This window comes from Martes martes (genome assembly GCF_963455335.1).
Source record: "Martes martes genome assembly, chromosome: 3".
NCBI classification, from domain to species: domain Eukaryota; kingdom Metazoa; phylum Chordata; class Mammalia; order Carnivora; family Mustelidae; genus Martes; species Martes martes.
In genome coordinates this window covers 183567792-183711970 of record NC_137890.1, presented here as the reverse complement: position 1 = coordinate 183711970, position 144179 = coordinate 183567792, and the positions used below count along the sequence as shown (strand labels likewise).

General features: G+C 43.7%; 2 protein-coding genes across 2 annotated transcripts in view; both read left to right on the top strand.

The window, feature by feature from the left end:
* Positions 1-44840, top strand: part of LOC308340044 (aldehyde oxidase 4-like) — a gene marked incomplete at its 5' end in the record, with an annotated part of 57174 nt that extends 12334 nt beyond the window's left edge. The window contains 30 exons of the mRNA XM_080799197.1: positions 405-466; positions 2897-2980; positions 3564-3644; positions 4704-4848; positions 5098-5190; positions 7078-7229; positions 8433-8526; positions 10334-10443; positions 12592-12776; positions 13797-13959; positions 15949-16041; positions 16768-16937; positions 17499-17613; positions 18146-18268; positions 19902-19998; positions 23347-23471; positions 25455-25588; positions 27197-27284; positions 27589-27675; positions 27855-28046; positions 29014-29241; positions 31612-31707; positions 32916-33044; positions 36460-36534; positions 37410-37462; positions 37861-37975; positions 38161-38226; positions 40589-40774; positions 42770-42937; positions 43777-44840. Of these exons, the coding sequence (XP_080655323.1) occupies positions 405-466; positions 2897-2980; positions 3564-3644; positions 4704-4848; positions 5098-5190; positions 7078-7229; positions 8433-8526; positions 10334-10443; positions 12592-12776; positions 13797-13959; positions 15949-16041; positions 16768-16937; positions 17499-17613; positions 18146-18268; positions 19902-19998; positions 23347-23471; positions 25455-25588; positions 27197-27284; positions 27589-27675; positions 27855-28046; positions 29014-29241; positions 31612-31707; positions 32916-33044; positions 36460-36534; positions 37410-37462; positions 37861-37975; positions 38161-38226; positions 40589-40774; positions 42770-42937; positions 43777-43830 (3563 nt within the window). The 3' untranslated portion in view covers positions 43831-44840. The remainder of the gene's footprint in view (positions 1-404; positions 467-2896; positions 2981-3563; positions 3645-4703; positions 4849-5097; positions 5191-7077; positions 7230-8432; positions 8527-10333; positions 10444-12591; positions 12777-13796; positions 13960-15948; positions 16042-16767; positions 16938-17498; positions 17614-18145; positions 18269-19901; positions 19999-23346; positions 23472-25454; positions 25589-27196; positions 27285-27588; positions 27676-27854; positions 28047-29013; positions 29242-31611; positions 31708-32915; positions 33045-36459; positions 36535-37409; positions 37463-37860; positions 37976-38160; positions 38227-40588; positions 40775-42769; positions 42938-43776) is intronic.
* Positions 44841-54209: 9369 nt separating this feature from the next.
* LOC308340042 (aldehyde oxidase 2) lies at positions 54210-134128 on the top strand (the record flags this gene model as incomplete). The annotated part of the gene is made up of 36 exons (XM_080799195.1): positions 54210-54263; positions 56392-56449; positions 58395-58491; positions 59920-60028; positions 61388-61514; positions 62786-62847; positions 65486-65575; positions 68437-68517; positions 70296-70440; positions 74954-75046; positions 78878-79029; positions 80751-80844; positions 82732-82841; positions 84254-84438; positions 85101-85278; positions 86543-86635; positions 87729-87898; positions 88502-88616; positions 90144-90266; positions 93169-93265; positions 94089-94213; positions 95099-95232; positions 97727-97814; positions 100972-101058; positions 101245-101436; positions 103655-103882; positions 108180-108275; positions 110121-110249; positions 112175-112249; positions 113007-113059; positions 114203-114317; positions 119057-119122; positions 119234-119422; positions 121940-122107; positions 130476-130551; positions 132615-134128. The coding sequence occupies 35 exons, from the start codon at positions 54210-54212 to the stop codon at positions 130527-130529; spliced, it is 4032 nt and encodes a 1343-aa protein (XP_080655321.1). The 3' UTR covers positions 130530-130551; positions 132615-134128.
* Between the last annotated feature and the right edge of the window lie 10051 nt (positions 134129-144179).

Below are 144179 nucleotides of genomic sequence, written 5' to 3'. Positions count from 1 at the left end.
GGTTGCATGAGTTAGGACAGGGGTGGGAAATAAGGCAGCAAGAGTTGATTGGAAAAATTATGGAGACCTTTGTGATATTTCAGGGAAAAAAGGTAATCTCGAGTTTTTTTTGAAGAACATCTCTGTTCCCAAGAGAAAAAATCTAATTTTAAATTAAGCACAAATAAAGAATATATTTCATTACTATTCCTTAAAAATTGATCTCTTCTTTTTTTTTTTTTTTTTTAAAGATTTTGTTTACTTGGGAAGAGAGAGAAAACATGAGCGGGAGACAGCATAAGCCAGGGGGTGGGAGGGCAGAGGGAAAGAGAGAAGCAGGCCCTGGGATCATGACCTGAGCCAAAGGCAGACACTTAACCAATTGAGCCACCCGGGCACTCCAAAACTGATCTCTTCTTAATCAGGTAATTTGTGCCGCTGTACTGGATACCGACCAATTGTAGAAAGTGGAAAAACTTTCTGTGAGGTAAGTTACAATAAAAAAATTTTTTTCAGTTGATTTAATACATTAATGGACATTTGCATAAAATCATCTATTACATTCAGTTATTTCTAAAATACCCTCATGTTGACTTTTCTAACCATTGAAAGTTGTTGAATGCCACTGTTGGTATTTTTTAAATAAACCTTTAGCATGTATCTTATTTATAGCCCTAAAATAGGTACTTTCCTAAGAAGTAAAGTATATGTTACATGACTTCAAGAAATGCAAACTCAATTAAAGAAAATAATATAGACTAGGGAATAGTCTATATTATTTTAGACCAATAGACTAAAACTATAGACTTTTTAAAGAAAAAAAATATAGACTAAGAATTGAAAAGCAAGATATTAAAAGTTCAATATATCCCCTATACCATGTATATCAGTTTTGAAGGAACATGGATTAAAGAGAATTAAGGAGTGAGAAGGGAAGGCACAAAGGAAACACTGGAGAAGGGAAGTTCTGAGCTTGGTCTTAAAGGAAGTGATAGAAATGAATGGGTGAAGAGAGGTCAGTAGAAAATTCCAGGTAAGAAAACACACTGAAGTAGGAAAAAGAAAAGATGTGCAAGGTTCAACTAGAAAACTGATATATAGCTAAAGCATTAGGGAGTATAAAGATATTATTCTGGGCTAAGGAATTTAGACTTAAATTTGGTAACCAATATACAGTCATTGTCTATTCTCAAGCTAGGTGTAACATGGGAATAGTATTTCAAAGGGAAAATTCTTGGCACCTGCCAGTAAGAAGGATAAAACTGAAAAGGGATAAAGGCATGGACTAGTGCAGTCCTCCATGAATGAAGGAATGAGGACCTAGACCCATGTGGTAGATATGGACCCAAAAAAGATAACTTTCAGGAAGGGGATTGTCAGAATCATAACCTCCAGACAATAAAGGATACAGTTAAGAAGAAATCCAAATCATCCTCAAAGTTAAGAGATTAAGGAACCAGACAGGATGAAGGAAATTGGAAAAGAATGATTTAGCATATGGCACGGGGTGTGGGAGGCTGTAGTTTTGAGATATATTAAGTTTTCAGAATGTTAAATATCCACAAGGTTTCAGTTAGGATGGAATTCTAACACCCATTTTTTTATGGTGAAAATTAATTTTATGTAATTTTTGTTGACCAAAAACAATTCAAGTTACACAAGTTAATTCCAAATACCAAAAATTCTTTGGTAAAAAAATCTACTTTTAGGCCTGTAATGAAGAATCTGAAAAGCTTTACACACTACAGCTATTTTGAAATCCTGGGTAAGATACTGCTCACGTCGAACCATATGAGCGGTCAGTCTTCCACCATTATGACTCACAAAAACAGCAACTTCATATGATTCATGATTCAACCTAATATTATGTGATTTTACCTGGAGGCCCAATCTACCTATACAAAAATAGATTTTTTTAATCTCACTCACTTGGGTCCCCACATTCAGCCATTTGTCATTTTTTCTTTTATTGTGCACAGCATTGTCACAAAATCCAAATCCCTTCTAAAGTCCATAGAAAATTCCTTACAGGTGAAAACATCAGTTACCACCTCTGCAGCACTTTCTATGTGTCAGATACTGTAGGTGTCATTTGCATATTTAAATGAAACAGACCTGTTTGGGAGGGGTTTTATTTCCCTAATTTAACAAACTCAACCCAGTTACTATGTGTTAAAGTAGGAGCTAGAACCCAGGTCTCCTTGACTCCATGTACAAAGTCAAACCATATGTCTCCAAAGCACCCCAAAGCCTTGGGTTGTATCTACACATGCAAAGGACAAACAGGAATGAAAATAATTAGGTAGAGTTGCAGTAACTGACCAGGGCATTCAGTCCAAAACCACTACTTGGGGTCTGCATGAAGTGTCCTAAAAATTAAGGTAAAATGGTTTGGGACTTGAATCATCCAAATAATTCAGAAGAGCTCCAATAACACCCAAATAAAACTCAGGTGTTCAGTTTATTTTTCTTTGTGTATAGAAAGTCTTAAAGGCAGTTTGCCTTCCCAGGACTTTGTGACAGATACATGCTGTATCACTCTTAGGATAAAGAAAAGCCATCTCTTTTGGTTTTTTGATTACTACCTTGTTAACTACTCCATTTACGGCACTCTACAGGAAGCCTTAGCTGGCTGACCCCACCTCCTTTGACCTCCTTCATGATCCCCTGGGATTTGAGCGACACATTAACAAGACCTTATCATAGCATGGTTACATGCTCCCTGTAATTTTCCCTAATTGTTCAGTGATGGAATAGCTTGTTCTCCACTCCACTCCATCACAGAGCCCTTGAAGGCAAGGACAGGCTCTGTTACTTCTTCCATCACTCTGTGCGGCCTGGGGACTGCAAGTACTCAGGTTGATGTTTTAAGAACTGACCAATGAATTTGTTTTAAATTCTTGCATTACTTCCTAAGGAAACAACTGTCTGTGGACTGAAAGGATCAGGAAAGTGCTGCATGGATCAAGAAGAGAGGTCTTTTGTAAATAGACAAGAAAAAGTAAGTATCTGGAGTTCTACTTCAGTTGGGCTTGACTGAAAAATACACACATGAATCCAAATGTATTCATTTCCTGTTCTTTTCAGTGAGTAACGTAAAAGGAAGAGAATTCAGGAAGTAAAATGTCTTTAAAATGCTTCAAAAATTAGCAGGCCCATGACTTTCATGAGGCCGAGCACCAGAGAGGCATTTTCCTTCAGAAGCATTACAACTTCCTGTGCCTTGATCAGGTTTACCACCACCCTTCCCCACCACAAGTACTGTGAGAGATGGAAGCAGAGCATCTTCATGCTCGTGGCAAACAGATACTGTGAATAATACCTGAGACCCAGCACAGAAGCTTAAAACCTAATTCCCAACGCTAAAAGAGGAAGCCAAGAGTCCAGTAAATCTGCCAGGAAACCATTACAGTCTTCTAAGGGTGGGAAGAATTCTACTCAGGGATACTTTGTGGCTCTGGCACCTCCATTTTGTGTCTGGGGTGTCAGAGGTATGGCCCTAACTCTGAAGTCTCATGCTTAGAAATTTTCACATCTTTCAGTAACTCTGAAGTTCTATTTGTATTTTGTTTTGTTTTGTTGAGATGTGTACCAAACTGTATAATGAAGATGAATTCCAGCCCTTGGATCCATCCCAGGAACCTATATTCCCTCCTGAACTAATAGTAAGATGCTTTACTTTTGTTGTTTCATAACATGACATGGTACAAAGCCTTTTTCAGTAGGCTCTGGAATTACTGAGTTTTAGACATTAGAATTCGGAAATGTGTCCACTGTGATAACCCATTGGTATGAATTTGTTCGGTTCAACTATAAAAATTTCAAGCAGATAGCTTAGAAGAGTAGTACTGCTAGGACCTCAGAGATGCTTTGATTCTTTGTTTACTCAAAGACCCTGAGCTTAGAGTATAGGTAAATTACTCAAGGTCACACAGCTACACTGGGAGATATATTAAAGATAGTTTGAAAAAGGATACTTATTATAATGGAATTACATTATTCTTACTGCTAGCCTCTGTGATTTCAACTCAGTGGGGAGAAATAGAACAATATAAATAATGTCTATGTTCATCATTCCATTCCATAACTTTGGTCAGAAGAGACAATGAGATGGGGGATATGATTCTACTGACTTCCCATAGGGTCACAGACCCTACACACCCCTCAGAGTGTGAGAGCTTGGACTCACTATTTAAAGAGTATACAGACACATGTTACATATATATGTATGTATATAGAGAGAGTTGTAAAAATCAAACAATTTCCACCATACCTGGTGAATGGTTTAAGAGATTTTTTAAGGATAATTTTGCCTGTAAGCAATTTTTGTCATACCAAAACACCTAATCCCCAAAGATGAGCCCCTTTGAGTCACTGCTAAGCCTGGCCCTTTAATCTCAGACTAGGACACTTTCACTACACCATAATGCCTCCTCTTCAGATACTCACTTCACAAGTATAGGTAGAGTTAGCTCTACTCTATATGCAGTTGTTGATGAACAGATACCTATTATGGTATTTATTCAGTGGTGTCCACATGGATCGTATCATATCAATCCAAGTAGTTATAAATAGGCCATCCTTTCCTGATCAATACAAGGTAGGTTACCTCAGAAAACTAAAATGACCCATCAGGCCATTTGGACAACCAGAGCAGTGGATATCCTCGTGGCATGTAGCTCAGCAGCCTCACTGAAAAGGCTGTTGGGTTCGTTTCTCTGCAGAGAATGGCAGAAGATCCAAACAAAAGAAGACTGACATTCCAAGGGGAGAGAACTACCTGGATTGCCCCCGTGAGCCTTAATGACCTTCTGGAGCTGAAAGCCAGTTTCCCTGAAGCCCCCCTCATCATGGGGAATACTTCAGTAGGTGGGTGGTTTTTAAGCGTGTTCCTTAGTCTAGCTTAGGTAACCTAGACATCTGTCTCTCTTTTTAAATTCCTATAAATGCAGTTCATTTTAATTAATGGATACCAATGATCCTTTAGAATACTTCATTGTTTTCTTTTGCAAATGTGTGGGTTTTGTCACAATTTTCACTCTGAATTATAAGTAAGCAACATCTATTACCACCCATTGACTTCCTTTTCTAATTGCTTTAAATACTTTTCTCCTTAAGGACCCAACATTAAATTTAAAGGTGAATTCCATCCAGTTTTCATATCTCCCCTTGGGCTTCCAGAACTGTATTTTGTGGACTACACAGATGATGGTATGAACCTTCATTTTCATTGGCTGTTGGTAGGCTATAAGTAATTATATGCACTGGGCTTATTTGAGCACTTCACAGAATATATGAACTCATTTATTCATTCAGAAATATTTATTGAGCATCTACTATGTGTCCTATATGAGCTTTATCAAACTGAATTATTCAGCTATGCCACTGAGTACGACATGGTCCTCAGAGCCATAATGGTGGGAAGATGCCATATTGGTTGTCCAGAAATGGAGAGACTGACTGAATAAAGGAGACTTAAGACATTGGCTGGCCTGTAGGAAATGTTCTTGCCAGATATTACTCCCTGATTTATAAATTTGCTCAAGGCTCAGCCTATACCCACACACATTAAAAAAAAAAATCTGGGACATAAAATTTGAAAATTTAATTGTAACTATCTTATTTATATTTATAGTCTTTTCACAATTTACCAAATGCTTTCACATCTCTTGTTTCTTTTGATCCTCGTGAGAGTCCTGGAAGGCAGAGATAGCAGGTGGGAAGCTTGGTAAAGATAAAGAATCAAAAGATTTAAGTAACTCCCCCAACTTCACACAGCTAACACATGATCAAGTCGGGACTGGATTGCAGGGTTTCTTACTTTTAGTCAAGTTCCCCTTCCACATAGTGGACTGAAAAAGGCTATCTGAGAAACATCCAAACTCAGCATTTGCATAGGTAATGGTATAGGAGGTAAAAATTCTACTTTAAAATAAGATTCTCCCCAATGAATAAACAGAAATCAAATGAGAAATTGTCTGCTTTCCCCTCTGATCATTCTTTTTTTTTTTTTAACCAGTTAGAATGTTCGTATCAGTGGACTGATAGGAAGAAATGGAGCAAGGGGAAGCTGGTCTGGTCCAGGAGAGGGTTGGAAGTAAGGTGTGGAGGTACTTGGTTAGAGCAGGGTGGGAGTGAAGTGACTGGGAAGGAGGAAGAGCCTATAACACTATGTCAGTGTTTTTCAACCTTTTCATTATTGCCTCACTAGGGAGCAATAGACATTTTCCTCCTAATCATCCCTCCATGAAATTTTAACACCATAGATAGACCATATATCTGTTTGTGTACAGTGTGTATTCAGGGCTTTATACATCAAAAGAGTAAGGCTTTCTTCACCCTCTTTGGGCTGGCATTATCCTTGAGAATGCATGAACTAGATGACGTCACCACTCAAAGCATTCCCTGAAAGCCCACTTGCCAGCAAAACTGACCCAAAGTAGAGGCAGGAACAAGATGAAGAGCTGGCTGTAGAAGACAGGCGAATGGGCAATGCAAATGTGTCGGTCACTTCCCACATAGACTCAATGATCTTTTAAAAGACTTACAGAATCAGGGCACTTTGGGTGGCTCATTTGGTTGAGCATTGACTCTTGGCTTCAGCTCAGCTCATGATCTCACTGTCACGGGATTGAGCCCCGCATGGGGCTTGGTGCTCAGCTCACCGTCTATGGGAGGTTATTTCTCTCTGCTCCTCCCCCCACTCACACTCTTTCCTTCTCTCTAAAATGGATAAATAAAATCTTAAAAAAAAAAAAAAACCAACCATAAAAGTCTTACAGAATCTTGACTGAAATTTTTGTATTTGATCAATTTATTCAGGGAAACACTAAATTGGGAGTTATCAAAGTAATGAGTTTCAGATATCTGTGCTTGATGTGTCCCAAAATGTATGGCACATATGACTGTACATATGACCGAGAAAAAGAATTTGGTACTTAATATTTGGGAATAAAGCAAATTGCCAGAAATGTCTTTACCTTTCATTTTTCTAAGTTAATATAAAAAAAGAAGATACACTTGAAAGATTCTTTCTGGGCAGCCCATGCATCTTGTCATAATTCGCCTTCAGTTTCTATCCCACTGTCTTTATGGCAGGGGTGACCATAGGTGCAGGATGCAGCCTGGCCCAGCTGAGTGATGCCTTACATCTTACTGTTCTGGAGCAACCAAAGGAGAAGACGAAGACTTACCGTGCCCTCCTGAAGCATCTGAGGACACTTGCTGGAGCCCAGATAAGGAATATGGCGGTATGCACCCTAGTGTGATATGAAAGAAGCCACAGTTACAGATAGTCTGACAGCCTATTCAGCTTAGCAATATTACTCTGAAGAGGAATCCCCCGTCAATGTCAAACAAGTGTCTACAATATAAGTGTGAGTGTGTGTATGTGCCCAGAGTGAGAGTTATCACACTGCATGTATGTGTGTGTCCAAAGTGAGAAATGGCATATTATATCACAAGATTATGGTACTGAAGTCTGAAGATGCCCAAATTCTAAACCTGGCCTGTCACCCATGAATGGTATGATCCCAGAGAAGCCCCTTGACCTCTTTAAGCCACTCTTTTTTCATTTTAAGAGTTAAAGTTCAATCAAAGGGACTGGCCAGCTCTAACAGGCTATGAAATATGTCTTATCCAAGGTAGAGTAACAAGAGCCTACATTTCGAAAATACTCTTTTATGGCTGTTTCTTGTCTTAAACCTTTGCACTGAGCTCAGTTTCTTAACACGTGCATCCCACATGTCTATTCTTGGACGTCCCCCAGTTGTCTAGCTTACTGAGGTTTCCTTATTATTCAAGATTTAAGAGTAATTGGTTTGGATCTCTGCCCATTCCACACAGGATGGGTAGTTCAGTGAGACTTTGGCGTGGGGCATTTCTCCTGATCATCTCTGCCCCTATTTCTCTTGGCCCTCAGAGTTCACTGCATGTTTTCATCCTCTGCATCTTTTGTTCCTTTTTCTGGACCAGGTTATTCTTCTCCATGTCACCCCTTGCCCACCATCCCCTCAAAGTTTCTCATTCAAGCCTATGTCTGAGGCAACTTTATTGATGATTTGGAATAACAGAGACAAATTCTACTGCATGACATTACAACAAGCATTTTGAATGGGAATGCTACATATCCCAGTTCTTTAGAGTTTACTCACTCTAGTTCCCCACTTTACCCCCATGTTATTGGACACTCATGCTAGGTTCAGCTCTCAAAGACATTTTCTTCCTTATTGCACACAGAAAAGGAACATTTTCTCAAGCAATAAGTTTGAACAGGGGTTGGGGGTGGGAATCTTGCACAGTATGTGGCCTGACTCTGTTTAGCTCCCCTAAAACCATACCAAATCATTCTATGAAACAAAAAAAGAGAAAAAATTAAAACTTAAGATTCCTGTACACATAATTCCTTATTTTTCAAATAACTAGCTTAAAAAATGTTATCTTTTTTTATTTAGACTTTAGGCGGACATGTGGTGAGCAGACCTAATTTTTCTGACCTAAATCCCATTTTAGCAGCAGGAAATGCTACCATCAATCTGATATCTAAAGGTAAGAGGTAAGCTTTGGGCATTCTGTTTTATAATTATCACTGTCTGTTATGTAGCTCCTTTCATAAACCGTGAATTAGGAACTCAAGTATATCTAACTCAGACTCACCAAATATATAGGCTACTTCTATATTACCTCAAATGTTAGGATGAAACTGAGATCAATTATCCTGTTCTCAGATATTCTATATCTTATAGATCAGATAAGTTACTGCACCTGAGAGTTTTTCTTAACTGTTTGGCCACATTTATGTACAGGCCAAATTGTAGTATCAAAGCATTTTTTAAATGAGTTGTGTATCTGCAGTTTTAAAGCTTTATAACACATTTCTTTTCAGAGTTTTATAAAGATGGAAATTTTTCTTACAGGATTTTTCCTTCTCTTTTTTTAAGATTTTATTTTTTTTTAAGATTTTATTTATTTATTTGACAGAGATCACAAGTAGGCAGAGAGGCAGGCAGAGAGAGAGGGGGAAGCAGGCTCCCCGCTGAGCTCTATCCCAAGACCCTGAGATCATGACCTAAGCAGAAGGCAGAGGCTTAACCCACTAAGCCTTCCAGGTGCCCCTAAGATTTTATTTTTAAGTAATTTTATACCCAGCATGTGCCTCAAACTCACAACTCCAAGATTAAGAGTCACGTGTCTACTGAATGAGCCAGCCAGACACCCCTAGGACTTTTCATCCTAAACAAAATCAAGTCTGTGGAGCATATTTCTCATTACTTCTCTTTTTTGAAAGACAGCTTGAGCTTTGCCAAGAGAAAATTATTTAAATTTAGTGAAATAACAATAAATCTATATTATTCATAGAGCTATTGATGTAAGATACCCTCTCTTTGATTAAAATCACATTTTTAGGGGCACCTGGTGACTCAGTCAGTTGAGAGTCCAGCTCTTGATTTCGGCTCAGGTCATGATCTCAGAGTTATGGGATTGAGCCCTGTTTCAGGGTCTGTGCTGAGCAGGAAGCCTGCTTGGGATTCTCTCTCTCCCTCCCTACCCATCCCCCCTCCCAGCTTGTGTATGTGCTCACTCTCTCCCAAAGAAAGAAAGAAATCAATCAATCAATCAATCAATCACATTTAAAAAACAAATACAATGGCTCAAATAAAACAGTACTGTAAACTGCTTATGAAAGGAAAGCTATATATCAGGCATTTCACCTCTGCTACCTGTCCCATCTCTAGCACTTTGAACAGATCATTTAACCTCTCTGGACCTCCGGACCTCAGTTTTTCCATTTGTGAAACACATTGTACTAGGTTGTCTCCCAATAGCTTTAAAGTTCTTCAAGGCCAAAATTTGTGAGTGGTGTGTAATGGGTGCTAAGAACCAGAAAAGAATTTTCTTCTCTCTCTCTCTTTTTTAAGATTTAATTTATTTATTTAAGAGAGAAGAAGAAAGAGCATGCATGAGTGGGGTTAGAGACTGGGGCGGGGGTGGGGTGGGTGTGAGAAGCAGACTCCCTGCTGAACGGGGAGCCCAGCACGGGGCTCGATCCCAGGATCCTGAGATCATGACCTGAACCAAAGGCAGGTGCTTAACCGACTGAGCCACTCATGTGCCCTCAAAAAAGTCTTTTGAGATTATCTGGTCCAACCCTCTCGTTCTACAGATGAGGAATCAGAAGCCCCAAAGTTTCTGTGACTTGCCTAAGGTTTTCCAGTATGGAAGCTATAAGTAGAAATCACATCTTCTGGCTTGCAGCTTACACTCTCTCTTTCCACCAGATGCATCACACCTACCCCTTGCTACATACTCTTTTGTTTGATAAATGCATTCTAATCAAGATCATTTTCTCTAATAGAAGGAGAACGGCAGATTCCTTTAAACAGCCTTTTCCTTGAGAGATCACCTGAAGCCAGCCTTAAATCCGAAGAGATTGTGTTATCTGTTTATATTCCCCACTCTACTCAGGTAAGGCTTCCTGACTCACTGCCCACCTGGAGGGAGCCCTGCTTACCCTGCAGGGAGACTTTGGGGCTGCTCTCAGAAAGGGGCAAATTCTCAGAGGACCATTTGATTTGCTTTCCTACCAGGGCAACATTGTGACTTTCATGGACCCTCAGCACTTTTGCCTTTGTGGCTCCCTTCCTCCATAAAAAGTAAAATAAAAATATGACTCTTTTGGCATAAAGATGAAAATAACCCAAATTGCATAAAGTGTTATATATTCATTATTATTATATTCATTTTTTTCTTTTGTTTTTAAAAGAACTTTAAAGGAAAACATTTCTTGGTATTTTAATAATGTTGGAGAGTGATTGATGGGAGCTCCACTTGTGAGCACAGTATAAGGTAGAGAGATGCTGAATCACTATGTTGTAGACCTGAAACTAATGTAACATTGTATGTCAACTATACGGACATAAAAAAAAATTTTTTTTAAAGAATAACATTTCTGTGGGCCCTAACTCTCTGCAAACAGAGAGCCCTTTGTGTGAAGAGTTGAATTTTTAGTTTCAGATAAATATTTATCTTAGCCAAGATTGAGAAAAATTGTAATCGGTTTCATCTACAGGTTTCTAGTAAATGAAAGTTTATGATCATAAAGATAATTCCAAATCAACTAACATTTATTAACTACTTTAAACAAAATTATTTATTAACTACCTAGCATTCGACATGTCAAGCACAGTGCTAAATCCAGAAGACACTACATGTATTCATAAGACATGGGTTTCTGTCCTCAAAGGTCTCAGATCTGAGAGGAAGGGCTTGAAATCGGAAACAGCTAATTACCTCAGACAGGAAATGTGTGTGCAAAGAGCCAACGTAGCTCCAGCGACAGGGAGAGTCCTCCTTCGGTGTTGCTCAGAAGGGAGGGAAAGCAGCTGGGATAGAGCAAAGATCAGTGGAGAGAAGTGGGTGCTCATTCCAGGCAGGAGATCAGCTGGGGGTTAGGGACTAGGTGGAATGGCAGGTTGGAGGCTGGGCAACAGGGCAGGGGCGCTGGGGCAGCCCTGTGCGATGTGGCTGGGAGGGAGGCTGGGGCTCCGTCACCGAGCAGATCTACTGTTCCATCAGGGGGATTGTTTGTATATGTCCTAGCAGACAGCCATCTTTGAAATCTTTAAAGCAAGGCAAAATCTGAATGAAAATGGTATTTTAGGAATGCCAATCTAACGAGAAAAATAGAGGATAAGCTGGTTGGAGGAGAAACTGAAGGCTGTATGGCCAGTTAAGAGGTTACTGCAGTCGTGCCATAATTCAGGTCGATGGGCGTGAGGGTGTGGCAGCAGGACCAGGGAGGAAAGTCCCCACCAGTCAGTACAGTGGACTAAATAGGATCAAGCTGGTCTCAAGCATCTCTTTGTCACTTTTGCTTTCTAAATTAAAAATGTTCTATCTTTGACAGGGTCGGTGGTGGCAACCCTACCCCCACCAAGATGCTAGCCACACAGAGGTTCTCCTACTCTGTGGCTCTAATATCTCACACTAGTAATGAGATTAAACCTAGAATGAGAGATTGAAACCTGGAAGGCACTTTGAAGACCATGTGATCCAGTGGTTTCCAAGCTTCTTTTTTTTTTTTTAAGAGTAAAACTCGTCATTCACATGAAATTTATGTAGAATGCCAAACCAAAACCGTTCAAAGTGGAGGTGTAGTTCCTCCCGAGAGCCACCACCCCTCCCGATTCTCCCTTACTCCTCTCAGTGGCCCTGGAGGCGCTGTCTGATCAAACCCTACCTTCTCATTTTTAAAGAAATTAAGATCCAAGCAGTTTAAATCCCTCGCCTGAGGCCACATGTGGTGACTCAGAGTAGAAAGTAGGTGACCGTCAACTCTGGAACCAGACTGCTTAGATTTCAACCCCAATTCTGCATGACCTTGTACAAGTTGTATAGCCTCTCAGTTTCCTCATCAGTAGATTAGAAGTGAGTACGGTTGTTCTCAGGATCAAATTTTAATACCTATAAATCATGGGGGCTGGTACTCCCAGCCAGCACTGGTCCAAAGCATCATGTACAGGATCCTCTTCATTACAACTAATCATCAGAGCTGTTGCTATGCAGCAGACAGTGGAGAAGAACACTAAATATTCTGAATGTTTTTGTTTCCAGTGGCACTTTGTGTCCGGACTCCGGCTGGCCCAGCGTCAGGAGAATGCTTTTGCCATTGTCAATGCTGGCATGAGTGTGAAGTTTGAAGATGGTACAGACACGATTAAGGAACTTCAAATGTTCTACGGAAGTGTTGGCCCCACCGTTGTCTCTGCAAGCCAAACATGCAAGCAGCTCCTTGGGAGGTATGTCCCAGCACATGTGCACCTAAAACTCAGACTTTGTATTTTAATATTTTAATGAAAATAGCACTTGGAGAATTTTTTTCTGATTACACACGTATTACATAATCATATAGGAAATTTAAGCACTGTGGAAAAATAGAAAGAAAATGAAAGTCACCCAAAAGCCAACCTTCTTAAAGATACAATTCTTTTATTGCAGTTTCTATAGTAAGAGGAATCTAACCTAAGTAGATAATATTTTCAAATTTTCATTTTTAATTAACCTGCAAAATAAGTCTGTTTCTAATACTGTACCCTAAGACATCTGAAAATGTCCTTACACCAGAGAAAGAAGATGAAATATTCAAGAAGGTTAAATAAACCTTCCTCTTATCACTCTCATTGTTTCTAGTGTTTGGAAAGTAAGTTTAAAAAATTCTTCCAACCAGTGCTTTTACAATGATTTTTATCCACCCATAATATTCACTGTCAGCAGTACAATGCAACTAAATGCAGCTTTTTTTCTCAGACACTAAAATGAGTCAATGTTCTCAAAGCATTTCTGTAGAAAACCTTTATTCGTGAAAATGTTACAACTGTCATCAATAATTGGATCATTTGCTGGTCATTACCGTGTATGTGTGGGCCAGGCATGGCCTGTTTGCTGGGGATGCAGCAATGAACAAAACGAAGTTCCAGGTCTTGGGAAACTCTGATTTTACCACTTTGTAACCCCAGCTCTTTGAGCTAAAGTCAGCTTTCCCAGGCCATGGAGTTATAGGTAATAATAAAGGAGGGTGGTGAGGAAATTGGAAACCACCTCAGCAGATTCTAAAGAAAGCTAGTGATATATGGGCGGGTGTTTTTTGTCCAGACTTCAAAGACGAATACGGGTTTTCTCCATCTTTCCTTGCTCTGTCAGTTTAGGCTGTCTTCCCCCTCCTGTGGCGGGTTTGCATTCTTTTCTTTTTTTTTTCTTTTTTTTTTTTTTTAATTTTTATAACTACTTTCTTTTTTTTTAATTTTCCATTTTTCTCCGAGGCCATGGGATGACCACATGCTGAGTGATGCCTGCCGATGGGTCCTGGACGAGATTTACATTCCGCCAGCAGCCGAGGGTGGCATGATAGAGTACAGGCGAACGCTCATCGTCAGCTTACTCTTCAAATTCTACCTCAGAGTGAGGCGAGGATTGAATAAAATGGTAAATGACTTCTCTGGGTCTCTAAGTGCCTTGATATTCTGACATGAGTCTGCCTATGAAGGACTTACCCTGCCCTTCCCCAATGCAGCAAGGGGATCAGGAGGGGATGGAGCCCGCAGTGTGGGGCTTCCTAGCCTCCTTCCTCCGTCACCTTCCCTCTCCCTTCTCCTTCTGTCCTGGGCTGAGAAGGAGACAATCTTGCCATGACATTTGCTCTGTAGGTTATGTGACGATACTAATATGCAATAGCACGTTGGTCTACAGTATTGAAGAGCTTTCAGTAATTACAACATCTTTTCCTATTTTAAAGAAAATGTTCTTGTTAAAACAATACCTTCTTTAATATTTAGGAAATGTGGCTAAGCCAAAAAGAAAACGAAAATCCTTTAAAATCCCATCCCCTGTAGCTGTTAATATTTTAGGGTGTATCCTTCTAAGCTCTCCTTTATGGGTGTGTGTGTATATATGTGCTACTCGGATACGTCTACAGAACTGTTTAGCATAGTTTGTTTATTTCACTTAGTAACAAACAGTTTTCAGTGTCATTAAATATTCTTCACGACAAAATGACGTAATGGTTGCATGATGTGTCCATGCATAGATGAGCCATTATTTGATCTATTCCTTATTTTTGGATATTTAGATTGGTTCTGGTTTTTTAACTGTTTTTTTCTTACCTGGCCTAGTTTAAAATGATCTTCACAGGCACTGTTTCTCAGAATGTGGTTCATGACTGTCAGTGTCCCCATGATAAGTCATGAGCTAATTCAAAAGTGGCAGATAAATGACTATACACACATTTCTTTTATGGATGAAAGCTTTACTCTGTTAATTCAGCCATTCCTTTTCTACATTTTTACTAACATTATTTATCATTAGCATTATCATAATATTCTATTATAAATTATTGTATACTCTTATTACATATGTTCAACATATAGGTATATAATCTATATATCTAATGTTATTACATATAATTTATTAAATATGTCTCTTGTTTTATATTCTTAAATATTATCATATGTTCTCTTACAGATCATGATTATATACTTTATCTTAAGAGAAAAGGCAAAAACAGAGAAGCAAACATTTTAAAAATCAACTCTAAGCCAATAATCCTACCATAAAGACTGTTAACATTTGGAATACATACATATATAGTTCTCTTTTCTTTTCTTTTTTTTTTTTTACAAGAAAAAGGGATCGGGGCACCTGGGTGGCTCAGTGGGTTAAAGCCTCTGCCTTCGGCTCAGGTCATGGTCTCAGGGTCCTGGGATCAAGCCCCACATCGGGCTCTCTGCTCAGCGGGGAGCCTGCTTCCTCCTCTCTCTCTCTGCCTGCCTCTCTGACTACTTGTGATCTGTCTGTCAAATAAATAAAAATCTTTTAAAAAAAAGAAAAAAAAAGGGATCATACCATACATAAACTTTTGTAATTGATTTTTTTACTTAATTATAATTCATGAGCATTTAATGTCCATAAATACACTTCTACAAAATCATTTTTAATAACTGCAAGATATTTTATCTTATGGATGTTCTATAATTTGTTTAGTAAGTTCCCTCTTACCGTATATTTATGTTAATTCTAGTTTCCTTACTATGACAGATGATCTGTAGCTGAATGGCCTTGTAGATTAATCTTCATCTCCTCCCTCAGTTGCTTCTTTGAGATATATGCCCAGAAGACTGGCCCTGACTTGAAAACACAGCTTCCATTTGGAAGTGTACATGTTTCCACCGATTCGAAAGGAGAGCTGGTCATAAAGGAAGTCTCTACTTCCTAGAAATAGCTTTCACTTTCCTGTGTCCGTGAGCAGATAACAGTCGTGCTGCTGCCAGCCTAGGGAGCTCGAAGCTCAGGGCTCTCTCCCAGCAGATCTGGAGACTAGTATCTGGGAGAATAAATTGGATAGCCTATTTCTATGCATGTTTCTCCAAGCCAGTGACTCAGAATGTAAAGTTAAATGTGAAATAATCTTCTTTTCAGGATCCCCAGAAGTTTCCTGATATCCCAGAAAAATCCATGAGTGCTCTAGAAGATTTCCCCATAAAAACACCCCAAGGAATTCAGATGTTCCAGGTCAGTGGGTAGAGTTTTTCATTTTTTTAATCTTTCTATGCATTCAGATGCATGCATGCATTATGCATATATCTTCCTCTTTTCGATAGCTGTATTTTTTATTATTTGTAAGGGTCATGTTTACCAAAGCCAGCTGACATTACCCATTGTCACTCACACACAATTTCATAATTTGCTTGGTTTAGCTTCTTTGCTTTTACTCAGGCTTCACAAGGAATTAGATTCTAAATGTGCCTCAACTATTTCAGTTTTGTGCTTAAAATGTTCTCCTCTTCTTAGTGAAGGCCTGTCCTTTCTTCAAAACTTAGCTCTACATGCACTGCTTCTAGGAAACCTTCCCTGTTTTAATAAAGCCATCCTAAATCCCCCAGGAACTTGTGTATTTTCTTTGTACCGTATTAGCTGTACAAACTGTTCTTTAATGCTATATGAAGTTGATCATGTTATTTTAATATGTGTTTGTGTGTATTCTGATACCTTTACAAGCTTGTAGAATCTTTAAGGATGAGAACAGTGTCTTCCTTTTGGAGAGGTGAGGGGGTAGATTATAACCAGAATATATCTCTTACCATAGTACTTAATGGACATTTATTAACTTTGACTCTCAGATATGGATATCAATTGCCTATAGTTTTTCCTGACATGTGAAGAAGCCAGATATATCAGACCCAGTTTTCGGTGCATGAGAATGTCTGCAAGTAAAACAACTACTTTATTCATTGACAGTGCGTGGATCCCTACCAATCCCCACAAGACCCTGTCGGCCACCCAGTCATGCACCAGTCAGCCATCAAGCATGCTACAGGGGAGGCTGTATTTAGTGATGACATGCCGCCTTTTGCCCAAGAACTCTTCCTGGCTGTAAAGACCAGCACCAGAGCGCACGCAAAGATCATGTAAGGAAATAAAAGACGCTTCTTTGTATTACTGGAATGTATTCACAATTTCACATTAAAATTGAGAACTTATAGGGCGCCTGGGTGGCTCAGTCAGTTAAGTGTCTGCTTGTGGCTCAGATCATGACCCCGAGTTCTGGGATTGGGCCCTGCATTAGGCTCCTTGCTCAGTGGGGAGTCTGTTCTCCCTTTCTCTCTGCCTGCCACTCTCCCTACTTGTGTTCTCCCTCTCTCTGTGTGGCAAATAAATAAATAAAATCTTTAAAAATAAATAAGATAAATAATAAAATAAATAAAAATAAATAAATAGATAAAATTGAGACCTTATTATATATTTAAATCAACTAAGAGTATTCATTTCCTCTTCTGTTTGGAAATCATTCCTTTTTTAAACAAATTTTTGAAAGAAACTAATGCCAAGAGTCCAAACACCTGCTAAACATTGGCATTTTTCAGCATCAAAGTTTGTCCTATAATTTAGGTATGAGGTACATTGTAGTTTTTCCCTGGGTTTGAGGAATCATTTACATTTGATGTACACTTTCAAATTGTCCCTCCTAGATCAATCGATGCTTCAGAAGCCCTGGCCCTTCCAGGTGTTGTTGATGTAATAACAGCAGAGGACGTTCCAGGAGCTAATAACCATCAGGGAGAGATCTTCTATGCGCAGGATGAGGTGTGTGGCTTGTATGGGGCCTCTTATTCAAATGCCTGTTTAGAAAACCAAAATGACTATTGGTTACAACTCGAACATCTGTGGACTCATGTTCACATCACAAAAACAGGGAACCAAGGACTCCACATCAGTGATTCTCAAATTCTCTCTTGAATTGTGGACCCTTTTAAGATTCTGATCATAAGCCATAAGCCCTGTCAAAGATGACTTCTTAAAAAAAATTATGAAACCATAGAAGCCATATAGGACATTAAAAGAACCAACAGAGTTCCAGGATGCCTGGATTAAAGTGTATGATACGGGAATGGTGAGGAACGCAGTGGAGACAGTCAGAAGCCAAGTAGTTAAGTTCTGTACTTGGTTTTTGTACCCTCTAAACCCCACTCAGTCCAGTGTTTTAAATTTATTCATAGGTAGAAAATAATCTTTCTTTTGGTCACAAGAACCCAGTGGATAGTAAGAGTGTGGGAACAGTCATCTCTTTTTAATAATTCTGTGTCTTAGCTAATGGCGACACGTGGCTTTTCTGCAGGTGATTTGCGTGGGTCAGATTGTCTGCACGGTGGCCGCTGACACCTATGCTCATGCAAGAGAGGCGGCTGAGAAAGTGAAGATCACTTACGAAGACATAGAACCAAGGATTATCACCATAGAGGTAGTCAGGCCACTTCATGTCTTCTAGAATGACTAGGGCCGTATACTCCTGGCAGAAGTCATCAAACAGTAGCATCTGGGCTCCATCTATACCCTGCTCGGTGTTATCTGTAGTTTCAGAGTGAAGGCTCTAGCAATCTGCACCTTGAGACATAGTACTGAGAATTTTCCTGCCTGGATTTCCCCTTCCTTCCTGTGACCACTTCTTCTCCCATTGCCCCTTGCCAGGGCATGTCCTCAGAATACAAGTAAGTAACCCCTGAGCAATGTCCTTATGGCCTCCCTGTAAAACTAGTCAGCGGGAAAACCCAGAGCACTGGGAAACTGGCAACAGTTGTTAACATTTACTGAATCGCAGTCTAGGTCCTCTGTCTCTTGCACACTTCCTCCAAGCTCTGGAGACAGGAGACCCAGGTTTGAATTCTGACTCCACCTTTTGGAGGCCTCTTAATAGCAATGAAAGTTTTGGCAAGTGCTTACATTCCTGTTACTTTCTCAACTGTAAAATGGGAACTATGAAAGCACCTACATAAAATATCATTGTGAGGGGTAGATGAGAAAACCCAAGTAAAATGCTTAGAACAGCACCAGGGAGACATGGAATGCACGCAGTGAATCTTTGTTATTATTTTTGTTTTAGTTGTTGTTGTTAGTGGGGGCATAGTGCTTTGTAGCCTGTGTTTAGCAAAGCGCTGAACCCACGGTCCACCTTATTCAATGTGTGTGACGGAGAGAGATGAATATGTGGGTACATGAGCAGTATGAAAACCAGCCACGTAGGCTGCGGTCTTCAATATCCTCTGATTCTCCTCTGTTCTTCCCAAGAGTTGCCAAGTTCAGGTCTTTCCCAGTTATCTTTTAAATGCCTCTAAGTCTGCCCCTTTCCAATCTCAGTTTCTTGGACTCCATTTCAACTTACCTACCCACCACATTAACTCTTCTAAGCCTCCATGTTCACCAGGTCACTTTTCTTATATAATCATGTCTCCCTCGATAAGGTTCTTAGCATAGAACTCAAGGTCTTTCATAGTCCAACCTCATTCCCCCTTTGAAGCTCATCCAGCTCCTTCCTGGTAGAAAACCTTCTCCCCAGCCCGCCTGACCTTGTTCTCTTTTTGGCCCCTCAGCTTGTTTTCAACCTCAAACTACTGCTTTCTGAGGTGCCCTTGACTTCAAATGATTTCCCCTCCTGTCTCTAACTGTCCTAATTCCATGCAATTCAGCACCTAATTTAGGTCACCTAGACAAGACCATTTCTGAACATTTCCACCTCCACCAGCCTCCTCCTGGGACTCTCTCTACCCTCTTATCCCATCTCCCACGCACACCACAAAGTTGGCACCTGAATACCCAACTGCCTCAGGTCACCCCTCAACAGTCTGGAGGGGGAAACAATCTATGCTTGTTTCCCCCTCAGCTCTTCCTCAGAGCCTTGAACAAAACTGAGTCGCCAATGCCTGTAGCCCATCCCAGTTCCTGCTGGCTCTCCACACTGCTCAGATTGTCTGTTGTGTTGTGGAATATCTGAAAAAGCAAGAGCGTAGCCGTTTGATGGGGGATGACTGACTTATTGGGATGTGAAAAAAAAAAAACAAAACTTTTATTATTTTGGCTTATTGGTTTTTCCCTTGCAGCAAGCGCTAGAGCACAATTCGTTTCTTTCCATTGAAAAGAAAGTGGAGCAAGGAAATGTAGAGCAAGCCTTTAAATACGTTGATCAAATCCTCGAAGGTAAGTGGTCTTGGGCCACAGAAGTAACTCCTCTGAAGTTGAAGGCTCTAGGTTCAGTCATCTGATTTGAGAAATACTGAAACTCCAAGGCAGAGCTCTCAACCCTAGTGTGATTTTTTAAATCAAAATTTAAAATGCACAAATAATAAGTTTACAGTTTGATGAAACTTTATGTATTGGTACAAGTCTATGTAAACACTGCCCACATCAAGAAACAGAACACTTCCAGGGTGCCTGGCCAGCTCCGCTAGAAGAGCATGCAACTCTTGATCTTGGGGCTGTGAGGTCGAGTCCCACGTTGGGTATAGAGATTACTTAAAAATAAAATCTTTAGAAATATATATATAGAACACTTCCAGCAGCCCAGAGAGCTTCCTCTTGCCCTCTCTCAATCAATGGTTCTCCCAAAGGTCTTTATCACTACAGAAAATTTTACCTCTTTTGAACTTCATACAAATTGTTGCATAGATCAGTAGTTCTTTTTTATCGTGTAGGAGTATTTCGTTGTATAAATAATTTCACAATTTATTTATCCATTCTACCACTGATGGACTATTTAGCTATTTATAACTTGGTGTTACGAATAAAGTTTCTATAATATTGCACATATCTTTTGGTGAACATAAGCAGTCATTTCCATTGAAATATACCCAGGAATAGAATTGCTCAATAATAGTGTTTTTATAATTTACCTTTAGTAATTAATGTCAAACATTAAAAAAAATTTGTTCCAGTTTGTACTCCTGTTAACAATTATGAGCGTTCCATTGTTATGTTGTTATCATTAGTCTTTTTAGTTTTATCTAATCTGGTGGAGTAATATCTCATTGTGGTTTCCATTGAATTTCTATGATGACTAATGATATCGAATCCTTTTCATATTTGTATTGGCCCTTTTTAGATCCTCTTTTGTGTGATATTTGTTCAAATCTTTTGCCTGTTTTTAATTAATTAAAAGAAATAATTATAATAATATATTGCTGTAATTATTATATAACTACTTATCTAATAATTACTTGATTTAGTTATAAATTCATAGAAATTTTCTATGTCTCTGGTATAAGTTCTTTGTTGGTTATAAGTATTGCACGTATCTTCTCCCAGCCTGTGGGTTGTGTGTTCACTGTCCTCATTATTCTTTATCATGAACAAAAGTGCTTGATTTTAATGAAGAACAACTTGTCAGTCTTTTCTTTATGATGCCCAGTGTTGTTGAGCTGTCTGACTTGCTGAAACTCTATTGTAAGTCTTGAAATCTGAGAGTATAGTGTCCTTTTGCTAATTCTTTCTCAATATGACCTTAGCTATAATAGGTTCTTTGCATTTCCATGTACATTTATTGTCAGCTCATCAATTTTCACTAAAAATAACTTGCTGGGATTTTGGCTGGAATTGCAGAGAAACAATATCAATTTAGAGACTGAAAATATTAACAGTATTAAGTTCCAATCCATGAGCAAGGTAGACCCTGCCTTTTACTTAGGTTTTCTTTAATTTCTCTCAGTATAGAGATTTTGCACATCCTTCTTAATATTTATACCTAGTATTTGGTGTTTTGTGATGCTGTTATAAATGATACTTATTTTTATTTCATTTTCTATTTGTGTCTAGTATATAAAAACACAATTAGCTTTTATTTAACTTTTTAATTTTTTATTTAAATTCAATTAGCCAACATATATTACTTCATTAGTTTCAGATGTAGTTTCAGATGTAGTAATTCATCAGTTGGATCTAACACCCGGTACTCACCACATCACGTGCTCTCTGCCACAATTAGCTTTTATATCTTAATCCTATATCTAAGAACTTTACTAAATTCAATTACTATTTTAAGAGTCTTGTAGATTCTCTTGAATTTTCTGTATATACAAACATATCACAACAAATTTATTTATCTTTTCCAATCTTGATACTATAATTTGTTGGTTTATTTGTTTGTCTGCTTTGACTTACTGAACTGGCAAAGACCTAGTTAATATGACTTTTTTTAGTTTTTATTATTTATTTTTTTGAGAGAGAGAAAGAGAGAGAGCACAAGCAGGGGGAGCAGCAGAGGGAAGCAGCCCCACCCCCACCCCCCTGCTCGCTGATTTGAGAGCCTGTTGCTGGACTCAATCCCAGGACCCTGGGATCATGAACTGAACTGAAGGCAAACACTCAACTGACTGAGCCACCCAGGCACCTTGACTTTTTTTTCATACCAATGCTCATATCCCACCCCATACCAATGAAATCAGAACTTTGAGTACAGGGTGAGAGCATCAGTATTTATCTAAAAGCTCCCTGGATGATCCTAAAGTGTATCCAGGATTGAGAAAGACAGCTCTTTAAAGAGAATTACTTCCAGTCTTGGGTAAGAGAAGATAGTAATTTTCACAGAATCTATTACCCTCTTCTAGGGAGTCGGAACAGAGAGTTCTGTAAGCTTTTAATCTTTTATGAAAACCTGGAAGAGAGTTTTGTTTTGTTTTGTTTTGTTTTGTTTTGTTTTGTTTTGTTTGACCTTTATGCATGACTCACATTTTGTTGTCCAAAGAAATAATTTCAAGAGATCCTTTGACTCCTGGCAAAAATAACTCCTCACTTATTTTAACAGCATAGGAATCTTTTGACCAATTTTTACTGTTGTTGTTACTCTTAATTAAATTATAGTTGACATACATTTAAAGTAAAAATGCTGAAGGATGTAGTATTTTCTTTCACTTTAAAGTAAAAATGTCCTCCAAATATTGAAACTAGGGCCAAATGCCTCTTCTGGTATAATCTAGAAAATGATAAGGGTATACTGAGGAAGCCAAAAATATCAGCTAAACCAGCAGGAGCAGGCTGCTGGTTTTTAGGCTTTTAGGGAAAGAAACAACCTCAGCTCTGCCATTTTAAACTTTGTGTCCTTTCATGAACTACTGATCTTCTGTAACTCAATAACCCTGACATCACCGGACTGAAGTCCATATTGTTGCTTTCCCTCCGCCCCTCCCCGTTTTACAGAGGAGGAAACCAGGGGTTCATAACTCAGCCAAATTCACCAAAGAGAGGGTGGTGGTGCCTGAAGGTGTGGCCAGGTTCGTCTCTGGGCTCAAGTCCAGCACATCACAGATCTCACCACCCCACTCGACAGATCAGGAAACTGAGGTCAGGAGAGAGGAAGTGAATGACCCAGGGTCATAGAGCTGGTTGTGCACAACAAGTCTTAATTAGAAAAAAGTGGTTTAACCAAATGATATCAAGCCTCAAGCCCAGCTCTCCGTGAGCTAAAGCCACTCCCTCCTCATAAACCAGATACCCCTGAGAGCACCCAAGCTTGGGCCTTTCAACTAAGCATTGTCCTGTGTTTATGCCTTACAGGTGAGGCCCATGTAGAAGGGCAGGAACATTTCTACATGGAGACACAAACTATCCTGGCTATCCCAAAACAGGAAGATAAAGAAATGGTGCTATACCTTGGAACACAGTTTCCGAGCCATGTGCAGGTAACAGGATTTTTTGGAAAATGAGACTCCAGATGTGCTGTGCTGTAAGGCCCTACAACCAGGCACTCTGCTCCAGTGGACTTTGGATTCCTTCCACTCCTGTGACTCAAACTCTCTATATATTTGACATAAGCTACAGTCCAGAATAAAGAAAACAGGGCAAATATTTCCCTAAAAGGGCTGACTTTTCAAAGAGATATGAAAATTTGGTTACCTTCCAAAACATGGGCAAGATTTATCTTACCCTTATAACAATTGATAGTGTAAAAGCTAATGTCAGGGTGGTCAGAGCCTTAGTATTATATTTAAATTTCCTTTTGTGGTTCATTCGTGTCACTTCTCTGTCTTAATGTTTGCATGTATTGGTGATGCAAGTTTAAAGCAATTGCATTTCCAGTGCAGTAGCAGATGATTTCCAGTCCTGTTCCAGTGGTTGAAATATAAGGCACTGCTGCACCCAGGCAAGTAGAGGAAATCCTCTGACATTCCCCTCTTCTGAGGTGTAGAGATGTTTGTTCTAGGATAGTGTCTGGCACAGGGGGTACTTAAACAGCTATACTGGGAGGAGGATTAATGACAAGCGTTACTGAGGGGAAAAGCTGAGAGCTTCCTGGTAGAGCAGAGTGAGTTGGTACCTTGGGGTCTTGCAGGGGTGGATAGGCTCAGTGGGAAGAGGAAGCTGTTGTTCAAGGCAAAATGAAAGTCTGAGGGGACTGATGTTGAGCTGGGACGTGTCTGTGGCCTCCACAGTTGCAAGTTTTGAAGTGGACAGCAGAGGAATGAGAAGGCATGGTTTTGCCTCTAAAAAAGCTATGTGTCTCCCACAGGTTGCCGGGCACTAATATCTATTTCTATAAATTGAGGGAGGTGATAAATATCACTTCTGAGCTCTCTTTTGGCAGAGTATGCAGCTCTGGGCTCCAAATGGATAAAATGTATGTCCCAGGTCACCATTGCTTTCTAGTATCAATACCTTCTAATATACAATTAGTAACTTCATGAGGCATTTCCCAGGAGTAACAGGGTACAGGGTACTCACAGCCCACAGCCCAGAACCTGGGGCAGTATCTAAAACAGGTCCAATAATGAATTTGAATAGATAAAGAAAGTCTATGAGTGACTAATAAGCACATGAAAAGATGCTCACAGCATTGTCACTAGGGAAGTGCACACCAAAACCACAGTGAGAAATCCACTCCACATTGACCAGAGTGGGTGTAATCAGAAGACAGTACCAAGTGTTGATGGAGATGTGGAGAAATTGAAACCTTCATACATTGCTGATGGTCATGAAAAATGGCACAGCCTGGAAAATAGCATGGCAGTTTCTAAGGATATTAAATACAGTGACTGCATAACCCAACAATTCACGACTAGGTATCTACCCGAGAGAATTGAAATTACCTGCCCCATACAAAAATGTATACATGAGTGTTCATAGCAGCGTTGTTTACAATAGCCAAAAGTTTAAACAACCCAAATGCCCATCAATTGATGAATGGGGAAACAAAATATGACATATCCATACAGTGGAATAATGTTCAGCCATAAAAAGGAATAAAGTACCGTTACATGCTACAACATGGACAACATGCTTTCAACAACCTTGAAAACATTATGCCCAGTGAAAGAAGCCAGTCACAAAAGACCACATATTGTAGGTTTACGTTTATATGAAATGTTTCAAACAGGTAAATCTAGGGAGACAGAAAGTAGATGAGGAGTTGCCTAGTGCTGAGGGTCTGGAGGAAGGTAAGGAGGGACTGCTCAGTAGATCCAGGGTTTCCTTGGGGATGCTTAAATATTCTAAAATTAGATTATGGTGATGGCCACATGACTCTAAAGATTCTAAGTTAACAGAACTAAGTATGTTCTAAGTAAATGTTTACAGCGTTTCTTCACCTAGGCACAGGGGAAGTACGCAGACGAGGGAATAAAATACCAAATGGCACTTAAGTGGCTTCCGGGACTTACCTCTTGCAGGAATTTGTGGCTGCAGCATTAAACGTTCCAAGGAGTAGAATTGCCTGCCACATGAAAAGAACCGGAGGAGGGTTTGGAGGAAAAGTGACCAAGCCTGCTCTGCTAGGAGCCATCAGTGCCGTGGCCGCCAACAAGTAAGAGTCGCGGTAGCTGCCATTAATGCCATCAGTCCCGATAGTGCAGAGACCATCGTGTCCTTCCAGCCCAGCACCCCAGCTTCCATCCCACGGGTCACAGCCCTCCATCTCCAAAGGTGGGGTTAGCGTGTGGGTGAAGGAACACTGGACCTGAGCCAGAGATCTCTGTTCTAGCCCTACTCTTGAACTGCCCGTCACTCACAAGGTCACCTTGACAAGCCACCTCAGTTTCATCACCCATAAACTGGGGAAAATAGTATCTACCTATCTTGTAAGATTATTGTGTAAAATAGATGTAATCACTGTGTGTCTTGACTCAGGCGTAACCATGTATTACTTTCTTATTGACTTTAACTCTTTAAAATGTTTTTGTTTTAAGTTATTAAAATAAATCAAGCTGAGGTTGCCTGAGTGGAAGGAGGGTCAAAACCCTAACCATATGAGGGATTTGTTTTGTATGAAATAACCCAGGCTCTGCTGCTCCTGGGAATGTTCACTTCGCCTCTGCATCTTCCAGATGGAATCCCCAGACACAGGAATAGCTGTGACTTTTGTGAACGTTACAACTACAAAACCTTTAAATTTTCACGACAAGCTTAGCTTATCCTAGGCTACTAATGCAAAAAGAAAAACTGTGAACACCTTAGCTCATTGGCACTTTCTAAGCGTAGAAAAGGCTATCTTATTTGTATGGGTGTGCAGGTACTGGGAACATTCCTTCAGAAGCCAGAGGAGTCCTCGATGGACATTTTATGAACAAGGAGCCTGGATGAAAAGGAGCCTGACAGAGCTAAACAGAGCGTTGATTCTCAACCTTTCCAGCCTCAATATCCCCCATGGTTGTCAGTTTAATGCCCTTTTAATATCCCAAAATAAATTAATAATAATATAACCTATTTATACACATAATTGCAAAATAATTATACCATGCCTTAATTTTTTTTTAATTTAAACTTTATTTTTTCAGTGTTCCAGGATTCATTGTTTATGCACCACACCCAGTGCTCCATGCAATACATGCTCTTCCTAATATCCACCACCAGGCTCACCCGGAGCCCCACTCCCCTCCTGTCCAAAACCCTCAGTTTGTTTCTCAGAGTCCACAGTCTCTCATGGTTTGTTCTTCCCTCCGATTTCCCCCAACTCACTTCTCCTCTTCTTCTCCCAGTGTCCTCCATGTTATTCCTTATGCTCCACAAGGAAGTGAAACCATATGATAATTGACCCTCTCTGCTTGACTTATTTCACTCAGCATAATCTCCAGTCCCGTCCATGTTGATACAAAAGTTGGGTATTCATCCTTTCTGATGGACTTACAATGCCTTAATGTTATAAAAAAAAAAAAATAAAGGAAAGTAACTTATAACAAAATCATGTAGCATTTTGATAGATAAATTCTCAGACACGACTAAATCAGGATAATAATAGTAATCGTGGGTTTTTTTTTTTATTTTAATGTCCCCAGAACTTCTGAAATGTTGTTTAAAGCACGTGACTTCCTCCATTGAAAACCACTAAGCCCGATTATCTCAAACCCCCTTCTCCATCTCTTTGTTTCTACAATTTATCAATCATCCATCATATTGACAGAGTCATTTCCTATAGGACTGGCCGCCCAATCCGGTTCATTCTAGAGCGTGGTGATGACATGCTGATAACTGCTGGCCGCCACCCACTCCTCGGAAAATACAAAGTGAGTGAGATCAAAAATTTTAGGAAACTGCCTAAAACATTGTTCAGTGATGACCAACCAACCGATAGGAAAGCCAATTACTAAATTCCAAACCACTGGAGAGGAATATGTGGAGGCTGCCTACAACTAACCAGAACTTTCTGTTGGGATCCTAGTCAACTTAGGCATCAGCCTCAATGTCCCTCTGGTGACTGTCACATCGAACCATGTCCATAAGTTAGGTAGACTGACGACTGTGATCACATGTGTTTGTGTACTAACATGGTTGGATTGAGAAAGTGGTTTTACTTATATCACTTTGCAGATTGGATTCATGAACAACGGTGTGATCAAAGCTGCAGACGTTGAATATTATATCAATGGTGGATGCACTCCTGACGAGTCTGAGTCGGTAAGAAATATGCCTTTCCCAGAGGCTACCGGTTGAGCTGTATGTGTCATACTTTATTTGCATGAGTATTTGTCATACAAAGTAGGTGAATTCTATGAAGGGTTCTAGTTAGATATAAAATTTGGTTAAGTGGTTTTGAATATTTGATAGATGTGAAGTTTTATTTTGTTTTAATTCAGGTAATGGAGTACATTGTGCTGAAATCCGACAACGCATATCATATTCCTAATTTCCGGTGCCGGGGTAGGCCCTGCAAAACAAACTTGCCATCCAACACGGCCTTCCGAGGATACGGCTTCCCCGAGGCTGCAGTGGTAGTGGAAGCTTACATGACCGCTGTGGCGTCTCGGTGTAACTTATCCCCTGAAGAGGTAACAAGTCAGAACCTCCTCACAAAACAGCGTTGGTTCAAATATTTATGGAGAACCTGCATATGGCATTACATCAGCTTCTAAGTAGATTCTGAGAAATAAAGTACACCATCTGTGTATCAGTTCACTTTGGATATGTAACAAGTCAACCACACAACGTAATGGGCTGAAATAACAGAAAGTATTTCTTCTGGTTCTCAGGTTAGCTGGGTAGCTCTTCGGGTCTGAGCCAGCTCAATGGGAGTTTTATGGTCTAAGACAGCTTCATTTATATGTCTGGTGGTCACAGGACTGATGAGGGGACATCTCAGCAGAGAAGGGTCATATCTGCTTCACAGAGTCTCATCCTCCAGCAGGCTAGCCCAAATTAGTTCTCATGATGGCGGTCACAGAGTTCTCAGGAGTGGCAGGAATGTGGCAAGCCTGCAAGTGTCTGCCTGTATGAATACGTATCAGCCCATGGGCCAGAGCACATCATTTGGCCAATCCCGGAGTCAGGGTGACACCACCTAGAGCATGAATACAGAGAAGGAAATGACTGCCATTTGGGTAGGCATTCTACCACAGCTCCAGATTCTGAGTAGCTGATCTGAACAGTTAAGAAAAGGAAATGTTGTGTAGGGAAAGAATAATTCTGAGTGGGGAGTATTTTTTCTCACCGTTAACACACTGGTGGCAAGGCTCACAGTAGTTGGGACCTGCTCTTTCTCAGGGTTGTGGTGATGTTAACTGAGATAAGACACTTCGCCTACAGCCTAGAGCAGGTGGAGTGCTTACCAGTATTTTCTGTTGTTACTGTGGTTGCTGTTGTTGTGATGTTATACATGTACACTTGTACTTGCATATCTGCAGCTGCTTAACTGGTTTCTTTTTGTAGAAAGACTTTCTTATCAGGTATATCACAAAAACCCATGCTCAACTAATGGAATAAGCATATACCCTTAAAATCCATTCTATTGTCTTTCAGGTTAAAGAAAGAAACATGTATAAGAGAATTAGCAAAACAACCTACAAGCAGACATTTGATCCAGAGCCCTTGCGAAGATGCTGGAAAGAATGTCTGGAGAAATCTTCATTCTCTGCTAGGAAACTGGCTGCGGAGGAATTTAACAAAAAGAACTACTGGAAGAAGAGGGGGCTTGCCGTGATCCCCATGAAGTTTACTGTTGGGTTCCCTGTGGGCTACTACAGTCAGGTGAGTTTGAGAGAGATGTCTGTCTTCTCACCAGAAGCCCTTTCCACGTGACTGGCTGGCTGAAGGCGGCAATCTTGTGCAACTAGGGATTGGCCCCCGTGGGCAGAAAGAAGAAATCAGTGCAGATTCCTACAGCAGGGAACAAAGTGGGTTTAGGCAAACACGGGACCACAGGTATCAGGGCAGATCGGGTGCGACGCGGTACCAGGGCTTAAAAAGCGATCAACGCAGAGTCTAGCTCGAGGGGTCTGACCTCAGGCAGGGCCCCACATATGAGCATTGGGGGATGGAGTCTAATTTTAAATCCATGAGAGAACTGGGAGAAATAAGAGGATCTCTTTTTCTCTTTCCTAAATTCTCAGTGAGAACAGAGGGGTCATTTGAAGACAGAGCTTTCAAAAACACACTGAGAACAGTCAGAGCCACCCCATTCATTCGCGGACTTGGAGTTACTCTGTGAAAGCTCGGTGACTGCTGTGCTTTGTTTTCGTTTAACCTTGAACAGTGTTTCATGGGGCTCTGCTTCTGATTTGATCTTATTTTTTTGCTTCCATCCCCATCAACCTCTGAAATGTCCCCTTAACAAAGCCATGCCGAGGGTAGAATAGAGGTCCTGTTCATGGGATGGATGTCGCTCACCAGCCTGCCTTCCGGACACACCCTTCCTTGGCGTCCACTAACCAGGCAGAAAGCAAAAGGAGAGGGTGACAGGGAAAGGCCAGGAACGCGGCACCTCTTGGAGCAGCTGCTGTCTTTCCCCCAGGGATGCTGCTCAAGCTAGAATAACACGCAAAAACCCCTTTAAAGGAAAAAAATTCCTGTGAACTCTCAGTGATCACTTATATTATTTATTTTGTTGTTATTTAGCTGTGAGTAATCTCAAAACAAGGAATAAGCTTCTTATAGCTCTTACGCCTTTATCAAATACAAACAAAATTGGAAATTAAATAAAAATAGCATTACGAATGCCAGTAAGATAATAGTACATGAACTTACTGTGGTAGAATATGTGGCTTCTTTAAAACTAACTCCTCGCTCACAAAATGATGGTAGTTCCGGCTGCTGCTGTACAAGGCAATTTGAAATCTTTATCCTAAATGTCTACGTAGGGTGTGCTGACACACTGTCCCACCTCTCGTCTCTAACATGCCCCATGAGTTAAAGTAGTCCTACTTGGTGGTTGCACAGTCATCAACATAAAATCTAATACGCACTCTGAAAGCCTGTGGCCATACTCACTGTTACAAGGCTATCCGTTACTCTCGTTAGATTGTCATAAAGTGAAAACATGAAGTTTAAAAGTTCTTGTAGAGAACTTGACAGTCCTAAGAATGCAGTCTCAGACTCAGGAGACCGGCAGAGCTCAATTAGTTGATATTTTCAGTGCTTGGTGGTGGAGACACAGGCATGAGCACAGGGGTCAGGGTCCCAAGAGGGCACCTGCAGGATGCTGAGCACATGCACCAGCCTGAGAGAGGAATTGCTATAAAGAAAAATTCCAGCAACTTGCAAACCACCTAACATAGGCCAGCTTCCTCCCTCCTACAGCCTGGTCCCTGGAGCCACTTGCACAGGCTGTGGATTCTTCCACTGAAACCGTCAGCCCCAGAGAAAGACAACAGCAGCGAGTTTGAAGGAGACCACCTGGCATAGGTGTGGAGGACATGGGAGTTGTGGGTGTCAGTCCTGACTCTGTCACAAACTAAGCACCTGGGTTTGGCCATTGTCCTCCTCCCCAGGCTTCTGTTCATTCCCCCATGTGCAAAGTGAAGAATTTGGATTAAATCAGTGGATCCCAAACCTGGCCAATCATCAAAATCACCTGGGATCTTAAAAACATGGATGCTTAGGCTCCACCTCCCAGCTTCTTACTGAGTTGGAATTTCCAGAATGAGACCCATACCTTTTCCCTGCCATGATCCTGAAGGTCAGCAGCATTTGGAAACCATTAAAACATCTCAAGGGTCTTCCAGCTCCTCTAGTATCCAAGGCCATTTGTGCCTGGAAATGTACCCATACAGGTTTTATTTGCTTTAAAATTAATTTCCATGTCCTAGAGAGAAGAAGAATGAACTATCGTGCAAGTTGGGGCTGTGGAGTGGCCTCAAAACAATCCCACAAGGTCCCCAGAAGACCAAAGACCAGTGGGAGGGGAGATGAGCCACCGTTCCTACATGGACATGGATGGTTTTCCAGTCTGGGGTTTATTGACAGGGGTGGTCTGTCGCCTCCTGTAAAGGCTTTCTTCTCCAGGATAACCAGTGGGAGATTGGCTCAATAAAGCAAAACCGTTCATCTGGCAACCTCGGCTAAATTCTCAGCAACATTTGGCCTCATCATGTTCCAAAATGATGTAACTATCTCCCCCAGGCTGCTGCTCTAGTCCACATCTATCTTGATGGCTCCGTCCTGGTGACTCATGGTGGCTGTGAAATGGGACAAGGCCTTCACACCAAAATTATTCAGGTGAGATAAGTGTCCGTCATCTCCACTGTGGCAAAGTATAGCACCTTGCAGTCGGCTTAGCGGTTTTGTTCCTGTTGAGCAGGAGAAATACCATCCCGCTACATGTATGGATCCACTGTAAGACTCATCTTGGTTTCAGGAATGCAGACTGCAGGGGGGTGAAGGAAGCAAATGTCAGAACTGAGGAAATACGTGATATTATTCTTCCTGAATAATTAGGGAGAAGTAGGGAGAAGATACTTTCCTTAAGGAAATAATATTTTTTAGTAGAGTACTTGGAATTAGGAATTTACAAATTCCTATTTACAAATTTACAAATATTCCTATTTACAAATTTACAAATATTCCAAATATTCCTAATTTGGAATTAGGAAATTACAAAAATCCACAGGGTCTTCTTTTCTATCTGGATGTGTTTAAAAGGATAAGGAATTATCTGGATAATTGTCTGGAATTATCTGGATAAGGAATTATCTGGATGTGTTTAAAAGGATAAGGAATTACGTTGGTAGAATTCGCAATCTACTTAGGAACTCCACGTGAATGGCTATTTCAGAAAGAAGTGTTCCTAATACTTTTTAAAGAGCAAGAGATTATTTGTAATGGGAAATTTTTCCTTCTTTTCTTAATATTAAATAAGATACCTGAATCAAATTGTGGGAGCAGGTATTGTGGGAAAGAGTGGGGGAAACAAAGCTTCTCTCCTAATGAGAAGTAGGGAGAAGATACTTTCCTTAAGGAAATAATACTTTTTAGTAGAGTACTTGGAATTAGGAAATTACAAAAATCCACAGGGTCTTCTTTTCTATCTTTCTTCTTCATAACAAAATCCTTATACCCGCAAAATGTCCCACAAAAGAACCATAATCTACTAAATTATCTGTAAATCACAAGAAGATGAAGGTAAAACAGTAAGACTGGGCCCCAGCCTTGCCTGCTGCATGTGTCCTACTAAAGCAGATGTCCCAGAGTCACCGGGCTGCCACATGGCTCTTATGAAAGTGGGATAAAAAGCAAAACATAGAAAGATGCTTTGGTTGCTTCAAGCTCATAATCTCCATATGAAACCCAAGATGCTGTCTTAAATGTTTGTCCCAATAGGACCGTGAGGTTTTATACTCAGTTCAAAAAAAGAACTAGAAAGTTTTTAATTTGGGGGGGGGTGCTTAAAGTCAATGGAACAAAGAATATTCTTCTGCTTCGGACAGGTGGCCAGTCGAGAACTGAACATCCCGCAGTCGTACATACACCTGTCCGAAACAAGCACTGTCACAGTGCCCAATGCTAGCTTCACGGCGGCGTCGATGGGAACAGACATCAACGGGAAGGCTGTGCAGGTGACTTTTCCTTCAGTTCTCAGTCACCCAGTGACAGTGCTGGAGGAGACCTTGTCCTACCCCTCCTTTAATGGAAGATGAAACTGAGTCCAAGAGAAGTCAAGCGGGTGGTTGCGGATCATTCAGCTCATCACATGCAGAGCCAAGACTCCAAGTCCAGTTTTCTGAGGCTCCCATCTGGTGCTCTTTCTGCTGTCTGGGGCTGTTTTCCATAATTAATGTTCGGTTGCATGTGAAACCTGCAAACTTCAGCAACCTCCCTTTGTGTTAGATGAGAGAATGCCAGCCCGCCAGCTCTCACCCCAGCACACCGGAGAAGTGCAGAGTAATCGCATTACAAACGGGGCATCCTCATTCCAGGAAGGGCTTGACTTGTTTTTTAACCTCTCTAAAGATCAGTTTCCTCTTCTGCAAAACTTCACCCAAATACCACCCATCTCATAGAATCACTGGGTGGCTTGCAGAGATCATGCAACAAAGCCACCACACCACCTCCCTTCTCCCCACACTCCAACCTCCAGAAAATCACGGATTGACCATTTGTCACCCACAAAAGACAAACACCTAGATTTAAAGAGAAAATTTCAGCCTGTTGAATATGCCCATGTATCATGTGAACCATGGATTCACAAAGTATGTTCCTTGGAACAGAGGTCCCATGATGTTCTCAGTGGAGAAAACGGATTCTGTAGTCAACAAGTTTGGGAAATGATATGTACTACTTCCCACTCATAGAGGCTTATGCTGCATATTAGCATGATAAGTGCTCTGACAAGTCCTGCAATGTAGAAACCTCTTTAACTTTGTCTCACCAAGTTTTTCCCAAGCTTGCTTAACCGTGAAAACATTTTCATTAATAAAACCCCTCCTAATATCTATAGAATCAGCACCCAAGAAAAACAGTCTGGGAAATTCTAATTTGGTTAAAACATGTAGGTGACTGAGTCCATTTTTCACCTTTCATCTAAATTCTAGTTGCCTTGCAAGCCCAGGTGGCACAAAGACACCCAGTGCATGGCTAGGCATAGTCTCAGGCATTGATAAAGCAGACATACTTAAAAAAAAAAAAAAAAAAAGGAACCTAAATGTTTTTAGAAACGTGTTTATATTTTATAATGAAGAATCATCATTTAAAAGTCATAAATTTGTATGACTTCTTCACACTTATTTTATTGATCCCACATTGATTTAATGAACATTGACTAAGGGCCTACCACATGCTAGGTAGTATAAGCAGTAAGTGAATCAGGACAAAGTCCAAAGAGCCTGCTGTCACAGAGCTTACATTCAAGCAGATAACAAATCAATCACTCCTTAAGCCGGGTCGTGAACACAGCAAGGAAAGAAGCTGGGCAGGTTATTTGGGAGCAGAAGGAGCTGGCTTTCTATGCTCGAGAAGCTGCAGCAGGCCTCGGGGACTGGAGCAGAGACTGCAAAAGGGAGCAAGGTAGAATAGGGAAGAGATAGCAGAGAAGTGAGGTTAGGGTATAAATGTTTGTTTGTTTATTTATTTATTTATTTATTTATTTTAGATTTTATTTATTTATTTGACAGAGAGAGAGATCACAAGTAGGCAGAGAGGCAGGCAGAGAGAGGGAGGGAGGCAGGCTCCCTGCTGAGCAGAGAGCCCGATTCGGGGCTCGATCCCAGAACCCTGGGCTCATGACCTGAGCCGAAGGTGGAGGCTTTAACCCACTGAGCCACCCAGGTACCCTAAATGTTTATTCTTGAAGCTGGATAAGGGAGGCTAGTGTATTATTCTCTCTATTTTTATGTATTTTAGTATTTTCTATAATGCAAAAACTGGAAAATGTTCTGTCTGGCATTTAGAGCTTCAATAAAGGGAGGTGACCCTACCAAACAATGTAAGTTGAAAGAATTCTCTGTACAAAGAAAGGAGTTCAAGAGGTCGCAAAAGAGTGAAATTGTTCTCTGCGATGTCTCACTCTCTTAAAGGGAAGACTGTCAGAATGCTGAGTGTAAAGCTATGTGTAGGAGTACAAGGTCAGGACATGATTAGGAGAAGAATACGTGATATTTGGGCAGGTAGGAATCCTGTGACTTGGGCTGCCTCAGATCTGGCCCTGTTTTGGAAGGCCCCCATGTGTAATAAGGTCAGTGACAGAAAACTGAATGAACCTGCAAAGTGATTTATGAAAACGAGGGTCTCTGGGGCATCTGGGTGGCTCAGATGATTAGGCAGCTGACTCTTTGCTCAGGTCATGATCTCAGGGTCCTGGGATCAAGCTCTGTGTCTGGCTCCCAGCTCAGTGGAGAGTCTGCTTCAGGATTCTCTTTCCCTCTGCCCCTCCCCACACTTGCTCACTCATTCTCTTTCTAAAATAAATAAATTTAAAAAAAAAAAAAAAAAGAAAGAAAGAAAACAAGGATCTCCCTAACACATGAGAAGCCAGAAACCATTTCCCAAAGAGGGGATGATAGAAAAGAAAGAGCACAAACTAAGAGAGGGCAGGAGAGGTGATCTGAGGTGGAGCAGACATGAACAGATTCGTGTTTGAATTAGGGGTAGAAGTCAAGTTGAGGTCCACTGATCGCAGGAGTCAACAGGTTTAATCTCAAGGTTCCAAGATTTCACCTCAATCCTTCTTATTTTCATTTCACTGATAATGGTTTAAAGATTTAAAAAGGACATTTTACATCATCAGAAGGACCACTCCGTAAGTGGAGTGTTGCCAGAAGATCTCGGGAACAAGAAGTATACTTTGTGTTAAGGCAACAACAAATGAGCAGAGATGGACTTCATAGGTAAACGCTGTTTTCTTCTTGCCCAGTAAAAAGCCGATGATGTCAAGGTATAAGGCGCAGATGAAAATCTCAGGCAGTTTATGTAAGAAGAGTGGAGAGAAAATTACTCTGTTGGCAGGCAAGCAGCAGCACATTGAACCCACCGCACGTGGGGGAGAGCAGCCGAGAGGGCCCCATTCCGAGCAGCAATTTAGCTTCAGAGAAGCAACATCATCAACCAACTAAATTAATGTTGTTATTTTGGATTTTATTGGTGTGTAGATTGGCTTGTGTGCTTTGTCATTGTATGTTTGCTTTGAGGTACAAAAGAGCTATAACTCTAAGGAGACTCAACTAACTTGATGTTAGCATATATTAAAACAAAATTATAATAAAAATAATGGACATCAACACCGTAGGATCCACATGAATATTTGTTTCCCTCAAAGGGGTTCCCTACATTACTCAACTTTAAGAAACCCTGCCTAGAGGACTAGCAAGCAGGCTCACAAAACTGACGGATTCCATTTGAATTGATTTGAATATTTATTGAATTGAATTGAATTGAATTGAATCAATAAATTGATTCAAATCAATTTATTGAATTGATTTGAATATTTTGCTGTTTCCTGTGCCTTTGATTTCTGTCATTTCAAATATTTATTTTTAGAATGCCTGCCAAATTCTTATGGCCCGTCTTCAGCCAATTATCAGGAAAAACCCAAAAGGAAGATGGGAGGACTGGGTGAGTGTTTCCTTCCTTATCCCTGCCGGGAAAAGACAGATACGTACATGCAGATAGGCGACAGCCCTAAATGCCCGGGCTGATGGGTGCTGCCCGTTCAAGAAACAAAGCATTTATTAACATTTACTTCTGCTTTTCTGAAAAAGCAAAAGCCATGTCTGGATTCACTGAAACTTGATTTTATTTCAGACCCTGATTTCTCACAGAGAATGCTCTAAAGTAAAACACACCTTAGGGTTACTGTCCCAGCTCTGTCACTACTAGCTCTGGGAGACAAGGTTCACCCTCAGTGCCTCAGGACCTTGGTTTTCTCTCCAGAGCAACAGAGATGATAGCAGTCCTACTATCAAAGGATTACTCTATTTTTAAATAATAATTATTATTAATATTACCATTAGTATTCTTATTCCCAGCCCTACCCAGGTTACTCTAGGAGGGAAGCTAACATTCTATGCTAAGTGACAGCCAGTCAAATTATTTGGGGAAAAAAGCAGAGTAAAAGTACGTACATATATAAACATGAACATACACATAGAAACGTGTGTATATGTACATGTCTGCATAGATACTTACATACAAAAGTGTATGAATATGGTCTAGCCCCCTCCTTAATTTAAAAAGCCAAAAGGGTTAAAAAAATAACTTTAAAAAATAAACTTTACACTGTCCAACCCAAAACGATAGAGGGCCTCAGGGCATAGCTAGCAACGGCCCGTACACATCTGTCTGGAAAAGCATGGCCCGTGGCTTGTACAAGGCGCACGTCTCAACTGAGGTGAACGCGGGTAGAAAGTTTGTTCCAAACAGGAGGAGGAAGGTATTTTTCATTACTTTCCCTAAATTTATATCTCTTTGTAACCAATCATCTCTTCCAGATTACAAAAGCCTTCACAGAATCCATCAGTCTCTCAGCTACTGGATATTTCAAGTAAAGGACATTTTACTTTGGGTTGGATTATAGCTGGGCAGAGTCGTGCACATTCAGCAGTGGGAGCAGGTGCCCGGAGGCCCGGGGGGCCCTGCGGGGTGCCCGCTGTCGGCCCTCAGTGCTGGCTCGAGGCGGGGAGGCCCAGGGCTTCCCCCAGGAAGGCCACCACCGCTGTTTACACGCGCTGGGACCCATTCCAGTAGCTGCCTGCTGGAGGGTCGGGCCCAGACACTGCAGGCCTCCTCCCCCGGCCTGCGGCAGAACCATTACAGCTCTGGCCACACCCCTGCTTGCTAAAGAAGGGGAGGGAGGCCCGCGGCCACCGGGCGGGTGCCCCCTCTATCCCCAGGCCCCACAGCACAGGAGGTGATGAGACCACTGCTGACTTCTCTTCTCAGAGGCTACCAGACACACATGGACTGGGAGAAGGAGAAGGGCGAGCCCTATGCGTACTATGTTTACGGAGCGGCCTGTTCAGAGGTTGAAGTGGACTGTCTCACCGGGGCTCACAAGGTAAAGAGCAGTATTTCTGTTCGCCCTCCGCATCGTGTATACACAAACACTGACGGGCTTGCCGTGCCCTACGTGATAATCAACTTGATCCTGCAGGCGGAAGAACCAGGGACAGACAGCCAACTGCAGTAAAGAGCTCTTTTAAATAAATCCTGTTTTCCGCTGTGTATTTTCTCTTGGAACAGCTCCTTAGGACTGACATCTTCGTGGATGCTGCTTTCAGCATAAACCCAGCCGTGGACGTCGGACAGGTGCGTGATACCAGCCTGCTTTGACCACAGGAACTTTTGGTCAGTTCCATTCAGAAAAGTATTTCCCAGAATTCTCCAGGGTTGTTTATACCTGGTGCAAGTTCTTTGCTATACATTATGTATCTGACGCACACGCGCACAAATAGATGAAATACTGGAAGAAAATTCAAGAAAAAGTTAACAATCATTGTCTTTGTAGGGCAGGAATATGTGTGACTTAGCCGGCTTTATAATTCTCCGTGCCTTCTAATTTTTCTCATGAATATTAATATGTTTGTAATTAGGGAACACTACATAAATACATAATAATAAAGTTCCATTAGTATTCATATTAATATCAAATGTAAACAGACTGCAATTTAGGGAAATATAAAAGAAAGAGAAATACTTAAGCATAATTTTTTGCCTCCTGCCGAATTTAATTCTGATTTTGATCCCACAAACAATAAAATTAAGGCGCCGAAAAGTCTTTTTAAACCTTGAGTTAAAAGCTTTCCAGCTGTTGGTATAGCTTTGCTTTTTTCTAGCCTTGTTACTGAAGGTGGAGCCAGTGGACCAGCCACCTCAGCCCTCGCCAGACCTACTAACCGGCCCCCCCAGTGAGGCAAGGCAGCTGGTCCCCAGGGTCCACCTGAGTAGCCTACTGGAGCCATTGAGCAGCTCGGCGTCACACCTGACAGACATCTGGTGCTTTCATCTGCCAACAGCTTCCCAGCATCCTAAGTCCTAAGAGGCTGGTTTACCTGGGTTGGCCGTTGGGCTTTATAAGGAACAATTTTATTGATCCCTCTTGCTTTTCAAGATGCGGTCCTCAGACTCTGCAACAGAAGTACTTGTAAGTGTTTATAAAACATGGATTCCTGTACCTAGGAATTCAGCCCAGGCTTAGACTTGGTATGTCTTAACTTTGCTGGGCTGAGACAGAAACCGCCACATTTAACCTGCACCTGAAATTCATCTTAAGCCTATAAAGTTTGAGAACCATAAGCTCACCCAGTCCTCGACTCCCCTTCCCTGTCTTACCCACTCCTCCCAGATCCTTTCTCCTTCTTTATCTTTTAAGCAAAGGCAGAAAGAGAGATGTCATGATTAAGGAAACCCTGCATTTGTCTCATTGGAAAAGGAAAGAAAATGAGTATATTAGACTTGATCTCTTAGACTTCGGTCTTTCCCTTTAGGAATAAGCATTTGGAAATATCCAAATACAAAATTTAGATTTGTGTACTTTATTCCTTAATTTTGCATTTCCAATAAAATGCAAACTGTAATTCTCCTTCAATTCTTTAACCTCCAGGCAGACACCCCTTAATCCTTTTTCCTAGAGCATATTTGTTTGTAAATAGAACTCAACATGACTTTTTTCATAAAAAATATTTAACTTAATGTAAGTTTTTTCCATCCCATCTTATTTAACATTTATCTACTCTCCATGGTAATTTATAAAGGGAAGTAAAGAAATCCAGATATTATAATAAGCTACAGTGTTCCATTTATTCTAGTTCATGTTCCTTTAATGTTAGCTTCTTTTTCATCTAATTCAACAGACATTTATTAAGAACCTATGTACCAGGCCTCATGTTCATAATAGAATACAAGGGGCGCCTGGGTGGCTCAGTTGGTTGAGCAACTGCCTTCGGCTCAGGTCGTGATCCTGGAGTCCTGGGATCGAGTCCCACATCGGGCTCCCAGCTCCATGGGGAGTCTGCTTCTCCCTCTGACCTCCCCTCTCATGCTCTCTCACTCTGTCTCTCTCTCTCTCTCTCAAATAAATAAAATCTTAAAAAAAAAAAAAATAATAATAATAGAATACAAGAAGGCCACAGCCTCCAAATGCTCATACACATGAGAGAGAGCAAGGAGGAAGAGGTGAACAGAGGAAATACTCTCTGAGAGCCACTATGACGGGGGAATGTGTTCAAGGTACAATGAGCCGGAAGGAAGTAGGTCCTAAATCCACCCAGGAGGTGGTAGGAGGATCCAAAAGGCTCCAAATAGGCAGGAACTTGGAGGATGACTAGGAATTCTCCAGGGGGACAAGCTGAGATGGGGAGCAGTGAAGAGAGTCAGGAGAAACCGCAATACAAAGACTTGGCGGTCCGAATGAAATCTGGTGGGCTTGAGAATTACCCAGAACTTACCAAGAGTCAGGTACCTGGAGGATGGGTCACTCAGGCAAGAAGAACCAGGGATGAGGCCAGGCAGGATGAGAAGCACCAGACCCTGCAGGACCCTTTGTAAACCCACCCCAGGCTGTCAAAGATGACTCACTATGGTCAAGAGAAATGGTTCCATTTTCAGTCACACTGGAGTAGTTCTTCAATCAATATCGTATACTTATAAACTGTGAAATTTTTGCCTGTAGATTGAAGGAGCATTTATCCAAGGCATGGGGTTGTACACCACAGAGGAACTGAAATATTCCCCGGAAGGTGTCCTCTACTCTCGAAGTCCAGATGACTACAAAATCCCGACTGTCACTGAGATACCAGAAGAGTTCTATGTCACTTTGTTGCGTTCCCGAAATCCCATAGCCATCTACTCGTCCAAGGTAAGAACACAAGACCTCTATGTTCATTCGTAAGGCTACCATAACAAAGTACCACACACTGGGTGGCCTAAACAACCTAAATAACAGATACATTTTCTCACAGTACTGGAGACTGGAAGTCAAATCAAGGTTTGCTTTCTTCCAAGGCCTCTCTGGATTGCAGATGGCCACCTTCTCCTTGTGTCCTCCAATAGTCATCCCCTCTGAGTACACATGTCTGATGTCTCTCTCTGTATGGCCTAATTTCCTTTTCCAGTCATGTTGGAATAGGACCCATCCTAAAGACCTCATTTTAACGTAACACACCTCTTTAAAGACCTTATCTCCAAATATGGTCAGAGTCTGAGGTAGGGGGTTGGGACTTCAACATATGAATTTTGAGGGAGTACAGTTCGGTCTATAACAATCTACTCTTTCAAGCAATAATGGTCTGAGCACAGACCACAGACCAGAGTACTTTGAAGGAAGAAAGAAGAAAAATCAGTACAAAGAAGCATTGATGACTCATTCAAAATATAATGCCCCCTGAATTTGCTTACTCCTTTGAATTGAAAATCCCAGCAGGAAAAGGGAAAAGAAAAGCAAATTCATGGCAAACTGGTGCTCACTGACTCCAGAAGACCGAGAAGACTCTTCACTCATGAGAGCGAGCATGAAACAAATTTAATCAAAGCAAGAAAGGTCAAGGAAGAGTCAAACATCTTAGGTCATTAGGCTAAGTGCCACCATGAGATAAAACTGAAACTGTAGGCAAATTTTAGCAGCCAGTTTTATTTTCTGCACCCTTCTCACATATCCTCCAGATTCAGTTCTCTCTTATTTGTCTGCCTCTGTCCACACCTCCCCAAACTGGAATAGACTTTCAAATGAGTTTCTTACTGTTTGCTCTGAGCTGTAAATAGCTGCTGATCTAAGAGGTATTGAGTCTGTGTTCCCTGGAGCATATGGGCTCTGATTGGCCCATAAAGACCTCTGGTGAGGATTCTTGAATACAAGTGCACAAAAAAACACAACTTCCCCCAACTTAAGTTCTATTCTGAGCCCACATCTGGCCAGACAGATGGTAGGCTAACCTTAGATTTTTCAGGAAATTTCCTCTCCTTCTTTAAGTAGGTCAAGATTGGGAAGAAGGCAAGACTTCCTGTCTGAATGGCCTCTATCTCTACTTCTGCACCAGGAGCGTCTCTAGAGACCATCCTGACACAGGGTGCAATCCTGCCTTTTAGGGTCTAGCCACCTCCCTGCCAGTTTGCTCCAAATAGGACATGAGATCTTTCTGCTCCCCTCCTCCTCACTTCAGAGGAAACCCATTCTTCTACCAGCTCTACATCTCCCTCTCCCTTTGCTTTAGAGGTGAAATCAAAGCCAGGGATAGGCTTTATTTACTTGGAGATAAAGGCCAGTCTCTCCACTGAGGCCCTGAGTACAGACCACAGATCAGATTACTTTGAAGGAAGAAAGAAGAAAAATCAGTACAAAGAAGCATTGATGAATCATTCAAAATATGCCACTACACTATTAGTTCAGAAACATCTAGCACGCACCAGGGACGTTAGCACACAAGCAACTTCAACAGTTCACTCTTTAGAGTGGATCCCCTCCCTGTCGTTTAGGCTCAGCTACAAAGATTGTGGTTGGGTTTTTTTGGGTTTTGAGTTAGACAAAAATGGTCTGGAACCCAAAGTGGAATATTCTAGAGGGCACCAAGGGCTTTGGTCTTTAGGACTTTACCTGGGCAGAGGAGCAGGAGGTTTTAGCTGTCCCACTATCCTGATGTCCTGGGACATCTTCATGAGCTACTTTGAGGAGGACCCCACACACCAATCAGCATGGGGGGAATTTGGTTCAGGCAATTCAGACATACTCCATTTTAAGTATTCCATACTCACCAGAAGAGGTGAGTGTGTGTGTGTGTGTGTGTGTGTGTGTGCGTGTGTACACAAATTAGTCCTAAGAGAACCATGTATTTCTGACAGCCTTTTACCTTCCTCTTAGGGATTGGGTGAGACCGCGGTGTTCTTGGGATCCTCCGTGTTGTTCGCCATTTTTGATGCAGTAACTGCTGCCCGCAAAGAGAGGGGGCTGACCAAGACCTTCAACCTGAAGAGCCCAGCAACTCCTGAGTTTATTAGGATGACTTGTGTGGATCAATTTACTGACATGGTAAGGGTGGGGAGGAGAGGTCCCTGTGGTAGTCACCGCTTACATGGGCTTTCAGGTTCTTGGTATGGATTTGGTCACCATGACAAAACCCCAGGGCAGGTTCATCTTCTCCAATGAAAATTCTCACTCTGCCTTTACCTGCTACTACCTATGTACTTTAACATAACTGCAAGGTGAGCGAAAGTCTTCAGATGATGGCTTGTTTCAGACCCCAAAGAAAAGCAGGCTCAGTGGAGCTAACGCTAGTAGCAAATCCACATGGTAGCTAACTTCTTGAAACACTTGATCAAAATGTGGTTGAGGTGGTATTGTGATCACCTTAATAACTAAATTGGATGAAAGAGATAACAGATCTGGTCGATTATTCAGAAAGCATTTGTTAAGCAAACTGGTAAAAACAATTTAAATTAAAATATCAAAGTCACTGGGCACTCTTTGATATGCCTTGTAATGACACACAAATAGAACACAGTTTCATTTTCCAGCTGCTGAAAATATGTCTAGAACTATCATCAAAGACTGTTCCTATATTGAACTGCTTACTGCAGCCCTAACTGAAAGCCTAGTATAGAACTGGATTGCACTTTATGCCTTTGAAAGTGTAGGGCTTCTGAATAAGATGCATCTTATCCCAAACATAAGAAGTTTATGAAGATAAAGAGATTTATGACTGAAGGATTGAAAGGAATAGGAAAACTATGTATTTTTGTTAAGAATAAAACAGACATTGGCTCTGTCTTTTTTAAAAAACAATTTTTCTTCTGAATTACACATTTTACATATATAACATTTTACTAATAATTATCTTCCTTCTTTTTTTTTTTTTTTTTTTTTTTTAGATTCCTAGAGATGATCCTTCAACATTTACACCTTGGTCCATCCGTGTGTCTTAATACTACATTTCTCTTAGAAAATGAAAGAATACCTGATTGACCTTAAAATTTTCAAACCAGAACAAGTGTAGATTGGCTCCTGATTGCCAAGGATAATTTTAGTATCTTTTAGCTATTCTTTGTGGTTTAGGTTGCTGCGTGGTTATGTTTTAGGACATAAATTTATACCAAAAGATATAATGAAGCTTAGAATCAAAAATCCTTTTTATTATTTCCATTATCCTGAAGATCTTACAACATCATGATTTTAAAACATGGTAGAGTTTCCATTCCCATGGAACAACTCGAGAAACTGCTCATGGTTTAGTCTTCAGAAATCTCATCACTCATAAAATCATCCACCCCCAAAACTCTCAGGATTGGATCCCCAAAGCCAATGGTGTGATGGTGATAACCAGCTCACCTGGAAAAATTCGTGATTGATAGTGGTTGCCAATTTCTGTGGTGTAAACAAACCCACCTCGGCCAATTCCAGGCCACTAACAATGAGGTCTCTGAACATGAGGTTGGAAGAAATGTCCATAATTGGCTCTTGTGGTCTCCAGCACTGCAAGCTGGAGATCCTTAGGATCTCCACAATCCTTAGGATCCTGCCACTCCCATGTGGCCTGTTTAGATGAGGCTTAGGGCTGTAAACCGTCCAGAGCCTCCAGCCGGTCCTCATCTGCCATGAGCTATGTTCGTGCTGGTGTCTTCCTCTCCTGGGAAACCACACAGAGTAAAAACAGTAATCTGAAATCATTCTGCAGCCCCTCGATTTGGCTTAGTGTCTGAAAGATGAAATCGGCACCACCTTCCTTTTGCCTTTTCAGAGGAGCACTGAAATCCTGAGGGGTTTTGTTTTGTTTTTTTTTTTCAGTTATTTCTTAGCCATTTTGCATTGCATTTTCCAAAGGAAGTGCAGGGTTATGCCAGAGAAGATGTTCGGTCCCTGTGAGGTTTGAAACAAAATAAACAAACTGAATCACTTGTTGGGATCTGTGTGCTAGATATTAAAGCTCTGCATTTATTCACAGAAACTTTGTGGTGGAAGAAAAAGCGTGAATGACTGTTCATGTGTGTTTGAGACCAGACTGGGGGAAGAGAAGGCTGGCAGGAGAAGGGAAAGGCTTCTTTCCAAAGAAAAGTCTCACCAGTCAGTGTCTTTTATTCTAGGACGTGTGTGTGTGTGTGTGTGTGTGTGTGTGTGTGTACACATATTTTTAAATGTCTGTTTAAATTCACCCAATAATTTAGTTTGCCTAGAACCCAGCCCACACAAACTCATTGTGCCGGACAGAACAGAAAAATAGGGTTACTGGTTTATTTTTCTAGCAGTAAAAGAGGAAGACCCATTTATCACAGACACAAATTAATTTAAAAAGTATTGTACTCACAGACCGTGTGGTCAAAGCCACTGAAAAAACAGAAATTGAATTTTTACAGAATAAGTCTGATCACTTCAGCAGTACTTAATTAACTTGAAGAATTGGGGTTTGGGATAAAGTATTTACACAAATAGTACATTTTACAGGTTAGCAATTTCCAAACATAGGGTTAAAATTCTAATGCCTTTTAAATTTGACAATTTTTAGCTTCTATTATATTAAAACTTAATCCATAATACTAATTTAGATAAGTATCTTAAAATTTAATTATTGACTGTCTCTTTTAAAGTGTTATCACAGTGACAGTTGCACAGAAGTGTAAGATATGATCTTTCTAACCAGTGATCCGTAAATGGTCATGAGTCCTTTCAGTGGTTAAAACGCATGATCATTATTAACTTTGGGCAAAACTGCCGTTGCTTTTTACTTAGAAACTTGCCATGGCTATTGCTTAATTGTGGTTCAGTAAATGTTCATCAGAAGAGAAAGACCGTGTGGCGCCAGGTCCACACTTGCTGTGCTCCTCCTTGCTCCATTCAACCTGTGAGGCCAAGGGTGTCTTACTTCTCCTGGACCAAAAGTTTATGACAGACCAGCCTCATACAGTCTTACAAGAACACTGGACAAATGGAGCTGAGCGAATAGTAATGGGGAAGGATTTGATTTCTGTTTACTGTCTTGAACCTGCAGACACTCACATGCACTCAGGTTTTTGAAATGGGATTGATCAAAAAGAGGGCTGGGACATCTCCATTGTTTCTTTTAAGGAAAAAGTCTTTAAATCACTCTGCACTTGCTGTTTTCAGTGACATAAATTGGCAGAATTCCTCGCAGTATCAGAACACTTGGGATCATAGGCTGAGTTTGCTGGAAGCAGAAGCCAAGACAGAGTATGGGGAGGAGGATGGTTTTCAGGGATCAACACCTGAGACAGGAAGGTTGGAAAGGGGGAATGGGGCAGAGGGAGAAATCAAGCAAGACCCTGGAGGCATCAGGAACTCAGCATGGAGCCTTAGAGCAAGTGCTGCCCCCAGGACTTGTCCTCCTTAGGCTGAAATGGACAGGCCTGTGTACCCCTCGGTCACCCAGTCATGGGTGGGGCTGTCCCAGGAAGGGCACAGCCTTGAGGAAGGAGACTCTCTGCCCCTGAGGCAGACCCTGAGGGGGCTCCCTTCTATTTGCTAGATGGGACACTGCCCAATTCATGAATTGTTGCATAAAGCCAGTTAGATCCTTATATTTACTCTGTTGAATTTTATTTTTTTGACAGTATCATGTATCAAATACATAATATAAAGTATCTTAAACTATGGTTTCCATCTTTTCATTATCTTTGCTGGTTTGTTCAGAGATGAGTAATTGCATTTCTTTCTTTTTTTTTTTAAGATTTTATCTATGTATTGACAGATAGAGATTACAAGTAGGCAGAGAGGCAGGCAGAGAGAGAGAGAGGAGGAAGCAGGCTCCCCGCCGAGCAGAGAGCCTGATGTGGGGCTCGATCCCAGGACCCTGGGATCATGACCTGAGCTGAAGGCAGAGGCTTTAACTCACTGAGCCACCCAGGCGCCCCTGCATTTCTTAATTTTGAGGTTCTACTATACCATTAGTTATACATTTCCATTTACTTTGAAAAACAAACACATAACTTCTCTACCACTATTTGAAAAAAAGATATTCCCCGATGAAAAGTTACTCTCCTGGCCTCCTGCTCTATCTGTCCTCATATTTCCACCCTTTGCCCCAGTGAAATAATACTTTTGTAACTTTTACTTTCCCCTCTCCCCAGGGACCCCCCAACCCTTAAGTTGTTGAGGCTGTGCTCTGTTTTAGTCCCAGACTATTAATTGAATTTCCTTTACTATATGACTCTTTAGTATTTATATTACTTTCCCTAATAGCCTGCCCTATCCTCTTGGACTTCCTCTCCCCTTTCCCTTTCCATCTGAGTTACTTTATTGTTTGATCCTTTCCCTCAGGTGGGGTGGCCTTTATCGAGGAGGGAAGAGGATATTTTGCTCCATCTACATGGTCCCCATCGCCTTTCTTTCCTCTCAGAAACCTGCAGCTGCTAGTCTCCTGCCCTCTAGCGGCCACTGAGGCAGCCGGAAGTTTGATGCCAGGAGGCAGGTGCTCACCAGACCCAAAATCAGCAGGTGCCTTGATCTAGAGGTAGGACCTGGGAGAGGAAGAGAAGGAACCTCAGAGTCAAAACGGTTGAGACTAGAGTGTCTGAATGTTTAATGACCATCCCAAGGGTCCTAAAGGTGCCCTGTTATCGGTCCTCTTGCCTGTGTTCTGCGTTGGGGTTTTGAAGAGCTCACCGTAGAGGGCAACACCCTAGGGACCCTGAAGTCATGGCCAATACTGTTCCATTTATATCCTTGAGCAGGATTTATTGCAGGTTTTTTTTCCAGAAATAGGTTTGTTTGGATTGTTGGGGCGGGCAGTGTCACATCTAATATTAATTCTTCTGTTGGGTAACAGGGACTTTTTGATGTAAGCCTAAAGACTTTCTTTTTGTAACAAACATAGAATTTCATCGGTCAATATATGTCAAGTTTCTCTTACCAGAATAATCCATTTTAAAGTGAAGAAATTTAGCATTCCCTTTTCATAAAGTAAAAAAAGAAAAAAGCAGTGGTGGCTTCTTTTCCTTTGTCTTGACTAAGATCTGAGAGTCAGAAAACCTTGGCAGAGACTGCATGCTACCTTCTCACTGTGGGGCAACCTTTCGTTCACTCTGCAGTGGGTCGTTTTTACACTGAGTTCCCCAGAGCCCTGGAGCCTTCTGAAGGAGAGAAAACCAAACAACTTCGGGCCTCACCCCCAGCCCTCTGGGCTAAGCAGTAACCCTTTTGTTTAATTTGTTTACACTTTATAAGATTTCATTCGAACAAAAGCTTTGGCTGAAACAAGTTTGAAAAACACTTCTCTAAACCCATTCAAGGTCAGATTTCAGTTTCCCAGCAATTAATGTGTTTGGTTCCGTAATCCAAACTACTTTTGTATCTTCCGAATCTCATACCACAGTCACACCTTAGTACCTAAGACTGTTCTCTTCGTCTATGTTAAATGCTTGTATTTTATGTTGACACTGAAGGATTTATTCCTATAAGTATTATGAAACCCCATGATCCATGCTTTGCATCGTCAGTGTGCGCACTCCTGTCAATGGAAACCATGAGCTCTTGGTGTTCCCTACTTTCCCTCTCCTAGGGGCAGAGCCAGGTGGTGAATGGACTGTGAACCCTGAAAAACAATCCCTGTGTCAGTTTTCCCCTAAGTGGAAGCAGCCATAAGGAGATCCTCTGTCTCCACTTTTTCTCTCCCCAGGCTGCCTCCCCTCCATTCTTAGATCTCACAGAATCAGCTACCACTCATCTGTCAGGACTATATGTCCCTTCCTCAGGCCTTCCCTGATCCCCCTCCACCAAACAAAGCTAATTCCCCTGCGCCATGCTTCTCACAATGATAAATATTTAATGGTATGTCTGTACCCTCTGAGTGAATGAATGAATGAATCACTGATGCTTCCTTCACTTTAAAGTATCTTGGGTGACCAATCAAGCATATATCCATCCCCTCAGTTACCAAGTTGTCATTCATGCTGAGCACTGTGGGCGATACAACCAGCTGTTCTAACTTCCAAGCGCTTGCTACCTAATTGGAAAAATGAGATACATCAAGTAGACAACGAACTGTTAGTGGCAGATAAGAGGCTAGTTTCCCAGTTCCTGGTTTATTAAAATTAAAGTAAAGAAGCAGTTGGTTGGATCTGCGGGCGCTTTTAGATTTGATAGAAAGAAGAAAGAGTGAAAATGAAAACACAACTGCTCAAAAACCTTTGGGATATAGCAGAGGTGGTCCTAAGAGGGAAGTACAGGGCAATTCAAGCCTTTCTAAAACAAGAAAGCTGGGCACCTGGGTGGCTCAGTGGGTTAAAGCCTCTGCCTTCATCTCAGGTCATGATCCCAGGGTCCTGGGATCGAGCCCCGCATCAGGCTCTCTGCTCAGCAGGGAGCCTGCTTCCCCCCCCCCCACCTGTCTCTCTGCCTACTTGTGATCTCTGTCTGTTAAAGAAAGAAAGAAAGAAAGAAAGAAAGAAAGAAAGAAAGAAAGAAAGAAAAAAGTTCTCAAACACACAACCTAACCCTATACCTAAAGGAGCTGGAGACAAAATAGCAAATAAAACCTAAACCCAGCAGAAGAAGAGAAATAATAAAGATCAGAACAGAAATCAATGAAATAGAAACCAAAAGAATAGTAGAACAGATCAATGAAACTAGGAGCTGGTTCTTTGAAAGAGTAAGATTAATAAAACCCTAGCCAGACTTGATCAAGATCAAAAAGAAAAGAGAAAGGACCCAAATAAAGTCACAAATGAAAGAGGAGAGATCACAACCAACACCGAAAAAACACAATTATAAAAACATATTATGAGCAACTATATGCCAACAAATTAAGCAATCTGGAAGAAATGTATGCATTCCTAGACACGTATAAACTACCAAAACTGAAACAGGAAGAAATAGAAAACCTGAACAGACCCATAATGAGCAAAGAAATTGAAGCCTTAATCAAAAATCTCCCAACAAATAAGAGTCCAGGGCCAGGTGGCTTCCCAGAGGAATTCTACAAAACATTTAAAGAAGAAGAAGTAAATACATATTTCTCTGAAGCTGTTTCAAAAACAGTAGAAATGGAAGGAAAACTTCCCAACTCTTTCTGTGAGGCCAGAATTACCTCAAGCCCAAAACCAGACAGAGGTCCCATCAGAAAGGAGAATTACAGACCAATATCCCTGATGAACATGGATGCAAAAATTCTCACCAAGATACTAGCCAATAGAATCCAACAGCACATAAAGGGATTATTCACCACAACCAAGTAGGATTTCTTCCCAGGCTGAAAGGATCATTCAACATCCGCAGATGGATCAATGTGATACACTACATAAATAAAAGAAAGGACAAGAACCATATGATCCTCTCAATAGTGACAGAAAAAACATTTGGCAGACTATAACATCCTTTCTTGATTAAAACACTTTACAGTGTAGAGACAAAGGGAACATAACTCAATATCATAAAAGCCATATACAAAAAGCCCACAATGAATATCATTCTCAATGGGGAGAAACTAAGAGCATTTCCTCTAGGTGGGAAGCACAGCAGGGATGTCCACTATCACCACTGCTGTTCAACATAGTACCAGAAGTCCTAGCCTTAGGAATCAGACAACAAAAAGAAATAAAAGGCATCCAAACGGGCAAAGGAGGAGTCAAATTTTCACTCTTAGCAGATGACATGATACTCTATGTGGAAAACCTAAAAGACTCCAATCCAAAATTGCTAGAACTCCTACAAGAATTCAGCAAAGTGGCAGGATATAAAATCAATGCACAGAAATCAGTTGCATTTCTATACACTAACAGTGAGACAGAAGGAAGAGAACTTAAGGAATTGATCCCATTTACAATCGCACCAAAAACCATAAGATATCTAGGAATAAAACTTACCAAAGAGAATAAGGATCTGTGGTCTAAAGACTACAGAACACTAATGAAAGAAATTGAGGAGGACACAAAGAAAAGGAAAAACATTCCGTGATCATGGATTGGGAGAACAAATATTGCTAAAATGTCTATGCTTCCCAGGACTATCTATACATTCAATGCAACCCCTATCAAAATGCCATCAACATTTTTCACAGAGCTGGAAAAAATCCTAAAATTTGTATGGAAGCAGGAAAAAAACCAAATAGCCATAGAAAAGTTGAAAAAGAAAACAGAAGTTGGTGACATCACAATTCCAGACTTCCAGCTCTATTACAAAGCTGTGATCATCAAGACAATATGGTACTAGCACAAAAATAGATGCATAGATCAATGGAACAGAATAGAGAACCCAGAAATGGACCCTCAACTCTATGGTCAACTAATCTTTGACAAAGTAGGAAAGAATATCCAATGGGAAAAAAGACAGTCTCTTCAACAAATGATGTTGGGAAAACTGGATAGCCACATGCAGAAGAATGAAACTGGACTATTTTCTTACATCATACACAAAAATAAACTCAAAATGGATAAAAGGCCTAAATGTGAGACAGGAATCCATCAAAATTCTGGAAGGGAACACAGGCAGCAACCTCTTTGATCTCAGCCACAGCAATCTCTGGCTAGACATGTTTCCAAAGGCAAGGGAAAAAGGCAAAAATGAACTATTGGGGGGCACCTGGGTGGTTCAGTGGGTTAAACCTCTGCCTTCGGGTCAGGTCATTATCTCAGGGTCCTGGGATGGAGCCCCGCATCAGGCTCTCTGCTCAACAGGGAGCCTGCTTCCCCTGCTCTCTCTCTCTGCCTGCCTCTCTGCCTACTTGTGATCTCTCTGTGTCAAATAACTACATTTTTTAAACAATGAACTATTGGGACTTCATCAAAATAAAAAGCTTTTACACAGCAAAGAAAACAGTCCACAAAACCAAAAGACAACCTACACAATGGGAGAAGATATATCCAAAAGTTTTATCAGATAAAGGATTAATATCCAAAGTCTATAAAGAATTTATCAGACTCAAAACCCAAAGAACACATAATCCAGTCAAGAAATGGACAGAAGTCTAGGTGACGGACATTACAAAAGGCACGTGATGTAATGAACACTCGGTGTCACATACAATTGATGAATCGCTGAACTCTTCTGAAACTAATAATACACTATATGTTAATTGAATGTAAATAAAATAAAATTTTAGAAAAAGAAAGGAGAGGAAGTTCAATGTTGCTTCTTGATGGTAGTTAAAGAGGGAGGGAGGGCAGTCATAGCAGGATAGAAACAGGGTTGTTATGATTTCAGACATGGAAATGCCTTCTTCAGTCATTTAACAAATACTTACTGGGCATTTATTCCGTGGGAATTTACACATTCTAGGATACAGTGATGAATTGAAAGTAATGTTCAAACCCTCATGGAGATTATGTTCTAGTAGACAAAGCAATTAGAAAGGCGAGCAAGTATCCGTGTCAGGTAACAACAGATGCTCTGAAGAAAACGAACAGCGTGGTGGAAATGAGAGTGCTGGAGATACTACTGCAGACTGAGAGATGGGGGAAGAGCTCAGACCCCCACGGCAAGAAGACACCAGCCATGCCAGTGTCTAACAGAAGAGAAGAGAAGTTGAGCCAAATGAATAACATGCACCACGGTCTTGGGATAGGAAAGAATTCTGCGTGTTCAAGAACCAGGGGAAGACCAACATAGCAGGGATTACAAGCAAGGGAGGAAGTGGTTGAAGATGCACTTGGAGAGGTGGGCAGGGCCAGTCCCATGGGACCTCCTGGAACTCATATGGAGTTTTGCTAAGTGCTCTGGGAGGCCACTGGAAGGTTTTGAGTAGAGCCATGTCATGTTGAAGCAGAAAAATGTCAATGAGAAGAGTCATTTGCCTGGAGCATGAGATTTTTTTGAAAAGCAAACAGTCTGAGGCCTGAAACAAGGACGGACTATGGAGGGCTTTGCACCCTGGGCTCAGGAGTTGGGACCTGATGTCCCAGGCCTTGGAGAGCTATTGAAGGTATTTTTAGCAGGAGTGACATGATCAAAAACACTGACCTATAGTTCATACCTAATTCACAGCATGATCTCCAACATCCCCTCTCAGGACTCTGTTGTGGGTTTCTTCAGCAACTTCTTAACACACGCAAAACACCCGCATGCACACCCCATTTCCACATAAGTTTCCACGTGGTGGAAACACATGTGCAAACACTGTCTCCACAGGGGTTCAGGAAGATGCCTGGAACCTCGGCATTAAAACTGTAAAGAAAGTTGGAAGCTACCAACTCCATTTGGTTAGGAGGGTTTCTGGACTAGCTCTGTGGTGGGCGGGATTCTGAAGCCACATGTGGACCAAGGAGGAAAGAGGATCATCCTCAGGTAGCCAAATGGCGGGGGGGGGGGGGGGTGTGCTAGGTCTTTGCCGTCTCTGGACTGAGGCCCTGTCACAAGGTGAGGCCATCTTAAGACAGAGGAGTGACTCTAACAATGGTGTGCCAAGGCTCCACGCCCTTGCGAAGGAAGTGTTAGGGAGAGGAGAGGTCTTGCCTCCTCTCTTGAAACCAGTCCAGGTGAGCAACCACCTGCTTTGCTCATACGTGAGGCCGAGTCCTGGGCATTACTTTAGCCGAAAGAACAAGAATGGCTTGATTTTATCTCCTCATACCAAAACGGACAGGCTCAGAAAGATCAAACAGTGTATTTTTCTTTTTATTAAGGAATCCGTCTATAAACTTAAGGTGTTTTAAGCCAAGGGATCTTGGTTTGGGTTCCTGCTTCGCCACTTAACTTTCTATGTGTCCCTGAGCTACCAATCTCATATATCTGGGCCTCATTTTATTCATTTATTCTTTTTATTCATGGCCGCCTTGACCGCATCACTTTCCCCATGGAGCAGTCTTGTGGGTGGGGAGGAAGTCGTGGGTGGGGGGATAGAGAGGGGCTCGGTGATTGTGACATCCCACCCCTCCGCTTTAGGGCACAGAGTACGCTTATCCGTATGATTCCTACAAGGACATTTCTGCAGCTAGAGTAAGAAAAACGTCGGGAAAAGTGGGAGGTCTCAGAAAGCCCACTTCTGGCTCTCTTTAAGAGTGAACTCTGTCCAGAATATGTTCCTGGGGCTGAGACAGTGTGCAGAGTCCGTTCAAGTTTAGGTGGTTGTTCATGGGTTTCCCACGCCGAAGCCATTCAGCTCACAAGAAAGCCAGAAGAGTGGGCTGTGCATGGAAGCCGGGATTGGTGGGGAGGAGAGGAAGAGGCTGGGCCATGCAGGCACCCTAGACTTAAAAGGCCACAAGCAGGGACATCTCCACACCTTGCCCTGCTCTCTGGGGCTCTCAGCTGCCTGCTTCTGCACGGGGAGAGATTTCAGTTGCTTGGCACTAAATTCTCATTTCTCTGGTGCCAAAGAACATCCGTGCTTAGAGTTGTAAGGCGCAGTTTACTTACAGGTGCAATGCCTTGCCCTTCGAAGTCAGATGACTTGGTTTTCTTTGTGAATGGGAGAAAGGTAAGTGTTGGGTGATTCTACTGCGGCTTGCAGAGACAGCAGGAAACTACCAGCTTGAGGGCAGTTCTTGTCCAGTCAGGGACAGGAAGCCAGGGACTCGGAACCCATACTAATTTGGCCTCTTGCCCACTCAGCCAAGGCTCGGCTTCTGAGAATATGGGGAGGTGGTAAAGCATCGGGGTGAATCATGCATGCCCCGGCATCAGGCAGTCTGCTTCGAATCCAGCTCTGCCATTTACTGCATAACTTTACATGACTTACTTCACCTCCCTGAGCCTCAGAGGACCTATCTCTACAATCTATAACGATGTTATAGATTGTTATAACTTTATATAATATATATACTATATATGGATTGTTATAACTTTAACTTTTTATAGAATGTTATAACTTTAATCTTAAAAGGATTAAAATAGATTAAAATAGAGTTGCTTCTTTCATCGATTAGGAATCCCCTAGGTCCTTATAAAGCACTTAGCACTGGGCCTGATATCCTGGAAGCACTGTATCTAGTAACACATCTTGATCCTCAAGCTCGGCAGGACAAGAAATAGAGCTTTGTTTTTTCTATTTATTAACTTAATTTTTCTGTCAAGACTTCATTAATCAGAATTCGTCAAAATGTAATTGCAGTCAATTTTCGATCCAGGTTGCAACTAAGTTCTAGGGGAACCTATATGACAAGAACAGTGGGCTCTGCCGTTGTCGCTGTCCCCTAGCAAGACCCTGTCCGTGCTCACCATCCGTCCACACAGGCTGCTGGTTCACCCTCAGTGCCCTCTGCCAGGCCCCCTCTTCTCGGGAACTTCTAGCTCTCAGGGGAACCATTCTGTAGTTCCCAAAGCCTGTGGCTTTGCTTTGGTCTTGCCACCTCCTCCAAGGCCTCTCTGCATTCCAGCTCCACAGACCTAACTGCGATTTGGCCACGTCCAGCCTCCCACCCCAGGAAAGGAGATAGGACATAGTTTCGTCATGTCCCTTGTAACTCCCTTGTACCCAGTCTCACAGCCAGCAGCCACCATACATTTTCCCAAACCTTCATTCATGAGCTGAGTCCCAACTCACTTGTTCCACTCGCCTAGGCTTTGGAGGCTCCTTTGTCGATTTTCTGTGCCAAATCCCTCCTGAATCATGAGCCCAGAATTACTTTGGGGGGTCTACACAGGTTCATGTTTTTCTTCTAGGGAAAAAAGTAGACCCTAACATGAATAGCTCACTGTGTCTCCTTCCCTCTGATGCCCCAGCACGGCTGGAGGTGTTTAGAGGATCCTCTAAGAGAAAATCAAAGGAAATGTCCCAAAATAAACAAGTAGGAAAGAAGCACCAAAGAAGACCCCTCCAGGCTTCTGAGCGATAACTCCCCACTTTTCAAGGAGGGGGAGGGAGAAATTCTAGTGCACCACGACAGACACCCTGGGCCCTGAGCCGGGACAACTAGTCTCACCATTAGCTGCTCTGCCATGAGGGGACTGGCACACTCAGGGACCCCTTCGGGATGACAGCAACTCTCTCCACCTCCCAACTCTGCCACCAACTCTTGAGATCCTTCATGTTATCATGTGTGCTCCCCACTAGGGGTGTGTCAGAGGTGCCAGGAAGAGAAATTCTTCCTCTCTAGATGTCTTCCCTCCGGGACCCTTCATTGTGTGTGTGTGTGTGTGTGTGTGTGCGTGCGCGCACGCACAGAGTCCATCGGACTCTCTGCTGGGCAGGGAGCCTGCTTCCTCCTCTCTCTCTCTCTGCCTGCCTCTCTGCCTACTTGTGATCTCTGTCTATCAAGTGAATAAATAAAGTCTTTAAAAAAAAAAAAAAAGATTTAAAAGACTGAGTTGGAAGATTCCACACACATGGGTAGTGGAGCAAACATGAAGAACGTTAACTCCCAGTGGGGGCTTACTCAGTGGTGGCTCCCCATTCTAATCACATATAAAAGCATTGTTGTCGCACTTACTTGGTAAGTCTCCAGCTCTGTACACGTATGTGAAACTTGTTTGGCTTCAGAGCAAAAAATAAATGGGCAGATGAAAGTATTATACCCGAGCCCCCAAATCAAGCAGGCCATGGCAGACATTACCCTGGGTCACCCATTCGATCCCCGTAATAACTCTCTTTCCTCTTTCCAACGCAGGTGGTAGAGAGGAATGTGGACCCAGAAGTCACTCTGCTGACCTTCCTCCGAAAGAACCGGATCCTTTTGATCAAAGTCTAGGCAGTGTCTGTGTTTGCCTTAAAACTTAAGCCAGCTGTGATTGTGAAAGACATTCTAACCTCTCCATCTCCAGTCAGCCCCACTGGCCCTTGCTGTCTCTTTGCTTTTGGCAGTGGTTTTAAGGATATTAAGTTAATTGGGCGATTTGGGAGGATGAAGTTTCCCCAGAGCTTCTTATATCTGGATTTAATAGCAATGAAATAGAAGCTAAGCTCTTTACTTCAGCGCTAATTATTCTTTAAGGGCTCTCCAAATCCCCAGCAGGGCGGTTATGTAATAGAGGTCTGTGCTGCGTGTACCCCGTCCTGGCAGGAAACCAGGTTCTCCAGATTCAGGAAGAGCACGTGTCATCGGAAGAGGTTGCCTTTCCCTCCAACCGCTCTCTGACCAGAGATTTTCCCGACCATTTCCCGACCATTTTAGATCTTCATAATGCCAAACGTTTGTTTTTTTTTTTTTAAGATTATTTATTTATTTATTTATTTGACAGACAGGGATCACACATAGGCAGAGAGGCAGGCAGAGAGAGAGGGGGGAAGCAGGCTCCCCCACCGAGCAGAGAGCCCGATGTGGGGCTCGATCCCTGGACCCTGGGATCATGACCCGAGCCAAAGGCAGAGGCTTTAACCCACAGAGCCACCCAGGAACCCCATGCCACACGTTTGAAGTGGTAAGTCTAATGTATCTCTCCGAGAAACTGAGAGGTAAATAAAGAAATGGCAGAAATTATAAACGGATGGTGTCCACCCGTGGACAGGTTTTGCTTAAAAGTCCACATGGTATTTAGTTAGTTATCAATGTTTGAAAATTAGGAAGTCTCATATTTTATAAAATCAAGATTTTTCAGCTTCTCATGAGAAACAAGAGAATAGCCTTTGCTGCGTGGCGGCCGTTTTGCTGAGCGGAAAAGGGACTGTCCCTGGCGCCCTACCTAGAGTGGGCCACAGGCTCTCCCGTTCCACGCAGCCCACTCGGCTCATGTACATGCCTCTCTGATAAGCATCTGATGTTATAACTTAATTTACATGAATAAGCCCTATGGCTTTTAAAAAAAAAAAACAGTGATTCTGATATCTTTCATGAGTGTAATGAATTACGTCCAATCTCGAAAACTAAACGGGGTGGAAATGGACCCCGCGTAGGAAGGAGGAGGAGTAAAGAGAGCGGGTGGAGTCTGAGCCTGGATTTGGGCTCGGGCTCCGACCAAGCGAGAGCAGAGGGACACTTCAGGTGGGATTTGAAAGTAAGGATGAGAGTTTTTGCCAAAGCTCACTCACTTGTTTTCAAACCACAAGACTCTTAATCATGGGAAACAAACAGGTTTACTTGGAGGAGAGGGAGGTGAGGGGATCGGCTAACCGGGTGACGGACATTAGGGAGGACTCGGGACGTGATCATGAGCAGTGAGTATCATATAAGACTGATGAATCACTGACCTCTACCTCTGAAACTAATCCTATATCAATGTTAGTTAATTGAATTTAAACTTAAAAAATTAAAAAGGAAAAATAAAATAATTAAAAAACAAAACAAACTCAATACAAACGGACAAAACTAAAATACATTGAACTGCTAAAAATGCTCTTCTCTCCCAGTTACAAAATTGGAACCTGGAATACCTATAATGAAATAGGACTCTTCAAAGGGTTTTCACAGCCATGATCCTGTAAGATGTTCATGATAAGCCTGTGAAGATAAAGTCGGTATTACCTTTCTCTCTTAGCAAGTGAGAAAACAGACAGGAAAAGTTAGTGGGTTCGGTGTGGCACAACTTATAGGATCTAGAGTGGTCTTTGCTGAGACCTGGCAAGGAAATGACTTCTCAGACCCACACTTCCCCGTCCTCACTAGCGACACCCTAGGGAGGCAGCCTTAGGGGGTAACGCGTGCCATGACAACCTTTCCTTGACCAGCCCCTCTAGTACGCCTCACAGGAACCAAATACGCCTGCGGAAGAGGAGGCTGTGGGGCCTGCACTGTTATGATGTCTAAGCGCGACCCGCTGTCCGCGAAGATCAGGTATCCGACCCAGAGGCCAGAGGCCAGAGGGCAGGGGGACCTTGGTTTCTTGGCCAGGCTTATATTCCCATCGGAGAGCAAACTGTCTCTAAGATCATGTGACTCTAACCTCTCTAGACCTTCAACTCCTCTGAAAATCAGATAAAAGCTATGAGCTCTCTACTCAGAAAGTACATAAATGAATCCTGTGTTGCACATAGTTTCAGGGAGATTATAGACCTCCTAAGGCTCATCTATGTGGGAATCCATAAGATTTAATAAACACATGCCTCCCTGGTGAGACCAGTTGAAAAGCAAAGAAAGAATGTCCAGAAAACTGGGCCCCCTTTAAGGTTTCTGGGCTGAAAACAGCCAGATCCTCGTTGCAGGTCAATGCACTCATCTGGGGAGTAAATGCTTGACTTCGGAGAAACATTCGTCTTTGGAGGTCACTTACTCCCTGTCTGCACACTCATCGCGAGCACAGCTTGTCCTCCTCACGCTCTACTCCCTATGCCCTTGCCCTGATGATTAAAGTTTCACATTCCATTTGTTTTTCTTATTCCTTGTTGTGTTGATAACGTTCACAATAAAGGTGGGGACAGAATTTGGCTTGGGACCTTTTGCCACTAAAGCACCTGGTACCCCCCCTTGCCTTCTCCTTTCTCCTACTAAGGTGTCTGGAGTGATCTTTTCATTCACCACCTCAGGGTTTGCTGGCCAAACCGACAGGCTAAGAAACCGTTCATTTTACAAATGAGGAAACTGAGGCTTAAAGAGATAAAGTGACTTGTTCAAGGTCACACAAGGTTCTAGAACAAGGACTTGAACCCATATTTTCTGGCTCTGAAGATAATGTCTTTTCTACTGCTGGGCTGGACCAACCTTGCTGAGCAGGGACCTGGGCCACAATCACGTCCTTTCACTAAGCGTCAGATTCCAGGACTTGGGCTACTCTCAATCTACTGGCTCAAGAAATCAAGAAATGGCCTCAGAACACATGTCATTTCACTGTTGAATGACCTTATCCAGAGTGTTTAAAATTAACAACAAAAAAATTCTCAAATGTAGACATAAAAGCCCTAAGTGTGCCTTTTACCTGTTATGGGGTCAGCATCCTAGTGAATACTAGTCCATATCCAATCATACTCCTGGTAACATGAGTCCATTCCCATTGAGTCCAGACTCGAGTGGGTCTGTACGGGCTTAGAAAGTTCTTCTGAGGTTCAGAATGCCTGGGTTCCCTCGAAGGATCCTCAGTTCCTCCGGAGAGTACAAAGTCAGCGGAGACGACTCTAAATTTTCCTTCCCTGTCACCCCGTCAGTTCCCCATCCCCCAGGCTGAATGATAGGCTTGGGGGGTTTTCTCCTGACCTTCTTCATTCCCAGATTCCCAAGAGGCAGGACTGTTTTACTTCCCTTGATTTTCCTTGTGTTCCTCCTATGAAGACACTTCTCCATTACTGCGTGCCTGGTGCCCATTTGCTCTCTCTATGGGGCTGCTGTCACCACTGTGGAAGGCGTTGGAAGCATCAACACCAGGCTTCACCCTGTGCAGGTAAGAGCACATTGTCATTTTCTTCTTAACTTTTTCTTTTTAACCAACACTGTGTTGACTGTGCTGCCTGGAGCTTCTAGGTTGTACTCAGGTAAGTAGAAGCTTTGGATGCGTATTGGTCAAGATAATAACACCCAAGTGATTTAAAGAAAGCTGGAAATCCATCCACATTTTATTAGATGATTATCTTTTTTCCTACTTTTTCCACCTGAATGATAAGCAGGATTATCAAAACATCGACTAAAGCCTATGTGACTATAAGCTGGAGTAAATACTGTGCACGGGCTCTTCTCCATAGAATAAAATGTCAGAGGTGAACAAGATAAAACCCAGACTTATTCCCTGTGGCATAGGAGGTCTTGGGAGGAAAAATAGAGCCAAGGCTGACTATACCAGAGCACAAGGACAGTCATTTCTCCAAATCTTAACTTGAAGCTGGAACACAGAGGCTGGTTTTAAGCTTTGGCAGAAAACACATCAACTCCTCTGTCATGGTCACAAAGAAGGGAGACAGAGAACTAGAGAATCGTAGGTCCCGATCCACCAGGACCACAGGTGCTTCCAGCAGGGTCTCTGGCTTTCACAACATGAGAATCAATTCCAGGAAAGCTCAGCAAAAGCCAAGGACCCAGCAGAATTTATTGAAATGTCTGGGGAGATCAGAGAGGATAACACTGTGAAATCTAGAACAGGGCTTTCCAAACTTTAACGCACGAAAAATCATCTGGGAGCTTGTTACAAGTACAGATTCTGAGTCGGGAGGTTTGAGCGGAGGCCTGAGGTCCTGTACTTCCTGCAAACTCCCAGGTGGGACCAACCCCGCTGGTCCATGCACGGCACTTCAGACAGCAAGGATCTGGGACACAGACCAAAATTTTGGATCTTTGAAAGTAGAACTCCTTTGGAGCCAACACAAACGAATTTAAAGAAGAAAGTAAAGTGAGGTCAACAGAAAATAGTCTCCAAATTAATCAAAAAAGAGGTGGCCCCATGGTCAGAATTAGGCTGGACAAGATGTGGAGGTGTTCAAGAAAATTGTTTTTGAAACTTACACATACTTTTCCTTATTACTGATTTCTGGAGAATTCTCATTCTGGGCATAGAAGCTGCACCTTATTAATTCCCAGTTAGGAGGATTTAAGGATCTGAGCTTGAGAGATGACTGTAATGATAGACTATGACTTCTGGGGTACCTCGTCCAGAGCAGCCAAGGAAAGGGGTGCTGGCCTTCTCCGAGCAAGGGGAGGGATGCACTGCTCCGGGACTGGGTTCCACCATGATTAGGGAGGTGCCAGATGGGGACTTTGGTGAGGGGTGGTAACGGCAGAAAGGCCTGTGATCGTGCGTGTGTCCTTCTAGGAGAGGATTGCCAAGAGCCACGGCACCCAGTGTGGGTTCTGCACGCCTGGGATGGTGATGTCCATGTACGCGCTGCTTAGGAACCACCAGCAGCCCTCAGAGGAGCAGCTCCTGGAAGCCCTGGGAGGTAGGGCTGACGTGGACGGGGACCACCACCCGCCTGAGGCCCGGCGGGAATCCCGCGTCAGGCTGCTGTGGCCCACTCACGAGGTCATCCCAGTGCCCAACCAGGGGCCCCCTGGTTGTTTCTAGAGTAGCTACAGCTCACCCAGGAGTAGAGAAGAATGGTAGCGCACGTGCTGGAGAGGCCACACGCCCATCTGGACACCTCAGTTCGCTGTCCAGTGACCGATTTGGCTGTCTTCCCTGGTGCTGTCACATCAGAGTGCCACCAACGGGGTCGGTTAAAACGACAGGAATTTATTCTTTCCCAGCTCTGGAGGCTGCAAGTCTGAAACCAAACTGTCAGCAGGGTCATGCTCCCCCTGGAGGCTCTGGAAGAGGATTCTTCCTCCTCGCCTCTTCTCTGCCTCTGGTGCTTGGCAGCCACCCTGGCATTCCTGGGCTTAAAGATGCCTCACTCCAGTCTCTGCCTCTGTCTTCTCATGGGCTTCTCCCCACTGTGTTTGTGTCCAAATTCTCCCCTTCTTATAAGGACACGAGTCCTTACAAGGATTAGAGTGGACTCTAATTCAGTAAGACCTCAGTTTAACTTTCTGCAGAGGCTCTGTTTCCAAATAAGGTCACATTCATAGGTTCCAGGTGTTAGAACCTCAGCATATCTTTTTGGGAGGCCACAGTTCAACCCACAACAGAGCCCTTCACATATTGAAAGGATGCTTTAAATTTTGCAATGGGTTGAAATTACTAAAGAGGAGTATCTACTCATACCGCTTTTTCAGGATCAATAAACACTATTTTCAAGTGTCAGCAGTTCCTAAATAAGTCATCTGTTAAATACACAAGTTCTTAGTTTGAGACCTGAGGGGTGAGCACAGACACACCCTTGTAATCTGCCAGTTGCTGGCGGTTGCTTCCTTTACTCTCTTTGCCCCATTACAGAAAACCACATAGTGCCTTAAATCTGGCCTATACTTTCTTGTTTTCGGATCCCCTGTATCTTACGTAGATGCAAGAGTGAATGAACAAACTAATAGTGGATTCAAGTGAGCTCACCAGATAGATGACCATCTCTAGGACAGAGAATAAAACTGGAATTGATGAGATGGGAAGATTCATATTCTACGAAGAGGGAAAAAGCATTGCACAGCCTGGCAGATATTTAAACACTCTCAAAAAAAAAAAAAGACAAAACCAACAACCTAGGTCTGTTTTCAACTTTCAAAAGAGACTAGTAAAAATAAAGCCTACTGATAAGCATGCCTCTTCTCTGTTAAGGTAATCTTTGCCGCTGCACCGGGTATCGGCCCATTCTCGCAGGTGGAAGGACCTTCTGTGTGGTGAGTAGGTGACTGGGGATGCCCTACGGAGCGAGAACGGCAGTGACAGCGGGCCAAGGCTGGGAATACGGGGGCTGAACTGTTCAGATCATCGAAACAGACAATAAGGGAGACCAAGTGAGTTAGTTCCAACTGACTCATGAGAATTTTAGCTGTTTGTTGAGGATAGGGTGAAAGTTACACGACCTCTGATGTTCCACATCCCACCACAAGTAGTAGAGGTGAGCCTGGAAGTGGACCAGCAGGTGTATTCCTCACCCCAGAGCCAGGCCTCTCCTCACAGGTGCATGTCCCAGACTTCTGCTGCCACACGGGGGAGCCAAAGTTGAGAAGCTGATTTCTCATCTCAAAGTTGATGAGAAATAAAACGAACAGCTTGTAAACCCATTAAATTGCCAGTGTAAGGGAAGCACATATCAAATAGGAATAAAGGAAATTAAGGGAAACCTCTCTCCCTCTGGAATCTGGATGTTATCCACCTTTCCAGGCACAGACTCTGGGGATAAAGGCAAAAATATGGTTGGAGACCCACCTGCCTCCATCTGGCCCCAAGGACTTTAATGGGTGAAAGAAACTGGGCCCCAAGTGGGAATACCCGAGGCTCACATCTACTAGGCCAAGAGGAGACAGGCCGCTTCTGTTGTAGCTGACTCATGGCCCATCGTGGGCCCTCTCAGAGCTCTGAGTAAGAGAGGAAGCTCTGGTCACTGGGCCCACATGGTTTTGGTTCTTGGACAGAGTGAGGAAGAGGACAGCCTGAGGCATTTGGGCAGAGAACTGGGGCATCTGAAAGAAAGTATTTTACTAGATACTAAGGAGAAATTATTTAAGGAAGGACACACAAGAGGTAAATTTGGAGGAAACGGGAAATGAAGGAACCAGTAAATGGAAACCTGCTATAAAATTTATCGATTGTCTGTTCATTTCCAGTCAGTCCCCTGCAGACCCCAAATGTCTAGAAAACCCGGTTCCAAAATAAGTCTTTTTCTCCACCTTTCTTTATTTTTTCTTTTCTTTTGTCTTAAAGGTCCTTATATAAATGATAACATTTAGTATTGCTAGATCTTATGTAGGCTAAAAAAATGAATAAATCATCATTGCCCTAAAAGGTATCATATCAATTAATTCTACCACTAGGAGTTCACCTACAAAAAAATTCAGAGACATACACAAAGCTGTCCATGTGATGAATAGAAATGTTCATTATGTTATTTACATTTATACAATGTAGGGGAAAAAATCCAAGTATATAACAATAGCAAATGTTATGAATATTTCACAGAATAGCCAGAAGATGGACTATTATATGATCAGCAAATTATATATATATGTATTTTTTAAAGATTTTATTTATTTATTTGACAGAGAGAGAGAGATCACAAGTAGGCAGAGAATCAGGCAGAGAGAGAGGGGGAAGCAGGCTCCCCGCTGAGCAGAGAGCCCGATGTGGAGCTCGATCCCAGGACCCTGAGATCATGACTGGAGCCGAAGGCAGCGGCTTAATCCACTGAGCCACCCAGGCACCCCAAATCTTTTTTTTGTTTTAAGATTTTTCGGTTTTTATTTATTTGAGAGAGAGAGAACACAAGTTGGGGGGAGCAGCTGGAGAGAGAGAGAAGCAGACTCCCCACTGAGCAGGGAGCCCGTTGCGGGTCTCAATCCCAGGACCCTGGGATCATGACCTGAGCCGGAGGCAGATGTTTAACTGACTGAGCCACCCAAGCATCCTAGCAAATTATATTTTAAAGACCATTTGAGATGTACTATATGTTGGCTAATTGAATTTAAATTTAAAAAATTTTAAATTTCAAAAAATAAAGACATTTTAATGATATGGAAAAAGATTCACAATATAAATGAATAAATAAACATATAAATGAACAAAATAGTAGGCAAATAAATGAATAAAAAGGCAAAAAGAATATTGTACTTAAATATAGTACAAATATAGGATATATAAAACTTTATCAGTGGAATAGGGTAATGACAGTTTCCTTTATGCTTCTTTACATTCTTTATTATTACACTATATATTTTTGTATATATTATACATCATATTATATACTTCATATAGTCTATATTATCATTTTACCTTATTTAAGATTTTATTTATTTATTTGACAGAGAGAGAGAGATCACAAGTAGGCAGAGAGGCAAGCAGAGAGAGGGAGGGAGGCAGGCTCCTTGCTGAGCAGAGAGCCCGATGCGGGGCTCGATCCCAGGACCCCGAGACCATGACTTGAGCCGAAGGCAGAGGCTTAACCCACTGAGCCACCCAGGCGCCCCTCATTTTACTTTTTTAATACTTATTTATTTATTTGAGGGGGGGAGAGAGAGAGAGAGCAAACTCACACAGAAGGAGAGGGAAAAGCAGACTCCCCGCTGAGCAGGAGCCTAGGATCATGACCTGAGCTGAAGACAGACACTTAACCGACTGAGCCACCCAGGCATCCCAGTCATTCTATTTTTGAAATAAAGCAAAAGAAGAGAGATCTTGTGATTAGTCCTGTTCCAACAGAAACTACCAAAAATGACTAAAAGAAGTCTGGAAGTCTCATTTCAATTGACAAGCCTTTCAAGGCACACACGCATTTACCTATTAAAAAGTTTTTCATCTGAAGGCATTTCGCTGTCCTAGGAGTCAGATGGCTGTCGACAGAAAGGAACAGGAAAATGCTGCTTGGATCCTGGAGGAAATGATGCTTCCTCGCTCCACAGGGAAAGTGATGTAAGTCCCTGTCTGTTTTGTCCTCTCCCTGAGAGTGTTGTTTAATGCTGGCCCAGTGTTAAAACTTGGCTTGTAAGTGTTGATGGTCACACTTTGCATTGCTTTCAAATCTCCTAAGCACATGCGCAGATAAAGCACTTTTCATCTGGAACCCGGTAACAGGGTGGTTCAAAGCCAGGCTCTGATGCCCCTTCTGTCTCTGTCAGGATGAAACAAGAAAACATAAACTGCTCAGACAAGAGGAAAAGACCTGCCCCAACTATGATGGGCCCCAGCCTTGAGTGGGAAAGGAGTTCTGTGCCTCCCCCACGCAGGCAGAGCTGTCCTCTATCACCATGTCCCCTCCTTTGCAGAGAGAGGGTATTGCAACCTCAGGAAGGGAGCCTGTCCGAAGTCACATAAGAGGGCACGATCGTCACCACTGGGAAGTCTAGCTGGAAACACTGCAGTCTCTGGCTTCGCTCTCTGAGAGATACGAGTTTCCAAAAAAGACCCACTGCCAGGTTCTTAAAGGAATACGGAAAAAATAGAGTCTCCTCCCTGTAGACAAGAAAATGCGAGAGAACAGAGCTGCCCTCAGACAAAAATGAGCCCATCACCCCCTGCTCTCTTTCCATCCTGCACACCTACCTTGTTCCCATTCTTGGCCTCTGACCGTCACTTCATTTTGGTCTGAAGAAGATGTGCAGTGAAATAGAGGGTTATTGCCAAAGAAGGCAGCTGCACCCCCCCCCCCCACCCGTGAGCACTTCACAGAAGATCAGTGTGCCTCAGAAGGGGTAATACATTTTAAAGTCTGATCCTTGATTCTGGGCATCTGGGCAATGATGGGACTCTGGGGACCATCTGATTCACTGTAACCAAACTTGAAAGAACATGATATTTAAATTGTAATGTGCCCTAATATTCATTTACAGAAACCCAATTATAAAGTGGATCCAATGGTCACTGAGCTGCAGGTTCTTTCCCTATAGGAAAACACACGTAGGAAGCCACATTTTAACGGGGTTGCTTGGTGAACATGGATGCAGAGCAGTTGGATAATCTTAAGGGTGACACCGCAGAAGAGCCCTTTCTTCCACCAGGATAGACCAGCTGGATGGCAGGCATCCTTCCCATGACTCTCCCTTCTCTTACAGCTATGTTAAGATCTTCTATTATTAAGGCCTGGCCTAACACCTGTTCGGGAAAGCTTTAATTCCTCAGATCTGATTCATTATGGTTTTCGTTGTTGTTGTTGTTGTTTATGTTTTCATTCTCATACACTATCTTACTCCTAGGTTTTAGAGGACTTTATTGTCCTCAGGTACTGCCTGCATTTCTAAGTCCAGCTAATGCAAAAATGTTGACCTGTAATTCCTCAATCTAGGGTCTTACTAAGAACCTTTATAAGGAGCAGTTGCAAGTTTCCCTTCTGGAACCTGGGAAGACCCCAGAGAAATAGAAAAAGAGGGGGAGCATCGGACAAATGTCAATCCATTTTACCTAACTGTCATAAATTACCCTTTCAATTATATCATGATTTCCATTTACCTTTAGAGAGGTTAAGTACCTTTCCTTTGGGAGGGTCAGGGAGCCAAGTCGTGGCAGAGCTGAGAATGAACCCAGATCTGCCCCTGGTAATGAGGTGGTTCAAAGCCAGGCTCTGATTTTCCCCTTCTGTCTGATGTCTACCCATGCTCTTCTCCACTACGCAGACCTCTAGCTCTGCTTCCCATGGTTCTCCTGGTTTGCTGTGCCTTTTCAGGAATGTTTTCTGGGAGTAAGTGTTTCCAAAGCTAAAACAGATCTCTTTCAGACAAGATTAGAGTTTGGGTAACTTTCCCCTATGCTTTAGTTTCCCAATTAGTAAAATTGGAGATGATAATTTACATTCTTTATATAATTGTTGTGAAGACTAAACGAATTATTAATACATGTAAAAGCACTTGGAACATAACACTCCATAAATGTTAGCTATTGTTATTAAAATAAGTGGGGATGGTTTGTGCATAGGCATGTATGTCTAGAGTCATTTTTATTCAAACTTCAGGACTTCTCAGAGCCTTTAGCATTTTGATAATCATATCAAAAAATGGACAGAAGATATGAACAGACACTTCTCCAATGAAGACATACAAATGGCTATCAGACACATGAAAAAATGTTCATCATCACTAGCCATTAGGGAGATTCAAATCAAAACCACATTGAGATACCACCTTACACCAGTTAGAATGGCCAAAATTAGCAAGACAGGAAACAACATGTGCTGGAGAGGATGTGGAGAAAGGGGAACCCTCTTACACTGTTGGTGGGAATGCAAGTTGGTGCAGCCACTTTGGAAAAAAGTGTGGAGATTCCTCAAGAAATTAAAAATAGAGCTTCCCTATTACCCTGCAATTGCGTTACTGGGTATTTACCCCAAAGATACAGATGTAGTGAAAAGAAGGGCCATCTGTATCCCAATGTTCATAGCAGCAATGGCCACGGTCGCCAAAATGTGGAAAGAGCCTTTAGCATTTTGAATCCTGATTTGACAGGTGAGAGGACAGTGGCTAGGGCACAGTGGAGACCAGTCCCTCAACTTACCCTCCTCTGGTAGTTTCTCATACATTTTCTTGGTGTTTCACAGGGGCCTCTTTGAACTATTTCAGGGAAAGGCCTTTTCCTTAGTATCATATCAGGGGCAAATCAGTATTTCTCTTACGACAAGATTCTTATTTAAAACTTTCATTTGGTTTGAACTATTTCCCATTACTCTCATATTAGGGGAGTAGAAGAGTTATGACTATGTTCATTTTGCCCAATTAATGTAAAGAATTACAATGCTGTTTCTGATTTAGCTGGGCTAACAAGGCCATTTTCTGCCCTTTGTAAAGATTTGCACCGAGTTATTTGCTGAAGACGAATTCCAGCCCTTGGACCCTACCCAGGAGCTCATATTTCCCCCAGAACTCTTGGTAAGATAAGTTGGGTGCCTTATGTGTTTGTTGAAATGTCAATGGTTGTAAACTCAGTTTTATGAAACCACCCTTTCCTTCCTGTGAAGTTGTCAAACTATGGAAATATTTGATCACACCAAGAAGCCTGTCCCTGCCCGGCTCAGCAAGCCCTCCCTGGCTGATGCCCTGGACACACTCCCTGAAGCCTCAAGCGAGACTCTCTGTTGAAGGCTTCGTCATTACTCTCATCATTGTCATCTGCGGTGTGTCCCCATTGACTGTCCTAGTCACCCAGCTTTGCTAAGCTTCTAACATGGTCTTCCAGCAACGCTAATAGGTTGACCCCAAGGAGCACTTCCAGGGCCCTCCCTATGCCCTACTCTTACCTCTATCAGCATCTCTCTGTCCTCTCTGGCATCCAGTGGTCCCATTCTATAAAATACCTATTTCTGAAGGGGTTCTGAAGTGTTTATTTGCTCATTCAGCAAATACCAATCATCCAGCAACATGCCAGTCACTGTTCTAGGTACTAAATATAGAGCAAGGACTAAAACTAACACAAAAACCTACTCACAAGGAGTTGTCATCTGGTAGGCGAGACAGGTAAGAAGCAAGATAACAGATAGGAGATACAGTGTGTTAGCCAGTGAGAAGTGATAAGAAGGAAAAAAAAAAACCAAAAACAAAAACGAGAAGGAGGCTAGAATGCTGGCCAGAGAAGATTTCTCTGAGAAAATAACGTTTGAAAAAAGTTCTACCAGAATCGAGGGAGCAGCCTCCACAGTAGGGGGAAAGCAGTCCAGGCAGTGCACAGAGCAGGTGCAAAGGGGCCAGTGGTGGGAGAACCGTTGTCCTGACCAAGGGGCAGAGCAGGGTGCGGCCCGGCGGGAGCACAGTAAATGGGGTTGGAAAGCTACTGGGGAGCAGCCACAAGGACTTGGGCTGCTGACTTTACCCTGTGAGAAATGAGAAATGATTAGGGAGGTTGGACAGGGGAGGGGTGGGTTCCTATTAATGTTGTGATGGGATCATTCTGGCTGGTGGGATGGGAATGGCCTGCTGAGGGGCACAGGGAGGAACAGTGAGCCTTGGCAGGGCACTAATGCCATCCCAAGAGATGGTGGTGTCGGACCAGGCTGTCAGCACATAGCTGAGAAGAGGATGGATTCTGGAAATATTTTGAAGGAGAGCCAACAATATTTGCTGCTGGATGTGATGTGGGGTATGGGAGAGAGAGAGATTGAGGCTGACTCTGGGACTTTGGGCAGCTGGAAAGGACAGTGGCCATTGACAAAGAAGGGGAAGACCTTTTGGTTTTTCAGAAAGGATGGGATATGAGGAGCACAGTTTGGGATGTGTTAAATCTGAGATGCATGTTAGACATCTCAGAGGAGACACCAAGTTCTCATTCAGATCTATGAGTTTGGATTTCAGAGGAAAACTCTAGGCTGACAATGTTAACTTAGGAGTATTAGGAGTATTAGTGTGATTATGATTTTTAAGGCCATGATACTGAATTGTGTTCAACTACTGCATACTGAAGTGTCATTGACAGAGGCCAGCCTATATCATCATTGGCCAGCCAAGAGCTACATATATTAACAAGTCTTAAGTTAAAGAAGTGAATATCTAATTGTGGAAGTACAGGCATTATTCAATGAGGGTAGTGTAATGAGTATCTTTTCGGTCAAGGGGACCCCGGGGCTCCCGCAATCTCTCTAGAGGAACATTCCTCCCTCTGGGAACCTGAAAGACAGGTGTGCCCATGTGCATACACACTTGTCCTTTGCACTTAGAGAATGGCAGAGAAGCCAGAAAAACAAACTCTGACCTTTCGTGGAGAGAGAGTTACCTGGATCTCCCCTGGCACCCTAAAGGATCTCCTGGAGCTGAAAACCAAACATCCTGAAGCCCCTCTCATCTCAGGCAACACCTCCCTGGGTGAGTGATTACAGCGTTTACAGCGTTTCCTACGCCACCATTAGAGCCAAGCCCAACCTCCTGTCCCCTACTTCACTCTCAGTCTACAAGCACTACATTTCAAGGATAAAACCTCATCCTTTATAATAAAAAGATATATCCTGGGGCGCCTGGGTGGCTCAGTGGGTTAAGCCGCTGCCTTCGGCTCGGGTCATGATCTCAGGGTACTGGGATCGAGCCCCGCATCGGGCTCCTTGCTCGGTGGGGAGCCTGCTTCTCTCTCTGCCTCTGCCTGCCTCTCTGCCTACTTGTCATCTCTGTCTCTCTCTGTGTCAAATAAATAAATAAAATCTTTAAAAAAAAAAAGATATATCCTTTATAATAAAAAGATTATAATATAATAGTGTATTATAAATAGTGTATTATAATAGTGTATTATAAAAATTATTATAGAAATAATTAGATCATTATATCATATAATATGTAATATAGAAGTACACAATATGCTATTTCAGGTCATGAATATATGTGATATATATGATATAATGATCTAATTATTTCTATAATTTTAAATATAAATAACATATAAATCGTATATATTCTAATAATATAAAAGCACAATACAAATATCATATTATAATATAATAAAATGGTCTCCAAAGTTGGATGTACCTATACCCTGAGAGTATGCAGCATGGATGCCCCTGAGGTGTGGAGAAAAAATATTAGAGGGTTTTTTTTTAATCATTTCATTTATCTTATCTTTTTTATTTTGTTTTTGTTAAATAATGAGTAGATATAATAGAAGTTTATAAAATATGTATGTTAACGGTGCACACCCAGTTATCACCTACACCCAGTTTAAGAATGAGAACTTTACTGAGAACTTTGAAAGCCCCCTGAGGCCTCCGAAACCACACCCCCTTCCCTACCCTTCCTCTCAGAGCAGTCATTAGTCCGAATGTGGCGATGGTCAGTCACTTTCTTGTTTTTACAGTTTTACCACATGTATTTGAGTCTTTAAGCCATGTGTCACTTACTTTAGCATATTTTTGAACTTCACAGAAATAGACTGACACAGTACTACTCTTCTTTGCTTTGTTTGTTCAACATCCTTGACCTGAAACACACTCCCAGTGGTGCGGGTAACTGCTGGGTCCCATTGTATGACCGCGTACAGTTTGCTCATCTGTTCTACTGTTGAAGGACATGGAGCGCTTTCCAAGTTTTGGCTATTACAAATATTCTTTTTTTATTATTTTTAATTTTAATGCCAGTCTAGTCAACATGCAGTGTCATATGAGCTCCAGGTGACACGATGTAACGATTCAGCAGTTCTGTATGTCACTCAGTGCTCACTGTGGTGCGTGCGGTCTTCAATCCCCACCACATAGTTCACCCATCGCCCACCCACGTCCCCTCTGGTAACCATCAGTTTGCTCTCTATAGTTAAAAATCTGTTTCTTAGGTTGTCTCTCTCTCTTTTTTTTTTTTTTTTGGCCTTTGCTCATTTGTTTTGTTTCATTTACTGATGGACACCCGGGCTGTTTCCATAATTTGGCTATTTTAGATAATGCTGCAATAAACATGATGGGGCATGGCTCCCTTTGAATTGGTATTTTTGTATTTTGGGGTCAAATACCCAGTAGTTCAATTACTGGATTGTAGGGCAGTTCTATTTTTAACTTTCTGCAGAACCTCCATTCTGTTTTCCACAGTGGCTGCGCCAGATTGCATTCCCACCAATGGTGCACAACGTTTCCTTTTTCTCCACCTTCTCACCAACACCCATTGTTTCTTGTGGGTTTTTTGTTAGCCATTCTGACAGATGTAAGGTGATATCTCACTCTAGTTTTGATTTGCATTTCCCTGATGATGAGTGATGTTCAGCATCTTTTCATGTGTCTATTGGACATCTGTATGTCTTCTTTGGAGAAATGTCTGTTCAAATCTCCTGCCCATTTTTAATTGGATTATTTGGTTCTTGGCTGTTGAGCTGTATAAGTTCTTTACACATTTTGAAAACTAATGCCTTATTTGATATGCTGTTTATAAATATCTCCTCCCATTCAGTAGGTTGCCTTTTAGTTTTGTTGTTTCCTTTGTCGTGCAGAAATTTTTTATTTTGATATAGTCCCAATAGTTTGTTTTTGCTTTTATTTCCCTTGCCTTGGGAAAATGTTACTATGGATGCTGTCAGAGAAATCACTGCCTGTGTTCTCTACTAGGATTTGTATGGTTTCAGACCTCGCAGTTAGGTTTTTAATCCATTTTGAGTTCATTTTTTGTACGGTGTAAGAAAGTGGTCCAGTTTCATTCTTTTGCATATTGCTGTCTCGTTTTCCCAACACCATGTTAAAGAAACCATCTTTAACAAACCATTGTATATTTTTGCCTGCTTCGTCAAAGGTTAATTGACCAAATAACTGTGGCTTTATTTCTGGGTTTTCCATTCTGTTCCATTGATCTCTATGTCTATTTTTATGCCAATGCCATACTGTTTTGATTACTACAGCTTTGTAATATAATATGAAGTCTAGAATTCTGATACCAGCATTTTTTTTTGTTTTTTTCTTGTTCAAGAGTGCTTTGTGGGGTGTCTCTCGTGGTTCCATACAAACTGTAGGTTTGTTCTAGTTCTCTAAAAAATGCTGTTGGTGGGGCGCCTGGGTGGCTCAGTGGGCTAAGCCTCTGCCTTCGGCTCAGGTCATGATCCCAGGGTTCTGGGATCGAGCCCTGCATTGGGCTCTCTGTTCAGCAGGGAGCCTGCTTCCTCCTCTCTCTCTGCCTACCTCTCTGCCTACTTGTGATTTCTGTCTGTCAAATAAATAAATAAAATCTTTTTTAAAAAATGCTGTTGATATTTTGACAAGGATTGCATTAAATCTGTAGATTGCTTTGGGTAGTATAGACACTTTAACCATATTTGTTCTTCCAACTCATGAGCATGGAATGTCTTTCCATTTCTTTGTGTCATTTTGAATTTCTTTCAACAGCATTTTTAAGTTTTCAGAGTACAGGGCTTTCATCTCTTTGGTTGAGTATATTCCTACATATTTTATGATTTGGGGAGCAATTGTAAATGGGATTATTTTCTTAATTTCACTTTCTGCTGCCTCATTATTAGTGTATAGGAATGCAATGGATTTCTATACATTGATTTTGTATCCTGCAATTTTACTGAATTCGTTTATCCGTTCTACGTTGTTGTTGTCATTTTTGGTGGAGTCTTTAGGATCTTCTATGTATGGTATCATGACATCTGTAAGTAGTGAAAGTTTTACTTCTTTACCAATTTGGGTGGTTCTTTTCTCTATTTGTTGTCTAACTAATACAATGTTTAAGTACTAGTCCTTAGACATCTTTTGTCTTATTCCTGACGTTAGGGAAAAAGCTCTCTGTTTTTCCCCATTCAGTATGTTGTTAGCCATGGGGTTTTATTATATTGAGGTATGTTCCCTCTAAGCCTACTTTGTCAAGGGTTGTTATTATGAATGGACGTTGTACTTCGTAAATGCCTTTTCTGCATCTGTTGAAATGAATATATGATTTTTATCCTTTCTCTTCCTGATGTGACCCCTCGAGCTCATTGATTTGTGAATATTGAGCCACCCTTGCATCCCAGGAATAAGTCCTGCTTGACGGTGGTGAATGATTTTTTTAATGTACTGTTAGATTCGGTTTGCTAGAATTTTGTTGAGGATTTTTGCATCCATATTCGTCAGAGATATTGGCCTGTAGTTCTCTTTTTTAGTCATGTCTTTCTCTGGTTTGGGTATCAGAGTGATACTGGCCTCATGGAACGAATTTGAAAGTTTTCTTTTCTATTTTTTGGAACAGTTTGAGAAGAATAAGTATAACTCTTCTTTAAATGTTTGGTATAGGGTCGCCTGGGTGGATCAGTCTGTTAAACGTCTGCCTTTGGCTCAGGTCATGATCCCAGAGTGCTGGGATCAAGCTCTGCTTCGGGCTCCCTGCTCGGCCAGGGGCCTGCTTCTCCCTCTCTCTCTGCTGCTCCCCCTGCTTGTGCTCTCCTGCTCTCTTTCTCTGCCAAATAAATAAATAAACTCTTCAAAAAAAAAAAAAAAAAGTAAATGTTTGATGGAATTCACCTGTGAAGCTCTCTGGTCCTGGACTTTTGTTTGTTGGAAATTTTTTGATTACTGCTTCAAATTGCTAGTAATTGGTCAGTTCAAATTTTCTATTTCTTCCTGCTTCAGTTTCGGTAGGTTGTATGTTTCTTATTATGAATATTCTTATATATGTCTCCTGGTTCCAATGTGTAAGAGCTTTCGAAGAACCTCCCATCCATTATTTTCTATATATAAAAAATAGGCAAATACTTGTACTGGAAGAGCATCCTTATAAGTTTACTTTGCAGGGTATTTAGACACTGCTTTTATATCTGTATACATTTATTCTCAATTTTTAAAAAATTAGTATCTGAATATTTTTATGAGAAACTTTCAATGCCCAAAAAAGGGGCATTTTCTGTTTCCTAAATCTCTCTAAAATACATATATTTACTTTTCAGGACCTGCAATGAAATCTCAAGGACATTTTCACCCAATTCTCCTCTCTCCTGCTAGGATTCCTGAGCTCAGTGTGGTATCCAAAACAAGTGATGGTGAGTTCCTGGTGTTCTTAGGAAAACCCTGGTGAACCATTGCCTGCCCAAAGCTTACACTTGCCAAGGAGCTTGGAACCTACTTACACAGTAGTCTTGTCTGACCTATTTCCAACTCTTCATCATTTCTCTGATGTGATATAATCTCCCCGCCATAAAACCTTACTATCAAAAGCTTTGCACAGAATATGAAGTATTCAGATGATATCGTTCAAGACCTTATAGTCACTATCGTTCAAGACCTTATAGTCACCTATAAGGTCTTGAACGATACCACCATCCGTTGGTAGTCAATTTCTAGGAGGGGGGATGTTTGCAAGGAGAAAGTAGAAGAAATATTGTCTGGCACTCGAATGCTACTTATTTCATGCGGACAATGGCAAGAAGTAAAATGAGACAAAGACCTGCCCAGGAAAACACCCCAGGCAAACACTTACAACATCCTTAAGGGCCCACTCCATGCAAATGCTACTACATCAGGCAAGGCGGGTACTCACAAAGTAGACAGAAGACCTGCAAGACTTTGCACGGCAAACCCTTTGACAAAAGGAACCTTATTTTACTCCCTTCCTCACCCCCCAGAGCTCCTAGCATGTGAGCTCATGCATATAGTACGATACATGCATATAAGTGCTCGCTTCAATGACTGACGAATGAATTAATGGGAAAAAAATGAATGAATGAGTGGGTCAGGAACCTGAATTTGGGATGCGGTGGTATTGATGACTTCATTAACTTAGGCAGCAAGGAGGCAGACTGGATAGAAAGCTAAGACTGGCTTGTAGGCCATTGTGTACTTGTGGGCATCTGTAGGAGGAAGGGGAGGGGACCCCCCTTGGCTGTATCATTGCCATCCAGAGGTCCTACCCTCCTGGTTCCTGACTGTCATCAGCCAAACTCAGACTGCCCAGCAGACCAGCAAGTGTGCCTCTCCCCAGCATCACCCTACCCATTTGCAAGGGAGGGGAGCCGTCCTCATTTCGCCCCCCACTGCAGCTTTACAGGTCCACCTCCGGACGACTCCCATAGCACATCCGCATGTCCCTGGGAAAATGAGGGGAATGTGCTTCCACTTGGGGGAAATCTTGGTGAGCGCAGGAGGAGGAGAAGGGGGGGCAGAACGGGTGAATGGGGAGCAGAGGTAACCAGGATAGGCAGGAAGTTAAGGCAGGAGAAACCTTCCTTTATCTTCACCCCAGCTATCATTTAGCCCATTCTCCAACTTCTCTAGCTCCCCAACCCTGTCCTCAAAAAAAAATCTTAAACAGAATAAATAAATGAAAATAAGCTGCTCTGTTCAGAGGAGACGGGAGACTTTTCACCATCCCCGTCACTGAGCCCCTTGTGTCTGTGTCCGAGAGGACCTTCAGAACACAATTCAGATTCCTCAGGGTTACCCAAATCCCTCATTCTTAGGAATTCTTCATGAAGGAGCCAAGTTGCAAAAGGAGAGTAGGCTTGCCTAAGTTCCCCCAAACTGGCCGGTGGCCCGGACACCAAGCCACACATCTCCCATTTCCAATTGAGAACTCTTTTCCTCACTTGATGAGCTTTTCCCCATCTCCCAGGCCCGCTCCGTGGCCTGCCCAGTTGGTTGTTGGAATGGACTGCTCAGTTTGGATCTGCAAACAAAGTAGAGCCAGATTCTGACATCTGAGGAAGTCAATATGCCTTCCTCAGGCCCTCTTAAAATTAAAGTGTGAGTACCCTCTAGTGGCAGAATGTTCCTCCAAGAACTTTTCCCAAGATTCCCAAATTTTTCCTAAGGCCCAGAAGAATGGCAACGTTGGTGGGGGAGAGGTACATTGGAGCAAAATGTGTGTGTTCCCCCCTCCCAGGACCCCTCCCATGGGAATAAATTTCTGTGAAGGCTTGTGTTTGTTTAAATTGTGCATGCTGATCCAAACCACGTACGTGTCTGACTCGGTGTACATGTTTTCCTCTCAAAATCTTTAATACAATAAGCGCTCCAGAAAGGCCGTACCTCTTCATCCCATAGACCCCTGCACTCTGAAAAACATGAAGTTAGAACAAAACCCACATTCTGAGAATAAACAAAGTCGGAGCTCTTTCCAATTCTATTGAAATACAGGCTAGGTTTTTTGACCAAAGATGGAATAAAACATGAATAGAAATACAGTAAACAGAGTTTTCTCAGTACAGCCATGTCAAGCCTAGCACGAAGTAACCGAAATAGAGCAGAGTAGACAGCCAGCCTTTCACTCCCTCCCAGGGCTGCACTGCCCTGTTTCACCTGTGTCGAATATGAGATGGTCATGCTGGTCTGTACGATGCTTCTGACCTTAAAATAATAATAATACCACCAACAACAACAACAATAGCATCTTTTTATTTCTGACTTCTTCCCTACTAATAAGGCTCTGGGTCTATAGGGTAGGAGGGAATGCATGGCAGGAAACAAGTTTGGACTTCCCAGTGCTCCGGAGAGAAAAGTATGGATTTTTGCAGAATTAAAGACCAAGCTCCAATGGACCCTGTGGTGATAGAAAGCGAAGAGCCATCGCTGAGAGGTCTGGGATGGGCTCCCATGTTGCACAGTGCCTTTCATGAAACACTGAGCAGCGACAGGGTGCGGACTCTAAGTTGAGACATTCCAGGGGGAGGGAGAAGTTGAGTTCTTTAGGCAAGATCTGCTTCCTATAAGGATAATAAGGAACAGATAGTGGTTTCCCTGATCACTTAGGTTAGCTGTGATGACCGAAAATGCAGGTGTGTAATGTGTTAGGTGGGTGTGTTGGCAGGGGTGGGAGAGGTATTGTGCCAACTACATTTTTAATATTGATAAAAGATAAAGCTATGTGGGAGGGTAAAACCATCTCTTCAAAGGTTAATCCACAAGAGAAAAATCAAAGCCTAGCCTGCGACCTGCTGAAAACAGACTAACTAAAGTTAGAACCCAGCCCTGGAAGTGATGTCAAATCAGACTGTATGTGTGAGCCATTCATCCCACAAACCCAGGGAAGTCAAGGAGTCATTTTAAAAGGCCAGAGAAGTGATCTCCTGATGGTTTCGGTGACTTCTTCACTTTCAAAGATTGATCTGAACCTGTGTCTTCCCTGTTGTAGGGAAAACCCAGAGCTGGTATAGTGGCCTGCCGATACGAACAAGCATGCAGGCAACACCGTTCAATCGTTACTCACTTCCTCATCTAGGAGCAAATAGCATCGCCCCAATCTTCTTGGATGCTCTCCCATTGCTCCCACTTCCCGGCCACTCCCTGGGGACCCCAACAACACCCAACATAATATCTGGGGACGCCCCTCCGGGAGCTGCATTCATTTGGATTGGCCGTGCCCCCGTGCAACTGCTTGTCAGGGATGTTGAGGAGCAGCACTGCCCGCGGGGGTGGAAATCCGCAGCAAAGCATTATTGGTTATAGAGTGATCTAGGTGACTGAAAGTCCCTTGTCATTACTTTAATGCCATCAGATTTTTTCCCCTTAGTCACAAACAGCTTTGCATTGTTTCACTGTGCTCAGGATGGGGAAAGTCCTGGTAGGGTCTGCCACCTGCTAGTCGTTACTGTCATTCCTTCTTTCTAGGCTGTTTCCTTATATTTGTCTAAAGAAGAGTACAGACCAGCCCAGGGGTTCCTCCTAGCTGCACAGCACTACCTGGGGAGCTTTGGGAAAAGCCCTGTGTCCAGAAATTCTGACTTAATTGATCTGGGAGTGAGGTATCTGTGCTGGTGTAAGTTCCCAGTGATTCTCTGTGCAGCAGGTGAAGAGAGCCAACGCGCCGGCGGCACACGATGGCGCCGGCACCACGATTGTTCCTCCCACATCACCTGTAAAAACAACTCGCTTCCTAGGACTGACGATAGGTGCTGGCTGCAGTCTGGCCCAAGTGAAAGACATCTTGGCTGAGCAAGTTTCCGAGCTTCCAGAGGAGAAAACTCAGACATACCGAGCCCTCCTGAAGCAGCTGAAGACTCTGGCGGGCCAGCAGATCCGGAATATGGCAGTATGTTCTGGGGGCCACTCATCAGACACACTGCACCTACTTCTTTTTTAAGATTTTATTTATTTATTTCACAGACAGAGATAGGCAGAGAAGGGGGGGGGGAGCAGGCCCCCTGCTGAGCAGAGAGGCCGATGCCGGCCTCGATCCCAGGACGCTGGGATCATCACCTGAGCCAAAGGCAGAGACTTTAACCCACTGAGCCACCCAGGCACCCCTGCACCTATTTCTTAATCTCAGCTGCAGTGTTGAAATAAGCACTGGCAGAATCAGTATGCAAAAAGGTCTCGGCAGACTGAAACAACAGGCACAATAAACAAACACTTAAAATTTAACAAACATTTAAAAATATATTTAAAAGAGGATTCTAAGTCAAGTTCACTTTAATAGCCAAATAGCAATGTAAGTGGGGAAAGGAGGTCATAATTTTGCTAATTTCATAAGACCATCAAAGAACCTAATTTAGTTTGAGGTTGCATTAACAGAAGTATTGTACCTAAAATAAGGAGGGTAGCCTTCTCTACTCCATACTGTTCAGACCACAGCTGGAGAATAATGCTCAGATCTGAGAGTCACACTTTAAAGCCTGGCTGTTTCTGACCTCAAAAGAAACAGAAGAGACATAGGTTTTCAAGATAGGCGTGTTCCCTCTGCTACATACCCCCAAATGGTATGTGAGAAATCCTTGGGATATGGGGAATCAAGGAAGGACATATTTCCTTTGAAAAAGCTCTTCCAGGGATTCCTCCTGCCAAGAACTGTGAGTAACACCTGCAGCCTGGTGTGGAGATGATGGCCGGAGAGTGCAGGGTTGGAAACCACATCAGAAGGAGGAATGGTGGGGACGGGACAGTCAGAGGGATGGTGAGCGCTGCCTTCAAATATGTACAGACTCATGAGGATAGATGTGATTTACTTCATACAGTCACAGACGGTAGAAGTATGCCTGATAGGGAAAATCCAGGGAGGTAAATTCAGCTCAGTGGAAACAAGAACTTGAACTTCAAGCTGTTCCTAGAGGAATGGGCTTCCCTGTCCTCACCGATGGTCCAGGGCAGACTGCGGCCACCCAAGGTGGTCACAGGAGGTGCCATCACTGTGTGGGGAGGAGAATACTAAGTTGAATGGCCAGTCATTTCTCTCCTAAGTTCTGAGATGCTATAGACTCAGCCAGATCCCAGAAGAGGAAAAGGGCCACTCTCCCTCAGTGGTGTGGGAGCCCAGGGCCCTAGCACAGCCACGGGGGGTCTGGCCTTGACGGAGGCCATGTTAGATGCGGGACAGCAGCTCTGTAGCCCGTATCCCAGCCACCTGTGCTGAACAGGGGGTGGTTCCCAATGGGCCACTTGGCTTTGAATCCCAGTCCTGCCCCTTCCTAGATGGGAGACGGGGCTCAACTTTCATAACTCCTCTGTGCCCCAGCGTCTTCATCTGAAAAATGGGGATAATGGCATCAATTGCACTGGGCTGTTGAGAGAAGTGAGTGAGTGTGTGTGAAGAGGTAGAACAGACGGAATGCTGCATGGGTGATAGTTACGTCCGCTCCTCTCCCGATCCAAAAACGTGGGCAGGAGGGGCCCCCCAGACGGTTGGGAAGGATTCCCTCTGCCGACAAGACCAAGACTCCTTGGGACACTTTCACTGCGAGAGGAACTTAAGCAGGTGCTTGTGGGGCATAGGATCTGAGGGATAGAACGACCAAGGCTCTAACTATCTCTTCTTAGTCCTTAGGGGGACACATTATAAGTCGGCACTGCTATTCGGATCTGAATCCAGTTTTGGCTGTGGGCAATGCTACCCTCAATGTGATATCAGAAGGTAAGCTAGCCCAGAACTTTCTGAACTGCACCTAGGATTTTCTGTCTTTTTAGGGAACGGCTGTAAGTGAAATCCCTGGTCTCTGGCTCTTGGTCCAGCATGGGAAACTCGGGCTCCGGAAGAAGGCGCAGGGAGGCTAGGGAGCAGCTGGTGCCTCCTGCTGGCTCGGCACGCCCACCCACGCCACACCCGCCCCACCGCAGCCTGTGACAGCCGGGGTGGTGTGTGACGACTGAGCGGAAGGCTGTCTGCTGCCTCAGGACTGCTCCCTCCTCCTCTTCATGACCACCCGGCTCAGGTGCTGGGTGTGAAGCCAGAGTCTAGGGAGGACACACTGCCCACACCACGGGCCCTCTGGGGACAGAAGGAAGGGAATGACTAAGTTTGCATGCTGGCGGGAAACACCGTTCCCTTGGGACCGTTCCATGCAAAACTACCCCAGTCTCCTTTCCCTCTGTGCTGACGCTTCTCCAGGGATGCCACATGCCCCTTCACTGGGTCCTGTGCACCAGGCTGTGTCAACAGCTTATGCACAGCCTGGCTTATCCATCCAGCTGCCCAGCTGAGGTCACCTGCAGAGACAGACACGGGGTGGGGACCATTGTCTGCAACAGGCTGCCTCCCGGAGGCCTCTGCTTCTCCCTGTGATCGCTCCTCCCCGCCCCTCCCCGACAACCCATCAGATGCCCACTCCTTCTGTCCACCCCACTCGGCCAGCCAGTCCTTTACCCCTCCTATGGGCGACGGGACACAGGGAAGCTATCACAGTCTGCTCCCCACATGAACTTTGGGGGTGTGTCTGATCTGGAATTATATCACAGGTGACTGTAACCCTCCCAAGGGGTTTTTTGGCCATAAGATGAGCCCATCCCTAAGTGAGGGGAGGTAGAGGAAAAGCTCTCGTGCCACTATTCAGCTTGGCATGGGGCCCGCCCAGGAGGGAGGAGCCAAGAGGTCTGACCGTGGCCCGGCCCTGTCAGCCATTCTCCTGAGTCCTCCCCGCCTGTGGCCCAAGACAACCCCAGCCTGACCCCCAAAGACTAGGAAAGACGAAGCCAAGACTCTGGAGCATCAGGATAGCAAGGACAGCCTGGCCCCCACGCAGAGCCTTCTGCTGCATTAGTAGTCGTAGCACTCGTACTGGCAGTGGTATTCTTCTACTGGGGCGCTGGTCATTGCCTTTGGCTTAAGGTCTCCATTTTCCAGATTTGCCCAAGCCACGTCCACCCTGAGTGCAGCCCAGCTCTGGCAAGGCTGGTGGATGAGCTCGCCGACCCAGCAGCAGGACGGGCCAGCAAGGGTCAGCAGGGGCTCCTTTGGGGTGCTCCTGCCTCCTTCGGGACCACCCCTACATTCCAAGCAGCATCTCACTGCTTTTGTCAGGGACAGAACCCACCGCTGTGGAGCCACAAACCACTTTTATAACAGGGGGTACAGCTCTGACTGCCACATTGTAACAGCTGGGCAGAAAGGAGGTTTTGTGAATTGCTTTTAAGAGTGTAGGTATCCAGCAGTAGCAGCAAGAACAAAAAGCAAATGCAAAGATTTGAGCTCTGCCAGTAGTGGCGATGAACCCCGTCTCTGCGGAAGCTAAGCCCTTCCCTTGGTCACAGCGCTGAACGAGTTCGGTTAGTCAACCAGCCTCTGCTTGACTGGCCTGGGAGGGGGCCGGAGCCCCAGCTCACAGGGCACAGGAGCACAGAGCAGCCACTGCCTCCCTCCCTGGGCAGGGGAATGGGGGAACCCCGGACTGTCATGCACACAGACCACTGCCTCACTCGGGGCAGAGGAAGGTGACCTTCTCTGCTTTGCCACTGACATATCAGAGTACAGAATACTTGGGCATTCCTTGTTGCAGCTGAGAAGAAATATCATTTTCTTCAACAGAAGGTACACGGCAGATTCCTCTAAATGAACATTTTCTCGCCGGGTTGGCAAGGGCAGACCTTAAGCCGGAGGAAATTTTGGAATCTGTGTACATCCCTCACTCTCAAAAGGTAAGAATTCTGCTGGTGGCGTTTGAGAGTTGTTTTTTTCCCTTTTCATAACTGAATGCAGTCATCGTTAGAAACCTGCAAACAGATGGAAGGAAAATAACTCAGCCCCGAAAACCTGTTTCCTGTCCACTGTGGGCTGGCCCAGCGCCAAAGCCCTCAGACACCCTTGGATGAGCAGCTCTGGGCTGTGGGTTTGGGGCTGTTGTTTCAGCTGCAGGGCGGGGCCCGCTGAGGGCAGGCGCTTGTGCTTCCGCACCCCTTTGCGTCTACAGATCGACCCTGGGAGGCGGAAGTTAAAGCTCCCCGGCTATGGAATGAGCCTCTCTGCCTGACCCACGAAGAGGCGGACGCTGGGGCTGGGCCTCCCCAACTCACACTCCAACTAAGTCCAACAGCTCCTAGGAACACTAGGGCCTCCAGATGTTTGCTAACACAGGCTCTCTGGGGTTGATGTGACCACCCGGCTGGCTGTGGCACGGGTCCTCTGTCCTCACTCCATGTTCCGTGTCTCTCCCCAAAACTGTACCTGAATCCAAGAGGACAGTCTTCCCAGAGAGAGGCAATTCAGCACATAAACACACACGCACACATACACACACACACACACACACACACTGATCAAAAGCCAGGAGTTAGCTTGGCTATGCAGGAAGTCTTATATTAAGTCATGTTTTCAGCCATGTGTCACCTTCATTTATTTTTCCTTGGCAGTGGAAACTTTGAGACGTGTTCTAGTCAAATGTGCATCTGCGTAAAGTCCCCAGACAGAAAACCAGGCCGACTCTAACACAGCGCCCTCAGTGGCCCCACAGATGGAAACACACTTGAGACACAGGTCATCGCCATTAACTCTGCATCCAAACACCCACAGTCACCGTCCCGAAGAGCCCAGTGGGGCAGACATCGCCCTCCTGACTCTTGTTCCTGATACAAGATTCCCTAGTCCACTGTTAGAAAGTTCTAGTCGACTCCTTTGTGACTTTTGCAAAGTGGAAACGTAGTCATTTCTACAAACCGAGAACCGTGGTGGGTCTTTCACACCATAAGCAATTTGCGTTTGAAAGAGCCTGTGCTGGGAGGGCTCCTCTGTCCTCACGAAGACAGAAGGTCTGGAGACCAGAGGGAAGAGCCCCTGGAAACAGAACACACAGACATGATCCCGGCATCTTGGCCTCAGGAAAAGTGTACAGTGATCCCTGTTCCTCAAGGGTATCGGGCACTGGGGATGGGCCTTTGGAGGACACCATTCTTAGTTTGAATGAGAAGGCCCCCAACTTGTCCTTTGATTGTGCCAAATGACTTTAGTGTTCCCTTGGGTTGAGTCTAAGTGATGAACAAATGGCACCAAGAAGCAGAAACCATGGTCTTAGTTTTGACATGTCAAACAACCCAAATGATTCTTGTCTCCACAGTGGGAATTTGTGGCAGCCTTCCGACAGGCTCAGTGCCAGCAAAATGCCTTAGCCGATGTGACCGCTGGCATGCAAGTCCTCCTCAGGGAAGGCACAGACACCATTGAGGACCTGAGCGTCTCCTATGGAGGGGTTGGGGCCACGACGATCAGCGCACAGAAATCCTGCCAGCAGCTCGTGGGGAGGTAAGCAGCAAACCCTGCACCCCAAAGGTGAAACTTAATGTCAAAAAAAAAAAAAAAAAGGTGGAAATCTGGCTCTGGCCAATGTTGTTAACAGCCTTGGAAAGGTGGAAACTCCTATCTGTAGAGCCACTGCCTGTTCTCTTGGTAATTTTGCTAATAAATCAAACCTCACTTGACTTTGATTAGTGAGGGACCACTCCTTGGGTGAGGGATATAACAAAACTGGCCTGGGACCACATTCAGCCGCAGCCCTCACACACACACCAGCACTCCAGCAAACCCACACCAGCCAGTGTCCTAGGGCACTGATGGCTGCCTCTTGGGTCCACGTGATTTCTTCCTCAATAAAGGCCTGTCCAGTTCCTAATGGAATTGTCCCCAATGGGCTGTTTGTGTAATGCCTGGTCCCAGCATGGTCTGGCTCTCAGACGTGCTTGGTTCATGTCACAGTGAAACGGTCCCATCTTTACTCTGCCATGACTCTCTGGTCTCTCGGTGCCTGGACTTTCCTGAAGGGCTTGGTTAGGTGATGTCTAAGTTCCCTTCCAACTCGTAAAAGGAGACCTGGGGTTCTCTAAACTGTCACTATCCAATATGTAGTGCGTGCTGTGCAAGTGAAACCTGCCTTGAGCTCGTCCCTTCCCTGCCTCCAACCTCCCCAGGCCCTGGAATGAGCTGATGCTGGAGGAAGCCTGCCGGCTGCTTCTGGAAGAAGTCTCCCTCCCAGGCTGGGCTCCAGGGGGGAAAGTGGAATTCAAGAGGTCTCTGGTGGTCAGTTTCTTCTTCAAATTCTACCTGGAAGTTCTGCAGGCACTGAAGAAGCTGGCGACGTTTATGCCTGTAAGTGCTCCGGCGTTCCTGTGCTCCTTACAGCCAAAAGCTCGCAGCTTTCCCGCTCTTTTTGCAACCTGTCTTGTGGGCAGCCCGGGCCACTACCTGTCACCTGCTCTGAGTCAGGCCTCGTCCGTTCCCAGCCATCCCTCCTTCGGGCGTTCAGCCTGGAGGGCTATATCTGAGGTTCAGCATGCCAGGCTGTCCGCATTTCACAGACATTCGCTGCGTGCCCTGAGCAACACGGCATCACGGTGTCCCTGCCTAGAGTGGACAGTTTCTTTTTCTTTTCCACTCAGCTTTACTAAAGTATAATTACATATAATAAAATGCACCTATTTAAACTCAGTGAAATGTAACAAATGTGCAAACCCACGTAGCCTCCTCAAACATGGTATAGAGCATTTTCATCACCCCCAAAAGTACCCTTTGGCTCCTTTGTAGTCAATCCTCCCAGCCCTGTCCCCAGGCAACCTCTGATCTGCTTCATGGCATTAGAGATTAGGTTCACCTCTTCTGAAGGTTTATATTCAATATAAAATGTCAGGTAAAATTTTATAAAATTTTATTTTTCAAAAAAAATATTAAAATTTATTTGAATGCAACTATTTAAGTGGCTGCTTTCTAGAATTTCTGATTGGAAACTTCTGGAATAAGTTAAGCACTCTCTCCTTCCTTCCCTATGAATGTAACTCTCACCCTACCTTGTAGCCCTGTTTCCAACCACACCCCACCCAACACTCCTCACGTCACCCACAGTGTCCCATTTCCATGTACTCGGAGATAGACCCCCACCAGCCACATTCACCAGGGCAATCATCGCTGCCATTCGTTTCTGAGTCAAGACACTCGTTATGTTTCAGAAACCCAGAGATCCTTCCCGGTTTTACTGCTGCGTTGCTGAGAAAAGCAATCAGGATGTGGGCTCTTTTGTGTACAGTGAACTCCAGCTCACTCTGGGATGGCTGACCCAGCCCCCAATTTGCTTGCTTCTCCTGCTTTTACTCAGCTCTCTGACAGGCCTCTCAAGCCTCAGGGTGACTTGAGGACCAGACTGAGATCAGTCCACTTCCTCCTTCTGTGGAAAGGGAGGGAGGGCAAGATGCCTTCATACAAAGGGAGATCCTGGGCAGTGCTGTGGACTGTGGTCCTCCAGGCTGCCCTGGCCTTGTAATTTCTCAGGTGCTTTAGCCGAGTCATTTTCACACACATCAAAGCCCAGTTTAATCACAGACTAATCAGTTCATCTTTATTGTTTTGAATTGTCTCTCAGGACCGTCATCATTATCCTGAAGTTTCAGACCAGTTCCTAAGTGCTCTAGAAGATTTCCCCATCACAGGACCGCAGGGAGTACAGAGGTACCAGGTCAGTGAGTATACTTTAATGGAAAGCTAGAAACTAAGAGATAAGCTATAGCTATGTGAACAAAGCAAGCACGTCAGAGTTGGGATTTATAGTTCTGACCTTCTTGTTTTTGCTGGTCTGTTGCCCTTTGTTTGAGCCAAGTCAGGGGGACACTGAATCTAGGATCAGGCCTGAGCTACCACTATACACGCTTGAGGCTGAACCAACCTGGAATGGTTTGACTACCTAATAACTGATAATCTCCTCCAACTGATGTTCCTTGGGCATTTGTTTGAAGAACACCCAAGCCAAGTGTTGGGGGAGGATTGAGCAAGACAGTAGCAAGGTTCATCCTCCAGCCCTGATTGCCAAGGTCTGACCTCCAGCCAGCGAAACAAGAGCCCTGCCAGTACGTGAACCGCGCTCCCTCTTTGAAGGACAATTCAGAAGTCTCTATTATTCTCTGTTAGCACCCAGCCCCTCCCCCCACCCCATCTACACACAGATCGTCCCTGAGAAGAGTTCCAGAGCAAACCCTTTCTCCATCTCCCTTATCCTCCCAGTGATGTTCTTGGGCCACTTGCGGGGACAGCCAAGGCACCTTGGTCCGGATCCGGGGGGACTCTACTGCCATTGGCTCTCCTTCCTTCTCCCCGACCCCAAACCCCGTTCAAGTTGGCCCTCAAGCTTTTGGCTTTGATTTTGGTCCCCCACCATCAGGATTTACATCACTTTAGGCTTTGTTATCATGATCACTTCAGCTGTGAACAGTTTGGTCATGAGAAAGGTAAGAAAGCAAACAGGGAGACCCTCTGAATTCCAGAAAAAGTCCAGGGGAAGGACTCAGAAAAAGAAGATGCCAAAAGGAAAAGCTAGGGCGCCCTTTCACCTATTTCACAATTCTGCGGAAAGGTCAGCATTGCGACATAACCGACGGGGACAATTCCCCCGTCTAGTTACATCATCAAATTGTCACATTTATCATCTGACCCACTCCAGGGCTTTTTGCCTGAGGGTGACTGATTTCTTAATCCTGAATCCGGAGTGTTGGTAATTGGCCAGGACACTTCGGGAGATTCAAGTTTCCCAGGGCAACTCTCATCTCCGTCTGCAGAGTGTGGATTCCCGCCAGGCCCTCCAAGACCCAGTGGGACGCCCCGTCATGCACCTCTCAGGTCTTAAACATGCGACGGGTGAAGCCATCTTTTGTGATGACATTCCGATGGTGGATAGAGAACTTTTCATGGTTTTGGTGACCAGCACCAGAGCCCATGCAAAAATCATGTAAGTAAATGGGAAGCTTTCAAAAAAAACTTTTAAATCACACCTACAGTTTCCCATGGAAGAATGTGCCTGTTCCGCCGTGTCCTGAACCAAGGAACCTAAAATTGAAAGAGTAAAGAAAAGGTCACCATCCCCGGGAGGAGGAGCGGAGGGATCTGGAAATGACCATTAAGAGGGAGAGAACAAAAACAGGGGTTATGGGCTCCTTGCTTCTGTTCTCACCTCACAACTCCTCAGCTCTCTGCTGGAGCCCCAGGCACGGCTCCCAGGAGTAACTCTGGATAGGGCTATACCCAGCCGGTGATAAAACCCCGAAATACTGCATTTCTGAATGGTAAAGGCCCACTGTCCTAAACTTCCTAAGAAGGTCCCTTGCCACAGCCACACGGGCCCCAACTCCAGCTCCCCTCCAGCAGCTGAAGGGTTACCCTGACCCAGCAGGGAGCCTCCTGGGTCCTGAGGCAGGTCAGCTGTTATTGGTCAGGACCTAAGCCGGACCCGTGGTTATATATTTTGATTTTCAACAATGTTCTATCCCTCCCTTAGGCCTGGGGCCTTCAGAGTTTGCTGGTTTCTATTTCTTAAATATTTATCCTTTTTCAGATCAATTGATTGGTCTGAGGCCCTTGAACTACCCGGGGTGGTTGATGTGGTGACAGCTGAGGACATTCCAGGCACCAACGGGACTGAGGAGGACAAGCTGATGGCTGTCGATGAGGTACAGAATGTGCCTTTTCAGGCGACTTTGTGAAGACAACCACCAAGGCACCCCCTCAGCTGGTTGTCAGCCGTCCCCACCCCCACCCATTGGGGGATAGAAAGGCCAATTTTTTACACCTCCTCTCTACACCTCACATTTTTATTCAGACAGGCTTAGCAATTACATCATAAAAAGGACGTTTATTGCAGAGAAGCGAGTCTTAACCTTCCCACTGTGTGCTCAGTTGACCCTGGTCTGAAGAGTAAATGTAGGACCTGGCTGTATCCGGAAAAAATACCCTAGAAAGAGCTAGAAAGGAGAGTACAAGAAATACAGCTACTCCCTGTTATTTATACTGAATTCCTCCCTTCCTGGACCAACCCCACATACACAGCCCCACCCGCACTGACTCCTACGCCCACCATTTTTGATAAAGGTGCTCCTGCCCTCCTTGACCTTTTAATTCAATTCTACAATCTTTCACTGAATACTTGCTTTTGGAACCAGGCTACCTTGGTTGCTGCTCTACGCTCACTACCTGTGTGCCTTTGGGTATCATTATCTGTAAAATGGGACTCATCATAGCACCAACCCCGTGGTGTCATTGTGAGATTTAAATGAGTTAATGCATGTGAAACGCTTACCACAGTGCTTGGCACCTGAAGGCTCTCGGTAAGGGTTAGCTAGTATGGTCCCATCTCCGTGAGTCACACAGACTGTTTCTCCCTCAGCCATGAAACGAATCACTGTTCTCTTGGTTGCACTCCAGACGAAGAGGTCAGCTGTTGCTTAAGGGCTATATTATCTGCTCAGGAGGCCATTACAAAATACCACAGACTGGGTCACTTGGAAAAAAACAGAAATTTATTTTCTCACAGTTCTGGTGGCTGATCCCTCGAGATCAAGGTACTGACAGGTTTGGTTCCTCCAGAAGCCTCTCTTCTTGCTTTGCGGGCGGCCATCCTCCCACTGTGTCCCCACAGGACCTCTGTCTGTGGGTGAGACTCCCTGGTATCCTTTCTCTTCTTGTAAGAACATCAGTCATATTGGACTGGAACACCACCCTGATGACCTCACTTACATTTAATTACCCCTCTAGCGGCCCCGTCTCCAAATACCACCACACTGGAGATTCAGGGCTTTGACATACGAGTTTGGGAAGAAGGAGGGGACACAATAGAGCTCCTAACAGGAATCACTTTGCACAAAAAACACTTCCCTTATCTTTAAACTCTAAAATGATAAGTGACACCCTGAAGATGACACATGAGAACCGCGCTTGGCAGAGGACACAGATTCAGGTCACAGCCAATCTCACACGCCCTCGGGGGCTGACATTCATTGAGTAAAATGGCCAATGAAATCATCTGTACTATTTAAATTCTTTTTTTAATTGAAATTTTTGTTAGCCAAGCACATGTGGTTGAACGTGACCTCCAGTGTGGTTGTTATTGCTAAACAATGAGAACTAAGACACTAGCCACGGGTGAGTAAGACTGTAAGACAGATATTCTTCTACCTGCTTCGTGCCCGTACTTTCTGCAGGTGCTCTGCGTGGGCCACATCGTCTGTGCTGTGGTTGCAGAGACCGATGTACAGGCAAAGAGCGCAGCTGAAAAGATAAAGATCACCTACAAAGATCTGGAGCCCGTGATCTTCACCATCAGCGTAAGCAGGGCTGGCTGGCTTCTTTCCTGTACGGGTGTAGAATCAAAAGCACCTTTGTAAATTTCTCTTTTTTTTTATTTTTTTTTAAATATTTTATTTATTCATTTGAGAGAGAGAGTGAGAGCACGTGCATGCGGGGGCGGGGGGGGGGGTGCGGAGGGAGAAGCAGACCCCTCACTGAGCAGGGGCCGGATCCCAGTTCCTTGAGATCAGGACCTGAGCTGAAGGCAAACGCTTAGCTGACCGAGCCACCCAGACACCCACCTTTGTAAATTTCTGAATGCAAGACTAATTCTAACTTTTTCTTGTCACTGACTTGTTCTGGAAAAATCAGCTTTCTCTGGAAGGTATTACTTATACGAATTGAAATTAGCATTGGCTGTAAGAAATGAGGGGACAAAGCCACACCAAGAATTGAAGTTTCTTTCTCTTTCACATTCAGAAAATCTAGAAGTGGTCCGTCCAGGGCTTATGTGGGGTTCTATATGTGAGGGATCTGGGCTCCTTCTATCTAGTTGCTGCCTGGTTTCTGTACTCCAGGTCACACTTTGGTCCACAATGGCTGCTGAAGCTTTGGCCATTAAGTCCACATTCCAGACAGCAGAGAGAGTGGGATGAGGAAGAAAGGCATATCCCCTCCCTTTAAGGACACTTCCCATATCTCATTGGTTAACACCTAGCCAGATGCCACACCTACCTGCAAGGGGAGCTGGGAAATGTAGGCTTGATGCCAGGTTGACTACATATCCACCAAAAATTGGGGAAGATGAGAAGAATGGATATTGAGAACAATCATGTTTTCGAGGTGGGGCCCAACAACAGAGTGACTTTCACGATGGAATTCCACAGAAATTTCCACTCTTTATTTTTGGGTCTAACTGATGGAATGCAAATGCTATTTCCAAAGCAGAAAGAACGAAGTTAGAATAGGAAATTCAGATATAGACTGGGATGAGTAGGTTCTACCTCAAAGGGCAAGTTCAGAGTAATTGAGTTGAGAAAAGCTTTCTTATTTGTGCACTTGTGACAGAAAATAGAATTTTTTCAAAGACCCCAGTGAATTACTTGACATTTTTAAAATGTGCCTAAAAGGTACAACTTGCTCAATATTCAAAGTGTTAAAAAGGTCATATTTCTTGATCTTTCTAAACCAAATGAATTCTGTTCCAAATTCCCATTTTGCCAAGTTTGCAAGAAGTCCAGACCTTTTTCTGGACTCACTCTCTGTCCCTGCGTTGTACTCGGATTCTAATATCAGTTTTTGAAATCTCAATTCTAATCTCATTTCCTCAAGGGGAAATGACACCCAGAAGAAAAACCATGAAATATCCTGGGACTCAGAATGGTTAGAGATCTAGTGTTCTCTCAGAATGGGACTGAACAGAGTCAGCTAAAAATTTCTTTTATGAACGAAAGTAGATAACAAAATAATCATACATACCAATACTTACTCACTCATTCATCCATCCACTCATTTCAAGGACTGTGTATATGAGAGACAGTGGAGGGTAGTGGCTAAAAGCACAGGTTCTAGAACCAAACCTCTAGATCTGAACCCTGGCTGCACGCCTGATAACCGTGTCACCTTCGGTGAGTTAAGGTGCCATGGTTTCTTTACCTGTAAAATGGAGCTAATAATAATAGCTACTTCATCCAGCTGTTACAAGACCAAATGAGCTAATACATGGAAAGCACTTAGCACCTTGCCTAGCACACACTCAAACCTCACTAAGTAAAGCACATATGACAAGATTCCATGATCTCATGACACATTTCCAGTATAGCAATAAGCGTGCTTCCCCATGAACTCAGTGACTCATTGACATCTTGGTGCAGCAGAAAGTGAAAAAGTCCACTATCTGATACACACTTTCTGCTGCTTGGAGAAACCAAGTATTCCTCACCAGGCAAGAGGCTTCTGAAAGCCGAGCTGGGGCTTGAACACTGCTTCGTCTCTTATTTGCAGCATGACTTTAAGAGAGGCATTTAAGCTCTCAAGGCCCAGTCTCTGCATCTGGAATTAACGTGAGAATGTGCGTACGTGCGCTCCGTGTTGTGCAGTGCTTGACACAAGGCAAGCAGTCAACAGATATTGGCTGTTCTCGTCATCACCATAATGAGCAAGATAGACGGTGAACTCGAAGGCTATTGGAGAGTCAGAATGCGGGAGACAGGAGCCATTCGGAAGTGTAGAAAATCACGCCGGGCCTAAAGGCTCAGTGGAGACGGGCTGTCAGTAGGTGAATCCACAGTGGGACAGCTTCGGTCTTCACGTGTAATCGGTTCACGCTATCGTCAGAAAGAAAAGACAGAAGAAAGGGCTAGAAAGGCCCTTATGAGATTTGCCAAGAAATGAACCCAAAGAAATGAACACCCAAAGATTTGAACATACTTCCTACCATGTCTACTGGGCTTTCCTCCCCAGAGATGTGTTAGGATTTGAGTCTTCTCCCTCCACTGGGCCTCAGCAATTTAAATCCCTGAGTTGGAGATTCTTGTACATGAGCTACCTAAGTCTGACACAAGTGTTTTTCTTCAGGGAGAGCATCTAGGGGGAGAGCCTAGAACCTCACCCCTACTGCAGTTAGACCCATCACTGTTCCCTGGACGCCCACACTGAAGAGGAGAAATGAGTAGTTATCGTCCTGGGCCAGCACTGCACCCCCAGATCTCATTTCTTGATCTTTCCCTAATCCTTCTTGTCAGTCTTCCCTGCAGTCTGAAGACAACCTTCGCACAACCACCTCGTCTCTACCGCGAGCACACGATTCTAGTACTTCCTTGTTGGTGACCCTTCGTGGCTATTTTGGGGAGTTTACTGGCCTTTGATTAAGAAAAAAAAAATTGCCATTGGAAAAAAAAAATAGTTTTAATTGGCTTGTGTTTTTTGCCTGTCATTTAGGATGCCATAAAGCACAACTCATTCCTATGCCCTGAAAAAAAACTTGAACAAGGAAATGTTGAGGAGGCATTTGAAAAAGTTGATCAGATTGTTGAAGGTAAGCAGCTCAGGATATTTATTTATTTATATATTTATTTCTTTATCCCCAAATGAGACCTTTTTTATTTTCGTCCTCCATGCATTCCAAAACAAGAAAACCCATCTAAAGCAAACAAGCAACAACAAAACTAACAACCACAACATTGGTAATAACAAAGATAGTTTTTCTTCTCCATTTTGATAAGATTAACAACATTCACCCAGTTTGGCCCAAAATCTAAGAAGTCATATTTGATTTCTCTCTTTCTTTAACTTCACATTCAATTCATCTTCAAGTTTTATAGGCTTCTCCTTCGAGATGTATCCCAAGCAGGAACACGCATTCCCACCTCTGTAGCTCCGGATATTGAACAGAATCTTTGCACGATTCTCTTCCAAAGCAGACATAGAGAGAATGTGATTTCCTCTCAGGGCATCCTGTAAAATTCAGCACTTTGCCAAATTTCACTTATATCTCTTCCTCTCAGATTGTGTGTGTGCATATGTGTGTGTGTGTGTGTGTGTGTGTGTGTGTGTGTGTGTGTTGCCTTTAGAGGTTGGGGGGTGGGGAACAACAGAATATATAGAAGAAAAGTCCCTAGCGCTTCGATTAGCCAAGGACAGAGGAATAGAACCAGACAATCTGAACTTGTTGTCCAAAACTGTAGTCTCGGAAACAGATTGCCCTCAGTTGCCACTGGACAAATGCCTGACCTATCAGCTCTTTATCCTGAACAAATCCATTCTGGTCAGTCCACACCTTACCTGCTTTTGAATTCCTCCACGTGGCAGTTTCCAACTAGCACACACTTTCAAGAATTTCCCTACCTTGCGCTTAACAGGAGAGGTCCATGTTGGAGGACAGGAACATTTTTATATGGAAACACAGAGAGTGCTTGTTATTCCGAAGACTGAGGACAAAGAACTGGACATTTATGTGTCAACACAGGATCCAGCCCATGTGCAGGTGAGGTCCGGGATCGCCTTTACCTTCCCAGCCTCCTCATTCCATCACGGCCTTTGATCCCCACAGCTTGGCGGTTGGCAGCCATTTTACCTGTAGGAACTTGATGTCCAGATACTGGACACCAGTGGAGCAGCTGAGACACCAGAACCCTTTCACTTTTTCTGGTCTTGACAGGTAAATAAAACAACAGTCGAGGTGAAGGGGATTAAGAGCACACTTATCATGATGAACACGGAGTAATGACCGTATTTCACCCCTGAAACTAACATAACACAATATGTTAACTATACTGGAATTAAAACTAAATAAAATAAATTAAATTAAAAAAAAAAAGAACAGTCACAGTCACTTCAGATTTGAAGAGTGCATTCATTTGCAGCACGCTTCCGTGAGCTCTACCATTAGATAACAACACTAAATTACATCTGTACGTGACTTTTCTCTAAAGTAATCACTATGGATAATCTTTGGAGTGACCATATCACTTTATAGCACATTTTCATTGCCCAATAGCAAAGTGCCCTAGGTTTTAGCTGCAAACATCTACTTCAGCATGTTGTCCTGCGTTTGCTGATTTTCACCTTGTCAGGACTTCAGATCTAGGCATTTGGCCATGATTCCAGCTTCTGACAGGAATCTCGGACTCAGGCAGTTTCCCTTTTGGAAAATACCATTTTTTCAGCTGGAAAGGCTACTCTGTAAGATTAATGATGTTTACGAACTCAACAGAGCTCTGCAAGACAGATGTAGACTATCTTAGTTTTTTGTGGTGGTGGTTTTTTCTGACAGTAGGTGTGGTTGAATATTGCTATAATGTTGTTTCAGAAAACAAAAGGCTTCTTTACCATTTCTTGTAAAAACTTTTCCATTACCTCACTTTTACAGAAAACAGTGTCCTCTACTTTAAACATCCCCATCAACAGGATCACCTGTCACGTCAAGCGAGTGGGCGGAGGGTTTGGCGGGAAGGTAGGAAGACCAGCTGTGTTTGGAGCTATTGCAGCTGTGGGCGCTATCAAGTAAGTGCGCTTGGGGATACAGGAGGGTGTAAAATGTGCAGAACGAAGGGTGAATCAGTGGAATGAGAGTCGCTGGGACTGCTGTCATAACCACCTGAGTGTCCTTGGGCAACTCAGGCTCCTGTCCCTTTTTCTTTATAATTAGAGATACAATACTCACCCTCCTAGTGTTATTGGAAAAGTCGAATGTACATAGGACTGCAAAGAGGCTAACTTGCTATAGAAAGGTCAAGTGGTATTATTGATTAAATACTCCAAGGCTGGGGCGCCTGGGTGGCTCAGTGGGTTAAAGCCTCTGCCTTCGGCTCGGGTCATGATCCCAGGGTCCTGGGATCGAGCCCCACATCGGGCTCTCTGCTCAGCAGGGAGCCTGCTTCCTCCTCTCTCTCTCTGCCTGCCTCTCTGCCTACTTGTGATCTCTGTCTGTCAAATAAATAAATAAATAAATCTTTAAAAAATAAATAAATAAATACTCCAAGGCTGCGGCTGCCCTGTCCTTGAGCTTCAGGGAAAGTGACCCATTTAGGGGTGGGACAAGTATCCTGTGCGAGTGGAACACCCAGGGTGTGGGTCCTCCCCCACTTTTCCTTCCTACTCTAGCTGCAGACAGGGTGGAGTGAGGAAAGAAGGCTTCCCACCCTCTGCCTCTCTGCACCTGGGAAGGGCTGGCTAGTCAATGTTTGCTTAACGACAGATGACATCCTCAAAGAAAGTTCCCGGGTTAACCTCAACCGGAGCGCTTGCTCCTTTGCCGTCCACGCTGTTCAAGCTGCTGGCTTTTCGGTTCCTTGTTCATTTTCTGTGGCTGTTTCTTGGTAGTAACGAAGTACTGTCAGAGCCCGGTCAGCCCACAAAGTTCAAAGGTCCTGCTTCCTTTGACAAATTCTGTGTAGTTCAGAGCTAGTTCCCAAAGCATTCAGCCGTGTGTCTCATTCTGCAGTGAGCGGTGAAAGATCACAAGATCTGAATCCCATGTCCAGTTCTCTCCATAATGAACCTCTCTATTTGCACCCACCAAGTACCAGCAAGGGATAATCAGTTCATCATACTCCTACCAGGCTTTGTGCCCTTAAGACCTCTTGAGCATTACTGCACATTAGAATCATCCAGGGAGCACTTCAATCCCAATGCCTAGGCTGCCCCATAAAGATCCAGGCATCACCATATTTAAAATTACCCCAGGGGTGCCACTGTGCAGCCAAGGGTGGGAACCAGTGCCTTAAGCTACAGCCCCGCCTTTGCACACATCTGGCATGCAGTTAGTAGTTCCCAGAGTAGAGTTCCCAAACTGTTGATAAGACTTGCCTAGGCTCCTAGAAATCCCAGACCCACCAAATCGGGATCACCAGGGGGTAGTCCCAGAAGCTTTCCATTTAACTGATGCTCCGAGCAGACTTCACCATTTAAAGAACAACAAACAAAAAACCACGCGCGCACACACACACACACACACGAAAAAAAAAAAAGAACAGGAAACTTTGTACCAGAATTGTAGTTTTCAACATGTATCTGGAAATAGCTGCATAAGAATCACTGAGAAAAATGCCAAGTCTAGGCCCCTCCCTAACGTATTGAATGACAGTCCTAGGGCTAAGACTCAGGAATCCGCATTTTCACCAACACACCAGATGATTCTTTTGTACTCCGAAGAGTCCAGGAACCGCTGCCCTAGAGACACAACAAGGCTAAAGCTCCGAGTACCCGAGGGACCAGGTTGGCCAACAGAGTAGTGTTCGTGGGTAGAGATCAAGGTGCTAACCCAGACGGCTAAGGGCTTGGCCTTGGTTTTGCAGTCGTGTTGCTAAGTTTGCATTTATCTATTCGCACTCCTTCTCTTTTGTAGCTGGTGGTGGGGATATGCAAAATGGCTGGATCTGGGCGAGCATCAAATCTGAAGCCGTAAGAACACCTGTCAGGGACGCCTGGGGGGCTCAGTCGGTTAAGCGTCTGCCTTCAGCTCAGCTCACGATCCCAGGGTCCTGGGATGGAGCCCCACATCTGGCTCCGGCTCAGCAGGAAGCCTGCTTCTCCCTCTGCCTGCTGCTCCCGCTGCTCGTGCTCTCTCTCTCCTTTCTCTCTCTCTAACAAATACATAAATAAAATCTTTAAAAAAAAAAAAAAAACCACACACACAAGTTAACTGGCGTGTGACATCAGTATCACTTTAGCTAGATCTCCAGCCATTGAGTAAAGGCTGCAGAGACAGTGTGATTTGGCCACATGTCAATTCAGATCGGCGGGCAGCTCACTGCATGCACTCAGGGAATACACAGGGGACGACCGGATGGTGAAATGAGTGGTTGGATAAATGGGTGGGACAAGGGATGAAGGATGGATGGGTAGAAAGGTAGGCAGATGGGAGGGTGGTAGACCATTGGATGAGGGAATGAAGAAATGGGTGGGTGGAAGCCAGATGGGTAAGTGGGTGAACAGGGGAATGGACGGGAGGGTGGGTGGAATGCGGGAGAATACAACTAAGATTTGTTTTCTTTAGAACTGGTCGTCCCGTCCGTCTTGTGCTTGATCGTGAAGATGATATGTTAATAACGGGGGGAAGGCACCCATTATTTGGAAAATATAAAGTGAGTATTAAAGATGAAATTATTAAAATACCTCATCTTATCTGAGTGGTTTTATCTTTTTGATAATGCTAAATTCTAAAAACAATAATCTTACCTAAAATATTCAATGAAAATGCTGTGTATTTGAATACTCATAAAGTTTATAGGGAACTTTTAGTAAATCTAGTATAGATTATGAAGAAATTGAATGATAAAACACAATTTCAATTGATAAAAAGATTATTGAAGGAATAAGGCTTTCGTTAGTGGTTCCTCCGAGACAAAAAATGAAGGAAGCTACAAGCACTTGTTATACCAAAACTTCCTGACTATAAAAATATTTTGGGGCACCTGGGTGGTTCAGTGGGTTAAAGCCTCTGCCTTCGGCTCAGGTCGTGATCTCGGGGTCCTGGGATTGAGCCCCGCATCAGGCTCTCTGCTCAGCAGGGAGCCTGCTTCCTCCTCTCTCTCTCTCTCTCTCTCTGCCTGCCTGCCTCTCTGCCTACTTGTGATCTCTGTCTGTCAAATAAATAAATGAAAATCTTAAAATATATATATATATATATATATATATATATATATTTTTTTTTTTTTTTGGTAGTAGGGACTCCTGGGTGGCTCAGTCAGTTAAACATCTGCCCTCCGCTCAGGTCATGATCCTGGAGTCCTGGGATCGAGCCCCACATCAGGCTCCCTGCTCAGAGGGGAGCCTGCTTCTCCCTCTCCCTCTCCCTGTGCCCCCTGTCCCCACCCCCGCTCATGAGTGCTGTCTCTCTCTTGCTCACTTTCTCTCTCAAATAAAATCTTTTTTAAAAAAAGAAGAAAATATTTTGCAGTTGAAATGTTTGGAAACAATTTTACCATTTTAACTACAAAATCATTTTATAAGTGTTTCTGCCAAGTTGTTATGAAAGTGTCACAAAAGTTCTTTGCAAATAGGAAAAAAAAAACCCACTAACTAATGAAATCATTTTAAATTGTTTCAAACCATGCTCATTGCGTTTTATACAACTATGGCATAAACAGCATTAAAAATACTGTTAGCATCTAGTCGACAACAATAGTACTTTTCAAATTTGTGACTGAGTTTTTAGGGTGGTTCTAATGTAATATTTCTATATCAAAGATGTTTTATCTGGGAATTGCTTATAGCATACACATAGTTAGATAGTCTACCTGGTGTCATTGTCTAATGATTTAGATTACTAAAATATATTTCCTGGATTACTAAAGCCATACCACAGCACCATTTATTTTCTTCCCTTGGCATCAATGATTTTTATAATTAGGGAGGAAAAGACCACAGTTGGCCATTAAATTTTTCATTTGCCTTCAAGGCACAGAAATCAATACAACTTTTATTATCTTCTAGCACCAAGAACAACGTAGAGGCACATTCTAGGATTATGGCTATGCATTTTGTTATGGTGGCTGTTGAGTTCTTTGGTTTTGGCCTGAGTTATAAATTAGGCTTTATTTATATTGCATTTATGCGACTATTTAGTACTAGTACTTATTAAGAAGATTCTAGATTGTAAATATTTTGGTAATTATAGTAACATAAAATATAATTAAAATGAGGGAAATAGACTTTGGAAAATCCAAAGTTTATTTTATTTTTTATTTTCTAAAGATTTTATTTATTTATTTGACAGAGAGAGAGACAGCACAAGTAGGGGAGCAGCAGGCAGAGGGAGAGAGAGAAACAGGCTCCCGGCTGAGCAGGGAGCCTGATTCAGGGCTCAGTTCCAGGACCCTGGGATCATGACCTGAGCCGAAGGCAGACACTTAACCAACTGAGCCATCCAGGTGCCCCGTAAATTTTATTTTATTTTTGAAGAAATACAATCTTACTTCCAATATAGTAGGATGTTAGTGTGAAAGAGGTGTGTGTGTATGCATATGTATATAGAGAGAGATCCACATTCAAAACTAGCTAACAAAGTTTTGCTCTGTTCATCAGAGCTATTTGTAAATTAGCATAAAAATGTTTATGTGAAAAGAGGTTCTTCTGAAATTCTTGAAAAGTTTATAAACAGCTTAAGAATTTTCTCTACTACCTTATTTATTACATTGTTTTGCTTAGCAATCCTTTCTTCATGAAAAGTCACGTATAAACTTCAACCTAGCATTTGTCAAAATTACCATAAATTCTGAATTTGTGGCTTTTTCTACATGTGCTAAGTGCTCTGCTTTGTTATCTAACATCTCCATAGATGATAATAGCCATATCGTTGTGGCCATTTCCAAAAAGGCAAAGGGACCAGGGCCAATGCTTTTCTGGTAGAACTATAACAGGAAGCAGGAGCTTTTCAGTCGGGGCCGGGCAGACCAACAGGCCTAAGTGGGTAGGAGGGGAGGGACAACTTCAGAAAAACGCAAGGTTCTTCTTTGAGTCACAGTGAGAACGGCAGCACCAGCCCACATCTGTGCATCCTTGTTCACAAAGCACTTGAACAGCTCCCTACAACGAGGGCAGCCCTTCTCACGTCCGTGCCCCAGGCCTCAGCTTCCAAACGCCTTCCCATACCGAGATGCTCTGTGATTCATTCCCACGCACTCTGGAATTCCAGAGACTTTTCCACAAGGGAGAGAAACTACAGACTAAATTAGAAGGAAAAGTAGTAAAAAGTGAAGGAGACTTGGGGTGCCTGAGTGGCTCAGTCAGTTAAGCATCTGACTTCAACTCAGGTCATGATCTGAGGGTCATGGGAATGAGCCCACGGGAAAAGCCCTCCATGGGGCTCCTTGCTCAGCAGGGAGTCTGCTTCTCCCTCTCCCTCTGCCTTTACCCCCACTCGTACACATGCTCTCTCTCTCTCAAATAAATAAATAAAACCTTTAAATAAAAAAAAAAGTGAAGGAGGCTCTTCCAGAAACAAGGAAGGAGAGGTTAGCAATTCTACACCAGCAGGCAAGCAAGGGCTTTGGAATTCCATAACTGACTGTGAAGCCAGGAAAGGACTCCTGGAAAGGAAGAGCTCCTCCAAAGTCTGATCAGAGGAGGTCTTTGTCAGGTAAGCACTGAAAAACAAGGGGATGGCCAGGTGTGGCACACCGCCGAGCAAAGGGAAGCATTGTCTGCTTTCGATCCTGCCCAATCCTAGAGCGGGGCTGTGACTTAAACTTGGCTTGTAAATTTTAAATGGATCATAAAATGTCCTTCATTTGGTGACAGGTGGGGTTCATGAACAATGGGAGAATCAAAGCTCTGGACATTGAGTGCTTCCTTAACGGAGGATGCATGCTGGATGACTCCGAGCTGGTATGTGCTTCAGAAACTGGCATCATTCTGGATCCTGACCCCAGTACAGAATTTCCAGATGAGTCTTTATGGAGCATGTTTCTTCAAGTCCTTACCCAAGTTTCACAAGCAGTTAGACTCTTACTTGACTTTTACAGGAAAAAAGAAGTATTGGCCAATATATATTAATATCTCCTTTCACTTTAGGTAACAGAATTTCTTATATTAAAGCTGGAAAATGCATATAAAATCCGCAACCTCAGGTTCCGCGGCCGGGCATGCATGACACATCTACCATCTAATACAGCCTTTCGGGGGTTTGGCTTCCCACAAGGAACCCTGATAACAGAATCTTGCATCACAGCTGTGGCAGCCAAATGTGGCCTTCCGCCAGAAAAGGTAAGGTTGTAACCAAGGTTGTAACCAAGGCTGGTGAAGGATCATCTGAGCTAGGGAGCTAGCTACCCAAGGAGAGACCCTAGAAGAACCGCTCAACTTAGCCTGGGCTCAGAATTCAAGATAAATTCAGAGCTACTTGGAAGAAATGACTTTCCACTATCTTCCTACCTCCTTATGCAAACAACTTTCCATTTCTTTCTTTTTTCTGATTTGTACAAAAATAATTAGTCTTTTTAAAATTCTAACCACCCTGAGGGAATTAAAATAAAAAGTGAACATCTCCCTTTTCATCCCATCATCCTTATGGGTCAAGAGTAACCACTGTTCATAGTTCTATGTTCCAGCCTTCTAGGTTCATACACACACGGGTAAACACTGACGTAACACACACACACACACATACACATGCACACACACACACATACACACACACACACACACACACACACACACATATGAACATAGAGAATTATTTACCAAAATGGACCATGATAAGCAAATGATACTTTTTCTACTTGACAGTAAGCCATGGCCATCTTCCTCGTCCATTAGAATGATCCATTTCGTGCTTTTTCATAACTGAACAGTATTGTGTAATGGGAACTTTCTGTAATTTATTTAGCCAGTCCACTATGATGTACATTTATGTTGTTACCCGTTTTTGGCTATCAAAATGATGTTACAAGAAACATCTTGGTACAGCTACACCAAAATGTAGTTGTATTTTTGCCCTGTATTATATATCTGTAGGATAAATATATAGAAGTAGAATTGCCAGTATACCTGAAAATTTTTGAGAGATCTACTACCAAAAGATGCCCCCCAAAATATTATTTTATAGTATCCTAGAGGGTGCACAGTATAGACAGGTTGCTAGGCTGGAGAGGGGCAGCCACTGGCGGTTGAGATAATTATCAGTAACACCTTTCTAGCCCTCAGACGTCTCCATTAGACCCTGTGGCCTGCTTTTTACACTTCTTTCCCCTGTTTCCCCAATGTAGTCCCTCTGCTCCAGAAGCCACACCTAAATATTGCCCTTTGAACCCCTTGGCCCCAAAGTTCAACAGAAGACCACCGGGTTTGTGACTGTCAGGGTACTTCCTACACACAGGAGAACACCTACGCATTATTCAAGGAAGACCATAGGTCTCCTAAGAGAAGTCACAGAGTGTTCTGAGAGTACACAGGAGAAAGACATCGCTTTGTCTTGAGGGGAGGAGAGTCAGCAAGAACTTTCTGGAGATGACACTCAAGATAGGCCTTGAAGAATAATGGGCGGAGATAATGGGAAGGTGATGCAGGCAGACCAGCAGCTCCAGCAAGGAGAGGAAACCTCTTTGTGATTCAGTCTCCTGATCTATGAAACGAGGATGATATGACTCACCACACAGAGTTCCTGCAGGAATCAAATGAGTTAGCACTTGTTAAAACATTTGTTTTCGTAAACTGGATAGTATTATTCCAGTGTTACTGCTGATAATGACAATTATTCAGTGTTACTTAGAGGGACAGGGGGAGAATGAAGACTCCCGGAGCATATCTCAGTAGGCTCTCCTTCTTTATCAAATCTTGCAGACTTCCAGGACATATGACACCCCATATTCAAATACATTTTTAAAAACATTTGGCCACACATTCCAGAGGCAATGGGAAATCGAGGAGTAGATCCGCTGTTTGTCACCAGCTGCAATGCAGTTCGTCTGTAACAGAACAAATCTTCAGTTATTATAATACATCCTTGCTTTGTTATACAATCTACCAACTCTTCCTCATCCCCTGAACCTTGTAGGAAAAGAAGGAGTATCTGCTTCCCTCAGCCCCTCTATCCAGCTGCCCTCCAGGGACCAGTTACTACCACTACCCTCCACTTTCAGTGGGGAGGGGAGAGGCGAGGAGGGGAGGGGCGAAGAGGGGAGGGGAAGAGCAGAGGGAGAGGGAGAAGCAGGCTGCCTGCTGAGCAGGGAGCCCAATGTGGGGCTCAAACCCAGGACCCTGGGATCATGACCTGAGCTGAAGGCAGACGCCCAACCGACTGAGCCACCCAGATGCGCCTAACTCCCATTATTCTTGCAAAAGCACATGCTGTTCAAAGAAAGAAGCAGCACCCTGTCTTCTCCCCACCAAAGTTTGTGTTTTAATTTGGAAGTTTTTCAAGTCTCTCTTTTGCAGTCAGTTTCTGTCTTACCATAGCTATCAACTTGACTTCTCACCATTTCAGATTAGGGAGAAAAACATGTACAAAACAGTCGATAAAACCATCTACAAACAAGCATTCAGCCCTGAGACCCTGATAAGATGTTGGAATGAGTGTCTGGACAAGTCTTCCTTTCACAGCAGAAGGATGCAAGCGGAAGAGTTTAACCAGAAGAATTATTGGAAGAAGAAAGGCATGGCAGTCGTCCCCATGAAGTTTTCAGTCGGCTTTGCCGCCACAAGCTATCATCAGGTAAGGCTTTTCTACGTGGTAAATAGCCCTCAGGTCGGACGCGCTCCTCACCCTGGCAGCTCATGCTGACTTTGGGAGATGGTCACGTTCCCCAGGCACCGAGCCCCTCCCTCCCCCAGCCCCTGGGAGAAATGTAAGAACTCTCGGAGCAGCCCCATCTGCAAGCTCGAGCAACACAGCGCCGCAGAAAACACGGCTCCGTGGCAGAAAAGGGCATCAGGAAGCCTGCTACCAGCATAGCTGCCGGGACTCAGCGGTGACCACGATCACCCCCCCCACCCCACCCCGAATCATCCCTATGCCAAAGGGAATGAGAGCGCCCAAGGCCTGGGGTGCTGAGCTCTCTGAGCCCAGGGCCTACAGCTTGGGCAGAAGTGGGCCTCTCCGGGTCTGTACCCCAGACCCCTCAGCTCTCCTCGGTGCCCCAAAGTCTAGGCAGAGAGGTCACTGCGTGTTGCCCTGACAGGCTGGCTATTTCCAGCCACCTCTCCCAGGAATCTGTGTCAATTCTAGTGGGGAAAGGGGTGCATGGTCCAAAAATCCTTCCAGGGAGATTGCAAAAGGAAGAGGCAATCATCCTCTGGGAGAGGCACTCGGAGGCCCCATCCAGAAGGCAGGAGGAAAGGTGGCAAATAGATGAGTCCATTAAATAACACAGGACTGGTATAGACGAGTGTTCCCAGCAATCCCAATGGGTGCCCGATGGGGAGGCTGTTTAGAAAACCGGGAAATGTTACCGCCTCCCCATGACTGTCCACCAGAAGCAGAGAGTCTGCAACTGGAAAAAGCTTGTATGCATTCGATCCAAATCTAAATCTAAAAATGCATTAGCTCTCCCTGTGCAAGTACCAGTGAAAGCATTTTCCCACCCAACTACCAGTAGCCAATAGACACCCGTGCATGCACACACATCAAAAGCTGCCCTGCCCGAGGAAACCCTTCTCGGGGCATAAAGCACTTGCCCCCAGACTCCGAGCAACTGGAGTCGGGTGGACCTGAGCAGTGCTTGGCCCTGCCGCTTACTAGCTGTGTGATATTAAGCAAGTTACTTAACCTCTCTGAGTCTCAGCTTCCTCGATTATGAGATGAGAATAGTAATCCTTTCTCTCAGGATTGATGAGGACTCAACAAGCTAATAAATGCAAAGCACTTGGCAGGGTTCCTGGAGCTCTGCGCAGCTGTCCAAGGCCGCGCACTCCCCTCCCCCAGGAGACCTCGACACACCTCTCAGGGCCTCGGCTCCCCCAGCGGGTAGGAGGAGACTTCTGGTCTCCTGGGTCAGGACCAGCATGCCTGTCTACAGGGCGGTGCAGGAAGGTTAACCGCCACAACTATGGGCCTGGACGGATTCAACAGCTGGAGGAGTGAGTCTAGATACCGGCCCGTGTGGTTTTCTTTTCCCCCCTGACACCAAATGCTGTGTTCTTTTCTGCACCAATCCTCCAACAACTGTGCGGGAATCCAATTCTGACACTAACTACCCAGAGCTAGCACAGGCCCCACAGATCAAGGGCTTAAGCCCCACGAGACTGCCTCCATTTCCAACACCAGCGAAAGTGAGGGGCCCAAGCTATCCACACTTCCGCCCAGGCAGCTACGAATTCAGGGGTTTCCACTACCCACCTCCCTTAGGTTTGGTAATTTGCTAGAGCAACTCATCGAGCTCCGGAAAGCACTCTGCTTCCCATCATGACCAGTTTGCTACAGAGGACACCACCCAGGAAGAGCACACAGGGCAAAATATGTGAGAGGGGAATGGGGCTTTCACGCCCTTCCCCTGCAGCTTGTGGCTGTGGCCACCCACCCAGAAGCTCCCCAAACCCCATTGTTTGTGAGTTTTATGAAGGTTTCATTACACAGGCACCATTGATGAAATCATTGGCCATTGGTGATCAAACTCGATCTCTGGTTCCTCTCCCCTTCCTGAAAGTCAGAGGGTGAGGCTAAAAGCTGCAACCCTCTAACCACGTGGTCGGGTTTTCTGGCAACGGTTCCTACCCCCTACAAACTGTCGAGGCTTCTCCCAAGAATCATCAGACAAAAGACAGTAAATTCCCAGAATTTTTGGACCTCTGTGCCAAAAATCAGGGACAGAGACCATATATTTATTTTTTATTATATGACACGTCCCCTTACCTGTATGGCTGCCCCTCACCTAAACCACAGTCTACCCTGCCGTCATCCAAGGGAGCCAACTTCTCACCTCGACACACACACACACACACAGCCTTAAATCAAGCAATGACTTTAAAGCTCTATTTGAAAGGCCTCCAGTATCTTCACAGAGATCCAAACTGATGCATCCAGGAATCACCAGGCTCAGAGTTGAAACGTGTTATTTCAGGGCAGCTGATGACTCACAGCTGGAACACCTGCTCTCCAAACTAGGCATGGGGAGCACGGTCAGAGGGAGTCAGAAGGCCCACAGTGATAAATACTATTATTAGCATCTATAAACCTGGGTGCCCCAAAGCTCCTCCAAGCCATTGAGACACAATACAGTGAAGTCCTAATTCCTCCCCCTTCTCTTCCTCCTCCTCCTGGAATGAAAAATACCACATTTCCATTAGTCCAATTCAACAAACATTTATTTAGTGTCTCTGTGATCCAGACTTGCTCCGAGTTCTCTACAGGACACAAAACTGAACGAGACCAAGTGCCCTCCTTCCACGAGATGCTCCCAGAAGAGCGGGTCACCCCCTTTATTCACTGCCTGTGGCTGCCAAGGAAGTACAAACTGGGTGGCTTCCAACAACAAATGTATATTCTCCTGGTTCTGGAGGCTTGAAGTTCAAAATCAGGGTGTCCGCAGGGCAATGCTCCTCAGAAGTTCCCTTGCCTCTTCCAGCTTCTGGTGTCTCCCCGCGTCCCTTGGCTTGTGGCCACGTCACTCCAGTCTCGGCCTCCACCTTCACGGGGCCTTCTTTGCTGTGTGTCTTCACACAACCTCATAGAAGAACACCAGTCATGGAGTTTAGAGCCCATCCTAATCCACTATGACCTCATCTTAACTCATTACATCTGCAAAGACTCTATTTCCAAAGAAGGTTGCATTGGAAGGTTCCAGGTGGGCAGGAATTTGCAGGGGACACTAATCACCCCAGTTCGCCCCTGGAAGAGGAAGTGCAGAGAAGCAGGTAACTGATCCTTCCCAGATGGGAATGAGAAGTGTTCGGGGAGGCTCTAACAGAATAGAGACCATAGGTACGGGTCTGACGGCCTGACGGTCTGACGGCCTGGGAGACCAGGAAGTGAGAACAGTTTTAGCATGAGCACAGGTCAGGAAAGAGCAGCCGTAAGGCAAAGCAAGAAAAGATAGCGATGGGACCGGAAAAGTACACTAGACCGAATCCTAAAAGACCTCATGTTGTAATAAGGAGCTAGGCTTTGCCATATAAACAATGTGGAATTTGGGCCCACCTTGCCCAGCAGTAAACCCTTCTTCCTTGCATGATTCCATTCATTTGTGTCTTAAGGGAGCCCTTCCCCAGCCTTCTCAAAAGCAGTTGGATCTGCCCTCCCAGGTCCCTAGGGCCCCTTATACCATGCCCATTATCTCACAAATCATTCTGCATTCTGACCTGCTTTCCAACCTGTCCCCCATCACAGTGGGAGCTACTATATTGTTGAGGAAAAAACCACATCTTGTTCATCTGTGTATATCCAGAGCTGAGCGCAGGTTGGCATATAACATATGTCAAGTACGTAATAAATGTTTAATTAGTTAGCTCAATGGTCAGCCAGAGACTTTAAGCAGGGGAGCGACTTGCAAAGACTTGGAACCAATAGTCATAACTCCTGAGTATCCAAAGGGGCTCCTATTAAACCAGGTTCCTGGGACACCTCAGTGGCTCAGTCAATTACGCATCCAACTCTTGGTTTCAGCTCAGGTCCTGATCTCAGTGTCAGAGGATCGAGCCCCATGTCAGGATCCATGCTCAGTGTGGAGTCTGCTTGAGATTCTCTCTCCCTCCATCGCCCTCCCGCTCCCCCACTCATCCTTACTCACGCTCTCTCTTTTACGATCTCTCTCAAATAAAAAAATAAAATCTTTTCAGAAAAATTGTAAATAAAAAATAAAAATAAATAAATAAATAGAACCAGGTTCCTAAATAGGAATGTTCTTTATAGGTGACTTTTTTGCATAGAACAGAACTAAGCTTCAGAATCCCACCAGGAAAGCTTGCCTCTCCGACCCTCCCCACACTCAGTGAGACCGGGGTGTCACTTCCTCATTGGTTGACATTGAACCTCACTAAACTTTCACTGAGCTGTGCCTTTTGGGTTGTTCTATTAGGCAGCTGCCCTCGTTCATATCTACACGGATGGCTCTGTATTGGTCACCCATGGAGGCAACGAACTGGGACAAGGTATTCACACCAAAATGCTGCAGGTAAGCTACATACAGTTAAGTCATTGATCTCTCTATACATTGTTGACATGACTGGCATTTGGCACTAACTATAGGGGAGATGATCAAACCCTAAGGTCTTGACTATTTGGTTGAAAAACTTCTTCCATAACAAATGGAATGTCTGAGGTAGCAGAAATCCCACGTATGTACCAATAGTCCTGGAGCGCGGCCAGGCTTTTGGGTGAAGGTTGTGGTTAGGGACAACACCACCAGTGAGCCCTGGAGCACTGTGGTAGGTGCCCCGTGCAGGCTTTACCTACAGCAAGAGTTTCCCAGCTTTGCTATTTTGGCCAGTATGCGTGATTTTTAAAGTTTGGACATTAGGTTGCTAATACACAATTTGGACAAGTAAGGACAAGGATGTCATCGGCTGTCACCACGTTATAATTTCTAAAGTGTATTTTAACACACGCACACACATATGCACAAAGTAGGAAGATAGGATCTCAAGAGAAAAAAGAGAATAATCCTTTACATTGAATTCATTTAACCATGACCAATTTATTAGATTACTATAGTACAGAGTTCAGCTCTTGACTCTCCAGCCCCTTAGCGCCTCTGGACTACGCCCCCTACATTCCACAGAGTCCTACAGGACTCCTCAATTATGGTACCTTGTAGCCCCATTTCCCTCCTTTCCCCAACTCCGGCCACAGATAGAGGCGCAGGTGCCAGGTCTCGCTGGTCACAGCTCCTGAACCCACCGGCTGCAGGGATGGGTCCGGGGGAGAAGCGTGGGACCAAGATCCTTTCCCCGACTGATGTGTCGATGCTGGCAGAAAAAGACTAGCGTTCCCTTACGGTGGCTGAGCTCCTATGCTGTAAGCCAGGGGTTGTCAGAGGCCCGTCTCCTGTGCCATCGAGCAAACATGCCTATTCTTGGAAAAATCAGCCATTGTACGAAGAAAAATAAATGTGAGAGGCAGCGAGGCAGTGAGAGGACCCTGAAGAGACCAGAAAGACTTCGATGCAGATGTATGTGACACTGGCTCCACCTGTCCTTCCCAGTGAGGCGACCCAATACATCTCTTGGGCTCTTCATCACCAAACACCAACAAAATTGCCCCCCCCTTTTTTTCTTTTCCCATTTTGCCTCTTTCTGGGGAAACTTAATCTTACAACAGCGTTAGTCTGTAGATTGGCACTTGGGAACAAGTCCGCAACTCCAGACGTCTGGAGAAAAGTGTTTTTGCCAAAACTAAAAGACAACAGAAACCAAAATCATGCTTTTTCCCTTCCTTCCTTCCTTCCCTCCCTTTCTTTCTCTCTTTTTCATTCTTTGTGATTAAATATCTTTCTTTCCACATGTGTCTGCTAGAGAACCTGGAAGAAAACGAGCAGAAAAGAAGAAAGCGAACAGCGAATACGGGAGGAGTATAAGCAGGAGGGAAAAAATAGAAAACAGAGGGGGAATCGAAAGATAAGGTTGGGATGAGGACAAGAGAGAAGACAGGTCCTCAAGGTCATTTGAAATTCGTCAGATTCTCATACCAACAGATTTAAGACCAACCTCTGAACCAGTCAGTCCAATCCCTCTCTCTCTGCCACTGTCACCAAATAAAACTCAGAAAAAAAAGAAACCCTTCATATGCTAAACACACTAACTTTGAATGGAAGAACCATTATGGAGTATTACCAAGAAAAGGCTTTAAAAATCAGCAGGGCTCTACTAAAAAGTGGTTTTAATTTTTTTAAGACACATTAATTTAGGCTTTCAAGGATACCAGGGATGTAATAAAAACAGTAGGATTTTTTGATTAAAAAAATGACTCACATCTTCCTAGAAGGCTTTGCCTGACTCGAAAATATTTGTTTTCCTCCCAGGTGGCCAGCCGTGAACTGAAAATCCCCATGTCCTCAGTGCACATCTGTGAGACAAGTACGGCCATGGTACCCAACACCGTCGCTACAGCAGCCTCCATCGGCTCGGACGTGAACGGCAGAGCCGTGCAGGTGCCTGCCCCCGCCTGTCCTTCCCTCCCGCACCTTGTCCGCACCACGGGCTCTCCTAGCTCGATGCAGACACAAGCAGTTGGCTTCAGAGAAGTCATCTTTGGCATTAAACACAGTCTCCGGATAACCAAACTGTCAGGAGAGCGTGCTCGTTTGAGGAGGGGACACGGAGGGGACACATAGACACGTAGTGACAGCGGCTCAAACACGGCAAAAGCTCCTTCCTTGCGCACAGAGCGGTCCAGAGGGAGCGCTGAGTCATTAGAGTACCCGGATTAATGGCAGGTCCTCCGCCTTCAGCATGTGGCTCTCAAGGCTGCCCTGAGCATCATCATCAGGGAGAAAGCACGGAGGGCAGACCGGGAGGAGAAGCAAGTCACTCCCACTAGTCATGGCCTGGCAGAACGAGTCTCTGTCATGTCTAAGTGCAGGGGAGGAGGGGTACACCCTAGGCCCAGCTACTGCGGAACAGGGGGAGAATGCTGTTTGGTGAATAAGCAGTCTCTGTCCCTGGGAGACACAGAGAGAGGAAATCTGGGTACCGAGTATTGCAGAGCTGGGCAGGTTTCCTCTGACACAAACAAGGTCCTGCAGGCAGGTAAGCAGGCAGAGCCCCAGCCCAGCAGGTATGGTTCAGTTGGAGTGTCTACATCAGTGCCATTCTACCACAACATTCGTGCTGATCCTTTGTACTTATTTTCTAACTGGTATTTCTTCTGCTAAGTTTTCACTTTTTCAGAATTGACTATGATTCCAGTATTCCTTAATTCAGAGACCTGATGGCATATACTTTTGAAGTAATGTCATGTTTCTGTTATAAACCTTTTCCATTGGGACGTTGTGGAGAGGCATATTCTCCGAACCCTGCACTTACGCTACCAAAAGGAACCGCTTTCAAATCCATCTGATCTCCACAGACACACTTGTTAGGGGCTAAAATCCAGAAGTTCTTTCACTCAGAACAAACGTGTAGGAAACTTCAAATTCTTGAGACCCAGTTTTGGGTAGGAACAAGCACAAGATAGGAATGCTCAGTGTATATGGGGGTCATCAACCCAAACTAAGCATTAGCCCATCTTCTAGAGTTTTGTGTTTCTGTGTTAAAGATCAGAAACTTTGCAGATCTAGACTATTATAAAGACAAATTTAGTTATCGTCTCACTTCACACCCAAAACCAAGACCTTCACTACAGTGGTTTGGGGGCAGATGGATAAACAGATGGAAAAATGGACAGAGAGTTGAATAATATTTCAGACCCACAGGGATATTGCTATGTTATTGTTGCAGACCTGAAAGCACAAATTAGAATGAAAATAAGATGTTTTGGGATACCTGGGTGGCCCAGTCGGTCAAGTATCAGCCTTTGGCTTGGGTCATGATCCCAGGGTCCTGGCATCGAGTCCGCATTGGGCTCCTTGCTCAGCGGGGAGCCTGCTTCTCCCCCTGCTTGCCACTCCCCCTACTTGTGTTCGCTCCCTCTCTCTCTAACAAATGAATAAATAAAACCTTTTAAAAAACAAATTAAATAAAGATACTATAACTTAAAGAAAAGATCTTTTGTTCCTTTGATTTTAATGGCTGGAAAATACAAAAGAAGGTATAAGTCGAAAATGTAAAAAAACAGAAGGAATTAAGAGCACAACTAGAAAGGGGACCTGAAAGTAGAAATTCAGCTGAGCCTGTATTTTTGTAGGAAGTGAACCAGGGAGGTTTAAAAAAAAAAAAAAAAACCAACCATGCAGTAACTGATACTCTCCTCAAGGTCAGGGACTGTGTCTTTATTGTCTCTGTGTTCCCAATGTATCAGTATCAAGCACTTTGCAAACATTCACCAACCTGATCAGTTATCAATTACTATTCTTCCACACAAATCCCAACCACCGGGTCCTTCTCTAATGAGGCTTCCCTTCTTTACCCCCTCAAGGATGCTTGTCAGATCCTTCTGAAACGCCTTGAGCCCATCATTAAGAAAAATCCAGAAGGTACATGGGAAGACTGGGTAAGTGTTCCACTCTGTTTGTGACGACACATGAGAAAACACTCCCAAGCAGGGCTGAGAGGATCACAGCAGCCTCTAGCTGCACCACGCACAGTTTTTCTGGGAGTGGACTTCGGCACAAGGGCAGGACCAGGAAAGCCTGACACAGCTACTCCATGCTGTATACCAGGTTCGTGTAAGAAAGCACATAGGGAACAGCATCACTGGGAGGAGGAACGGAAGCGTATGAAGAACACCCAGAAAGCCTTACCCACTCTGCTTAAATAAGAAGAGGAAAGGACTTGGCCTTCCTAAGCCCCACCCCCGCACCCCCCCACACACAACGTTGTTTTAAATGGGGAGGAGGAAAACCAAAAGGCCTAATTGTTATTAAACATGTCTCAAAGGAAATGACTCATCTAATCCAACTTTACAACATCCCTTCTTACCTCATTAGAATAGTTGTCTCACGCTCAAACTCTCATCGAGAGTCCTCACATTTAGAAACGAAGCCCCACAACACCTTGCGAGCTCAGCCCCTCCTCATGGATGTGCAGCAGGAACCTATTGTACTTGTTTAATTCGGACAACTCAACCCAACCAGAAGGAAACTGTTAGTGTACCAGCTGAGGGAAAAAGCATTACAGTGAATTCTATTACCGGTAACAAAGCACCAGCAACAATTACCAGATGTCAATTTTGACATAGGGCATATATTCATTTTCACCTCTCAGATGATGTGTCTATTTTGTTCTGACTAAATATGCCTGTTCTGCAGATAGAAGCTGCTTTTGAACAAAGAATCAGTCTTTCGGCCACTGGATACTTCAGGTAAAAATTACAATAATGTCTGAACGGAGCTGATAAAACATAAGGTGACCCAATTGCTCTGGGGCTTAGCTCCCTTATTTGTAAAACAAGTTTTTATTATGTGATCAGTGAGGTCCCCTCTAACCCTAAGATTATATGATTTTATGTAAGCCTTTGAACTATGTCCAAAGAAATGTTAAATAATAAAAATACCCTTATTGGGTAAAAAAAAAATTTAATATAACTTAGAACACCTGATCATCATTTACTATTTACTGTTGAGTAGTAGAAAATACCATCACTAGAATCAACTTCCAACTCGGTTTTACAAATCTCCCTCCCATTACCATAAAACCTCTCTGTTTTGAGGCTCCTCTCTGGGCAGGAAGAGACTCATAGGATGGTCACCAATCATCATTTGCTCAATTTCTGTCTGTGGGAGGCCCTCAGTCAACTCATGTTCATTGAATGAAGCACAAAGAGGAGAGCTGGCTGTCAAGTTCGGGAAGTGTATGACATCAGTTTTATAACCTAGTGAAACAAATCAGCAAACTAAACACACACATGCACAGAGAGAGAGAGAAAGAAAATAGTAAAGCAATTTTTTCATGAAGAAGGAAGTAAAGAAGAAGGTGACAGCCTAGCCCAGTGCCCTATACTTAACGAGCTCTAAATCTCCGAGTTCAGTTACCAAAAAGAGAGCAAATCAGCCCTCATTGTACATTAAGGCATTGAATTACATGCCCTTTTTTTTACCATCCCTGAATTATCATCAATTCCCTAGTTAGCGCAGCCTAGGGGGTCCCTTTGGGAATGCTGATAGAATCAGCTGAGGTCCTCAATCCACAGGGCTAAAGCTCAAACCCTAAACCATGGATACAAACACACTGGGAGGTCCAGACCAAAACAGTCTGTCGGCGTCTCTCTCTTTTTGGCATCCTAACTGTAGCACGAAGAGTGTCTTCTTTAAATGGAGGCACGTGAGAGTGCTGCTGTAATTAGCCAGGTTAGAAATACAGATGGCAGTTTAAAGGAGCTTAAAAAGCAGTTGAAATAACTATCAAGACAATAAAATACTATCATGACTTTTAAAATGAGTCAACATTGTTTGGAAACCCACCACCACCACCACCACAAGCTGATGGGCTTTCTTTCCTCCATCAGGGGCTACAAGGCCTTCATGGACTGGGACAAGGGAGAAGGAGACCCTTTTCCGTACTATGTCTATGGAGCAGCCTGTTCCGAGGTTGAAATTGACTGCCTGACGGGAGCTCACAAGGTCAGCCAAATATAACTTCCCTCTTGGCAAGTTAAAACACCAACCACAAAATTGTGCTATACGATAAATACTTGTAATTGTACAGTAAATTTGGTAATACTTGTACAACAAGAACAGGATTTTTTTTTTAGTTCCTTGGGAAGGTCTAGAGATCCAGCCTCATGCTGAATTTCCACTTAAAAAGGAAGGAATTGCTCCTGACAGTGGTTGGGGGTCACCAGATGTAAGGGGTAGGGGCATAGATGAAAGGGGTAGAGGGGGTCAAAAGGTACAAACTTCCAGTTATAAAATAATGAAGTCACGTGGATGTAAGGTGCAATGTGGAGACCACAGTTGATAATACTGTATTGCATATTTGAAAGTCGTTAAGGGAGTAGATCTTAAAACTCCTCATCACATGACAAAAAAATTTTTAACCATGTGTGGTAATGGTAACTATGTTAACTAGACTACTGTGATAGTCATTTTGTAATACGCACGAATATCAAATTGTTATGCTGTACACCTGAAACTAATATAAAGTCATATGTCCATTATACCTCAATAAAAATTAATTTAATTTAATTTTTTTTAATTTTTAAAGAAGTAGTCAAAAAAGAATTGCTCATGATAGCCTAAAATGCATTGTTTTTTATTCCATTTCAGGCAACAAAATTGCTTTCCAAAGTTTCGCCCCCCCCCCAAAAAAAAAAATGTCTGTTCCTAAAGTAAGGTCAAGTTATCTAATCCTAAAGGAATAGGTCATTTAGTAAATTGTCTTGAGTAAACATTTGAGAACACATAGCAATGTGATGTTTCTCTGAAGTCAATTATCCCAAGGATATTACTGTCCCTAACAAAACAGATGGGGGAGAGGTGAGAAAATACTTTTTATGTTTACTACCTAATCAAGCATCCTACTGGAGGCAGAATCATATTTAATCAAAAACTAACAACTTTCCAAAAAAAATGTTGACTTCCACCATAAAAGGTAAACCATGAATATACCTCAGGTATCGTTCTTGGAATAGAGAGATTACAGAAAACTTAAATAGAATATAGTGTACCCAGTAAGAGAATCTTAACAAATTGAGGGTTGCTGGAGGGGAGAGGGGTGGGGGAATGGGGTAACTGGTGATGGGCCTTAAGGAGGGCACTTGATGTAATTAGCCCTGGGTGTTATATGCAACTGATGAATTATTGAACTCTACATCTGAAACTAACAATACACTATATGTTAACTAGTTGAATTTAAATAAAATAAGTTATTTTTTTAAAAAAGAATACAGGGGCACCTGGGTGGCTCAGTGGGTTAAGCCTCTGCCTTCGGCTCAGGTCATGATCTCGGGGTCCTGGGATCGAGCCCTGCATCGGGCTCTCTGCTCAGCAGGGAGCCTGCTTCCCCCCACCTCTCTGCTTGCCTCTCTGCCTACTTGTGATCTCTGTCAAATAAAAAAATAAAATCTTTAAAAAAAAAAAAAAAGAACATAGAATAACCAAAGTATAGTAATTGTTAGGAAACACAGAATGGACCGATGACACATCTAAATTCCATATACAGATTATTCCAGCATCGTCTTGAACCATTCTTAGCTGAAATTAGAAATGGTTAATTTGGGGCACCTGGGTGGCTCAGTCAGTTAAGCGTCTGCTTTCAGCTTGGGTCATGATCCCAGGGTCCTGGGATTGAGCCCCACATTGGGCTCCTTGCTTGGTGGGGAGCCTACTTCTCTCTCTGCTTCTATCTGCTTGTGCTCTCTCTCTCTCTCTCTCTCTCTTACAAATAAATAAATGAAATCTTAAAAAAAAAAAAGAAATGGCCAATTTATGTAAAATAGGAAGGAATTTGCAAATACTGACTTGGAAATCTTATCAAAATGTCTTCTATTGCCCCATTCTTAGTAAATCTGTCCGTCACTTAAATTTTATATAAATAAGATAGAAAATACAGTAAATGAAGGGATGTCTGGAGAACAGTCGCCCTCCATTCTACTTGAGTTCACCCTTAGGGTACATTATCTCTCCATTTTCAATCTAGATCATTGTGAAGAAGTAAACTCATGAAATTAGGATCACAGATTGTTCATATGATTATTTTAAAACTGTGTTTCCTATGTTTTTCACATCATGGTACACATAGATAATGATAATATTGGCACAGCACAGTTTTTCAAACAAGGAACTCACGTTTGCAGGTGACCAGCCTGAGGATCCTGTCCCAGATTCGCAGAAATCCAAGTGTCAGTGTCCTGACACACCTGTAACCCAGCCAGGGCTCCACACTCAGTGGAAAGCTGTTTTTAAAGGTGTTTTGTTTTTTTTTTTTAAAGATTTTATTTATCTGACAGAGAGAGAGAGAGAGCGCATGAGCAGGGGGAGGGGCAGAAGGGGAGGGAGAAGCAGACTCCCCGTGGAGGAGGGAGCCTGACAGGGGGCTCGATCCCAGGAACCTGAGACATACCTGAGCCGAAGGCAGACGCTTACCGACTGAGCCAGCCAGGTGCTCCTGGAAAGTGTTTTTAGGAATCAACTAATTTTCTGGCCCTCCACCCCGAGGGTGGTGTTGCGAGATTTGTTACTAGCAAATAAAAATACAGGATGGCTGGTTAAATTTGAATTTCAGAGAAGCAGCAAATAAATTTCCAGTATAAATATGCTCGCTGCAGCACTAGGGACACACGTATTTTATCTGACAAGTCTAGCTGAAGGCTTTGGTATAAATCCCTGAAGAAACCAATCCCATGGGGATCTTCCAGAATTTGTGGTACCAGTAAAGTTAAAATCTGGTCGTCCCTGTGGCTTCCTTATTACTGGTTAAGGTTCAGCCATTGTGGTATCACTTCAGCCCGTGAAAGAGTTTATTCCTTGAAGAGCCAAACTTCTTTTAACTAAAGGGAGATCAGAGAAACTGAGTGGCAGGCCTGTTCCTGCTGGCTGAGCCAGAATGTGCGTCCGTCCCCTTAGTGCACAGTCATCTCTTCCCACTGCCCAACACCCTTAATGCAAAATATACCGGTTTTCTTTCTTTCTTTTTTTTTTTAAGATTTTATTTATTTATTTGACAGACAGAGATCACAAGTAGGCAGAGAGGCAGGCAGAGAGAGAGGGAGAAGCAGGCTCCCCGCCGAGCAGAGAGCCCAATGCGGGGCTTGATCCCAGGACCCTGGGATCATGACCTGAGCCGAAGGCAGAGGCTTTAACCCACTGAGCCACCCAGGTGCCCCAAAATATACCAGTTTTCAAGATGGAAATGAACTCAAGGCCCACTCTGAGATGTGTCTAACCTCCTCCCCTATCTGTTGAGAATAAATGAAGGCTGGTCCCAATGCCCATGGAAGGTGGTTTGAAAGGTCAACTTTTGGGGGCGCCTGGGTGGCTCAGTGGGTTAAGCCTCTGCCTTCGGCTCAGGTCATGATCCCAGGGTCCTGGGATCGAGCCCCGCATCGGGCTCTCTGCTCAGCGGGGAGCCTGCTTCCTCCCTCTATCTTTGCCTGCCTCTCTGCCTACTTGTGATCTCTATCAAATAAATAAATAAAATCTTAAAAAAAAAAAAAGAAAGGTCAACTTTTGAGTCAAAAGAGAACTGCCGACCCAAAGGGCTCGATAGAAAGGAGGAGCGCAGCTAGTAAGCCCACGCAGAGAATGCTGATATTGTCAGAACAAGCCCAGGATATGGGGGCGGAAGGAAAGTCCAGAGATAACCTGAGGTAGACCACTGGCCCATAAGACCTTTCTTTTTTTTTTTTTTTAAAGATTTATTTATTTATTTATTTATTTGACAGAGATCACAAGTGGTGGGCAGGGGGCGGGGGGCGGGGGGGCGGGGAGCAGGCTCCCCACTGAGCAGAGAGCCCGATGAGGGGCTCGATCCCAGGACCCTGAGATCATGACCTGAGCTGAAGGCAGAGGCTTAACCCACTGAGCCATCCAGGCACCCCACATAAGCCCTTTCTGTTTCTCCTTAACAACCCATCTGCCCGGGACGCCTGGGTGGCTCAGTGGGTTAAAGCCTCTGCCTTCAGCTCGGGTCATGATCTCAGGGTCCTGGGATCGAGCCCCGCATCGGGCTCTCTGCTCAGCGGGGAGCCTGCTTCCCCCCACCCCCCTCTCTCTACCTGCCTCTCTGCCTACTTGTGATCTCTGTCAAATAAATAAATTAAAAAATCTAAAATTTAAAAAAAAAAAAAAAAAACCATCTGCCCGAGCCCTGTGCCAACACATAAGGGCCAAGTTAGTGTGACGTTTCTCAGGGAAGGAAGGAGATTAACATAGTCAAAGGCAGTCTCAACATTCCCCTCCTGTGTTCCAAGATCTTTCATAACTCCAATTTCATACATGCCACTATGGCTACACGGTTTCCCCTGCAAAACGGCAATAATAGCGCCTCCAAGAAATCATCACGAGGATTCCGGGAGCTCGTGAAATGCAGCAGAACAACAAATCCAGGTTTAGAATCAGGTGAGCAACCAGGATCAATTATTCACTAAGCGACACTCAAAGGCACTCAGATACCATGGACTTTGGAGTCACTTAAAAGAAGTCAAAACCATGATTACGTAAGATCTTCTGGGGTCATGGCCAGCCCCAGCACTAAAGTGGAAGGGTTCGGCAGAGTTCTTCCCACCTCTAAAACTGAGGAGGTTCAGGGAGGGGGGATTAGCCAGCAGGAGTTCTGGAATAACTGGAGACCTGTAAATAAATCTTAAGATAGTCTTTTTAATTTAAGTTTTTAATGGTGAGATCATCTTCATTTTTGGCAGAAAATCAGAACGGACGTCGTCATGGATGCATGTTGCAGCCTAAACCCTGCCATTGATATTGGGCAGGTAGGTGCTGGCCCACGAGGATGGATGTCACTTCCTGAAAGTCATTCTGGGGTGGCCAAGTACTTCTAAAAGGCATACAGCGTCACAGAGCTCGACATTTTCTCCTTTCAGGTTGAAGGTTCCTTTATTCAGGGAATGGGCCTTTATACCACTGAAGAGCTGAAATATTCCCCAGAAGGTGTTCTGTACTCTCGAGGCCCAGACGAGTACAAAATTCCAGCCATCACGGATGTCCCAGAGGAGTTCAATGTCTCCCTGTTGCCATCATCACAAAGCCCACCAACCATCTATTCCTCCAAGGTAAGTACCCAAACACCTGCTGCTGTGCAGTGTGGTCCATCGAGCAGCATGTAAATGAAAGCAGGTGGACAAAAATAATCATAATCATGGTCATAATCATGCCAGCCTGTATCAGGAGCAAATGACAAGAGACTTAGAATTTGGAGAAGAGTCACCCAGGGATAAGTGATCTCTGCCCAGTGGCATTCCTTGGCCAAGGACTTTATTTGTTAGTATCCTCTTTCACTGGAAATGCTAAAATTCGGTGCAAAGTTCTGATTTGACAGAATAATAGTTTCACTTAAGAACCTTAAGGCTGAAATAGTAAATGGGATTGAAGGCGTCACACTCCTGACATCTTGGGAAGTTGCGGCAGCGTGGGAAGAATCCCGGACCGAGGCCGCCGCGGACCCGGGTTCCTACCCTCGCCTCACCAGCTCCCTGTGATCGCAGATGAATCGCTCACCTCTTGGGGGCTCAGGGTCCTCATCCATCCCCAGAAATGGATCCAGAACACTGGTTCTCCACTGTCCAAGGGGACATTTGGCAGTGTCTGGGGATAATACGGGGTTGTCACAACTGGGGTTGTGGAGCGAGGAGATGCTCGTACTCCGGGTAGAGAGGCCAGGGACGCTGCTAAATAAAGAGCCTTCAGTGCACAAGAGAGCACTCAGCAAAGGCTTCTCTGGTGTCAGGAAGCAAAGACACAAACCGTTAGTAACTGCTAACGTAGTGGAGTTGCAAATGAAAATAAAGGTCACCATTTACTGGCACGGCTGCATGGAGATTAAGAGAAAGTCACTCTCGGTAGAAACGTCCTTTAGGTTTGAGATGTATTGCTGAAACTTCCTTTCAGGGCTTTCAGGAGGCTTCTTACTAGGGGTGGCGAACTGATGTACAAGAAAATGAGCTCACCTATATCTGCTGGAATGTTCTCCTTTCCAAACTGGAGCGCACTGTCAGCCCAGGAACTTTCTCTGGGCGTGTGGTGGCGGGAGGTGGGGAGGTGGGGGGGTTGCAAATTTGAAAGGAAGGAAAAGCAGCATCCCCTTTGGATTCTCATTAGGCTGGAAATCACTGAAAGAGCAGCTTTCAGGCCACCAAGAGCAGTCGGACTGGGGACCCGTGAGTCCTGTGGCTGTGGCCAGCCATTCATAGGCAGATCCTGAGGAAAATCATGGGTTTACAGGCGCCGCATGGAGTGTACTGTGTAATAATAACAGGGACCAACCGAGTACCTGGCACTGTGCTAGGTGCTTTTGCACTTCCTGAACTTTACAACACCCTGTAATGTAAATATCATTGCCCGAATTTCACCGATAGAGGAACCGAGGCTCTGAGAGATACTCTCACCCAGAGAAATAGAGGAAGTAAGGGCCAGGATGCGAACTTCCTATCTCTAGCTCAGGGTTGCAAACTCGGGGCCCACTGGCTGAATGTAGGCTTCAGATGTGTTTTCTGTGACCCACACAGTGTTTTTTTTTTTTTTTAAATCGGGAGTTGTAGGGGCACCCGGGTGGCTCAGTTGGTTAAGTGGCCAACTCTTGATTTCAGCTCGGGTCATGACCTCAGGGTCCTGGGATCAAGCCCCACATGGGGTTCCGTGTTCAACAGCAAGTCTGCTTGAGATTCTCTCTCTCCCTCTCCTCGCTCTCTCTCCCAAGTAAATAAGTCTTAAAAATCAGGGAACTGTACATTAAAATAAGATTATCTAAATTCTCTTGAGAAATTGGATGATCTGGTAGTTTTGGTTATATTCTTAGAAGACATCAATTGCTAGAACTGAAGAACAGGGGCCCCTTTAGACAGGACCTGACAACCACGTCCCCATAATTCCCACTTTTCCTTGCTGTCTTTCAACTGCCCACATCATTCACTTATATTACCTGACTGTTCCCTGCAGGTGATAGGTCCTCACACCATCATTGGTACCCAAGTCTGTACTCTTCTTCTAGAGTACCCTACCTCCCCGGTGCTGGAGTCCTAACAAGGCATTTTTCTCTCACTCATGAAGTTGGCCATTGAATGTGCTTCTCTAAACAGGATACCACACAGGGCACCCGGGAGGCTCAGTCAGTCAAGCATCTATCTTCAGCTCAGGTCATGATCCAGGGTCCTGGAATCGAGTTCTGCATCAGGCTCCCTGCTCTTTGAGGAGTCTGCTCCTCTCTCTGTCCACCCCCGCCCCGCCACTCTTGCTCTCTAATGAGTAAATAGATAAAATCCTAAAAAAATAAATAAATGAATAATAGGATACCCCCCCACACACACACACACATGCATGCACCTACCTTTCCTATAGAACAAAGATTTAAAGACAACATTACAGATATAGGAAGTTCAGGGGGTACTGGGATTGTTATGAGTGCTCAAGCTTCATTCAGTCGATATGTCAGTGAACAAATTATTGAGAATTACTGTGAGCAAGACACTGTGCTAGACGTTAGGGATACAATGGTGGAAAAAGACCTGGGTCCTGAAATATAGTAGCTTGTAATCCAGTCTAGAAGATTCTACAACAAACATGCTCTCTTGCAGGGCCTGGGGGAGTCCGGTATGTTCCTGGGCTCATCTGTGTTCTTCGCCATCACTGACGCGGTAGCTGCAGCCCACAGGGAAAGAGGCATAGCCGAGGACTTCACAGTGCAGAGCCCAGCGACACCAGAATGGGTTCGAATGGCCTGTGCAGATCGGTTCACAGAGATGGTATGGAATTATTGATTATTTTCCTAAAAGGTGATTTTTCTATCTATTTCTTGACCTCTAAGGTAAATTCATAACCCAATCTGATCAAATTACAAGCTCAAATTATAAAATAAAAGCTAATCAGAGTACAAGAGGGCAAAAATAAATCACATGATACCTTTTTTATGTGTAGCAATTTTAAATTTTTAAAAAAGCATTTCCACATCTGGTGTGTGTTTGGTCGTCTCGGCAGCACTGAGGCGGGATGATTTATCACGCTTCAAAAACTAGTAGCTAAACAGCAAGCAACTGGATAGTGTCACTGAACTGTTGTAAATATTTCCTCCTCTGTCCTGCCTAATCTATCCTACTCTTCAAGAAAAGCAAACACAGAAACTACCCATGTCTCGCGTGGCTGCATTTGATAATGCATTGTCCATGTGCCCTATGAAAACACAGAGTACACTTTTCCTAGAAGAATAACAGGATCTTATTACCAGCTGCTGCTTGTGCATGGCACGACCGTGCCTGCCAGCCCAGGAGAGGGAGGACTGGGCCGTCACCAGCTACTTGCGCCCACACGCAGCCATCCCAACCCAAACCCCGACTGGTGCAAATACGTCCCCTCGGCAAGGTCATTGAGCCCACCTGTGCCCATTTCCTCCTAGATCCTAATATAAATAATAACACTAGTTAGCATTCATTGAGCACTGTCCTAAATATTTTACACAGATTATCTCATCAGTCATTTCCCTAACTCTATCAGGTACCTGGTATTATTTTCTTCATTTTACTGTTGAGGAAACTTTGCCCAAAGTCAAGATTCGAACCCAGACCGTCTGGCTCTAGTATAGTACGTTGCCTCTTAGAAAAGAATTGATTCTGTACCTCTTAAAAGAAATTTGTGTTTTCAGATCTATAGTGAAAAAAGCCTCAATACTTAACTGACCTCTTCAAAGCATCCAGCCGTAGAGCAGAAGAGTAATGTGACCCTAAGGAAGTGTCATCATGACACGTTTCCTTCCCTGCCACGATCCGGTCCTCTTCCCATCTCCAAATCTGACTCCACGTTTCTTGCGCTCCAGTCATACCCACCAGCCCGTCCTTCCCACCAAGTGTCCCAGCAACAGCTCTGACCCCGAGGCGGCCCCTCACCTGACTGCACCGACGGGTTACTACCGCCGGCCTCGGGTCGGTCCTGCTCAGCTGGCCACGGTCGGAACCGGCCTTCCTCCACGGCAGGGAGCCCTCCCTGCGCTGACCTGAGCCTCGAGGGCCCGCCTCGAGGGCCCGGTCGACCCCCTCCCAACAGCAGTGGTCACATGGTCACTGCGGAATCACTTGATTTCTACCCCAAAGCGTAAGCACTCCCAACCTTTCAAAAAATGTTCTCAGTCAGCTTTTGCAGTAATAAATATCCCTTCCCCAAATGGGGCAGATTAACAAAACTAAAAACACACAGCAGCAGGTTCTAATCTTCCTTTCTTGCCCATGTTTATCCTCCTCAGTCTTCAGATGGCCTGGCTCCCAGAAAGCGAATTCCTTCGCTTCCAGGTTTTGGGGCCGTTTTTAATAGTTGGGTTGTCTGGCAAAGTCAGTCTGTCACACGCAACGGTAAGAAGTGGATCACTTGGATTCCAGCTGCCATATTTTCTCCCAAGTCTGATGGTCTTTTGATAAGTCTAATTTAATATGTCTTTGTGGATATAACTCATCTACTAACGTGTATACCCATCTACTAATTAGGCACACCCATTATTTTTTTTAGACCCATTATTTTTTAAAGATTTTATTTATTTGGGAGCAAGGGAGTATGAGCAACTCTCACGAGAGCACAAGCTAAAGACCATGAGCCAGGGGGTGGGGGCAGAAGGACAGGGAGAAGCAGACTCCCCACTGAGCAAGGACCCTGATGCGGGGGGGGCTCCATCCCGGGACCCTGGGATCATGACCTGAGCTGGAGGCAGACACCTAAACCAACTGAGCCACCCAGGTGCCCCTTCGCGTTTTCTAAAACACACCTAAATAGCACCTCATGTTATAATCTAGATTTGGTATTATAAATCTCATTTTAGTAACACGTATTATTTTTTATCTTCATAAAAGTAACACACGTCCATTGTGGAAAAGTAAGAAATATGTTGCAAAGAATAAGATGAAAGTGAAAATCAGCCGTAATCCTAATAATCAGAAATAAGCATAAAAATTTGGTATTCAGGGACACCTGGGTGGCTCAGTTGGTTAAGCATCTGCCTTCTGCTCAGGTCGTGAGCTCCACATCGGGCTCTCGGCTCAGCTGGGAGACTGCTTCTCCCCCTGCCTCTGCCTGCCATTCCCCCACTTATGCTCTCTCTCTCTCTCTCTGACAAATAAACAAATATAATCTTTTAAGAACTTGGTATATATATATTCATATACACTTGTAATTATCTTTTTTTTCACTTATAATTATCTTTTAAGTCATAATTATTTATATGTACCATTTACCTTATGTAGTACTCATTTTCCAAAATTGAGATATCCCTGCCATCAATGGTTAAAAAGATCTGGACAGTATCATTGGGTGTGACTCCATGATAAGAGCAAGGCTTCTTCAAATTCTTGACAACACTTCAAGGATTCAAGAGTTTCTCTGTTCTGACCTCCAAACACTAACAGCAAAGGGATACCCAGAAGCCAGCCTTGAGTGGGGCCAGCGTTGAGTGTGGCCTCCCAAGAGGAGCAGAGAGGAGGAAGTCCTGACTCTTGGCTTAACAAAGAGGACAAGAAACACACGAAATACAGATTCTGTTACTTCCTGTCACAGGACAGGGCAATGCTCCTCTATCCAAATTGTACTGCAAAGCAGGTGCCAGACCTTGCTCAGGGGACTGGGAATTCAGAAGTGAATGAAACAGAGAGCAGGCTCTCCCTTTGTGGTGCTTCCTTTCTGGAGACCCTAAGCACCTTCCATCTCTCTAGTCTGGGTCGAAGCAGCCTCTTTGCCGGCCTTCCCATTCCTAGTGCAGCCAGAAAGTCCTGGTGTGACAAATATGACCACGTCACTCCAGCACGTACACAAGGTGAAAATTTCCCGTTGCTCCTCGGATAAAGATAGATCTTTTCAACTTGCCCTCCCAAATCTGTAAACCTGCAACGTCCAGCATAGCCAGCCTCACCCTCTTCTCCAGCTCTGCGTGGTGCCCTCCCCTGCCTTCCCTCTTCACGCTTGCCGCCTTCTGTTCTGTTCCTCCTGTCAAGGGCAGGGGCCTCCACCAAGCTCTGTCTTTGGCTTGGCTAATCCTTACTCACTTTTCATAGTTTAAATCAAATTCAAGAAATCAATTCCATACTTTCCTTCTTGTGTATTTTGAGGTACTGGGAGTATACTCGTGAACCAGACTCACACATACCTGCTCTCGAGTTGTTTACAGTGTAGCAGGGGAGAAAAGCAAATAATTATCATGAATTATAGGTGCTAAGCTGACTGTGGGTTATGCCTGTGCATCAACAGAACAAAACTTTTCTAACTTAGCCTTAACCTTTTCTTAAAGTTAAAGAGGTCATAAATTTGGCCCCGGCTTTGATCATTCATCATGCAATCATTTATTCATTTTTCCATGCACAGCATATAATATGTATGTGTTAATCAGCTCTGTTATTAGTAACATCATTCATTTCATTCAACAGTAGGCTATTAGTACTTAAGTTTCGGGGTAGTCAAAATTATAAGTGGATTTTCGCCTTCACGGGGGTCAGCACCCCAGCCCCCACGTTGTTCAAGGGTTGACTGTATATAATGATTCACCCTGGCATATAACACTGTACTAGGCAAAACAACAAAAACAAAAACAAAAACAAGTTTTTTTTAAGAAACAGATATTAACACTCCTAGTATATTTGGCCTTTGAATTCTGTTGTCCAAACACAATTGTTCCGACATATAAGAAGGCAAGAGGTTCAGAAGTTCTGTGTACCAGAACATGAACATTGGAAAGTCTCAAATCGCCTCTTTTAATAACCTCCTTATAACCATAAGGTAAATAACAGCTGGGCTATATCTATTTCTTAAACAGAAATGATGGCCAAACCCTCAGTACTTTTCCTTTGGAATTAAATAAAATAACACAAGTAAAAATATTGTGTAAATATAAGTCACTCTGTAAATATTGAAGTGAAGTTTCCACCAAAGACCCATAACTATTCATGAATTTCTTCAAAATATGCCCCTCCCAAAGGGCTTGAGAAGAGTTTCTACATTAAATCAAGTTGACCTGCTCAATCGAAAAAATCTACCCTTAACACTAGCAGCCTCATTTTCACAGATAAGTAGTTTTAAGTTTCAACAAAAAGCAGGCCAAAAAAAAAAAATCTTCAATTTGAACAATCATTTACTATATCAAAGATTGTTTACATCTGTGGTTTTGCTTATCTTGATCAGAGTTGTTGATTGTTGTTTTTATCCACGGGCCGTTCCTTGGTGCTCAGCTCCTGGTCAGAACTCATCGCTGGTGGTAGGTTCTGCTCTGAGCCCAGCAGAGCAGCCTGGCTCAGCCAGTCACAGCCAGAAACATCATCCCATATATTCCCTTTTTGGTGACAGGAGAAAGAAAAATGTATTTCTTGGAAAATGTGTTTTGTATAGTCATTTAAAATTCCACAAGGGGGAAAAAAGGACATTTCTCTTGACGATATATAAAAAATACCTAATTAATACTTTCAAGTTAGAACTTTTCCTTAGAAACGGTGATTTCATCCAAAAAAAAAACAAAACAAAACTTTAGGATTCAGAGACATGAAGAGCTCCACAGCTTTAAAAATTAGAAAAACCCTGCCTTGAAGAATTTGGCAGTAGGACAAATACAAAAACCTTGTTATCACTAGCAGCAAAAAGTATTTATGAAAGCAGCGACAACACCGTGGCGTGTGGGGACTGCCCCCGTGGGAAGCCACGTAAAGCCAAGGAACAGATTCGGTTTCTGTCTCCTGGAAGCTACAACCCAACACCCAGCTGACAAGCAAGTATCTCGACGGGTTTCAGTCCCCCCCACCTTCTGAAGGGGCAGCTTTATCATGCTGACTCCTAAGGAAGGCTCGCGACCACAACAGGTGGCTATGTCGTGGGTTAGGCTGGGGCCGGACTGTAGAGCAAGTTCACGGGCACCGGTCTACAGCGAGAGGACCGGTTCCCGTGAACTGTAGACCGGTGCGCAGCGCCGACGGCCGTGCCTGCCCTTCCTCGGTGCGGCGGGCGGGCGTGTGCTCCTGAAGGCTCTGCAAACCCTAACCCCGCCGCCTCCCACCTGCTCCCTTCCCTGCGCTGCACTAGCACCGCGCCGCCCCCCTGCTTCATTTTCCCTTCCTGCTTCGTTTGCTTCCCGAGATGCCCAGACTGAGCGAGAGCTGGCAGCATTAGAAGCGCCACCTGCTTAGCTGAGCCAAGGGAGCCGCTCCCGCCAGAGGAAGGACAGACACGTGAACATTTTCTGCGCCGTCAGCGGCCGGGTTTGCCCGCGCTGCCCTCGGCTGGTTTGTCCCCAAACACTAGTCCTCAACCGCATACCCTGTGCTCTGGCTCACATTTCTCTGAGCAGAGGGAGAGGTCCTGCCCGTCCCCCAAGATTGTGTTCTGCTCCTTTGTAGTGCTGGAACCTCCCCCAGCACATGTAGAAACGCGCCTTCCGCATCCCGCTCTGCTGAAAGCTCAGCCGCACACACTTGGCCAGGCCTTCAACGCAGCCCGGACACACCTCGGCGCCGTGGGCCCTGGGAGCTGGAGCACAGACGCAAACGCAGACTCAGGAGCAGACTCGTGGTGGAGGCTCCCGGGGGGCCCTGCTCAGAGCGCTGTCCGCCGTTCCGTCCCTGTGACGTGCACGCGCGCGCGCGCGCACACACGTACTCACGTGCACACATGCTCAGACGGGCCCGTGCCCTCGCGTTCTTCATCACATTCTCCTCCTCCCTGCCTCTCTGTGCATTTTTGTATCTAAAAGCTCTCGTACCTGGTGTCAGGAAGTTACCTCCTCCCGCTGAGAGAAGCGGAGGAGGAAGAGAGGCAGGCACAGACCTGAAAGGGAACGGGGCCGGGCTGGGTGCAGAGAGGGAAGCAAGCAGAGCACAGTGTGAAACGGGCCAGAGGCAGCAGCTGAGCTAGCGGCGGACAGGAGCTGCCCTGGAGTCAGAAGGCTGTGCGCAGGAGCCCTAGCTCTGCCTTTAGTGATTTACATGATTTCTCTGATCGTTCTGTTTCCTTATCTATGAAAGGGAGGGGAGAGGTATGCGGAGAGAATAACTCTAATTACTTGACAGCATTGTAGTCAAGAGTGATTAAGATAACGCATGAAAAACACTTCACAGTTGTCACACATAATGGTCAAGGCACACTGACCACGAGGACGGTGATGGTGATGATAACGAGGATGACTTGAGTTGGAAGTACCCACCGCCACCTTCAGATTTAACGGTTCCCAGACGGACTCACAGAACTCAGAAAAGCTGGTATACTCACGGTTATGGTTTATTGCAGTGAAAAGCTACAGGCTGACATCAGCGAAGGAAAAAGGAACATAGGGCAGGGTCCAGGACAGACAGGCACCCGCTTCCAGTTGTCCTCTCCCAGGGCAGTCACACAGACAACACCTAATTCTCCCAGCAATGATGGGTGAGAAGGTATACAAGGCATTGCTAACCAGAAAAGCCTACCTGAGCCTTTGTATCCAGAGTTTTTATTAGAGATCAGTCAAGTACACACCAGTTGTCTGCATCCGACCTTAGTTACTTGGTGTCCAGACCTTCCAGAGGTCAAATGATGCCACATGGCTCAAGGTCCGAGGTAAACAAAGACATCTTACCAGGTGGCATTTTAAGGCCTTTGGTGTTACCTCCAAGGAGCTGGTCTGGGGCTAAAGCTTCTTTTGAAATGTGCCAGTTTTGGACAAGCCAGCCCGCTGACTTAATGCTTTACTGCACGATGACGACGGTAAAGAGTCCTGCATCGATAGCAACTCCCCATTGCCACTAGACCTTGAGACCAATGAGACTGGGCCAGATACAGCTCAGAAGCTGAGAGTTAATGAAAAGCAGAATTGCTCTTGACAGTCAGAGTGAATATTGCCTTAATGAAGAAGGGGATGATGGCACCAGGGAAAGAAGATAAAGGGGAGATCTCCAAAGCCAATGGAGAGCAGCTTAAGTCCCAGAGGTGGGAGGCCTTGGAGACCCCCTCTCCCAAAAAAGTTAGGTCCTCACTCCAAGAGCTAGGGAGTGGGTGAGACTCAAGAAGGCTGGGAATGACTGTGTTCCGAAGCAGAGGGGCACCCTGGTAGGTCTGGTGAAAAGAACTGGAAGCAGGTTTTGGAAAAGAGTAAAAATTCCATTCCCTTTAGCAGAGGAGCTGACCTGAATCCACCTCAGACCACACTGAGGAGCTTTGTCCGAGGCTTGCCCAGCCCAGGTGCACCAGGCGGATTCTAGACGAGGCAGCCAAGCAACTCCCCAGCCCGGTCAAGTGGAGAAGGCGGGAGAAAGGCAAACCGAGCCTCCGTTTACATTTCAATACAGACTAAAAGCAAACAGAGCAGAATTTGTAGAGATAAGAAGTTAAAAGTTGTGTTTTGCTTGTTTTTGTTCATTGTCTTTTTGTATTTCTGTGAAAGAAATATCCAGAGAAAAGCTTTTCGGAATCTTCATAACTTTCCATTACTTATGGGAAGTTTGTTTTTGTTTTGTCTTGAACACTTTTGTAACTAAAAGTCATCTCTCTAAACAAAAACGGAGGTGAGGAGGGAATAGGGGGGTGCGGGGGTGGGGGGGTAGATACCGCCTCTTTGCCAGACCTAAGAGGGGGAATTCCCAGCAGAGGACTCAGGAATTGAGGAGCCCAAGGAAGAAGGATAAACAAGTTAAATTCTTGGGGCTTGTAGCCCAGGATAATAAATGAGCCCAGGGGTTAATTAGCAAAGGCGCTGTTCCACACAAATCATACGTGTGGCTAAAGGTGTAGACAAGGCTGTTCTCAGATCACTGCAGAAGAGACCAAGTCTGTAGGCTCCCATGCAAACAACTCTCACCTAACCACTCTCTCCTTCCCACAATCCTCCCCCAAACATTTCCTAGGATATATCATTCTCAGGGGCACCTGGGTGGTTCAGTCATTAAGCATCTGCCTTCAGCTCAGGTCATGATCTCAGGATCCTGGGATCCAGCCCCACATCGCGCTCCGTGCTCAGCAGGGAGCCTGCTCCCCCCCCCCCCCCGCCCCTCTCTCTGCCTGCCTCTCTGTCAAATAAATAAATAAAATCTTTAAAAAAAATTTTTTTTCAAAACCTACAGATTCAAGGTAGTTTTTTCTGATGAGCTATTGCAATGGCATTATGGCATTAAGTATTTTATTTACTTTCTTTCTTAGATCCCAAGAGATGACCCGAAGACATTTAAACCTTGGTCGATCCCTATAGCATAACATTGCTGTCATTTCTTAAAAGGTAAGAATATTAAGCTGAAAGATAAATTACTCAGAAAGAGAAAAACATCAGCCGGTTGACTAGTTTTCAAACTGTATTCCAAGGAAATTTAGGATTGCACAAATGTATAAATCGAGTTTCTTTTTTTTTTTTTTTAAGATTCTTTATTCATTTGAGAGAGAGAGAGAAGGAGCAAGGGGAGGGGCAGAGGAAGAGGGAGAGGCAGGCTCCCTGATGAGCAGGGCCCCTTGCCACCCAGAACCCCAGGATCATGACCTGAGCCCAAGGCAGACTTTTAACTGACTGAGCCACCCAAGAGTCCCTCTAGTTTCATTTTTAAATCTTATCCAACATTTTAACACTAAATGAATGCATGCTCTGGATGCTGACAAGGAAAGTCAGGGTACTTTACACACACACAAAAACCCAGCAACTTTTCATTTTCTTCTCTTTTTAAAATATTTTTATTTTTAGGTAATCTCTACACCCAGCATGGGGCTTGAACTCACAACTCACGTTGTGACAAGAGTCACATGCTCCATGGACTAAACCAGCCAGCTGTCCCAGTTTTTCTTTTCATCTTTAAATAAAATAAAATGAGAGAGCTGTGGATTAAGATATTTTAAAGATCCTATTCCCTGATTCTTTTGAGAATTACTTATATCTTGAGTGCAAAACACCAAATTAAAATCAATTGCTTCCCGCATTTATAATTAATTAGTGCTATTTAAAAGAGGTATCTAGTTGTATTCGTTGAGTTCAACTGCTACAATTTTGTAGCGCAGCTTAACCCAAAACCTGGAGTACTGAAGGCTTTGGAGCCCGGCCACCAAAACCGCCTGGGAGATATATGCTGACAAAAAGAAACATACTTTCATTGTTGGAAAAGTAAACCGTTTTCTACACACTTACTAGGCAACATTTTCTAATGCCTAATATGAAAGCAGAGTTGAGAACTACATCGTAGACTCAGAGAAAAAAATTTTTTCATCAAACTCTAATTTTCCAATTAAATGTCTAAAACAACCTACACGTATTAACAGATACGTTTAATTCCATTTTGCTTTGTCACATTAAGAACTTGCATTGATAGTTTTGCTAAATCAGACCAAACAATTGGTGAGACTTTTGTTTCTCTTTTCACAATAACAGCAAAAATCAAAATAGTCAACATTTAAAATTATATTTTAAATCATTATAAAATAGTAATTAAATAACATGCACCCACGTATAGAGGGCAGAATACCTAGCTCCTAGCCCTTTAATTATTCTCTCTCTCCCTACCTCTGTTGTTCCAAGTACTAAAATGTGGATATGATGGCAAATTCACTCTACTCTCTGTATAAAACAAGGTTTGTAAAGGGCACCGCATTGTGCCTGACACTAGTATTCAATCAAGGAAAGCTGCACACACACACACACACACACACACTCAGATATGCTAAGCGCCAAACTTTAACAAATTGGAGACCACCAGTGAATGAACTGGGTTGTCAAGTTTTTGTACAAACTTCAACATAAAGGCCATCCTCAGAGCGCAAGAGAAACTTAAAAAGACAAAAATCAAAATCAAACCCCCAAAATCTCTTTGGCTGCTTTACCACTTACAGCTATTTTTTGTGTCCAAATGATCCCCGTGCTGCGCAATTAAAATAAAGATGTAGATATAAATTGCATTCTGAGTCTTTAACTGTCATCCTTCACCTGTATTTTCAGATTTTGGCTTTCTTCAAAGTAGCATCATTGTTCTCACATATTTGCTTTATAAGCAAAAGTTAAAACACTGACCTTCTTAAATTTATACCACACTAAAATTGTGTGTGTGTGTGTGTGTGTGTGTGTTCCGACAACATTTTAAACCTCTGCTGAAAATGTGTGACAATCTCTGAGCTCCTCCAGCTTCTCATTTATTTTATAAATGAAGACACGGGAGCCAAGGAAGAGTAAGAACGACCTAAATGTACTTATTCGTATCTATAAAGCTTCACTGGTGCATCCAATTTTACAACTATTCATTGTTTTCCTTATAAGCAAAAGTTGGGGGATTTGCACTCTTTTATAATTATTCTTTTTTTTTTTTCCAGGTGTTTCAATTTTCACAAGTGAAAAGGTGATTTGTTAATCCCAACTGATATTCTTATACTGTTGTGGAAAAAAGACACAAATTTTAGAAACATTATTCAAGTTTGATTAGGTTAAAGATGAATCATTATTTATAAATTATTTACTTAGACTTTCTAGGCTAGAGGCCACCAGACCAACTTTGCAATAGCCACAGCAGCCAAGTTTAAGTTTGATTTGTTTCTGAAGATGTCATGTAAATATTGCTCTAAAAGCAAATTGTTTCTTTCTGTGTCCATCCGGTCTGACAGGACTAGTAATGCAAGTTACAGACCTAGAATGAAAGAGGCTCCTCGGTAAATAAATACATGATTACTTTTCCCAGGGATAAGTTCGATTCAGTAGCCACAGATAGGAAGACCGCAAAAGTTCTGCAAGGTTTTGTTTTGTTCCTACGGTGAATTAGCTGTGGGTCTGTGCGTGTGCATCTGACAGCAAAAGAGTGGTGTTTTACTCATGTACGTCAGCTATTCGACTGGTTAACATTATTTTGGAATTTGGAGAGAAAAGGCAATGTCAAAACGTTTTCAATATATTATCAGATATATCATACCTTTTTTTTTTGTCTATAAAAACACCTGATCTAGTAGCAGTTTCAGAAATACTTCACTGCTCCGTTTCCCATATATTGAAGGGACTAACACAGAGCAAAAGAGTTCTAAATTGTACATTGTAGTTTAAAACATAGGGGATGCACCCAGTTCCCTTACTCTGACTTTTGGAGGCCATCGGAGGAGGAGAAACCAGAATACAAGTAGGCCTTGTTTTGACCAGGAAGTCAGGAGGTAAACTGACATTCTGTCAGCCAGAATTTGCATGATAAAGTCACCGAGCCAACGGTCCCCGGTGACTCCGGAAGTGAATGAGGGAGGAGGGGCTGAGCTGAGAGCACTGGGTGAAGGGTGGGAGGAGGCGAAAATCGGGCTTGCCCTAAAGGGAGCCTGTAGGTCCCTGGAGGCAGTGAGCACATCTGGTTGGAGCGACTGGGATCCAGCTGTGTGCAGGCCTGTCCGCTGACTTTGGAGGCTTCACTAGGCGGCAGGGGTCTAAGGGAAGAAGTGGGACTGGAGCCCAAAGAGAAAGGAGACTACGACAGAAGGGTCATGGGCAGGACAAAAAATTATGCAAGATTTTTGCACACATAAGCAGAAGGGCTTGGGAACTTAGTGGGAGTAGCCAGGGCAAAATCAGTTGAAAGTTAACAAAAAAAAAGTTTTGACTCTGAAAACTAGAACCCTTAATTGTGTAATCTAATGTGAATATAAGAAATTTATTTGGGGGCACCTGGGTGGCTCAGCTGGTTAACTGTCTGCCTTTGGCTCAGGTCATGATCCTGGGGTCCTGGGATCAAGCCCTGCGTGTGGCTCCCTGCTCGGCAGGGTGCCTGCTTCTCTCTCTCCCTTTGCCCACCCCCACTTGTGCTTGCACGCTCGCGCTCGCTCTCTCTCTCTGTTAAATAATAAATAAAATATTTTTAAAAAATTTTTTTATCATCTGTATCATTTTAAACAGTGGTAAGTGTTATTCATATTTTGTAAAAATTTGGTCTGTTGGGGCTAAGGATGGTTAGTTACTAGGCATTTATTTTCTATTTGTCACAGTTGAGAACTCGAAAGCAGCAAAAATAGAAGGGTCCGTATGAAAATTACTTTTGTGAGTTGACGCACAATCTGAACGGCATGGATATCAATCAAATACTTTTTCAAAAAGGCTCCTTTGAAACCACATACTTGAAACCAGTTCTTTGGGCTCTATTTAAGCATCATTAAAGGATAGTTACTAGATTTTTTTGAATTAACAATATGTTCACACAGTTCAAAAATATAAAAAGGTATATAGTGTAGGGACTTACTCTCATACCATCCCCACCCAGCCAATTCTCACACAAGCATGAAATATAACCACTTTCTTAAACAAAAGACTTATTAGTTGGTCCCAGAAGGCCCAGCCACTCTTGTCAAGATTACAGTTACTCTCAGTTGGTCCCACACACAGATGGGACACAGTGACCAAACGTCGGGATGGTAGGGGAAGTCTAAGGTGTCAGGACGAGCAGCTGGTTCCCGCTCCTGTTACGCCTGCTGGACCCACTGGATGAGGTGCTGGTCCCCCCTCTCCATCTAGACAATTCTATCCCCTTCCCCATGTCAGCAGCACCCCGTGCTTGTACCGGTGAGGCATATAACCCCCTCACGCTCACCATGGCTCTGAGGAGCCTCCGGTTTTCCCGACAGGGCTTGGGCACCCAGAAGGCATTTGTCGTCTTTGCCTTCTGAACCCCGGGCTCCCTGAGTGGGTGTTGTCTCGTGAAAGCAAAAGCAGCCTGCGCCCAGCTCTGCCCCCGGAATAGTGAAATTTAACGTCTGATCTGTCTCACATACCTGGGTAGACAAATAGCAAAAAGATACGACTTCTGATTCATAAGATGCAGAAGAGAAGTTTAAAAATTAGGCAGAAATAGTTGGAGACAGAAAATAAAGGCATTTTCTCAGTCTCCTTACACAACCTCGAATGAGTTGATGTTAAGATACCACTGAGTACAAAACAAGAATGTTCTGTCCTTGGCATAGCCACCAGAGCAGGACAGACATTCTCACACTCCCTTTACTTCGTATTTAGATGATGTCACCAGCTGTCTAACTGGTCTTGTCCCAAACTATTCTGCGCAGAGCTGCCCAAGGGATCTTTCCCAACATCTGCAACCACCACCTACCCTCACTGGGTGAAAGAGTAGCATTCAACAGGACAGTTTCTGCTTCCAAAAAGGACTGTGCTGCAGTTTGTGTGGGAATCACTCCTTGTTTCCATCTGCTTGGGGGTCTTTTCCTTTGGGAAGTTCCCATCCTCCAGCCCATGTGTTCCAGGAGCGCTGCTGGGAGAAGCACAGTCAGAAACCGGGTCCCAGTCTCTCCTGAGAGTGAGACTCGGGAGTAAGGTCCGTGAGGTTAAAAGGCCGCTGGAACCGACGGCCTGGAGGGCCCGGCTGTGGAGAGCAGGTCCACGAGCTCTGGGGCCGGATGCTCGGGGCCGCCCCCGTCCCTGTGCGTCTCAAGACCTGCTTCCTCCGGTTCTGCCCTCCATCCTGTCCGCTCGCCAGTATCTTCCCCGTTTTGTTAGTTTTGTAGAGCTGCCATCACAAATTCCCACGAACTGGGTGGCTCAAAGATTTATTCTCTCACGGTTCTGGAGACTAGAAGTCCAAAATCAAGGTGTTAGCTGGGCCGTGGATTCTAGGGAAGAGCCCTCCCTTGCCTCTTCTGGTGACCTGAATGTATCATGTCGCTTATACGAAATTTCTAAAGTATTTTGAAGTAAATTGCTACACAGAAAACAACAGAGATGAAGACCAAACTTCTTAACATATCCGCCCAGGTCCTTCCTAGACGAACCCTCGCGTCATCTCCACTGCTCTCCCCGAACGCACACAGATGTATGTGACATATGTGACATATGTCACACTCCACACGAGGCACACCGAGCTGCTCCCTGCTTTTAGAAGTCGGCAGCCATGGGGCGCCTGGGTGGCTCAGTGGGTTAAAGCCTCTGCCTTCGGCTCAGGTCATGATCTCAGGGTCCTGGGATCGAGCCCCACATCGGGCTCTCTGCTCAGCAGGGAGCCTGCTTCCTACTCTCTCTCTCTGCCTGCCTCTCTGCCTACTTGTGATTTCTCTCTGTCGAATAAATAAATAAAATCTTTAAAAAAAAAAAAGAAGTCGGCAGCCATCGCCACTCCTCAAGCCTTTCTTGCCCCTACTTCTTCATCTGACTAAGCTCTTCTCTCCCACCAAGTCCCCCTTCAGCGACCTCCTCTTCAGAATCCTCTGGGATTCCTTCCCAGCTGTGTAGATCTGGCCACTCCCTCATCCACCTTCTAGTGGCATCTGGTGTGGACCTCTCCACCTGCACGTCCACAGCGGTGCTGCGCTTGTCCCTGTCGTCTGGTGGACGGTGCACGTCGTAAGAACCATAATCTATTGTCTTCCGACCTCTACAATGGCGCACCAGGCACACGGTAAGTACTTAGCGGATATGTGTTGAAGAAAACAAAAGTGAAGGTCCTAGAACATTTCATTTTTTTACCTCTTCTGCCCAGGAAAAACAGAGAACTTCCTCGCTGTTCTTAGCAAGTGCTTTGCTCAAAGACAAATCTGTTGCTTATATATTGTTCTTTGTAGGCAAGTGACTCTCAAGATGTCATAAAATACCAAGGTTCTAAAAACAAAAAACAAAAAACAAAACCGAAGTTCTTAGTGTTATTTCATAATACTTTTTACCTGGGTTCTAAAAGTTCATGGAATTTGTGCATTTTGAAGCATGACTTGCACCCAGAGGAATCGGTGTAGAGAGGTGCTGCAGAATCTCACATGAACGCCTCCTATGACAACTGGCCTAAGGCTGAGAACCTCTGCTGTGGACAAGCCTCGTTACATCAAGCCCTCCGAGACTGCGGTCACCTGCACTAGACAGGTTCTGAAAAATAAAGCTATGTTTCCAAAGAAACTTTGGTCCAGAAAGACCTAGGAAATCCTCCAGGACGGTTTTCATACTGCATTTTAAGAGTAGAATCAGAAATGCATGATGAGTAAAAGGGTACTTTTCTCATCAGATAAATCGGCATTAGATTGCCATCACAGATAGTCCACGACCTTCTTCTGGAAGAATCATCATCAGTGATAGTCTATGTAGCTTCCCTTGAAAGTAAAACAGCCCCGCTTCCTCACAGAGTTTCTGTGGAGAACTCTAAAATGCATGTGAACATATTCCGTAAACAATAACATCTTCTCTCGGGGTAAGGTCTACAACGACCACTCTTACTACTAATAGTGGTAGCACGCGCTGGTCGCAGCAGTGTAGTACTTACTACCAAAAGAGCAGTGTGGCTGCGGCTACCACCGACAGCTACAATACACACCAACGAATGTCTCCTCAGCTCAGTCGCTTTCTCTTTTTAGGCCAATAACTTTTATCACACAGAGGCCCCTAAAAAGTGAAATTTGGGTTTATAAAAAGAGAGCGAAGAAAGATGGCTGTCTACCATGCCGGACAAGAGCTCAACATACATTTGAGATCATTTTCTAACACAGAGACCTTCAGATCAGGGCTATCAAGAAGATTTCTCGTCCTTTCGATGAATTTTAATATATTAAGAAATAAGAATTAATAAGCAATAAGCAGTCCTTCATCCTATAACTTACAATTATACCATACGCCATCAGTTAACCTTGTTGTTTTCCTTTCAATAAATGCCTTGCGTGTTACATGACTTAGAATGTAGCTATTGTGGGCATCCAAAATATTACTTACTTGGCAAGTCACCTCAAACTATTTTCTGAATAAACACTTTACAGGAACAAAGAGTTTTCACCTTAACCTACCATCATTCCTTCATTCCTATGTGGAGAGAGAGACTGAATGCCCGGTTTCTTGAATACCTAAACCTCAAAAATCTAAATAATAGAGTCGTTTCAAGGGGAGAAATCAGTGTCTTGTTGTTGTTGTTGTTGTTGTTGTTTGTTTTTAAGATTTTATTTATTTATTTGACAGAAAGAGACACAGCAAGAGAGGGAACACAGCAGGGGGAGTGGGAGAGGGAGAAGCAGGCCTCCCAGCCAAGCAGGGAGCCTGATGCAGGGCTCAATCCCAGGACCCTGGGATCATGACATGAGCCAAAAGCAGACACTTAACCGACTAAGCCACCCAGGTGCCCTGAGAAATCAGTGTCTTTAAAGAATAACTTATTTACCAAATTTTATTAAAATGTTCAGGTAACCAACAATGCTTATTTCTTATTTTTCATAATCTTGATTTTAACAAATATTACTAATAGTAAATATTATTAATAGTCAAATAACTACTAAAACTCTTCTATACAGCAAGTGAAAGCAATGGTATATATGAGTATGTGGTTAACTCAATCAGTAGAACATGCAACTCGATCTCAGGGTCATGAGTTCAAGTCACACCTTGGGTTTAGAGATTACTTAAATTAAAAAAAATTTTTTTAAATAGTATATATGAGGGACGCCTAGGTGGCTCAGTCAGTTAAGCATCTACCTTTGGCTCAGGTCATGATCTCAGGGTCCCGGGATCAAGTCCCACATTGGGCTCCTTGCTCAGCAGGGAACCTGCTTCTCCCTCTGCCTGCTGCTCCCCCTACTTGTGTGCTCTCTCTCTCTCTCTCTGACAAATAAAGAAATAAAAATATTTAAAAAAATAAATAGTATATATGAGATATGGAGCAACAATTTAACACATTTTCATCTAAAATGAAATTATTTGAAAACACACTGCACCCCAATACTTTTGCATTGTAAAAATCTTGTAGAGCCTATGAAAATACTTCTAGCCACATACAATACATACATTCATATATATGTATGAGTACACATGCATTCATTCGTGCATATGTATATGTATGTATAAACATACATATATATATATATATATATATTATTTAAGCCAGGTTCATAAGGTGTTCTACAATCTTCTATCCAAAGCACAGGAGTATAAATACTTTTCCCAGACCATCTTTAACAGAAGCAATGTGCTCTTTGGAACAGGGCCTTGGCATCTTCCTAATTTTTGGAAGAAAAACCTACTGTTACTTGCCCTTGAAAAAGAAACACTTATCTATTTCTACCACCAAAGTTAAAACTAATATCAAGTTCGCATGTTGCATCTAGCATCTTTGATCTAAGTAGGTCAAAAATTTTAAATCCAAAAGTACTGTGGGGAACTTGCAGCAGTGGTAGAATGAAGGTGTCAGCAAATCCTCTCTCCAAAACTAGTGATAAAACAGGGCAAGATTGTCCGAAACCGTCATTTCAAGACTGTAGAATAATCAAACAGAGGCCAACAACAAATCGATACGTGCTATTCATAAAAAACTGTTAAACTTCAAGTAAGAATAAGAGGTCAGTGGCATTCTGTGGAAATCAATGAAATAAAAAACAAAACCCAAAGGTAGAGAAAAATCAACAAAACCAAAAGTTTTGGTTTCTTTGAAAACATCAACCAAACTGATAATCCATTAGCTATACTGACTCAGAAAAGAGAAGACACAAATTATCAAATGAGGAATGAAACAAAAGACTTCACAACTAACTTTACAGATACTAAGAGGATGATAAGAGAATTTTACAAACTGTATGCCAACAAAATAGACAACTTAGACAAAATAACAAATTTCTGGAGACAAATTACAAAAGCAGACTCATGAAGAAACAGGAAATCTGAACAGATCACTAACAAGCAAAGGAACTAAATTATTAATAAAAAATTTTCCCACAAAGGAAAGCCCAAGCCCATATGGCTTCACTGATAAATTCTACCAAATACTTGAAAAAGAAATAATCCCAATCCTACACAAATGTTGTGAAGACTACTGGGAGTGATTACTGAAATATTTTCATTCATGAAATAAATCTTCGTTTAAAGTAGGGAACCCAGGGACCCTTGGTTGGCTCAGTCAGTAGAGCATGTGACTGGATCTCAGAGTCATGAGTTTGAGCCCCATGTTGGGTGTGGAGCCTACTTACAAATAGATGGATGGATGGATGGATGGATGGATGGATAGATAGATAGATGGATAGATTAAAAAACAGGGAATGCAATCTGGCCTAGCAATGATGAAAAATGTTCCAAAATACTTTATTTTTTTTTTTTTTTAAAGATTTTATTTATTTATTTGTCAGAGAGAGTGAACGCAGGCAGACAGAGAGGCAGGCAGAGGCAGAGGGAGAAGCAGGCTCCCTGCTGAGCAAGGAGCCCGATGTGGGACTCGATCCCAGGACGCTGGGATCATGACCTGAGCCGAAGGCAGCCGCTTAACCAACTGAGCCACCCAGGCGTCCCTCCAAAATACTTTAATCATAAGACATTGTCTTGAATGTTTCTAATATTTTACCAAAAACTTTATTATTTATACACTGGAGTTTGCAAGGTTAGCCATTACAGAATTCTTTTTTTTTTTTTTTTTTAACCCTAACCCCAAAGTGATATTTGGAAGTAGGGTCTTTGTTTTGTTTTTGTTTTTGTTTTAAGACTTTATTTACTTATTTGACAGAGAGAGACAGCAAGAGAGGGAACACAAGCTGGGGGGAGTGGGAGAGAGAGAAGCAGGCCTCCTGCTGAGCAGGGAGCCCAATGTGGGGCTCTATCCCAGGACCCTGGGATCATGACCTGAACTGAAGGCAGACTCTTAATGACTGAGCCACCCAGGAGCCCCTACAGAATTCTTAACTGAGCACAGAAAGTCTAAATAACAAAGTCCTGCATAGCACTAACAAAACAAAAGGCCATTTCAGGCAAGCTTGGGGCCTTGTCTTATATGGCATTTCCTCAAAGATCTGATTTATCCTTCTTCTCGAGCTCAGTAACATTAAGCTCCTTAAGCTTAAAATTAACACTTTAAGCTCCTTAAACTGTGACAGCAGTACAGCATTTATCAGTTACGCAAGCAGTATATTGTTGGGAACTCTAGTCAGTTTACGGATACCAATAATGAGTCTACAGAAAGATATGGAACCCCAGTTACGAGTGTTAGAAGGGGTTTAGCCGTCACGTAAAGCATCTGCACTCACATTTTACAGAGAGCTTAAGTGGTAAAATCTCAAAAACAGCCAGGGATGAGGTTCTCGTTTCAATGTTTCATCTTCCAACATTGTTGTAAGAAATCAGCTTGACCTTCCTTGTCACCCTTCTTTCTCCTCCATGGTCAAGTCTTCTTCACGGAAAGTACTAGTTTTATCAAACTCATCCCTTACTCACTAAAGCACGTTGCTTGCCATACATTGAGGCACTACTAAAATGACCAAGAAATTGCCATCGCCATCAAGAATTTCAGTATAGGGGGCACCTGGATGGCTCAGTGGGGTAAGTGGCTGCCTTTGGCTCTGGTCATGGTCCCAGAGTCCTGGGATCAAGCCCATCTTTGGTCTCTACTCAGCGGGGAGCCTCCCTCTCCCTCTGCCTGCTGCTCTGTCTGCCTGTGCTCTCTTTCTTTGTCAAACAAATAAATCAAATCTTTAAAAAAAATTTTTTTTTAAAATTTCAGTATAGGATAAAAGATAAGACAGTTGCAGTGACTAAGAATGGCTTAAGGGAAGGGTAGTATTTGAGATGAGCCCATATAATGGGTAGTATTTGAGATGAGCCCATGAAATGATAAATAGGATTTTGACAATAAAAAATGAGGGAAGAACATCTCAAGAAGAGGGACATCTCAGTCTGACGAAAGCAGAGGTCAGCGTTTGGAACCTTTTCTGCCACGGTACAGTTCACAAACATTTCCCTACACCTACGTCTGTGGGCACACCTGAAAGCATAGATAACATAGGCTGCCTTCCATACACAATTTCCAGGGGGCCCCTCCCACGCTGACTTCCAGGAACATATATCAGAATGGAAATAAGTGAGAATGATCTTATAAGGATAATCTTCGATCTGGTTTAATTTTTAAAGAAAACCACTTGCAGGGGCGTTTGGGTGGCTCAATAGGTTGAACGTTCGACTCTTGATTTCTACTCAGGTCATGATCTCAGGGTCCTGGGATGGAGCCCCATGCTCAGGCCCCACGCTCAGCTTAAGGATTTTCTCTCTTTCCCTTTCCCCCCGCCCCTCCCCTCTCACTCTCTAAAAATAAATAAATCTTTTTAAAAAACAAAAATCACTTGTTGAATTTAATATAGTTTTTAGTCAAAAACTGTTTGCTCTATGCCTCACAATAGAGGGCAATAACGGGTTAAGAACCAGCAATGTGGGGGCGCCTGGGTGGCTCAGTTGGTTGAGCGACTGCCTTCGGCTCAGGTCATGATCCCGGACTTCCAGGATCGAGTCCCACATCGGGCTCCCAGCTCCTTGGGGAGTCTGCTTCTCCCTCTGACCTTCTCCTCTCTCATGCTCTCTCTCACTCATTCTCTCTCAAATAAATAAATAAAATCTTTACAAAAAAAAAAAAAGAACCAGCAATGTGATGGGAAGTAAAGGTGAGAAAGAAACATTGGTCAGAAATATCCCTGGGTGATCTGGAATACAAACACTGAGGAGAAATGATTCGGGCTGCATTTGGGAAGATTACTCTAGAAGTGTAGGGGAAGGGATAGCAGTTAGGAGGTTATTGCAAAAGTCCCGAGTTAGGGGAAATGAAGACCTAAATGAAGATGATACTAGAAAAAGATGATGACATTGAGAAATGTGACAAATATAGAAGATAAGCTTTGTGAGGTCAGAGGTCTAACTTGTCACCTGTGTATCTCTAGTGGCCTTTAGCTCTATAACTATTTGTTGAATGGATAAATAAGATCTTGGTGGCAAGGCAGTAATGCTACAGTGGTATATATAGCCAGACTGCCTGGGTTCAAATCAAGCTCTTCCATTTACTAGTTCTATGACCTTGGGTAAGTTACTCGCTCTCTCTATGCCTCAGTCTTCCAGTCTATTAAATGGGGTTAATAACAGTTTCCAGATCATAAGGTAGTTTGTTTGTTTTGATCATAAGGTAGTTTTGAGGATTAAATAAAGTGAAGTGCTTAGAGGAATACATGACACATATACCTGCCACATAAAGTGGCTATTATTTTTATTAGTAGAACATCGTATCTTTAACAACTTCAGAAGTGAGAAAAACAGCTTTGGGTGGGAAGAAGAATAATCAATAGCACTTAAGAGTGTTTAGTTTGGCATTTAATGGTCATAACAGTTAGTGGGACTATGGAGTTCACCATAAAGGGTTAGACTTAAAAAACTCCGGCTCTCACCACTCATCTGTCCTCCCATCTCCCACGGTCCTCCCATCTGCCACCAAGGTCCAGTCACACTAGCCCCTTCCAATTCCTTCAACAGGCCAGGTTTTTCCTACCTCAGGACTTCTCACTGCTATTCCCTCAGCCTGGAAGGGCATAGAGCCTAGACTCAACAAATATTTAATGATTCAATAAAAGAATGTGGCATTCTTTGAAAAGTTAAATCTCTAGGGATGTACGAGAGTATCATGTAGGAAAGCATGATGGAAGATAAAAGGTATGAGCACAAAAAGGTGGCAGCAATTACCAAGGAGTATCCGGGAGGTAACCAGGACAATAGAACAAGGGTTAAGGAGATGGGTAATGCCCTAAATGCTCAGGGGAGGGGAGGAGGGTGAGGACTGATGGATCACTGGATTTGGCAATAATTTCGGGAAACAACTCTGAGAAAATAATTTTCCAAAAAGTTGTGAGGGAAGGGGTCAGAAGTCAGAGTTCAAGAAAATATATCAACTAATGCAAACTAATTTGCCCAAAATATTTGATAAGGAAGAGAAGCAGAGTCCAGGGAAGGTGACTTCCGTTTTGTTTTGTGTTTGGTAGGATAAGTAACAATGCAGAGGCAAACCACTAGTACAAACGGGAATAAAAAGGCGAGGCTGGATCCTGGGAGACATGATGCATCGCTGTTTGTTCAGGTTTATAATGTCCACAGTGCTTTTCACACCCGTTACCTGTCCCCCAGCTCTCCGATGAGACACCCTCTAACCGGTGCTTCTCCAAGTG